The 110,435-nt window shown below is 47.3% G+C and overlaps 1 protein-coding gene and 1 long non-coding RNA gene across 2 annotated transcripts; both read left to right on the top strand.

Annotated features, from left to right (window-relative positions):
• Positions 1–27,794: 27,794 nt before the first annotated feature.
• Hk2 (hexokinase 2) lies at positions 27,795–76,812 on the top strand. Its single transcript, NM_012735.2, is given in 18 exon segments — positions 27,795–28,053; positions 43,708–43,870; positions 54,926–55,074; positions 59,328–59,447; positions 60,143–60,238; positions 60,774–60,873; positions 61,128–61,311; positions 64,390–64,545; positions 65,731–65,964; positions 67,094–67,398; positions 68,494–68,642; positions 68,960–69,079; positions 70,981–71,076; positions 72,092–72,191; positions 72,283–72,466; positions 73,566–73,721; positions 74,303–74,536; positions 75,985–76,812. Coding segments are annotated over 18 exon segments (2,754 nt in total). The 5' UTR covers positions 27,795–27,990; the 3' UTR covers positions 76,130–76,812.
• A 5,358-nt stretch (positions 76,813–82,170) lies between these two features.
• LOC120102317 (uncharacterized) lies at positions 82,171–93,946 on the top strand. Its single transcript, XR_005503657.2, has 3 exons — positions 82,171–83,256; positions 85,506–89,048; positions 90,691–93,946. It is a non-coding gene; the product is annotated as an uncharacterized LOC120102317 (long non-coding RNA).
• Positions 93,947–110,435: the final 16,489 nt, after the last annotated feature.

Below are 110,435 nucleotides of genomic sequence, written 5' to 3'. Positions count from 1 at the left end.
ATTTAAATATTTAGTTCCCAGTTGGCAGAACTGTTTAGGAAGGATTAGGAGACGTGGCCTTGTTGAAGGAGGTGTGTTACTCAAGGTAGGCCTTGAGGTTTCAAAATCCCACACCTTTCCCACATTCCCAACTCATTCTCTCTTCTCTCTCTCTCTCTCTCTCTCTCTGTCTCTGTCTCTGTCTCTCTCTCTGTCTCTCTCTCTCTGTCTCTCTCTCTCTCTCATCAGATGTAAGCTTTCAGCTACTGTTCCAGTGCCGTGCTTGCCTGCTGCCATGCTCCTCACCATGACAGCAATGGAATCTACTATCCTTTAGAATTGGGAGCTCAAATTAAACACTTTCATTTTTTATGAGTTGTCTTGGCCTTGCTGTCTCTTCCTAGCAACAGAACGGTAACTAAGATACTTACTTTGTTTGTCACAAAGAGACACTGCTACTATGCAGGCAGCAAACAAGCCTGTGTTCTGGCTCTAGAGGGGTTGCCATCTCTATTTTCCATGGCAGTTTCTTACACAGTGGTCCTTGGTGGTGCACTGAACCCAAGATATGCAGAGCGGAAAGAGAGAGGGAGTGAGGGGGAGAGGCGCGTTGGGGGTGGGGCAGCACTATCTGAAGAATCATTTCCTAACACAACAGGCCTGGAGGGATGGTAAATTTACTTTGTGTAACTCATTATTCATTGGTGACTTTCTTAATTGTTCAGAAAGGTCAAGTCCTCCATCACACGGACATTTTTTTGCAGTATCTTCCAGACATTGCTGCTGGGGCCCGGAGTTCTAACATAAGGGGAAGAGGTCTTTGTCTGCACAAATCTGGTTCATGGATCCTTCACAGAGCAGGTTCTTCATGCTCTTTCCAGTCTTTCTGCTTCAGAGCCTCAGATCCTTACTGAGTCACAGTATTGCAAAGCTGAGTCCAAGGCAAGTATGGTGGCACAAATTCATAATCCCAGCTTTCCGGAGGTGGAGGCAAGAGGGGCAACGTTCAAGGCTGGCCAGGCCTGGTGTCGGACTCCTTTAATCCCAGCACTTGGAGAAAAAGGCAGACAGGCAGGGCTACACAGTGAGGGTCTATCTACAACAATAAACATGCCCCTAAAAAGGAGACAGTAAAAAATAAATATAATAAGACAAATAAATGAACATTTAAGTCTGTTGATTCTACTTCCTTGAACACAGATGAGAACTCGTGATAAAGGGATGTATGAAGAGTGTATGGAACGTGTGTATGTCCTAAAGATTCTCTCAGGCTTGAAGTAAATGAATGAATGAATGAATCAATTAATAAATATTAAGAATTTTCCAGGGGTTAGTAAGATAACTCAACAGTTGAGAACACGGGCTGCTCTTCCAGATGACTTGGATTCTATCCCCAGCACCCACTGGAACGGCTCTCAACTGTCTGTAACTCCAATTCCAGGGCATCCAACATCTTCTGACTTCCCATGGGCACCAGGCACAAACATGCAGGTGGATAAAACACCCTTACATATTAACAGCAGCAGCAACACCTCTTGCTGTTCTTTTTTTTTTTTTTTCTTTTTTTTTTTTTTTCTGGAGCAGGGCCTTGCGCTTGCTAGGCAAGCACTCTACCACTGAGCTAAATCCCCAACCCCACCTCTTGCTGTTCTTAGAAACTCAAGTTGCGTTTCCAGCACCCTCTTCTAGCAGCTTCAAGCTCACACGAACATAGAGTCTCAGCCTCTCCAAAAGCAGCGAACACTATCTTCCCACCCCAAATCCACACCAGCCTTAAAAAGAAACAAAACAGGTTTGTTTACTTTTATTTCACCTGTGTGCTTGCCTGCACGTATGCATTTGACCATATTTGTACCTGGTGTCCTCAGAGGCCAGAGGAGATCAGATCCCCTGGAACTGGAGTCACAGACACTTGGCAGCTACTATGTGGGTTCAGGGAACCAAACCTGGATCCTCTCAAAAACAGCCAGTGATTTTAGCCACTGAACCATCTCGCCAGTGCCTAAACTTCTGCATCCTGAGGGTTCTTCTAGGCCAGTGGTTCTCAATCTTTCTAACGCTTTGAACCTTTGGTACTTTTGTTTTTTTTTTTTTTTTATGTGTGGTGAACCCCAACCATAAAGTTATTGCTAGTTCAAAACTGTAATTTTGCTACTGTGGTTATTAGGTGTGGAATTATAAAATTCCCAGGGTCTTAGGCAACTCCTGCGAAAGGCTCGTTCAGCACCTAAAGGGGCAGGCTGAGAACCACTGGCTGAGGTGATGGGCTTCATGACTTTAATAATCACGAGGCAGTGAAGACTGATACTCTGGAATCTTCAAATGTCTGAGTTGTCCTGAAAATATTCCTAGAACTATCTTTTTCCAGCCAAGCCCTAAAGGAAGAGTTGCCCTTAGCTCTATCCAAGGTCAGAGGTCTCAAGTAGAAGTTGCAGCTTACGGGAGGGGTCTAGCTATCTATGTCGAGTGAAACCAACAATAGTTTCATTACAATGACTGAGCCAGGAATCATCCGCACACCAGAGATAACTGGGGACAAACTGCACATCGTGAGCCCAGCCCACTGCGAAGGGACACAACTCAGTACCGACAATCTACGTGGGACAGGACACCTAAGCACTACCTACCAATCTGTGAAGGATAGACATCAGGTCAGGGACGTTCACATGTCCCAAGTGGGGTTCTGGATCTAACTCCATCTTCCCTGGTATTTCCCCTCTTAGCATACACTACTGACTACCCATGGGCTGAGCCGGAGCTCTGGAGCGTTCTGAACCTTCCACCTCCAGCCAACCAGCACGTGGTGTCCCTCATTTATAGACATCCGTTTTGACTCTGCCTACTTTTCTGTCTGCAGGCATGAACCTTTGCCATCTTTTGTCTTAACTGTTTACACAGGTGTGTGTGGGTGTGTGTTCATGTACTTGAATGTATACATATACATAGAGGTACATGCTTTTAATCCCAGTACTCAGGAGGCAGAAATCTCTATGAATTGCAGTCTGGCCTTCATGGGAAGTTTTAAGTCTACATACCTCACAGGGCTACATAGTGAGACCCTATCTCAAAATGAGAACCCCCCAATACAGCAACAACAACAACAACAACATCTGCACGCTCTCTTTCTGAACCACAATCACCTGCAAGACACTTGTGTGTCTTGTGTGTGTACGTCTTTCTGTCTGTGCATCTGTCTGCTATTAACCCACTGATAGGAATAAAGATCTCCCTTTCCTGCCTTATGCTTTAGGTTTCCCATGAATCTTCACCTCATCTTACATGCCCTTCCCTTGACAGCACCACACCATGTATGTTCAGATGTGTGTGGGTCTGTGTGTTCATATGCGCCTATGCATGGTAAGACGAGAGGACAGCCTCCAGGGAAATCTACCTGTTCCGTACTGTTTTGTTTAGTTTTAGCAGGTCATCACTATGTAGCTCTGGCTGGCCTGGAAATCACAATGTAGATCAGGCTGGCCTCTGGAACTCTTTATGTGAAGCAGCCTGGCCTCTAACTCACAGAGATCGGCCTGCTTCTGCTCCCTGAGTGCTGAGGTAAGAGGCCACCACACCTGGCCTCTTTGGGTTTTTTTGAGACAGGCTCTTTTACTGACCTGGAACTTACAAAGTAGGTCAGGTTAGCTGGCCAGCGAGTCCCGGGGGTCAGCCTAGTCTCTCCAGTGCTGAGGTTAGCTCTGTGTACTTAGGATTAAAAAATCAGGTCCTTTGCAAGGTAAACACTTTCTCTCCTGAGCTATCCTCCCAGCTTCCACTCCCTGCCTTGCCAGCATCTGGGTCTCATGCATGCTGTGTTATTCTTGAGCACTGCACCCCGAGGTGTGCATCGAGGCAGCCCTCTTCCCTGACCATTCAACCTAAAACAAGTGAAGCACTTGCCAGCTTCCCATTCTGAATATCCCCGTCCTTCCCCCTGTAGAGCATGTGCTCTCATTGGTAATGTACATTTATTTACAGTTTGGTTGGTTGGGTTTTGTTGTTGTTGTTTGCTCTCTCTCTCTCTTTCTCTCTCTCTCTCTCCCCCCCTCCTCTGTCTCTCTGTCTCTCTGTCCCTCTCTCTGTCTGTATGTGTCTTTCTGTCTGTGTCTTTCTTCTCCTTTTATTATGAATTCCACAGAGGTAAGGGTTGTACATCCCTGGTAACCTCTGCATGTCGACTGGATGCAGTGCTATATCCTTGATGCAGGATAGAGGAATGAATGTCACAGGACCAGGGAAGGGGGCGGGGCTTACAGGGCCAGGGAAAGATGTCTCTAGGTCAGCAATCGTGTCTCTGAGAGGCCCAACTATCAGAGCCCTCAGAACTGTGTGTTCACTGATCTTCAAGTGGGATAAATATTAACACAGTACAGTCGCCCTGAAGGTGAACCCTATGCAGAAGGCCTTATCTGTTGATATAATCATTAGAAATGTGAAAGAGAGATCAGGATTCCTGGCCAGCCGCTTCTTGAGCACTGACTCTGTTCTCTGATTCTCTGTTCTCTCAAATTCCTGACTTCTGTCTTCAGAACCCCTAACCCCCCACCCCATGCGTTCCCTTGGTTCTGCCTTTCCTCTGTCTCTGCCTTTTTCTCTCTGTGTGTCTGTCTGTGTGTCTGTTGTCTTTCTCGGTCTCCCTTGGTTCTGTCTTTTCTCTGTGTCTGCCTCTGTTGTCTCTGTCTCTGTCTCTCTACCTCTGTCTTTGTATCTCTGTCTCTGTCTCTGTCTCTCCCAGTTATTTTCTCTTCTCCATGTCCAGAGGACACTTTTTCTTATGACCCCTGTATTCTAGAAGGATCTCAGCACCCTGGCCCTTGACTAGATCATCTCAGCTCCAGGCTCCTGTGTTTTTGGTCCTGTAGACTGGAGACCCCCTACTGCCCTGACCAACCTCTGCCTATCAGAGCTCCTACAGCTTGTCCTGTCTCCTCTTGGCCAAATTCCAATTCCCTCCGGCTTCATGCAGCGCTCTCTCTCTCTCTCTCTCTCTCTCTCTCTCTCTCTCTCTCTCTGATGTCTCTGTGGTCTGAGGAGGCAAACATTACTTTATCACCAAGTGCTTAGAAAAACATTTTTCACAAGAGAAAAACCTCCTTTCTCTGTGAGCCCTTTTCAACTTCCTCATTAAACTTCCCTTTTGAAAATGCCTGTTTTGATTTGTATATATGATCAGCACCAATTAAAACCGTGACTCAATAGACAACAGAATGACTGCTGATATGCAGATATGTGTACGTATTGATTACTATTCTCCAAAAATTCTGTTAGCGCATGTCTGTGGGCACAAGATTCAGATTCAGTGGGCATAAAAAGGGAAGCATGGAGTTTCAGTTGCCTTTCCACACTTCCCTCTGCTCCTTGCATAACCTCTCAAAGACTATCTGCACATTTCTAAACACAGGAGCGCCGCTGTCCCTCCCCTCCTTCATTTTACAGTGCCTATAATCTCATTCTGTTCTCTGAATGACTTGTTATGTATCATTAAGCAGAAACCTTCTAGCTTAACAGCTGTCTTATATTCTATTATTTGGACAAATCATAACTGACACCAGGCTTTTGTTCTTGCTGAGACTGGGTCTCACTGAGCCATACAAACTATCTTAGAACTCCCTCTGTAGCTCTGGCTGCCCTGGAATTCACTATGTAGGACAGGCTAACCTGGAACTCATGGATACCTGTCTACCTCTGTCTCTGCCTCACACAAGAGTAAAATATTTTTACCAGAATACCTTTTAGTTTTGAATGTGGGTTCTGGGGAACGAACTCAGGTCCTCTGTGAACAGGTGAGCACTTTACCGATCACAGTACTCCTTACTCCAAGGTGATCTCCTTTCTCGGTTAATGTCTTCTTTCCCCCACACTGCGATCAATGCACTGCCTGGGCTATTTGTCCACTGGTCTCTCTGAGGGCCCATTCTGGCTTTACAGAAGCTCTGTCACACATACTGTTTTTCCAAAGAGCCTTATAGCCTTACTTTAGGCTAGTTCCTACATCTGGCAAAGCTAACTAGGTCCTACAGAGACAGACTCTTTTAACTCTGGCCTAAATAAATCTTTGTTCCAGGGCCAACTACTTCAAAACAGGCTCTGACACTTTTCAGGAGTACTAGACTACGGGTGTCTAGAAACCTACGGGTGTCAACGAAGCTTCACAAAGTCCCTGTGTGGTTGTGGCTTCCTTGGGTCAGGCTGGTTCCAAGACGCAGAGATTCACTGGGGCTGGTTTCAATAATAAGGGGCACTGTGAGTGTGTTTATGTTTAGTAGAGATGTGAATCCCAGTCACTGTTGCAGGGGGGAGGGGGAACCTGGTGCAGCCAGACCTCACAGGAAGGTCTCCAAGGTCTATTTTTGTATGTTGCACATCACTTGTGTAATTAAAAAACATGAGCCTACAAAACACCGTTTACAAGCTTGAATGCAGGTATATTTAAGGACCTCTAGAGGCTATTAGGATGCTAGACTGTGTCTAGCATGTCCAGCACTGGGGAGGAAAGAGGGTACAGGTACTAGGGACAAATATGAAAAGAAAAGAATGACGAGCTGGGCAGGATGGCATGCCCGTAATCAGTGTTTGGGAGATAACGGCATCAGGGCTATCCTCAGCTACATAATGAGTCTGAGGCCAGCCTGGACTACATAAGACCCTGATTCAAAAACTAGAACAAACAAGCCAACAAACCACGAACATAGATAGGGGTCTTATGTTGATGCATAAGAGAGGGCTATGTAACAAGATCCACTTACATTGGGGTGTTTTAAAAATTAAACACTGGCGTCTGGCATGGTGGTCCAGTCAGTCAAAATGCTTGCTAGGCAAGCTTGATGAGTTTGACTCTAGAACCTGCGGTGGAAGGAGAGAAATGACTGCTCTGCCTTCTACATATGTGTCATGGTATTCACACACACACATCACACATCCTCAGAGTGTATACATAAATCAAGGGCTGAGGATGGGGCTCCATTGTGTAGATGTACCACATTTTCTGTATCCATTCCTCTGTTGAAGGACATCTGGGTTATTTCCAGCTTCTGGCTATTATAAATAAGGCTGCTCTGAGCATAGTGGAGCACGTGTCCTTGTGATATGGTTGAACATCTTTTGGGTATATGTCCAGGACTGGTATAGCTGGGTCTTCAAGTAGAACTATTTTCAATTTTCTGAAGAACCTCCAGACTGATTTCCAGAGTAGTTGTATCAGTTTGCAATACCACCAGCAATGGAGGAGTGTTCCTCTTTCTCCACATCCTCACCACCAACTACTGTTGCCTTTGTTTTTTATTTTAGCCATTGGGACCCATCCTATGCTCAGGCACCAAACCTCGACACTATTGCTGATGCCATGTTGCTCTTGCAGACAGGAATCTGGCATGGCTGTTCTCCTAGAGGCTCTACCAGCACTTGACTGAGACAGATGCAGATACTTACAGCCAACCATTGGACTGAGCCCAGGGACCCCTATGGAAGAGTTAGGGGAAGGACTGAAGGGGATTGCAGCCCTATAGAAAGAACTACAGTATCAACTAACCAGACCCCTCAGAGCTCCCAGGGACTGAACCACCAACTAAGGATCATGCATGGGCTGCTCTGTGGTCCCTCCTACATATGTGCCAGAGGATTGCCCTGTCTGGCCTCAGCATGAGGGGATGAACTTGGTCCTATGGAGGCTTGATGCCCCAGAGAAGGGAGGTGCTAGAGAGATGTGGTGGGAGTTGGTGGGTGGGGGAACACCCTCTTAGAGGGAAAGGGGAGGGGAAATAGGGTGGGAGCTTATGTAGGGGGGTCTGAGAAGGGGGACAACATTTGAAATGTAAATAAATAAAATAATTAATAAAAGGAAAAATTAATAAAAATAGTAATATTATCCTGAAAAGAAAAAGGAAAACTCTCTAACATCAGAATGTATAACTTGAGAAGTGAGAGATCAGGCATTAGATGGAGGGAAGCAAGCCTAGAACTTTGTAGGGAGAGATACAGGAGAAAGCAGGTGACTAGAGGAGAACTGACGGTTCCAGTAGTGTCTCGGTCAGGATAAAGTAGGTTACGCTGTAGTGACAAATGATCCCCTCATTTCAGTGTTTAACACTACAAGGTCATATATTATAGGACATTTCCATTTCAGATTGGAGGGGACTGCTTCCTGTTGTACTTCCTTAAGGATCCAAGCTAATAGAGTGTCTTAGTTAGGGTCTTACTGCTGTGAACAGACACCATGACCAAGGCAATGCTTATAAGGCACACGTTTAATTGGGGTTGGCTTACAGGTTCAGAGGTTCAGTCCATTCTCATCAAGGCAGAAGCATGGCAGCATCCAGGCAGACATGGTGCAGGCTGAGGTGAGAGTTCTTATCTTCAGCTGTAGGTTGATAACAGAAGACTGACTTCCAGGTAGCTAGGATGAGAATCTTAACGCCCACACCCACAGTGACACACCTGCTCCAACGAGGTCACACCTCCAAATAGTGCTTCTCCCTGGGCTGAGCATATTCAAGCCATGACATTCCACTCCGTGGCCCCCATAGGTTTGTTCTAACACATCAGTGAATCTATGGGGGCCATATCTAGCCATAACATAATTTTAAAAAGTACATTTAGTCCAACTTCCAAAGTCCCCATAGTCTAGAGCAGTATCAACAATGTTAAAAGTTCAAACTGTAATCACCAAATCAAGACAGGAAACCAGCGGGACAAACTCCAAACTCTGCATCTCTGTGTCTGACGTCAAAGCAATTTTCAGACCTCCAACTCCTTTTTCATCTTTGTTGACTGCAACGAACTTCTTTTCCTGGGTCGGTTCTATTTCCTATTAGCAGCTTTCCTCAGCAGATACCAATGGCTCTGGCATCTCGAAAATCTTGGTGTCTCCAAGGCAGCTGCAATGTTGTAGCTTCTTGTTTCAATGTCTGGGATCCACACATGATCTTTTGGGCTCCTCCAAAGGGCTGTCTTCAGCTCTGCCCTCTAAGCTCAGGTTGATCCACTCCACTGCTGCTGCTGTTCTTGTTGATCAACCCATGGTATTGGATCTCCAGTACACTGGGGCCTTCTGCTGCAGCTAGGCTTCACCAATAGCCTCTCGTAGGCTCTCTTCATGGTGCCAAGCCTCAGCCTCTCTTCATGACCCCTTCATGCCTCCATAAACCAGTACAACCTGGGTGACTCTCACACATTACCAAGTACAGCTGCAGCACAAGGTACAGCCTTGGCTATCTCTATCTCTGGAACACAGTCTCTTTGTGTTCTCAGAAACACTTTCCAGAAAATATCATCTCAGTGACGCTGGTCTCTTCTTAATTGCTGCTAATTTCTTAGCTCCAGCTGACCAGCATCAATTGCCCCAGTAGTCTCTTCTAGTTTTCACTCTAAAGGCAGAGCTACATGGCTAAAGCTACCATGCTCTGCTGCTTGCTGGGGCTGGAACATGGCCTCCCTTATTCTATTAGGAGCTTTCTGTTTTCCAACTCCCTCTCTGCCAAGCTTGGCTCTCCTTGAACTCAGAGATCCGCATGGTTCTGTCTCTTGTAATGCTGGGATTAAAGGCATGTACCACCACGTCTGGATTTAAGCTTTTTTTTTTTTTTTTTTCCACCTAGAGCCTGCTTTGTCCCAGGCTAGTCTTGAACCCAGAGATCAGATCTGTTTGGCTTTGTCCCCTGTTTGGCTTAGCAGGGTAGGGTCTTGATCCCAAATCTCTTAATCTGTTGTCTCCTAGAACATAGGATTTAGCTCCATGTCACTTTCTGGTGCCCCGTTAATACTTGAACCATATATTTTATATTTTTTCCTTTCTAAGCTTGCTGTGCTTGTTGAAAACACTCTTCATGAGACTTAGCCAGAGAACAAAGTCTCTGGTGGGCTTTTTAAAATTTCCTTTGTGAATGCAATTAATACACATCTCTTTACCTTAGCCTCAGGCAGACTCTTTAAACAAGGGCAAAATGCAACCACATTCTTCACCAAAACACCACAAAAACAGTCTCTAGGCCACATGGAAACATCTTGAGCCAAGTCTGCACCGTTCAAATCATAGACTCAGCAACAAAGTCTTCCACATTCCTACTAGGATGACCCATTGGGCCCGACTTAAAGCATTCCACTGTTTTCCAAAGTCCCAAAATCTACATTCCTCCAAACAAAAGCATGGTCAGGTCTATCACAGCAATAGCCCAGTCCCTGGTACCAACTTCTGTCTTAGGGTTTTACTGCTGTGAACAGACACCATGACCAATGCAAGTCTTATGAGGACAATATTGGGGCTGGCTTCAGGTTCAGAGATTCGGTCCAGTATCATTAAAGTGAGAGCATGACAGCACTCAGGGAGGCATGGTGCAGGCAGAGCTGAGAGTCTTTGTTTCTGTGATGGTGTGACTGCCAAAAGTTCATTTTAATAACATCTTCCTCATCTGGTATGGTGGTGCACCCTTTTGATCCCAGCACTCAGATCTCTGAGTTCGAGACCAGTCTCCAAGTGAGTTCTAGTACAGCCATGGCTGTACACAGAGAAAAACTGTCTCAAAAATAAAGAAAGAAAAGAAAAATTAATAATAATAATTTTCTTATTTTATTTGTTCTTTATATATAATTTCATACAATGTATTTTGATTATATCTCCTCTTCCAATTCCTTCCAGATCCACCTTTCCTTCCCTACCTACCCAACTCTGTCTTTTTTTGTTTTCAGAGTTGCAATGAACTCACTTTAGAGCCAAGGCTAGATTGCACTTATAGCAATCCTCATGCCTTCCAAAGGGCTTCAAATATAGATGCATACCAATGACCATGGCAGTTCTCAACTCTGTCCTTTTTTAAAAAGTAATTTGTGTTGTTGATATGCTCTTAGATGTATGGCCTTCCACTGGAATATGGTTGACTTATGGGAAGCTGCACCTTAAAGAAACTCGACTTTCCTTCTCCCAGACGCTATCAGTTGCCTACAGTGTCTTAGCTATGGGTGAGACTTCATGCACAACACTCTTCTCCATACTGGATTTTGTCTGTCTTGAGTGTGCACAGGTCTTATGAATCCTGTCATAGTTGCTCTGAGTTCATACATGCAACTGCCCTGTTAGGTCCCCCAAACACTGTTTCCTTGTATTTCTTCACCTCCTCTGGCTTTTACAATCTTTCCATCCTTTCTTCCGACATCTCCTCTGGCTTTTACAATCTTTCCACCCTTTCTTCCGACACCTCTGGCTTTTACAATCTTTCCACCCTTCCTTCCGACAAGATTCCCGAGCCTTGGGAGGAGAGGGTGTGCTTTCAATGTCCCTCTGAGGGCTGAGTATTCCAGAGTCTCTTATTCTCTATACCATGACAAGCTGCAGGTCTCTGCTAATCTACTGAAAAGAGGAAGCTTCTTTGGTGAAGATGCAGTGGTCCACGGGTACAGTGATAAGTTACTAGGAGTCAATTTATACTACGTCCATTTGAAAGAGTATTAAGTTCTCCCCTAGGGTCTATGACCTATCTAGTCACAGGTTCTTGGCCCTCATAATGGTGTCAGGTGTAGGTTTGAAGTCGAGAAATGGGCCCTAAATCCAATGAGAAAGTTGTTGTTGGCTCCTATGACTTTCATACCACTGTTGTACCAGTGTGCATGCTTTGCCAGGCCAGTAATTATTGTACCTTGCTGGGTTCATGGCTGGGTAAAATGAATGATTACGTCTCTCCTCCAGGAACATGTACAGAAGCTCCCAGCAGTCTGACACCTTGCCAGTAGGGATGATGTGTTCAGGTCAGCACTAGTTTGATTTCTACACAGCCTGTGACTCAAGTATGTGATATCTTTAGCGATAGTCTTTTTGTTTGCTCGATGGTTTGAGGGTCTTTGTTTGTTTGTTTTATTTTGTTGTTGTGAGATAGGGTCTTCCTATGTAGCTCTGGCTGTCCTAGAACTTACCAAGATCCTTCTGCCTCTGCTTCCCAAATACTGAGATTAAAGGTATGTGCTACCATGCCCAACCACCAATGAGGTCTTATTGTCAAATTCTGGAAGTCAATCTAGAACATCAGCCAGAGATTTTAATGTTTAAGGGTCTATGGGACCTTACTGGCCAACAATTCCAAAGAGGTAACCAGGAAATGGAAAGAACTTAGTTGGAGAAGAAAAATTAATTAGTTGGTCCATGGATAATTAGCAACGTGGTATATGTATATAATGGAATATTATTCAACTGTTAAGAAAAAAAACTATTGGGCTGGAGAGATGGCTCAGTGGTTAAGAGCACTGACTGCTCTTCCAGAGGTCCTGAGTTCAAATCCCAGCAACCACATGGTGGCTCACAACCATCTGTAATGAGACCTGATGCCCTCTTCTGGTGTGTCCGAAGATAGCTACAGTGTACACAGTATATATAAATATAAGAAATAAATAAATCTTATTAAAAAAAAAGAAAAAACTATTGGGTGCATGCCTTTAGTCCCAGCACTCAGGAGGCAGAGGCAGGCAGATCTCTGAGATCTAGCCCCTCATCACAGTCTACAGAGAAAGTTCCAGGACAGGCAGAGCTATACAGAGAAACCCTGTCTTGGAAGAAAAGAAAGAAAGAAAGAAAGAAAGAAAGAAAGAAAGAAAGAAAGAAAGAAAGAAAGACAGACAGACAGACAAAAAGAAAGAAAGACGAAGCAAAACTATGACATTCATAGGTGAATGGGTGAAGGTGAGAACAGTCATTCTGAGTGAGGAAGACAAGACTCGGAAAGACAATCAGCACATGCCTTCTTCCTTCATGCTAACTTTGAATCTTTAGATATATATGTGGGTTCCAGTTGAAATTCTCATACAGGTGAGGAAATTAGTAAAGGACCATAGGAGGGGCCTCAAGGAGAGGGGATGGAATGTACTGGGCTAAAGAGTTAAAGGAGAACGGATCAGGAAGGGTTCAATGGGGTGGAGAATGGGAGGGCAGGCAGAGGGAGGAATTCAGGGAGAGACAAATAACACTCAAGAAAACCATGTGGAAACCAACTAATTTAGAAGCGCCCCCCCCCCACACACACACAGAGAGAGAGAGAGAGAGAGAGAGAGAGAGAGAGAGAGAGAGAGAGAGAGAGAGAGAGAGAGAGTTTAAATGGAGAGTTAGTAGGGCAATGCCCCTACTGGACACCATAAGTTAACCAAAGCCCAATGTCTAGAAATGGTTATCTCTTTTGGAGTGTTTGGAAAACACATCTTTTTGGGTGTCACTTGATATAATTTTCATTGACCAAAGGAAGTTACATCACAAGGTGTAATCCTAAAGGGACATGGTATGTCATCTCCCCCTGAACTGCAAAGGAGAGCATATCTTTGGTAAGTTGAGTTAATGATAACCATCATCTACAGGGACATGAACTACAGGGTGAATTAACTCAACTCTGAATTTTAGAATAGGGGTTGGGGATTGTCCTAGTTGCTGCAACATACACTATGACCAAAACAAATTTAGGGAGGAAAAAGTTTAATTTATGACTCTTGGGTCATATCCATCAAGGAGACAAGTCAGGGCAGGAACTCAAAGCAGGAACTGGAGCAGAGACCATGGAGGGATTCATCCTACTGGCCTGCTCATCTGGCTCAAGTCTGGCTACCATTTTTATCCCTCCCAGGAGCATCTGCCCAGGGTTGGTACTACCCACAGCCAACTGGGCCTTCCCACATGATTCATTAATCAAGAAAATGCCCATGGGCTCACCCACAGGCCAATTTGATGGAGGTGTTTTCTCAGCTAAGGTTCCATTTTCCAGAAGACACTAGTTTGTGTCAAGTTGACAAAATGCTAACCAGGGCAGGGATGAAGCTCAGGTGGTAGAGTGCTTGCCTAACACACATGAAGTCTTAGGTTCCATGCTCAGTCCTGCATAAAGTTGGGCGTGGTGATGCATGCCAGTATCCCAGGACTGGGGTACTGGAGAGAGAGTAGAGGTAGGAAGATCAGCGTTGACAGCCTAGGCTAAATGAGACCTTGTCTCAAAACAAACAAACAAACAAACAGACAAACAAACAAACAAACAAAGCAAACTTGAAGATATAGTGACATTGGCCCAAAAATGGCTGATGTCTCAGACCTCCAGACCATGTTCATATAGCCTATTGTGATTCTATCAGTGATTCATTTTCTCTCTTTGCTTGAGATACAATCTCATTTTGCAGCTAGATTGACTTTGAGTTCATAGCCATTCCCCTGCCTCATGCTTCCCAAAGCATGATGCTTCACATTCAGCTAGATCAACAACTGCTAAATTGCCTACTTAGGCCACCTTGCAGGAGGCAGGTGCTTGCCCCCCCGTCATGGGTGAGGCAGTATGGGCGTGGCGATTGTCTACCACATACTTTCTTCCCCAAACCCCGCTACTCTTTAGCATCCAATAATTGAGAAGATGTACCGTCCCGTCATCAGCTTTCGAAGTGGTGATTAGTTTTATCTAAGGTGTTTCAGACTCAACACTATTGAGATGCTGGGTTCTGATGGCTAATCTGGGTTGCCGACTTGACAATCCTGGGAGGAGGGAACCTCAAATGAAGAACTGCCTCCAGTAGATTGGCCAGTGAACTTGTCTGTGAGGTATTTGCTTGATTGATAATCAATGTAGGTGGCACAATCTCTAGGCAGATGGGCCTGGGTTGTGGAAGAAATGGCGCTTGAACATATGCATGGAAGTAAGCCAGTGAACAGCATTCTTCCAGGCCTCTGCCTCCATTTTCATCCCAGGTCCTTTCTGCCTCCGGTTCCTGCCTGGGCTTCCCTTGATGACGGACTGTAATCTGCGAGAGGAAGTAACACCCACCAAGTTGTCCTTGGTCAATATGTTTTATCACAGCAACAGAAAACCAAACTAGAACATGGGCTGAGCAGCTCCTTGCTGTGGGAACTGGTTATGTGTTTCAGGAGGTTTGGCAGAGTCCTTGCCAGTAATATCTCAAGCTCTAGTGATGAATAAAACCCCAAACGCCTCAAGATGCTGCCAAATGTCTCCTGGGAGGCAACTCTACCCCATCTTATGTAAAATAACTGTGGTAATCCCCTTCCTCATTCTAAAGGGTTGGTTTAAGATTTGGTATACAACCTCATGGCCAATAAGTTTAAGAAGTAAAAGGGGTAACTTAGAGGTTTCAGAAAATATCTTTTCTTTTTGATGTCAGAAGAACACGATCCAGAGCCCTGTAGACTAATCCTAGCAGATGGGAGGTGGGAGAAGATATTCCCACAAGCCTAAGGGGAGTGTGGGATTAATAAGGGCTTCAAAAAAACAAGGAGTGGGGCTAGAGAAATAGCTCAGGGGTTGGAGATTTAGCTCAGTGGTAGAGCGCTTGACTAGCAAGCGCAAGGCCCTGGGTTCGGTCCCCAGCTCTGGGGGGGGGGGGGGCGGGGAGAAATAGCTCAGCAGGTAAGCACTTACTACTCTCACAGAGGACATGAATTTGGGTTCCAGTGCCCACACGGTGCCTCACGACCATCTTTAGGTTCAGTTCAAGGGATCTAACAGTGAGAGAGTGTCAAAACAGGACAAGACAAGACAAGACAAGACAAGACAAGACAAGACAAGACAAGACAAGACAACTGCTAGACTTCGTGGAATGCTGTAGCTCTCAGGAGGCAGAGGCTGGTGGATCTCTGTGAGTTCCAGGCTAACCTGGTGTTCTAGGACAGCCAAGCCTACCATAAGTGAGGTGCTGTCAAGTGAGAGATGGGTAGAGGGATGGAGGGGTGGGGGAGAGAGAGGGGGGGGGAGAGAGAGAGAGAGAGAGAGAGAGAGACCTATTCAAAGAGGCCTTTATAGGCATATAGGCATCAAGCATATATGTACACCCTGCACCTAAAATAAGAGATAGTTCTTTCCTTTTTCCTTGAGTCTTGTTTGTAGTCAGAACCCAGATATCCTGAAGTCATCTTACCACCAGTTTTAAGATGAAGCCAACTCCAGGGTGGAAGCAGAGCCAAGAGATTCTCAGAGAAGTTGGGCACAGCCCTGACGCATGGGCCTGGCGCCTGTCCCATCACTGGGGAGCTTTTGAGTTGAAACAACAAATCTGCTTATTGTTGGAGGAAGGGTATTTTGTTACTTGCATCTGAAACCATCCTGACTGAAGTCCCTGGGAGAGTGTGGCCTACAGAGAGACACCAATGTTTTGCAGGAGCTGCCAAGAACAGGGCCCCACTCATGCCTGCTGGGACAAGTGCTGTCTTAATTACAGGGGGCACATTTCCCATCACTGAAATGACAGGAGGTTAGTAAGTCTACTTGGGGATTTTGCAACTTCATACAAAGAACCCTGAGCTCCTACTGTCAGAGGGTAGGAATGGGGCAGCTGTTTCTGAGCCAGTAAGAGATACCAAGATCAGCCTAGCAAAGGGGTCAAACTGGCACTGAGGGGTCACAGGGGTCAGGTTAACTTATGTATTTACTTATTATTTCATTTTAGTTTTTTGAACAGGGTCTCGTGCACTGCAGGCTAACCTTGAATTTTTTTGTGTATCCAAAGACGACCCTGAACTTCATTTTTTGAGTTCTTGGATTACAGGTGCACTCAAACTCAGTTTATGCGGTGCCGAGGATCAAACCCAGGGCTTTACTCTTGCTAGGCAAGCAGTCAACCAACTGAGGGACAGCCCCAGTCCAGGTGTCACATGTAAATGCTAAGACCAGCAAATGTGCCTGAACTGCCAGATGCAGGCACCCAAACATCCAGGGTCTCCTTGGACTCTGATTTTCACCTTTGGTGTACCACTGGGATCCCCTGGAGACCTGCCCTATACATTCCAATGAATGGACTGGGATGTCTGGGGGTGGGGGTTTTGCATTTTTCTTTAATGCAGAAAACATTTTAAACAAGTGTCATTACTCCTAGCTCAAACCCTTTCTCCTTGATGGTGGGCCTTCATGGCAGGTCTTTTACCCAGTTCACTTTTGTGTTTTAGGTGAGTACATATACTTGTACCTGGTACAAGAATGTACCTGCCAGGTGTGGTGGCACAGGCTTATAACCTTGTAACCTGGGAGATGCAGGCAGGGACAATTCTCATCCTCTCTCTCTCCTCCCTTCTGCATGTCTTTTTTTTTTTTTTTTTTTTTTTTTTGAGATAGGCTCTCGTTCTAGCTCAGGCTGGCTTTGAACTCATGACTGTCTTCTTGGTTCAGCCTCCTAAAAGCTAAGATGATAGGTGGGAAACATCACACCTAGCTCACAGGATCCCTTGGAGATCAGAAGAGGCATCGGATATACTGGAACTGGAGTTCCAGACAGTTATGAGCCACTGTGTGGTTGTTGGGAACAGAACCCAGAATCTCTGCAAGAGCAATGAGTGCTCTTAACTGCTGAGCAGTCTCTGTAGCCTAACCTTGCATTTTCAATATTGTGGCTGGGGGCAATCTTCCCAGAAATCTAATCGCTCATTTGCTGTTCTCCTGTCAAGTTCCCACGTCCTTTCCTGGAGGGTTGGGTATTTGTTTGTTTGTTTTAAAGATTTATTCATTTTATGCATATGAGTACACTGTAGCTGTCTTTGGACACACCAGAAGAGGGCATCAGATCTCATTACAGATGGTTGTGAGCCACCATGTGGTTGCTGGGATTTGAACTCAGGACCTCTGGAAGAGCAGTCAGTGCCCTTAACTGCTGAGCCATCTCTCCAGCCCAGGGTATTTCTTAATGACTTGTAGACAGTCTTTACATAAGAAATGATACTCTGTATCTGGTGTGAATTTTTGTTTAAAAAATTTTGTTCACTTTGGTTATGTGCCTGTGTGTGTATAGCTCTGTATGAATCCACGTGTGAATGCAGTGCACCTGGAGGCCAGAAGAGGACGTTGGATCCCTTGGAACTGTAGTTAACAGGCAGTTGTGAGCCACTATCCGTGGGTGCTGGGAACTGAGCTCAGGACTTCAGCAAGAGAAGTGGATATTCTTAACTGCTGAGCCATCTCTCTAGCCCCCTCCAGGGTACATTTTTGTATGGCTGTTTTCCAGCTAGAGGTGTTCTCCAATGGGGCTTTCTTTTATGGCATTTTTTAGGCAGGGCTCCATCACTTCCCCTTTAGAAAACAAACGAAGGGCGGGTGAGATGGTTCAGTGGGTAAATGCACCTGCCAAACCAGCCTGACCACCTAAGTGTGAGCCCCAGGACCCATATGGAAGAAGACCGCCTCCCTGCAGCTTGTCCTCCAACTTCTGGTATGTCACCGGCATGCACATGCTTGTTTGTACTGATGACGACGACACTAACAATACTAACAATAAAGAAACAAACCCAGCAGGTGTGATGTCTCACATCTGTAATTCTAGCACTCGGGAGGGTGAGGCTGAAGGATGTCGCTAGTTTGAGGCTAGCCTTGGCTACAGTGTGAACTTTGTCTCAAACAAACAAACAAACAAACAAACAAACAAGAAAACAGACAAAAGCAATAGGAGAATCAAAGTACAAAAAGCAAACAGAGCTATGTGTAGCAGTGAAGGCCTGTAATTCAAGCCTGGGACACAGAGGTTAGGAGGGGCCTGAGAACCAGGCCCTGAGGTACACAGCTAACTTTCAATAACAAAAATCAAAACATATACATACACACTGTCTTAGTCAGGGTTTCGATTCCTGCACAAACATCATGACCAAGAAGTAGTTGGGGAGAAAAGGGTTGATTCAGCTTACACTTCCATATTGCTGTTCATCACCAAAGGAAGTCAGGACTGGAACTCAAGCAGGGCAGGAAGCAGGAGCTGATGCAGAGGCCATGGAGGGATGTTACTTACTGGCTGGCTTCCCCTGGCTTGCTCAGTTTGCTTTCTTATAGAACCCAGGACTACCAGTCCCGGGGATGGCACCACCAACAAAGGGCTGGGCCCTCCTCCCTTGATCACTAATTGAGAAAATGTCTTACAGCTGGATCTCATGGAGGCATTTCCTCAACTGAGGCTCCTTTCTCTGTGATAACTCCAGCTTGTGTCAAGTTGACACATAAATACATCACTATTAAGCCTCAACCCTTACTTTCTTATTCATCCCCAAGATCTAAATAACTTTAAAAGACCTATGGTCTTTTACAAATTCTTTTTTTTTTTTTTTGTTCTTTTTTTTCGGAGCTGGGGACTGAACCCAGGGCCTTGCGCTTCCTAGGCAAGCAGTCTACCACTGAGCTAAATCCCCAACCCCTCTTTACAAATTCTTACGTATTAAAATTTCAATCCCTTTAAAATATTCAATCTCTTTTAAAGTTCAAAGTCTTTTAACTGTGGGCTCCGCTAAAATACTTTCTTCCTTCAAGAGGGAAAAATATCAGGGCACAGTCACAATCAAAAACAAAATCAAACTCTAACTGTCCAATGTCTGGGATCCACTCACGACCTTCTAGGCTCCTCCAAGGGCTTAGGTCACTTCTCCAGCTCTGCCCTTTGTAGCACACACCTTGTCTTCTAGGCTCCAGATGCCTGTGCTCCACTGCTGCTGCTGCTGCTTTTGCTGGTCATCTCATGGTACTGGCATCTCCAAAACGCTGTCGTCTTCCACTGCAACTAGGCTTCACCAATAGCCTCTCACAGGCTCTCTTCATGTGCCAAGCCTCAATTCCTTTGCATGACCCCTTCAGCTCTGGGCCATCAACTGCAACTGAGGATGCACCTTCACTAATGGCCTTCTATGGCCTCTCACAGTGCCCAGCCTCAGCTGCTCTTCATGACCCCTTCATGCCTTCAAAACCAGTACCACCTAGGTAACTCTTACAAATTACCAAGTCCAGCCACAGCACAAGGTACAATCTTGGCTATCTCTGAAACACAGTCTCTTTGTGCTCTCAGAAACGCTTCCCAGAAGATTTCACCTCAATGATGCTGGTCTCTTCTTGATCACCATTAATTCCTTAGCTCCAGCTGACCAGCATCAATAGTCCTGGTAATGCAAACGTTTTGCTTTAGTAGCTCTGGTATCTTGTTAATCACAGCTGATTCTTCAGCCCCAGCTAACCAAAACCACAGAATCTTTACAATCAAAACAGCAACAGCTCCGATAAGAGTCTTTAATCTTGGGCTGGCGAGATGGCTCAGTGGTTAAGAGCACTGACTGCTCTTCCAGAGGTCCTGAGTTCAATTCCCAGCAACCACATGGTGGCTCACAACCATCTGTAACAGATTCTGGTGTATCCAATGACAGCTATAATGTACTCATATACATTAAATAAATAAAACATAAAAAAAAGAGTCTTTAATCTTTCCTCTGAAATTTCACAAGTCAGATCTCCATCTTCTGCACTGTTCTCAACATTATCTTCTAAGCTCCTACAGAACATCCCACAGAGCTCTTAACACCCCAATGGCTCTTCTAGCTCAAAGATCCAAAGTCTTTCCACAGTCATCCTCAAAACATGCTCAAGTTGTCACAGGAATACCCCACTATGTTGGTACCAATTTGTCTTAATCAGGGTTTCTATTCCTGCACAAAACATCACAACCAAAAAGCACAGTTGGGGAGAAAAGGGTTACACTTCTATATTGCTGTTTGCCACCAAAGGAAGTCAGGACTGGGACTCAAGCAGGTCAGGAAGCAGGAGCTGATGCAGAGGCCATGGAGGGATATTTCTTACTGGCTTGCTTCCCCTGGCTTGCTCAGCTTGCTTTCTTATAGAACCCAAGACTACCAGCCCAGGGATGGCACCACTCACAAGGGGTTAGGTACTTCCCCCCCCCCTTGATCACTAATTGAGAAAATGCCTTACATCTGAGTCTCATGGAGGCATTTCCTCAATTGAGGCTCTTTTCTCTGTGATAACTGCAGCTTGTGTCAAGTTGACACACAAAAACCAGCCAGTACATACATACGTATGCATATACATATACACATACACACCATGCACATAACATACATATACACAATACATGCATGCATGCATACATGCAAGCACACACTTACGCACAAGCATATAACACAGTAGGCTATTATCTTTTTTCCCCATCATATGCTGAATGTTTAAGGGAACCTTGTTCATTTTTCAGACAACTGTTAGAGTTGGCCTGTTTGCTTGAAATTGTATTGAGATCTATTTCTTTGAAAGGCTCAGATTAGCCTAAAAGGAAGTGAAACTCCTGAGGTACTGTTAGGCTCCTCTGCTTGTCCTAGTCTCTGAGCTCTTAGAACAGTTTCTATGCCTAGGAATGTTGGCTTTTGCTCTAAACTGTAATGGAAGGAGGGATGCTGTGAATATCTGGTGCTGTTAAAAACCCCAATGAGTTATGCACTGGCTGGAACACAGGGCTGTTAAAAACCCCAATGAGTTATGCACTGGCTGGAACACGGGTGTTGGCTGGAACCGAGAAGGGAGTATTTCATCACAGTCACAGTTTACAATTGCCAGTGACAATGACAATAAAACAAAACAGACTGACTAAGGGGTTTCCTGTTGCTTCCATACTCTCTATGGAGAGAACAACTCACTGCCATCCACGGGGGTCCCTTGGCCCTGATCCTTAGGGCATTCAAGAGTAGCCAAGAGTTCCACAGAATAACCAAAGCTGAGGACCACTGTCTTGGGAGCCCACCTCCCTCCTTTTCACGTTTTCTCAACTAACAAGACCTTGTCCAGCTTGTATTCTGTATTTTATTAACTGTTTTCATTACTCTGCCTCCTTCCGCTGGTGAGGAGTCAGGGTGGGGGATTGTGGTGGGGGGCGGGGCTTCATCATTTCCCCCAGAACTCTGGTCTCATTCCCCACCTCTCTGTTCTTCACACCAAGAGCTGTGTCAAAATACCTGACCAAGGCAACTGAGGAAGGGAGGAAGGGAGGGAGGGAGGGAGGGAGGGAGGGAGGAAGGGAGGAAGAGAGGAAGGGAGGGAGGGAGGGAGGAAGGGAGGAAGGGAGGAAGGGAGGGAGGGAGGGAGGAAGGGAGGGAAGGAAGGGGCTCATCGTGGTTTACAATTTGAGGGTATATCATGGTGGTGAAGGGATGGTGGCATGGTCTTGAGGCCATGGTCAGAAAGTAGAGAGGAATGAATGCTGGTGCTCAGCTGCCTTTCTCCTTTCTAGTCAGTCCAAGACCCCAGTCATGGGATGGTGCCCCCCACCATTACGGTGGGCCTTCCTGCCTCAAGGAACCCCAGAAAAACACAAGGTATAAGGAGTTGTGAATAATGTTTAAATATTTATTTACATAATCTCATCACTAACTCCTCAAACTGCATAAATTTTAGTTTGTTCCCATTCTTTGTCCCTTCTTTTTTCTTTTTCTTTTTTAATCGAGACAAGGTCTCACTATGTAGCTGTCTCTGGCTATGCTGGAATTCATTAAGGATACCAGGCTGACTGAATATACCAAGAAATCCTCTTGCCTCTGCCTCCCAAGTGCCAGGATTAAAGTGCCAGGCTTCTTCTTCTTCCTCTTCCTCTTCCTCCTCTTCCTTCCTTCCTTCCTCCTCCTCCTCCTCCTCCTCCTCCTCCTCCTCCTCCTCCTCCTCCTCCTCTTCTTCTTCTTCTTCTTCTTCTTCTTCTTCTTCTTCTTCTTCTTCTTCTTCTTCCTCTTCTTCTTCTCTCTTCTCTCCTCCTCCTCTTCTTCTTTTCTTCCTCCTTCTCCTCCTCTTCCTTCTCCTCCTCCTTCTTTTTATTTTTTGAGATAGGTTATTTTTAGTTAGGGTTATTATTACTAGGTGAGATGAAACACCACAATCGAAAGCAAGTTGAGGAGGAAAGGGTTAATTTGCCTTACATATCACACAGTCCACTGCAGAGACCAAGTGACCAAGAGACTACACTGAGATCAAGGCAGAGGGACTCAGACAGGCAGGAACCTGGAGGCAGGAGCTGCATGCAGAAGTCATGGAGGGATGCTGCTTACTGACTTGCTCCTTGTGGCTTGCTCAGCCTGTTTTGTTTTTTTTTTATAGAATCCATGACTGAGCTGGGTGGTAGCAGCACATACTTTTAATCCTAGGATTTGGGAGGCAGAGGCAGTTGGATCTCTGTGAGTTTGAGGCCAGTCCAGTGTAATAGAGCAGGTCCCAGGACAGCAGAGTCTCAAAAAAACAAGAAAAAAAAAAAGAAAAAAAAGGGAAAACAACAACAACAACAACAGCCACTACAACCCAGGACCACCAGCATAGGATGGTACCACTCACAATGGGCCTCACCCTCCCATATCAATTACTAGTTAAGAATAGGTTCTGTAGGCTTGCCTAAAATCTGATCATCTTATCAATTGAAGTTCCCTTCTTTCAGATGACTGTAGGCTGTTTTAAATGGACATAAAACTAGGCAGCACACAGGGTCTCACTATGCAGCTTTGGGTAACCTGGAACTTGTTATGGAGATCCAACTGGCCTAGAACTCACAGCCATCCTCTTGCCTCTACCTATGGAGTGTGGAGATTAAAGGCATGTTCTACCATGTCTTAATTTTAAAATACCTATGGAGTGTGGAGATTAAAGGCATGTTCTACCATGTCTTAATTTTAAAATAGGAATATTTGTGGATTGAGGTCTTGAGCAAAATAAGATTTTTCCCAAGAGAGTTTCCTGAAGCCTAAGTAGACTCAGGTCCTTCTCATGCAGGGCCAATCTAGGGCCAGGAGCAGGACCAACTGGTGTGAAATCAGAAAGATGGTACTCATAGCTATTAGTCCATCTCTGGTTGACACTCCCAGACTCCCCTACATCTCAAGACACAGACATACGTGGCTTTTATGAATCCATTTTTCTGGTCTGTATTATTTGTTCTGTGTGTTAATTTTATGTCTTAAACTAAACAGTAATCCTTTAAGGAAAGAACACCCCGCCCCTCTCCTGTGTGTGTGTGTGTGTGTGTGTGTGTGTGTGCACGTCTGTGTGAGTATCTTGCACCCTGTAAAGGGCTTAATAAACACGTGCTGATTGATTTTCCTCCTGGAATGTGAATGTGGACTGCCATTCTGCCAGTCTTCAATGTTTGTGCCTGTATGTGCTCATGGGGAGAGAGAGGGAGAAATAAAATAGACTCTAAGGAAGAATCTTGAGGTCAGGAAAGTCAGAGCTACAAACCTCACTTTTGAGTGGGTAGCTGTCCCCTGATTTGTCACATACAGATGGGTTAGGGGATATCACTGTACTCACTCCAGCCACCTCCCAGGGTTACTGGGAACTCTGTGAGAGATCATCCCATAAAGTACCCTGTGACCATGAGTTAGTCCTCATAAAGTGGGACCAGAAAAGAGAATGGAGAATGGAGCTGAAGTGTGTGTGCAAGTAAGTGTGTGTGAGATCCAGCTAATTGGACTCAGCTGATGGAGTGCTTGCCTAGCACGCATGAATCCTCATGTTTGCCTCTGATCGCAAGACCTGAAAAAAAAAAAAAATAGGCGAGGTAGACAGTGCCTGTAACCTCAGCGCTGAGGAAGTGGAGGCCGGAGGATGGGAAGCTCAAGACTGTCCTTGGCTGCATGTTTAGTTAGAGGCCATCTTGGGCCACATGATCCTGTCCCAAAATAAACAAAGGAATACAATTAGTCCATAGGGAGGAGATCATAGTTGACCTGACCCCACTGATTTTGATCTTAGTTGTCTGAGGGAAATTATTTTATATACTGATTTAACTATCGGTTTTTTAAGTGTCTCAAAATGTTTTTATTTCATGTACACCCTTATTTTGTGTGCATATGCATGTAGGTACACACATGCCATGGTAAGTGTGTAAAGGTCAGAAGTCAATTTTCTTGAGTTGATTCTCTCCTTTGACCACATGGGTCCTAGGGTTCAAACTCAAGTAGTCGGGGTTCAGCGACAAGCGCCTTTACCCACCGAGCCACCTTGCCAGCACCCGAAGTGTTTCCAGAAAGGTCTTTTTTTTTTTCTCTTTGCTGCTTACTTTTAACCTATGCCATCAATTCTGCCTCAGACTTCTGAACACCTAAAGCCTTAATCAGCCTCTGTGCCTCACCCTTGTCTCACTCCAGCCTTTATCTTATCTGGGAGTTCCTGTCTCTTCTCCTTCAGGCCGGGTCCTTTCCTCCCATTCATGTGGAGAGCAGCTTTTGTCCTACAAAAGCTTTAAGCATCTCAGAGTCTGTGTCAGAAAGAGAGGAGCTGGCTTATGAGGCTGTTGCAATTGGGTGAAAGACACTGGTGAACTGTGAGGCAGACCAATGGGAAGGGTTTGAGAACTAATATAGAAAATGAAAGTCTCTCCTTTGTGTCGTATAATCATATGTGACATCACTAAATCATCTACTAACTTACACAATAAATACCTACATGGTGCCTACCATGTGATAGAGCGCCCCCACACGAGGTACTGCAGATAGAAGGGAATGATATAGACGCAGATGCTTATTCAGACAGGTAGGACAGAATGGATATAACACTTAGAAAAGGAGCCGGGTGTGGTGGCACGGTGGCACATACCTTAGATCCCACCACCCGGGTGTTGGGGCTGAGGCAGATGACTTTTGTTTGTTTTTTTGTTTTCAGTTTTGCTTTTTTTCAAGACAGGGTCTCTCCGTGCAGCACTGGCTGTCCTGGAACTCGCTTTGCTGGCCACGTTTGTGGCCTTGAACTCACAAAGTGCTGGTGCCTGGCTGTAAAATTAATTTCTCTCTCCCTCTCTCCCCCCCTCCCCCACCTCTCTCTCTACTTGCTTGGTAGACCAGACTGGCTTCGAACTCAGAGATTTGCCTGCGTTTGCCGCCCAAGGGCTGTGATTAAAGGTATGTGCCACCATGTCCAGCCTTAAAAATTACTTCTAATAGTCATTCTTAGGAGTTTGGATTTTATTTGAAGATAAGAAAACAATAATGGTTTTAAGACTCTTCCCCCCCAAAAAGACAGTTTGGTATATATCTATCAATCAATCTAATCTTATCTCCTGCCTGCCTGCGTATCTATCTATCTATCTATCTATCTATCTATCTATCTATCTATCTATCCATCCATCCAAGGTCTCATGCTTACCAAGTTGGCCTTGAACTCCTGACTCTTCTGTCTCCACCTCTGGAGCACTGGGACTACAAATTTGTGCCACCCCACAAAGCACTGGCTTGTATTTTAAACAAGTCTCTTTAGCTCTTGAGTAAGAGGGCTCATGGTGGTCAAACTAGAGGTAGCTAAAAATGGCAGCTAAGTGACATTACACGGACTCGGGTGGAGTCATCGATGGCCTGGCCATGAGGGTCTGGCCTTTTTGATTTGCAGTTAGACTAACTGCTCCCCGATGGAGTGGATAGTTGTAAGAGCAGGTGGCAGGAAGACACCATGGATGGTGATGTCATTTGTGGAGACAACTGGTAAAGGAAAAAAAAAACCTAAGAAGTTCAGCTTAGTACATGTTAAGTGTGAGGTGCTAGTCACCTCTGCTGGGATGACAAACCATAGCTGGCTAAGAAAGTTAGAAGCCCTGGGGGAAAGTTCTTGCTTTGTAGATTAGGTTTGTGAGTACCTGTGTGCAGATGGTGTAACTGCTGTCGACAGTGCTGGGAGGAATCGCCCATCGAGGGAATAGATGAACCACACCAGAGAACATGGTAGAAGCGGCCCAGCAGAGCAACGTGGGCTGGGGTGTACTTCAGTCGGCAGAGTGCTTTGATCTCCAGTAGTGGCCCATGCCACTCCAGAGGTGGGGAGAGAGCTTGGGGAGCGAGACTGTTTGGAAATGGTAGGCCCTGTCTTCTTTCCATGTAACTTTCCAACTCCCAGGTTTCCCATTCTCCACCAGCAACAACCTCATGCCATTTGAGGTGCTACTTCAATATCGCTGGCGTCTACTCATCTATGTGAACTTAAGAGTCTGGTGTCAGGCGTGAGCTGAGGTAGAGGTGGGCTCTTCTCAGCCTCTATAAACCAATTCACACCACTTGAGCCAAGCAGTTACACATGCACTTTCTCCTCCCGCCTATCAGTCCTAGCTCCTGACAAGGTTTCTCTCCAGCCTTTTACTTTCCTGGCTTCAAGAAAGGCGGGATAATATACCAGGGTGGGGAGATTGCATTTCAGAGTGAGACGTGTTCTGTCTTCACCTACCACTTGTTGGCGATGTGACCTTGGGCAAAGCTCATTAACAGCACAGTGCCTAGTTCCCTAATTTGTAAAACATATGCTATAGGTGTGACGATTACGAAGGGCTGACTTTTGTAATGGCTTTGCTTCAGGGATCTGCAGACTCGTTGAGCCACAATTAGGATGAGAATCAAGGTGCTTCAGACTTGTGACAGGGCACTGGCGGCCCCTCACATGATCCTCAGATACCAGATTGTGGCGTGTGCTGCTAGGATCACTTGTCTTTCCAGTCTCCCAACATCTCTTGGGTCCGTGATCACGCGCCCCCCACCCGAAGCCCAGCCTGACGCGGCGGTGGCTCATGCGCCCTGGAGTCCCGGGCTCTAGCCACGGAACACACGTCCCAACTCTGGCGCCCGGCTCCGCCCCTAGCCTCGGGCGCGTCTCTCCCGCCGCCTGCTTGGGTGCTGGAGCAGCCGCGCCCGCGGGCTCTGGGCGCTGATTGGCTGTGGACTGCGGGCGGGCAGCCGGAGAGCGCACACACCCTCTTCCCGCAGCCAATGAGCGCGCCCACGTCACTGTCTTGGGCGGCCCAAAGAGCCGGCAGCCCCTCAATAAGCCACATTGTTGCACCAACTCCAGTGCTAGAGTCTCAGGACACCACAGGCTACACGGAGTTATCCCGCTTAGGAGACCCGAAGGCAGGAGCATCACTCCAGTGACTCTGATAAGGTGCGATCGCCCGAGAGGAACAGAACTGTCATTTTTGCGAAGTTGAGCCTTACGGATCCCGTGGGCGAAGTTAGCGACGGGACGCTGAGCAACTAGACCGGTCGGCAGGAGTGAGACTTAGGTGCCTTCTAGTAGTTGTGACTTAAAAAAAAAAAAAAAAAGGAAAAGAAAAAAGGAGGAAAACCTGTTTCTGGAAACGCGAGGCCCTCAGCTGGTGAGCCATCGTGGTTAAGCTTCTTTGTGTGGCTCCTGGAGTCTCCGATCCCAGCCGGACACCCGGGCCTGGTTTCAAAGCGGTCGAACTGCTCTGCCCGCTCCACCGGTAGCGCTCGAGCCTCGGTTTCTCTACTCGACCCCGACTCGCCGCAGCAGGATGATCGCCTCGCATATGATCGCCTGCTTATTCACGGAGCTCAACCAAAACCAAGTGCAGAAGGTAAGTCGGCACGGGCGGGAGCTGCTGGCTCGCTTCGGACCAAGTTGCGTGCTCTCCGGGAATCTGGAGCACGCAGAGGACCTGCTTCCTCCTCCGGGGCTGGGGACGTGGAACCAGTCTGAGTAGCTGGGAAAGTCCTGAGCGCCAGAAACCACGTCTGCTAGGCACCCTCGTGGCCCGGCCGCGCATCACCGATACTCCCACTTTCCCGGGATCCGCGAGCATCCTCCCCACCCTTAAAGCCCCTAATTTCTAGACGGGCCGGCCGCCCTGCACGTAGTCTGAGACTGCTGCGCCCACGTGGGAGGAGCCCCCTTCTGCAGCCCGAGTTCCGGAAGGAGCACGTGGGGAAGGATCCAGCGTAGGGGAGGAGGCGGGGTGGAAGCGTGTAGCAGCTGAGGCCCGGCCCTCTTAAACTTAAGGATGCGTTGGAGAGGCCATGGGTTCCTCGTGGCGCCCCTTGGAGGTGGATCGGGGGTGGCGTGGGGGAGAGAGCCACCCAGGAAGGAGCGGGAAAGGGCGCAGAAAGACCGGCCTGCCGCGCCCCCTCCCCGGAACTGAACTGCCCGGAACTGAGGCTCGAAAGGGGCGCCCCCTCACAGCAGACCTTCCTGGGGACCGCCCCGCCTCTCGTCCCCGTGTCTGGCCTCCGAGTTGGGGGCGGATTTTGGGTAGTATTTTCTGATTTGCTACTAAAAGTTACACGGAGTGGACTCACCTTCCCACCCCACGATTCCCAAAGTTTCTTTTTTTTTTTTTAATTTGTTTTTGTTTTTTTTCTTGGTCTCTGAAAATGAACCTTTAATAGCTCTGACCCTCCTGAGCCCCACCTCACTCTGCGGTCCCGGCAAACTCCAGCTCTCAGGGAGCGTCATTTACATAAGAAAGAGCCTCGGGCCCTGCTTGGAGCCTCACATTCGGCTTCAGGCTAGGGAGGTGGGGGTGGATCGGAGCCAGGCCCCGAGCGCTCTAACTCCCGGGAGAATTGAGTTTCTAAAATACCCAGGATTACGGGATTGGTTCCTGTCCTGGGCCCTAGTCCAGGATTTAAGAGAGGGAATGGTCTAGTATGGGGCGGGGGCCGGGGGAGGGGGGCTGCTGTCCAGAGGTTTGTGTTAGAATTGCTGCGAACCGTTGCTCAGTTACACATTTAAAATTAGTGTCTAACAAGAACAGATTTTAGAGAAAGTGCCTTGACCACGTTCTAGCCCTCCCACCCTCTTTCTCATGGTCCTGAGTGCGTGGGACAGGATGATAGGTTGTCTTTGATGTTTCCAAGGTCCTGGCAGATGAACCTCCAGATTTAAGAGAGGCACCTGATTAATTTGAGTTTCTCTAGTATCTTGGAATGTGATCCTGCACTTTAATAAGGTTTAGAAATTTGCCTTTAGGTTGGCTCGATTTTTGCAGACTCCATTGGGGTTTATCTATTCTTTTTCCCCCCTATTCTTGATTCAACCATATCTTGACAATTCCTAAATCACAAAGTGGAGGAAGACTCCTTAATCCTGTGGAGAGTGAATTTCCCTTTTGGACGTCTGAATTCTTTTTATGAACTTTCTCTCCCGGTGATGGAACCGTGGAAGCACCACAGACACTCCTAGGGGACATTTGGTGGAGTCATCTGTTCCTAGGAGTGACATGGGAGTCTCTGGAAGTGAGTTCTAACTCCTGTCTTGTGGTTCGTTCACCTTAGGACCCAGAGCCTCTTGGGAGGCCTATTCCTACAAGATGCAGATGACTGTGCCCATCCCATTTTATGGTGACTGACTGAACACCACAATTTGAACCTTTTGTTCTTTTAGGTTCTTTACACTCCCAACACCAGGACACTTGGATGTACTTCCTCTAAGTTACCAGTAGGGGCAGAATTGAGTCAGGCCTGTAACTTAAAAAAAAAACCCAGGTGTCACAGGAGGGATTTAGCCTCCCAGTTTAGACTCCCTGATCTGGCTTAGGTGTGCAAAGCTATTTGATCCCCCTGAAGTTTGAGAAGAGACACAGAGTATATCTGGAGTGTTTCTGTGCTGCGGAAGAATTAGGAAAGATGAAAGAAACTCTGGTTTAGGACCGATTGGTTACATTTTGGTTTTGGTTTGAGGCAAGGTCTCTCTACAGAGTCTGGCTGTTCAGTAACTCACTGTGTAGGCCAAACTATGTAGACCAGATCACAGATCTACCTACCACTCTCCACCTCCACTCCTCACTAACCCTGGCAGGCTGGACACTCACCTGTAGACCAGGTTAGCTTTGAACTCGAGAGATGCACTTTCCTCTGCCTCCGGGTTAAAGGCGTGACCACCATGCCTGGTTTTTGATTGGGACTTTTCTGAGGTTATCTTATTCTAGTCTTAGCACTTGGAACTTGTAGGGAGTAACCAGCTACCGCCAGCCCCACTTGGCGTCCTAGTGGGCAAGCGCAGTGTCTGCTCACTTTTGCTCTTTGCTATTGTGGAATTCAGTGGAGAGCTTCTGCTCTGACTGAACAGAGTGCCTCTGGTTCCAGACTCAGGTTAGCTCATGAATGTTCAAATGGCTTCCTGAGATAAGCACGATTATTTTGTGTGTTCATTACTGTATTGGAAGGGAACCGAGGTCAAGATTAAGTTGTCCAAGATCACTTAAGGTTATTTTTGTAAGAACACAAGGATGGCTCTTGCTCCTTGGTTAAGAACAAATTGTTCTGAGCACACACTTGCCTGTCTCTGGGGAACATTAGGGCTGTGCTGTGTTCACTCAGGGTGCTGGGAACACTTTCACCCACTAGTGTAAACATGTGGCCCGTTTCCAGGGTGAGCAATGACCTTGGTGCCACCGGATCTTCCCTAGGAGCCCAGGATTCCTTTTTGTCATTGTTCTGACAGCCACGACGCTGTCAGTTGGTCTCTGGGTTCTTCTCCACACTCCTGTCTGCTGCCCCTCATTCCAGCTTCAGTTTGCTCTCAACTTTCTTGCAGTTTGAAACCTTCACTTCTCAGAGATGTAAGCAGTCCTTCTCTGTCAGGCTGGTTTACACTGCTAGGTCTTGCATCCTTCATGGCCCTGAATGAACATGGAGTCTGACTTTTTTCTGAGTACCTCTCCCATATCTTTGTGCCTCCTCACCACGCTTCTATCATGGCTCTGTGGGTCCCAAGGCTTGGGTTAGACATGGCGTTACAAAGTTTTCCCAACTTTGGAGCTTCAGACATTTTGGGCTAGAAATGTTAGACTAGGGGCTATCCTAGTCTAACATTTAATTCTATTTACTTTTTCTCTGCCTTGAGACACATAGCTCAGGCTGGCTTGCAACTATACACAGAGAATGGCCTTGAAATCTTGATCCTCCTGCCTCGATGTGCATGGCACCTACTTTATGTGGTGTTGGAATCAAACTCATGGCTTTATGCATGATAGGCAAGGACTACCAACTGAGCTGTCTCTCTCTCTCTCTTTTGAGGCAGGGTCTCATTATATACCTGGCTTGTCTAAAACTGCTATGTAGACCAGACTGGTCTGGAACTCAGAGATCCACATATCTCTGCCTTTTGGGTGTTAGGGTTAAAGATGTGCATGACCATACCCCCTTTGTTCTTTTCTTCCTTCCTTTTTTCCCTCCCCCGAAGCCTCCACCTCATTCCTTCAGTCTCTCTGTACTCCAAGCTGATCTAGCACTCTTGGTGATCTATCTTCCTGTTTCTGTCTCTCAGTTGCTGGGATTGCCCGCGTGAGCTAGCTAGCCCCCAGCTTTCAACAGTGTGTCTCCTGGTCTCCTGGCAATTTGAGGTGGTGAGAGCACAGCCTTCAGAAGAAGCCCCTACCCCTCACTGAAGGGCAGACTCACAGGGTGGAGCCAACTAGAAAGCTATGGGTGGGATCCTTGTTCCTGGGAGTTTTAAACACATGCTTTCTACACCAATTAGACATTTGAGCTGGGGGGAAAAGGTTGGTGGAAACTTCCTAGGGTCAGAGGCATTGGTTCTTGGGAGAGGTTGCAAGATGAAGTCCAGAGTAGGGCCAACTAGAAAATATTCTTTTTTTTTTCCCCCGGAGCTGGGGACCGAACCCAGGGCCTTGCGCTTCCTAGGCAAGCGCTCCACCACTGAGCTAAATCCCCAACCCGTAGAAAATATTCTTTAACTTGCGTCTTTAAAAAATATTTATTTATCTTTATTTGTATGAGTACACTGTAGCTGTCCTCAGACACACCAGAAGAGGGTATGGGATCCCATTACAGATGGTTGTGAGCCACCCTGTGGTTTCTGGGAACTGAACTCAGGACCTCTGGAAGAGCAGCCAGTGCTCTCAACCTGTGAGCCATCTCTCCAGCCCTTTAACTTGCATTCTTTCTGGGGGAACTGACACCCATACTCAAAGGTCTTGACTGTCTGCTGGGGCATCCCAGGTTGAAGATCTTCTCTTTTAGGGAACCCTGTACCTGCCTTGAAGTAACTGACTTCCAGGAACTTTCCCAGGAGCAAAGGGGCAGAGATGCCCAGGGCAGGTAGAAAGCGTGCACCGCTGGGAACTGCCTTTGCTTCCCATCATCTGCCCCGGGGTAAAAGCAAGCCCTGTGCATAGTCTTGCCACTGGGGAAAACCTTAGAGGTGGGCTCACTAGACCAAGAAAGATGGCTACCCTGGATTTGGGACACTTCCCTTAGGGACCAGAGGGGACTGTCATACCCTCATTCTTTTGGTTTATTATATTAGATGGGGTCTCCTAGAACTACTGCAGGGCTTTTGCATCTTGTATGCCCCTGGGCTGCTGAGGATTTTCCTTCTCACTGACCTTGGAGAGCCCCAAATTATTCAGTCTCTGCAGGGAACCCAGAGTCTCCACTCTTACATTTTATTATTACTTTTTGAGGTGCCAAGGATTAAACTCAGGGTCCTAGGCAAGCACTTTTCACCAAACTTCATCTCTAGCCACCTGGCTTTTTGTGTGCGTGTGTGTGTGTGTGTGTGTGTGTGTGTGTGTGTGTGTGTGTGTGTGTGTGTGTATGTGTGTGTGGCGGGGGGTGGGTGGGAGGACAGGCTGGGCTGGAACTCCCTAGATAGCCCAGGTTAGTCCCAAACTCATGACAATCAGTTTTTTAACACCAGAGTGCCAGATGTGACCTCCCACCCCCCACCCCATCCTATCCCTGTATGTTTTGAGTGGGTTTCATACTTTAGTTAGAGTTTTGGCCTGAGTTGCAGAGAATCTCATTTTATGGGTGGCCATAATTGCTTAGTGCTTCTGTTTCTAGATTTCTGGATATTCCTTTCTTGAAACTTTATCTCAGAGCCTGTCCCAGAAGTCCTCTGGGTAAGGGGGCCAACCCACCTGCCCACCTTCTTCTCTCATGGTCTCTTGCCTGTGTACCCAGCATCCCTGTCTGTGGAGGAATAGGGCAGTCCGTGATCTTAAAATCCCTCGAACTCAACCTTTCCTTTCAGCATCTTTATTGCCTGATAAAAGAAGGGATAAAGACAGATAAAACACCTGACTACTTTAATGGGGGTTCAGTGAGGGCATTGAGGCTAATTTCCTTTCCCGGCTGAGCGGCTCCTCCTACTGCCCGAGTCTTTCCTGGTTCAGTGCTTTGTACAAAGTCATCCAGACTCATCCGTTCCTTTCCCCTATAAAGCTCTTTATTGGAGGGAGGGTTGAGACAAGGTTTTACACTGTAGCCCAGGCTGTCTTGGGGACTCACTATGTAATTCAGGCTGGCAATCCTCTCCTGCCTCAGCCTCCCTCTGGAGACCTGGGATATTTTATGTATGAGACACCTGGTACTGGCTCTCCTATGAAGATCTTAAAGATAAACATCACTTGTACTTAGTAGAAGCTGGCTCGTCAGACACGATGCCCTGACATATCTCAGGCCACCTGTACTGCACGAGATACTGTTATGTCAGTCAGGTAGGGGACACCAGGTCAGTACACTGCCCAAGGGCAAGGCAGAATGTCAATCCAGGCAGGCAGCCTCACTCCAGAACCATGCACTTAACTCCCAGCACAGAGAAGCCAGGGACAACTGGAGATGGTTGACTGTTTTATTGGGGTGTGAGTCAGGTGCTAGTGGGAAAGGGACCTTTGGAATGATGTCATCCAAGCCCTTTTATGGCAAAGACACCAGCTGCTGTGTACCAGGAGACAGGTCTAAACTCCCAAATCCCTGAATCTGGAACTCAGTTTCCCACTCCCTGCCCTGTTTGCTTCAGTGTCCTCCTTGTGTGTTGGTTCCTTTAGAACAAAGCCCTGATTTACTTTGTGGGCTGTCACTGTGGGACTCTTTAACTCATTGCCTGAGACTGGGCCACCTTGGAGAGTAAAAGCAAGCACTGTGTATATAGTCTTGCCATTTCCACGGTCAGCCAAAGGTGATCTTGGGCATGTGGGCATGTCTGGGTGTCTTGCCTGTGTTAGGTGTGGTCTTGTTGGGAGGGAGTCCTGGGTTGTACTTGGAGCAGAGAGACAGGCCAAGAGAGGTTTGATCCTGCAGGTGGACAGTGGCCACAGACAAGAATGAGAGAGGAGATGTTGCTGTGAGACAGGAATCTGCAAGGCCGATTATGGTCCCTGGCCTGGGCTGTCTGGAGAGGGTGAAGTGTGACCTAGAGAACGAAGCATGGTAGGTAGGACAGGCAGGTGAAGATGGAGGAAATGGTGTCAGCATCCCATAGTGAGCAGGGGTCTGCAGAGCACGGTCAGACATGAGCTCCTGTTAGGCTGGAGTAGCTAGATCTTCACTTTCCCAATGTCATAGTCCTGTGCTGGTAACCATAGCCAAGCCTTCTCGAATAGGAGCTCATGAGTAAGGGGAGCTGCTAACATCATCACATACGGCCAAGACTGAGTTGGTGCTTGTGGTCTTCTGGATCTAGTGAGGATGAGAGGGACAGGTGTCTAGTCAGCCTGAACCGAGATGTCTGCGCACTCATGTTAATTGCAGCCACTACTCACAACAGCCAAGTTACTGACACCCTCATGCCTGCCCGTCAGCATGAGTGGCTAAAGAAAATGTGGCAGTTACACATGAAGTCATCTTCTGCCTTGCAGGAAAATGGATGGAACTGGAGATAATCGTGAAGTAAGCCAGCCAGACTCAGAAAGATACACGTCACATCTCATAAGCACAATCTAGATTTTAAAAACTAACATGAAAGTCTAAGGGGTGCCATTTATGAACAAGAAGGGACCAGAAGAAGTGGGAGTGGCAAGAGGACAGAGGGCCTGAGAATGAAGGAAGGACATGCATTGAGACAGGAGATCATTTCTTCTCTCTCTCTCTCTCTCTCTCTCTCTCTCTCTCTGTGTGTGTGTGTGTGTGTGTGTTTGTGTGTGTGTGACAGGGTTTTTCACTTTGCAGCCCTGACTACACACTGTAGTCCTGCAACTTACTCTATAGACCAGGCTGACCTTTAACTCACAGAAATTCACCTGCCTCTCTGCTTCCCAAATGCTGGAATTAAAGATGTGCACCACCACTGCAACGCAATCATATATATATGTTTATTTTAATTATAGTATAATTACATCATTTCTCCCTTTGCTTTTCTCCCTCCAGCCCTGTTTGTACCTCCTCTTGCTTTCTTTTAGATTCATGGCTTTTTTCTTGTACATGAATTTTCTTGTATACATTTGTATATGCATATATATATATGTATATATATAGTGTGTGTGAATGTATGTATATAAATATATACATATATTTTCCTAAATGTACAAATACGAAATACAGTCTGCTCAGTCTATACAGTGATATTATCTGGATTTGTGTTTTCAGGGCTCTCCGTGTGGTACTGGATAACCATTTGGTAGTGCTTTTCTCAGGAAAGATACTATCTCCCACTCTTCAGGGTTCCATGGTTGCTCTAATTCTTCTAGGGTTGAGACCTTGAACTATATACCTCTGTCCTATCATCTCTTAAAATGATTACTATACACTGGCTTAAAAAAATAAAAGCTAACTGTGCCACCCACTCGAAATACTAGCACTTGGGTGACCAGTGCATGGGGGTTGCCTTTGGTTTGAGGGTAGCCTGGGCTACAATCTCAAAGACCCAAGCAAGCAAGTAAACAAACAAACAGAAAGTGGTCATAGCAAGGGAAACTACTGTTTGTCACCTTGGGTTTGTACGTCTTTGTTAGCGTATTGGCCTCTTGCTCCGGACTGAGCTTCTTGTTGGCAGTCTGCTGTGTCCTTTACCCTGGTGTCTTCCGGCCCAGCCCTGGCACACTTGATCTGCTGTTCAGTCAGCTCATGGACCAAGCCAGGGTCACACAAACTGGGGCCTGTTGTTTGTTTGTTGCACCATCCGCCTTCCTCCAGCAAGGAATATCTAACCTGGGTACTGGTTAACCCAGGCTGGGTATCCCCAGTGCACGTCTCCTGGCCCCTCGGCAAGTGCCAAGGCCCTGTCTGTCTCATTCCCTGTGGTTGAGAGTAAGAACTGGCCGAACAGGAAAGGAAGGCCTGTGACTCACAACGGGGCAACTGGATCTTGGAGGAGTGGCCTGTATGCTCCCTACTCTCCCCATTCACTGTATGCTTCGGGCTCATGAATACCCGTCAGGGCTGGAGCCTCCCCAAGGTGGCAGGGCCACCCCAGCAAAGAACCTCCTCTTCCCCATTTGAGGAAAGCATTCAATTCAGCAGATCTGTTATTTTCCATCAGTTGGGTTTAGGAAGCAGGGGGTGCAGCTTACCCTTTCGTCCTCTTCCCCGGCTCACCCCTAACTCTTTGATCAGTCACCTCGCCTTCTCTCCCTGGCGTACATTTGCTGCTCTCTGCACAGCCTTGGCCTTGCTGGGAGGAGCCTGAGAGCATTATAATTAGTGAGGACATGGACACCATTGCCAGCTTTCAACCAGGGTGGACACACCTGTGCCCCAGGTTGGGGTGCCTACTGGACCGACCACCTGATGTTGTGCGCCTTGCCAGGCGCTAGGATTGTGGTCTGGGGGAAGCTTCTCCAAGCCTTGGTTTCCTTGTCAAAGGCTGGTGATAAAACATTGCCAAAGGAATAATGCAGAAACAAATATATATATATATATATATATATATATATATATATATATATATATATATATGAGATTCTTTTGAAACTATGCAGCAAGCCTGTGTCAGCACATGGTCAGTGGAAGGCTATGTGTGTTCAGGGTGTGTCCTCTTGACCCCTTGGGTCTCCTGGGTGCTTTGACTGTGCAAAGCAGGTAGGCTAGGGACAAGTCCTTTTGTTTCTCTTTACTCTCTTATACAGTCTGTGTAGCCCAGGCTGGCTGGCCCTGATCTTGAGCTCTTCCTGCCTGAGTCTCCCGAGTGTTGGGATTACAGATATGTGCCATACAAAACAGTATCGATTATATATAAAATTAATGTACATAGCAAGTATATATTTTAAATTTGTGTGTGCCCTCACGCTCCAGTGCATACTTGGAAGTCAGGATAGCTTATATACTATGTGGGTTCCTGGTCATTCTGCTTGGCGGCAATCTCCTTTACCCACTAAGCCATCCTACAGGTCTGGTATTTTAAATTATTTTGTATGATTGGGGATCAAACCTACAACTCTGAGATTGGCTGGGATTGTAGGCCTGTGCCATCAGATTCAGTCTTCCTAACTTTCTAAACTGAAGTATGGTCTGGATAGCATCTCTATCCATCCAGTATCACCAGAGTCACCCCATTGTCTGATTGACTGGCACCACTAACCCTCTCGCTCTCTGAAAGGGCTATCACTGTCTTTTTTTTTTTTTTTCCTATATAAAAAATTTTTGTTCTTAGGCAAGCTTTTCACTGTAGCCCAAGCTTAAATTCTGATTCTCCTGCCTCCACCACTGAACCTGGGACAGTCATGGCTTCTATCCACAAACACTATAGATCTGCTTTTGGATTCATGCGAATGGACTCCCAGTGTGGGTTGCTCCCTCCTGCGCCTGCGCCTGCGCCTGCCTCTTTTTTCACAGATCATCTTGTGACACACATCTGTCACAAGACAGATGTAGGTGGTGGCCAGTGGCATGTTTGCATGCTGTGTGATAACACCTCACATTCCTTCATTTCAAAGGAGCAAGACCAAGCCACTTGCAAAAGGCAGGGCCCTTCCCCTTAACTGTCCTGTAGGAGGCCAGGCTGGAGCTGAGGCTGGAGCTCATGTAGTTGTTTCTTCAGGACAAACCTAAGTGGTAAGAAACCTGGTAGGCCTTGAACTTGAAGCCATCCTTCCTGGACCAGTGGATAAAAATGTTCCAAAGATTAATGGAAACGGCCAAAGACTGGAGAGTGGGGTGGGGTCAGCAGCTGCGTTTCTGGCTCCCTCACGGATTTGCTCTGATGTATTGAAGCTGGTGCAGTCACTTATCCTGTTTGATCGCCTCAAGTCTCTCCCAGGAAGGCGTGTCCTCGGAGGATTTGGTGATTCAGGTTAGCTTTGGTGAAAGGATTTCTTGACCAAGGCATCAGCAGGAGTTAAGTGCAGAACTTTGTCCCTCTTGACAATCAAGGCCAAAGGACAGGGCCCTTCAGGAATCAGGTTTTCATGTCACTGGCCTATAGCAGAAAGTGTAGTGGCCAGACGTTCTGATGCCACACCATGCCAGGGATTGAGTGACCAAGAGAAGATCTGTCAGCAAAGTGGCCGACTTAAAATGCTCCAGTGATCTTGGTGTTTCTTCCTTCCCTAGATTTCTGTTTTGTTTTGTGTAGCCAAGGCTGGCCTTGAACTTGTAATTCTCCTGGCTTAGCCTCCTTAGTTAGTGCTGGTAGATGTGTGACACGGAGCCAGCTCCATCCTTCCCCCATTTGTGGGGGTCTGGAGCCACGTGGAGTATTTTAAAGGTTGGATGATGCTGGTTTCCCTTTTGCATGGTGTTTGCTTTTCTTTAGAGTTTGTCCTGTCTTCACCTCTAACTCTGGAGGAAGAGTCAGGTCAGACTGGTGTTGTGGGGAGGAATGAAACTGACCCGCATTGCCCAATGAGGAGGAAGTTCTAATCTCTTCAGCCTTGCTGAACTGCTATCAGTTAGAAATGCTATCTCTAACACACCCTTGCCTTGGGTAACCTGACAGCCTTTTCTTCCCTGACCCCAGCCAGCCAGCTTTGCTCAGGCCTGCCTGAGACTCCCCCATCAGCAAGGAAGCCTTCTGTTTTCTGCCTTCTATTCAGATAGAGGCCTAAAGGGAAGTACCCCCTCACCCCCCAACTCCCTCCCTCTGCCCTGCCTGCCCCCAACCTACCAACACAGAAAGAGGAGAAAGAAGACAGTCTGGGGAAATTGAGTCCTGCTTTGTAAAAGCTTGAGTTTGCTCAAGTAGTGTTGAGCATTGCCTTTGGCCCTCTCAGGGTGCCACTTGGCAGAGAGGTTTCTAGAAGAGGAAGGGGCAGAAGGAAAGGGGACAGTTGGAGAGCTTTGTTTGTGTTTGGCACCTCAATTCTGCCTTGGCTGTGGAGGACTCTGCACCCCATTTTATAGTGAAAATGCTGTCAGACTTGTCAATGTTATGGAATGTGTATGTGCTGTGCCGCCAGAATTGGCCTGAGTGTTTCCCCTTTGCTGGTCCCAACTACTTAAGTCTCTTCCCAGACAGTGCCAGCTTTGTCTCTCCAAGTGTGACAAGTATGGAGTCAATCAACACTTGGTTATTTCACCTTTGGCCTAACGTCCCAACTTTCAGCTCTTTTCCTGTGTGCACATGCTCATGCACTCCCATGTGTACATGTATGTGGAGGCCGTAGGACAGGACTGGGTTTTTTAATTGTAATTCATTTTTAATTTTTTTTCAGACAGTCTCTAACTATTAGAAAGTTTGGAACTTTCTAACTAGGCTAGGCTGTCTGCCTGTCTCCATCCACCTCCCATGCTGGGATTCCTAGCGTATGCATCATGCTTGGCTTTTTCTTTTTTCCTTTTTTTTTTTTTTTTCCCGGAGCTGGGGACCGAACCCAGGGCTTTGCGCTTCCTAGGTAAGCGCTCTACCACTGAGCTAAATCCCCAGCCCCTTCTTTTTTCCTTTTAAGTGTACGGGTGTCTCCTCTGTGAATGTCTGTATCCTGGGCATGCCCGGTGCACAGGAGCCCAGAAGACGGTGTTAGATGCTCTGGGACTGGAGTTACCCTGTTCTGAAGTACCATGGGGATGCTGGGAATTGAATCCTGGTCCTCTGGAACAACAAGCAGCACTCTTTTTTACTACTGAACCATCTCTCTAGCCCCCTGGCTGTTTAAAATATGTGTTCTTGAGGGTGGAATTCAGGTCCTTATCTTTGCAAGACAAGCACTTTTTGTCCCCATTGCTTGCCCCTTCCTTTAAAAGGCAAGTTTTTACCCTCTAGCCTAGGCTGGCCTAGAAGTTATTCTGCAGTTGGGGCTAGCTTCCAGCTTGTTGCTGTTTTTCCTGCTTTAGTTTCCTGTTTGCTGGGATTACTGCTTGAGTCAAAAGACTCGACAGAATAGAAGAAAATGCCCTAAAGCAACACTGACTAGAAGAACCTGTCCAGCCATGATCACTTTATTGACAGTGCAGGAACCTACTCACTAGAAGGGTGAGGATATTGGAACCCTCAGTCCTAGGGTGTCCATTTGGTCAGCTTGGAACGGATGCTTAGAGCCTGGGCCATCCTCAAACTTTCAATGTAGCCAAGGATGACCTGGAACTTCTGTTCCTCCTGCCTACGGCTCCCAAGTGCTAAGATCACAACAGACTGGCACCGCCTGCACTCAGGGCCTCTTTATTGTTATTGTTTTTATTATTAATTTTTTTCATATACTTTGATCATATCTTTTCCCAGGTCCTCCCCACTTCCTTACCCAACTTGTTCCTTTCCCCCAAACAAAATCAAAACAAAAAAACCAAACTAATAAGTCAAAGAAATTAAAAATGAAAGGAAATAAAGATTGCACGTGCACGCGAACACACACACACACACACACACACACACACACACACCACACGCCAAAACAAAAGCTTCTGAAAGCACCTCACGTGATCCTGGATTGCAGCCAAGTTGGGAACTCTTATCACAAGTGGCAGGATGGAGACCAAGCAGAAGTTATCAGAGACCGATTTAGCTGTGATTGAAGACAGGGCTCTAAACTGTGACCAGAGTGGGGCTGAGGGACACTGAGCTGGGCACTGGCTTGAAAGTACTCAGCATGATGTTAGGCAATTCTTGAGGTAAAAGAGACACTAGCTATCAACTTTTATGCTAGTCAACCTACTAGGGCACCCTAAGGATGTGTTTTGATTGGTTGGTGTCTGAAAGTAAAATCTAGGTGTGGGGTGGGGGGGTGGGGCAGACCTTCTGTGACTCCAGGCTGTATGCACTTCTTCCCTATGGCTGTGCTCTGGGGGACAAGTGGGAAGATTCTGGAAACTGCATTCATTCCTTGAGGCTGCACCTAGTTTCCCATTTCCATTTCTCTTGGCTGCCATTCATCCAGGGCAGGGCACCCACCCAGCAATGAATGGGAACCCGTGCCATGCTTAGGAAGTTTGTGGCATTAGAATTGCTAGCACACATCTGTGGATGCTCTACTGCAGACAATGCTGATCAAGTCAGGTGGTGCCTTAGGTTAAGCTATGCTAAAAATGTTTACCTACTGTTAATGGCTACATTGACTTTATCATTTTAATCTGCTACAGAAAGGTACATCTACTGAGCAAAGGGTAACAGGCCTTCAATAAACAGCAGCCTCTTAACTTCATTCTTGGAGTTAAGAATGAGAACAATTAGCAATTAGAACCTCAAAGATGGGGCGGGGGACAGATCAGTGGGTAAAGCGCTTACCTTGCAAGCAGTGAGATTGTGGGGGAATTTGCTCTTCTGTAGCCTTAACTTTGGAAGCAGCATAGGGACTCATCACAAGGCAGTGCGGGCTCTGTCCTGGCTTTGTGGAATTTCGTCTACTTCCTTGGCAAATGGTGGAGAGGTGTCTGGAGATTCTGTATCTCTCGTCTCCCCGGAAATAGCAAAGTTAGGGCTCTCATTCAGAGACGTTTCACATTTGTGGCAACTGTTTGTGTCTGTGTTTCTGATAGTCTCTCCCTTCTGGCCAGTCAGCTCCTAAGCAGCCCCAAGTCACAAAATATGACTCCTTTCTCCTGTCTGTGGTGTTTACGAAGTTAGGGTTAAATGCCTGTTGGGTGGGTTTATCAGAGTGTAACTAAATTGGAAGGCCAGTAGCATTGTTTCCAAATTGTGGATTAGGTACCGGGCAAGAAAGAGCTTGAGTCCTTGGACTGGCTGGGAGGCCTAACTTATCTTCATGAGGGCCAGGGCAGGCTCTGGAGAGAAAGAGGTCTTCAAGGCTGGCAGGATGGCATGGACCTATAGATTCAGGGTTCCTAATGCTAAGGTGCACAGATTGGATTTATACCAGAGAAAGAACGTCACGTGACCAGAGACATGCCCTATGGTTAGGAGATGGGCAGGGCTAGCTTATGTGGGGGCTAGGATGCTTAATGATTGCCTTAGTCACCTCTGTTCTATTGCCATGAAGAGACCATGACCAAGGCAACTCTTATAAAAGAAAGTATTTAATTGGGGACTGGCTTACAGTTTCAGAGGTTAGTCCATTATCACTGTGGTGTGAATCAGACAGGTGTGGCACTGGAGACAGGGAGGGAAGGAGAGGAGGGGAGGGAGGGAGGGGGAGAGGGAGGAGACATTAGGCCTGGGGTGGACTTTTGAAGCCTCAAGCCCACCCCCAGGGACAGAATTCCTCCTACAAGACCTCACCTACTAGACCTCACCTGAGGCTGCCCTTCCTAATCTCCCCCTCCCTGGAGACTAAGCATTCCAATCTAGGACCATCCAAGGGCCATTCTTTCTTATTCAGATCACCAGAGTGGGAAACACCTAACAGATTTTAAACTGGGAACCCAGGAATGTCTGGGTGGGGGTTGGGAAACTGATGGAGTTAAAAAAAGAACTGGGGACTATAAAATCTGGGGAGGAGGTGATGGCTGCTGGCCCTGGGGTGTGGGTGACCTCACTGACAGGACTGAGGTGAAGGCCAGTTTGGGCAGCAAAAGAAGAGGGAGGCCGGGGTTGGGGATTTAGCTCAATGGTAGAGCGCTTGCCTAGGAAGCGCAAGGCCCCTGGGTTCGGTCCCCAGCTCCGAAAAAAAAAGAACCAAAAAAAAAAAAAAAGAAGAGGGAGGCCATGAGCCTCTGCTATAGGATGCTTGGGGTGTGTGTGTGTGTTCTCAATTTAACTTAATTGAAAATCTCCTATCCCCCAACTATCTTCCTGCAATTCTCTATTCTCTAGTAATTAAAACTTTGGGGGGGGGCATTAGTTTATGTAGCCATTGGACTTAACCTGTCAGAAGGATGCCTTGAACTGATCCTGCTTCTCCTCCAAAGTGCTAGAATTTAGGAATGCACCGGGCCTGGCAGGTTTTGCTGTCCTGTTTCTTGAATTGCTGGGGTTCAGATAGTCTTGTATGTGCTAGGAAGTGCTCTCCGGTGTGCAGGGAAATTCAGCGGCCAGCTTAAGAGAATAGAAAAAAGACAGGGTTTCACTGTGTTGCCCAGGCTGCCTTAGAACTTGCAATCCTCCTGCCTCAGCCACCTGAGTGCTTGGGTTACAAGGCTGACTAGAGTGTTTTGAAAAGTTGGGTAATGACATATATCTAAACTGTAGCTCATGTAATCTATTCTTGTCCCCTCCCCCCTTTCAGGTTGACCAATTTCTCTACCACATGCGTCTCTCAGATGAGACCCTTCTGGAGATTTCTAGGCGGTTCCGGAAGGAGATGGAGAAAGGGCTAGGAGCTACCACGCACCCTACAGCAGCTGTGAAAATGTTGCCTACCTTTGTGAGGTCAACTCCGGATGGGACAGGTACTGAATGTGTGGGTGGGTGTGGGTGGGTATGGGTGTGACTGCTCCAAGGATCTCTATTCTAGACTTTGTTCAGGGACATAGAACTAATCTCAGTCAAGGCCTCTTGCAAGGTTTAAGTCGATGAAAGCTGATGCCATCACTGGGAGGTGACCAGAAGGCTATGGGATGGGATGGCCATCTGACCACTTGGACAGCCACAGTCAAACCAGTGCTCCCTGTGTACCACTGACAGCCGTTTGTTTTCTGCTCCTGTGCTGAACAAAGCTTCTCCTCTCAGTTTGGCTTTCCCAGTCCCATACAGGTAGCAGAGTGGTGGTGGCTAACCATGGCAACTGTGGTTGATGGCACATTCTGTAGGCACCAGTGCCCTTCATAGCCCTTCCATTGTTTCATGAGCCCCGTTAAACAGTCCTGTAAGTTAAAGTGAACTGGGAAGAATGGGAAGAGCCACTGTGCTTATCCCAGTAATACTTCTTTAAATACCTGTCTATTTTTTATATGTATGAGTGGGTTGCCTGCATGTACACCACATAGGTGTCTGCCCGAAGAGGCCAGAAGGCACCAGATTCCCTGGAACAGAGGGTTGTGAACTGCCATTGGGTGCTGGGAATTGAATCCAGGTCCTTTTTTTTTTTTTTTTTTAAAGATTTATTCATTTATTTTATGTTAGTACACTGTAGCTGTCTTCAGATACACCAGAAGAGGGCATCGGATCTCTTTACAGATGGTTGTGAGCCACCATGTGGTTGCTGGGAATTGAACTCAGGACCTCTGGAAGAGCAGTCAGTGCTCTTAACCACTGAGCCATCTCTCCAGCCCCCGAATCCAGGTCCTCTTAACTCAATTTATTTATGAAGTAACCCAGCCATTAATTACTCTTGACTGCTGCGCCATCTCTCCAGCCCCTACGACTAAAGAGGGAAGCTGTTGGTTGAGCTTTGTTTAATCTCTCCTATTTGGATAATTTCTCTTACGATGCCACTAAGCAAGATTGATGTTGGAAAGAGTGTCATTTGACTTTTTTGGGGAGACAAACATCTAGCCTGCCTGGTGCCCAAATTGTAGGCCGTTACAGAGCCTTCTCCCCTAAAGCATGTACTAGTGTTTGTATAGCCTTGAATTTGTGTCTTCCTAAGTGAGGCTAAATAATTCCCAGAGGGCCTTTCGCTTTTGTTGATATGGTGGAGGTGATGGAGGTTTCTGAGGGCATGAACAGAATCTCCCCACCCGTGTCAGTTCCTCAGCACAGGTTGGGTGTCTGGAGACGTAGTCTGGTCCCAGGGGGTGGGGGTTTTGATGGGCGGGGAGAGAAGATTCTAAGAGAATGCCAGGAGGCTGAACCTGCACGCTGGCTTTGGAACCCAGCACTGGCAAAGCCTTGTTCATTTGCCACAGCAGTCACCCATGTTCTTGACTGGTGTCTGTGGGGTCCACGAAAGTGGGAGTGCTGGTGTGAGCGAGGTCTTTATCTGCGGGGCAGGAAGCAGATTCTGAGAGCCGGAGGGAGGGGCTGAGCAGCCGGCGGGGGGCTGTGGTGGGCCGGTCTGTGTTGGAACCTGACCTTGGATCCCTGTGTGTCCTTGGGGAACACCTTTTGAGAGTCTCTTGGATCTGGCTTAAGAAGACTGTGTACAGTTCCTAAAATAAGAATATTTGTTGAGGCCTTGTGACCTGCTGGAGCCTGGCACTGAGCATGTGTCCTGTTAGTTAGAGTTGCTGAATGGGTGAGTTCTCAGATCTTCAGAGTCCCCTGAAGTGGGGAGAGAGGTCCCTGCGAGTTCTGCTGTGCCCTCTAGATTGGCACATTGACCACTCCTCTGTTTCATTCTGACTGGAAGTCACGCCACATCTGTGTTTCAGCTTGACATTCTGATAAATGTATCAACTCCTGAAGGGCGGCCTGTATCTCGCTAAGTAAGCACCTAAAATGTCGAAGGACATAGGCCTCGCTGGGGCGTTTCCCCAGCACCCACCCGTGTTAATTTTAAAAGATTTATTTATGTTTTTGTGTGTGAGTATTTTGCCTGTGTGCCATGTGGATGCCAGGAGCCCCGAGAGGTCGGAAGAGGGTCTTGAGCCCACTGGAACTGGAGTTACAGACTGAGACACTAGGGGGGGGGACAGAGAATCGAACCTGGGTCCTTTATAGGAGCAGTCAGTGCTCCTATAAACTTACACCTCTCTAGCTCCAATTCATTTACTCAAACGAAACTTCCACATTTATGTCTATTTTCTTTTTTTCTTTTTTCTTTCTTTCTTTTTTTTTTTTTTTTTTTTGGTTCTTTTTTTCGGAGCTGGGGACGGAACCCAGGGCCTTGCGCTTCCTAGGTAAGCGCTCTACCACTGAGCTAAATCCCCAGCCCCTATGTCTATTTTCTTGTGTGTGCGTGTGTGCACTTCTGTGAGAATGGAGGCTAACGGCTGCTCTCTCCTACCACGTGGGTCCTGGGTGGTGAAACGTGGCCTGTCAGGCTTGGCAGCGGGCGCCTTTTCCTCAGACTCATCTCGCCAGCCCCTAAAAGAAAAAGATTTTTACCTTCCTGTTTAAGAATATGAGGGCTGGATGGACAAATAATCTGTCCAGGTCCACACAGCTGAGCCGGGAGTCAGACGCGAATATGGCGGAGTTACCAGGTGTGTGAGTGTGAGCGAGCATGTGCCTGCCCGGGCCTGTGCATAGCTCTGGGTGGTGGTGGTATGGGTTGGGTGACAGACAGGTGACAAGTGCCTATGACAGTTCAACTCTACACCTCTAAGTCCCATAGTCCCAGCCGTGTTTACAATGCCACCATATTGGAAATGCATCTTTGCCTGAAGGAGTACTACATACACAAATGAGCATGCTTAAGTACAGCTCTCACAACATGGTGGGTCGTGAGAAGACACAACCCCCTAAGTCACTGGATACAGATCACAGCATCCTTGCAATGGTACAGTCACTGAAACAGAAACTAGACTGTGTCTACCAGACAACGGACAGTTCTGTGCTAAAACCCGCTCAGGGTCTCAATGGTAGATACTCTACAGAAAAGGAGAGTCAATTTATTTACCGAGGACGGTCTCCTGGCAAGCAGGTGGTGTGAGCCAATGCCCAGCGCCGAAGCACACCACTAACTAACGGCATGTTTTATTTTTTTTCCCCCGCGTTCCTCCCACGCGCCCAGCACAATGCCTTCATTCTTCCTTTGGGAACTCTGATTTGGTTTGATCCACAAAGTCCCCTCCTAGGTTTAGTGATCTGTGAGGCCGTGGTGTGCCAAGCCTCTGTGGCTTGCCTTTGAAGAGGGAGAATTGTCCTTAGGGAGATAAAGCTTACGCAGAGGAGACAATTAGAGAGTGATACCGGGCCATATAACGCTAGCTCGAGGTGCGATAAAGGGAGACAGACCAGCTCCGTGATAGGTTCTGTGCTAGCTGCTGAAGCCCCTTATCTTGGTTGCTGTGTATTAGACCAACATCCATGCAGCGGAGGCCTGAGTCAACAGCAGTGCACAAGCGAGTTAATAAGGGGGTTTATGATGTGGTGCTGACGATCGATCTAAGCAAAGACAGCACTGATAGCCTCCCCAGAGTGGGTGGCATTCACATATGTTGAGTCAAACATCTCATCGTTGTATTGATTTTTTTTTTTTTTTTAAGATAGGGTCTTACATATAGCCCATGAATTGTGTCCTACAGCAGTATTTATTGCCAGTGGGGACTTCTGGACAGGTGTGGGTGGGTTCCTTTCTAGGGGCTTAGAATTGTTTACAGGGCCAGTTCAGAAATGGAGTGTAGAAGTCTACTTGTATATCAGTGAGTGACCTGGAAGCACATGCCGCCGTTTGCCGCTTCCGGCATTGGGTGGCCAGAAGGTCTGGGAGTCCTGTGAGTCAGCCCAATGCAATCCATTTGTCTAGTTAGCTAGGCCTAAGATTTTCCCAGTGTCACCATTGGAAGTCCCATTACCCCTCTACACTGGGTAATCCAATGCAGGAGGATGACACACACACACACACACACACACACACACACACACACACACCCCACCCCCTTATGTGGCCCTTGAACCCAGGCCCCCACCGCTCCTTGGCTGGGCTGTTGTGCAATGCTCTAGTCATCTCCTTGACCCTAGACACAGTCCATCCCCTTCGGGTTACTCACACACAAGCCTTTTGAAGACACAATCTTATCTGCTTGGGAGCCAGACAGTTCCCAGTGACAACTTTGACAATGACACTTGCTAGGTGCTTATAGCCCCCATCGCATCAGCTCTATGCTGTAGCTGCTTTCGACATGATGTATCTGGTGTAAATTGGTGCCATATTCTATAGTTATGCCAGACTGGCGCCCTGACATGACACGCTGACACTTAACCATGCTGTGAACGTCCACGTATGCTGACTGTCTTTCCATCTAGAGTATTTACACTAACTCTTGTTGCCTGTACCTGAAAGGTGTTCTTGTAGGAGCAGAAATGACTCCTCTATATCATTCCCTTTCCTCCCAGGTCTGTCTGTGGCCGGGTCACAATCAGGACAACTGTGGCACTTTTAGGGGCTGTCCATTCTCATTGCTGAAGCAATTGATGGCAGGAGAATATCTGATTTGAAGATTCATGATCGATTTAGTTCTCTCTCTTTTTCCCCCCCCTCCTTTCCTTTCTAAAATTTCATTTTTGTGTGTTTACTTTTTAAGACCAAGTAGCCCAGGCTGGCCTGGAATGTGCTGTGTAGATCAGGCTGCCTCTGCTTCTTGAAAGCTAGGATTATAGCACATGCCACTACTCGCGTCCCTTCTATTTAATTTTTTTTTTTTTTAAATAATTACATATATGCTTGGAGTTTGAGCACATGAGGGCATTGCTCTGGGAGGCCACTAGAGGGTGCCACATTCATGGAGCTGAAGTGAAAGGTAGTCGTGAGCTGGACAATGTGGATGCTGGGAACCAAACTCAGGTCCCCAGGAAGAGAGCAGTGCATGCCCTTAACCATTGAGACTTATAATAATCTCCTGGTTTTGTTTTTGTTTTCTGTTTTTAACTTTCACAATAAGTTTTAATCGTACATTTTATACAGATGACTGTGAAGTCTTTTTACTAACGTGAAGTAGTAAACCGAGAAGTAGAGAACACAGACAGGCGCTGGCCTTCCTCACAGCGGTGAAACAAAGAGTGTTCAGTGCCTCAGAGCATTGACAGTGAGCAGGGAGTCTCACAGGCTGAGGCATTGTGGATGGGCAAAGCGAGGGGGCCTGGGTGGTCACTGGCTTTTTTGACTGTTTACTCTGAGTAATCGCTGTACTTGAGGCTTTGGCAGGAGGTGCTGCAGCAGAAGGATTGCCGTGAGTTTGAGGCCAGCCTGGCCTAGAAAGTGCAGCCTCATCTTAAATCCAAAACCGAGGCAGATGGCCCAGTCCATGCAAGCACCAAGCTCAACCAGCTGAGTCTGTTTCCCGAGCGAGGCTTCATGGTGAAAGGAAAAGACAGACATTCCCACAGTTGTCCTCTGAAGGCCATATCCACTGTAACTGAAGGAAATCTTATGGTGCAGAACGAGAAGTAGAACTAGAGGTGAGGGCGCAGGAGGTGAGCTGTTACTTAGCTTCCCCCTAGCCCTTGCTCCAGACAGACCTGGCCACCTTTATGCTTGCCTAGAATCTCGGGATCTCTGTGGGGTGCCCCCTTGTTTAGAAGGGGTTCCCGGATACCATCATTTGTAAATCATCTGTTTAATTATCTGCTGTAGGGGCTTAGCCATGCTGACCCAGGAGGACACCTCCATTTCTCGACACACTTACCTCAGAGGACCGGGAAAGGTGGCTTTGAAATACAAGGCCAATCACCTTTTTATTGCAGAGCCTTCTTAAAAGGGCTGGCCCTGCCTACTGCACTGAGCGCCTGATGGGAGGAGCAGGTGGTGATCTATTTTAATTAGTGGCAAGTACCTAATGGTTGAAAATAGAACCTCCTGGAACATTCAACTGGCCACTGTCCCTCACTCAACCTTAAAGACCAAAGAGAACAAGGCATGTGCGTGTACACACACACACACACACACACACACACACACACACACCAGCCATCACCAGGTACCAGATCACCTCGAGGAAGCTTTCAAACAACCCAGGAGTGATGAATGAATTTCCGGTGTCAGGTTACTCCAGGTGACTTTGACTACCATGTTTAGATGGGCTAACTGCCACTTAGTGCCCTGTCTTTCCTGCGACAGGTGAGTTCCCAGGAGAAGTTGGAACTCTTTATCTCACTGACCTTAAGCATCTGATAAGAGTCAAGCTGAAAGTGGGCTGCTGGCTGTGTGGGGGTGGGAAGTGAGTCTGCAGAGACAAAGCTGGAGCGAGCAGCCTCGCCCTTCCCTGTTGGGCGATTTGATGAAGGGTGGCGCCACCCCGTCCCTCTCTGTCACCCCTTGCTGAGCTGTGTGCAGAAGTATTTCTGATTTATTTTGTATGTGTTATTTTATGTGTATGGGTGTGTTTACCTGAAGAACATCTTAGAGAGGCCTGAAGTGTAAGGTGGGTACAGAGGCTTGGTGGAGTTAGAGGAGAGTGCCAGTTTATTCTGCGCCTGTGCACGCAGCCCATCAGCAAGCTTCAGCAGGCCCTACAGTGGAGTGGATGGTATCTCTTGCTGCCGTCCCTCCACTCCATATGGTCTAGTTTCCATCGATAAGCTGGAGTTCCTGGTACAGATGTGGTTGCTTTTGCTTTTCTTTCTCACTGCTCTGTGGTTTCCAGGAATTGGAGCCACAAAGAGGAAGCCGTGGTCCTGAAGGAGGGGCCCAGGCTTTAGAGTCAGAAGCCTTGGCGTCAAACCCTAGCTCTCTCTCACCCCTTTGTGACCTTAACCAAATGACTCAACTTTAGAAGGATCACTTCCTGACCCCCAGTCCAGCTCAGGCTGCTGTTGCCTCCAGGTTTTACACTCTTGGCATTGCAAGTGAAGAATTCCCCTTTGAGGGTTTACAACTTTCAAGTGCTTACTTATTATTGTTCAAGAGAAACCCTTTGGCTGGCCCAGGTCAGAGTCTTCGCTGTGATTGAAGGCAGCGACATCACTCCCATCATATGTTAAATGTTTTATTCCATTTATTTGTTTGGCGTGTGTGTGGGTGTGTGTGGGTGTGTGTGGGTGTGTGTCAGAGCAAATTTGGTGATCCAAGGAAAACTTGTGGGAGTGTTTCCTTCTGTCATGTGGATTCCAGGAATCGAACTCAGGTTGTCAGACAGGGTGGCAGTCACCTTTGCCTAGTTAGCTGACTCATCTGTTCTCGTATATATTTCACTTTTTTAAAAAGTGAAAGTTAGGATCCAGTGATAACAGCATGGTTAACAAAAAGTCAGAAGACGTGATCTAAACCCTTAACAGTTGCTAGGCAAACATCTTATTTAATGAGTGAACCATTGATTCAACAGGAGGTGGTAAGTTGCCTCAAATACCAACTGTGGTTACCTAGAGGAGCCTACTCTGAGCCTACTGGGTTCTTTCTTTACCTGTAGTTTTGGACATCCTTTTTTTTTTTTTTTTTTTTTTTCCTTTTTTTTCGGAGCTGGGGACTGAACCCAGGGCCTTGAGCTTGCTAGGCAAACGTTCTACCACTGAGCTAAATCCCCAACCCCTAGACATCTTTTTTTTTTTTTTAAGATTTATTTATTTATTATATATAAGTACACTGTAGCTGTCTTCAGATACACCAGAAGAGGGCATCGGATCTCTTTATAGATGGTTGTGAGCCACCATGTGGTTGCTGGGAATTGAACTCATGACCTCTGGAAGAGCAGTCGGGTGCTCTTCACCGCTGAGCCATCTCTCCAGCCCCCCTAGACATCTTTTTAAAAGTGTATTTTATTGTGTATTATTTTAAAATTCATTTTACTTTTTTTAATTATTATTTTGAGGTAAGGTCTCTCTGTAACTGACTGTCCCCAGAACTCACCATTTAGACCAGGCTGTTTTCAAATTCACCGAGATCTGCCTGCCTTTGCCTTCCGATTGATTTAAGGCATATGCCACTAAGCCCAGCTTAATTTTTATTATTATTCATTTGTATATTTGCCTGCTTGTAGGCATGTGCACCGTGTAAATGCAGTAACCATGGATACTAGAAGAGTCCCTTAGAACTGGAGTTTTAGGTGGTGGGGAGCTGCCCGATGTGGGTGCTGGGAACCCACCTCATTTTCTGGAAGAGTAGTGCTCTTTCTTAACCCCTGAGATGTCTTCAACTCTGCTTGTATGATTTAAGAAACTTCCTTCTCATTGGACTGAAAATCACTATGTAGGGGGCACTGACTCCGGTCTCAGCCCCCTAACCAGTGGGATTATGGGAGGATCACCGCGCTGGGCTAAGAAGCCTGCTCTTGGTGGATTTTCTTACATCAGAACCTTTCTCCTGCCCTGCCCACAGATACTTTTGCCCTTCACATTCACAGTCTGTCACATGCTCTGGTGAATGCTATTCTGGGATTATGGAATGTCTTGGAAGGAGCCCAGTGGAGGTAGGGCTTTGAGCTACGATTTAGAGCAGCTAGCAAGAGTTAGGAGAAGACCTTTTAGACCAAGGAATGATGACAATGAAGGATGACAAGGTCAGTGGCACTTTACTGACAACTGTGTGTTATGCACGTACATACCTGTGCAACCTAGTCTGTATTCCACCAAAACCTCGCAAGTGCCCTGGCAAGTCAGCGCCATAAGCTGTGAGTTCTGCGGTGAGGCCGCATGCCTAGAGAGCCTGTTGAGGTGCCCAGGCCACTGCTGAACCAGAATTCATGAGCCCCGACCACCATGTGTAAAGGCTGTCACCTAAGCCCTGCTCTGTGGGGAGTGGTCATCTGCAATAGAGAGATTGGGCCTAGGAGGATCCCTCCATCGCCTTGTGGGGTCCTAATAGGATTTCTGGAGTCACCGTCTCATCTTCTGAACTCAGAGGGTCAGTCCTTGGGGCCGTGAGTGTGGGTGGAATATATTCTGAAGGACTAGTGAGTGTCCCCCAGTTCCTACCAGCACCCTTACTATTTACAGTCCCCTTCGGTCCACCAGAAAATACAGCCGAATCACATTCCTGATGGAGCCATGCTGGGCCGAGTCCAGCTGGGCTGGTCTTGGATGATAACCAGCCAGAGGCAGTGCTGGCCACCTCCGTCCTCTCATGGTCACTGATTCAGCGGATCGTGTGTGTCCCGGGCCTCAAAGTGCTGATGAGGCAGCTCCCCCTTGATTTTTCTCTTTCATCCCCCTGACAACCACCACATAGCGTTTCCTAGAATCTGGCTGAGGCCCCATGGCCAGTGAAGGTTGGGTACTCGAGTGTCTAGAAAAGTCATCTGAGGGGGTTGGGGATTTAGCTCAGTGGTAGAGCGCTTGCCTAGGAAGCGCAAGGCCCTGGGTTCGGTCCCCAGCTCCGAAAAAAAGAACCAAAAAAAAAAAAAAGAAAAAGAAAAGTCATCTGAGGCCACGGAGAGGGGGTGTCCACAGTGAGTCAAAGCTGGTGTTGCCGTAGCAAGCCTTTAGTGAACAGGCCTTTAGTGAACAGGCCTTTAGTGAACAGGCCTTTAGTGAACAGGCCTGCAGTGAGCAGGCCTTTAGTGAGCAGGCCTGCAGTGAGCAGGCCTGCAGTGAACAGGCCTGTAGTGAGCAGGCCTGCAGTGAACAGGCCTGTAGTGAACAGGCGTCTGGGGTGAGTAGTGGTGATTCCTTCAGAAACCCAGTAGTAGGGAGTGGAAAATTTGTATCAGCGAGAGGAATGCTAAGTCACCCGGTCTGCTTCCAGTGGCTTTTCCTGGAAAGGTATCTACTGTCTCCTTTGCCATTTGAGAGACCGGTCTGAGACTGTGTTTGCCATGAGCCTGGTGCTTACTTGTTCTTGCTATAATTCTGGGTGATTTCAAGAACATTGCTCAGTTCTCTCAGGACAGTCCTGGGCAGTATGATGCTCCTATTTAAAGAGGACAGAGGTCAGAATTCTATGTGTCTGAGGAAAAAGAGGCTCAAGGCTAAAAAGTAGCCAGGCAAGGATTCTCACACACTTAACATACGTGGGTTTCAGATGAACGTTATGTAGACTAGCACTGCACCTGACCAAGTGTATGGGAGTGAGTCCCGAGGACCCTCAGTTGGTTGATACCCATCCCAAGCTTTTGCATTAAGAGATCATGGACACTGGGTTCAGGGAGCTCATAAGAAGTGGCTATCCAGGGTGTGCGTGGGCAAGGTGCTCAGGGGTCCAGAAGTCCTGAGCACAGATGAAATCCTTTAGTTTATTTAGTCAGGACATGTCTTTGACCCTCCCAACCAGACCAGAGTCTCAATGTTGACCATCACACTAACTAGTGAGTCCCTTCTCTACCCAGAAATGAACCCTACCCTCTTAAGGAGAAGGTGAGGAGGCTAGAAGGTGTCTGGGTGAGGCTGCGGTCACTGCTTTCTCTTCAGGCTCCTGAAGCCTGCCATCCTGTCCTTCCTGTGGGCTTCGGGGTTCTTCCGCACGTTCTTTCGTTATTTGCTTACAGTTCCGTGACTCCCTGCAGCCATGGTGCTTCCCAGTCCCATTGGCTAGTTTTCCGGTAGGTTAAAGTCTGCAGGCCAATCTGATTGGTGGAGCTTCTTAAACTAAACTCTAGTTTAAGTTCATTGACAGGCTAAGTAGGACGGCTGAATGATTCAACTGTCTCATTGGTGTGAATTACAAAGTAGTAATAAAAATATCTTATTATTGAGGAGGCCAGGCATAAAGCTGGGTGTGATGGGACATGTCTATAATCCTGGACTCTGGAGGCAAGTCTCGGTTACACACACACACACACACACACACACACACACACACACACACACACACACACAGAGAGAGAGAGAGAGAGAGAGAGAGAGAGAGAGAGAGAGAGAGAAAGAGAGAGAGTCTGTGTGAGAGAGAACCAAATGTATTTAGAAAAAGTGAGCCATCTGGCCACCCTCACCCATGACTGCTGACTGGTACTGAAGTCTTAACTGGTTTTCATGAGGCAGTTTGATCTTGTCTTCTTCCAAATTGACAGTGGCCCTCCTTTGTCTGTCTACAGAACATGGGGAGTTCCTGGCTCTGGATCTTGGAGGAACCAACTTCCGTGTGCTCCGAGTAAGGGTGACGGACAATGGCCTCCAGAGAGTGGAGATGGAGAACCAGATCTACGCCATCCCTGAGGACATCATGCGGGGCAGTGGAACCCAGGTACAGTCTTCCTGTTGTAGCCACTGAGCTGGGGGACACTCTGCCCTTCCCCCACCACAGAAGGACAGTCACTAGGACATCCTGCACACTGTTCCAGCTGTAAGGTTTCCCATGGACCTCGACAGCCTGACTGACCTTGTCTCACCAGCTGAGTGGCTCCTGGACGAAGGAGGTTTGATTGTGAGCTGAGCTAGCAAGGAAGGTAGCAGATCCTTTGCTTGTCTTTGGGCATGACCCTGACGCTCACCTTGCCTCCTTTGGAGGCTGGGTATCTGGGATTGTGGGCATTTTCCTGTGGAGGCCCAATGGTGGGGTGTTTGCTTAAGATTAGGTCCTGTTTTGGGACGATCTCACTTTATGATTCTGGGCTAGTGGTTATCAGGCAGCAGTACCCCAGTCTGTTTGTAGAGAGGGATGGTAGGGTCCTGGTTAGATCGTGGGCTAAGAGAGGAGCAACAACTGGCAGGCGTGCCGGGGCCTGCTGTTTTCCATGGGAGTTCGCTTGTTCTTCAGATTTTCTTCTTCCTGCTCTGTATTGTGCCACAATGGTGTTGTTCCGCCTCATGGAGAATGTGGTAGGCTTTTCTCCATACTGCTTCTGTCTCATTCTGGGCCCTGCTCCCAGATGACAAATATTTGAGAACCAAATAAGACAGTGCCAGAAGGGACTCCAGAAGTTAGGCTGTGGTTGTGAAGAGACTTGCAGTGTGCTGGGCAAGTCTTCCGTCTCCATAGACCCCTTATGTAACATGGGAAGGGCCCAGGCACCCCATGATCCTGGCAGCTTTTCCCTTCAGAGCCTGACGGGCTGGGGGGACTCCAGTTGACATGTGCTGTGTGTCTGTCAACCTAGAAAGAGGATCTGTTTCAAACATTCAGGACCCCAGAAGTTAAAATTTACCTTAATCTCTCAGACTGACACAGGTGTAATACTTGCATTTGAGACGCTGCGACTGGAGGACTGAGAGTTCAAGGCCAGCCTGGGCCATATATAGTGTGAATTCGTTTCCAAATGAAGATCAAACCTGTGGAAATAATTAAAATATGACAACTAATAATAAAAACAATCCAAACCACCAAGTTAGAAGGATTAAAGAAATCATTTCTATTCCTTTTCTTTTCAGCTACTCTGTGTGTGTGTGTGTGTGTGTGTGTGTGTGTGTGTGTGTGTGTGTGTGTGTAAAGGTCAGAGTATAATTTGTGGGAATCAATTCTGTCTACTATGTAGATTCTGGGGTTCGCACACAGGTTCAGGCTTGGTGCTGTTATCTCACCAGCCCAGTTTAATTATTTTAATTAGAGAGGGAAAGAAATAGATTTTTTTAAATGTAATTTTATTAGATCAGTAGCTAAATCATCAAACCTCAAACTTACAAAGGTCCTTAAAGAGCTGTGAACCTGACAGAATGAAACCTGTCTTCTGATCACTGATTTCTGCCTCAGAGCAACCTTGATATGATACCCCTTCCTCTTCAGCTTCCAGATGCTGGCCCGGGCCCCGGCACACCCTAGTGAGGATTTTGAGGTGCATCTCAGGACAAGAGGAGTGAGCAGATCCTCCTGTCAATAAAGAAAGGGAAACATTTGGAGCACGGAGCTAGCAGGCTTAGGCCCTTTGAGTGAGTCTTTTTATGTCAGGAAGGTGTTGACTCCTTTAGCATCTCATCCCTGTCCTCAGATAGCAGGAAGAGAGGGTTGGTCCTCAGTTCAGGGGAGCAGTCGTCTCTTTCCTTCTAGAAAGCATGTAGGCTCACCAGGTGAGTTTAGTTTGATTTGATATCAGGCCCTCAAGAGGTAGCCTAGGCTGGCCCCAAATTCTCTATTTTTCCGTCTCAGCCTCCTGAGTGCAGGGACTTTTTTCTTGCCTTCTGCGGGGAAAGCTGTGGGGAAGGAACAGTGAGTGGTTGGGGCTGAGGACTGAGAAGATATCTGCTTCCTCGCCACCCCAGATAAAGGTCCCCGAATTCCTGTGACTGCTCGATGTTTCTACGACTTGTTTTCTTTGGATAGAGATTTTCACCCTAACGGCTGTAAAGATACGGCTTAGTGGCAGAGAGCTCACACGCCACGCGTAAGGCTTTGGGTTCAGTCTTCAGCACTGGGAAAAAAGGAAAGAAAAAGGAAAGCTAACAAACGTTGGGAGTGGTGTGCTGTGAATGGATTAATATGCCCGAGTTTGTTTCAGCATGAGCAGAGCTTGCTGCTCTCCGGAAGCCCCATTTGTATTATTAAAACTTTTCCACTGATGGCCCTCATGGTGACAGCCCTGTTCTGTCTGTGCTCTTGCCTTGGACTGGAGGTTCAAAGTTCAGCATCCACTGTGGGTGACCTTGCTTGGGATGAGACAGATGGACAGGATCCACGTGGGAGCTCGGCGAGCGCCGCCGCCTTCTCCTCCTACATTAGGCTGCCTTCCTTCCTGACTCCACCACCTGCTTACGGCCCTAGACATCAAGGGGCCGGTGGGCCTCTTAGCCCCATCCCTTACTGTTGATCTGCTTCAGGATTCCAGAGAAGACTTTGCTGGGTCTCCTTGAGGGATGTGTGAAGGCTTCAGGACAGCATGGAGCAGTCAGTTTTCTCTCTAGGAATTAAACTCAGGCTGTATGCTGGGCACCAAATGCCAACCCTCTGAGCCACGTCGCTGGCCCGTCGCTCCTTTCTGGGAAGGAACACGTTTGTTGTCTTCCATTCCCCTCTCCTTCCTTGTTGGCTTTTCCATCTGGCCACTTGGCCCTCTCTTTCCTTGGACTCTGCATTCTCTCCAGCCTCTGCTTACTCTCCTGTGCCCCGCCCTCTGCCTCAACATCTGGAGAGCTAAGCTTCTCTTCGGGGATGCAGAGTCGGTGAAGGGGGAACTGCTCAGTTGGAGGGCTCTGGCTTGACTAGAAGCTTGAGTAAGTTATACTTATCTCTCTGTGAGTCGGGGAGGCTGTGTGGCTCCTGCAGCCATTGTCCTGTCTTTTACTTTCAAGACTGTGGAGATGACTTCAAGATCACTGTTTCATTAGGGGACAAGAGTTTGTGTCCCAGGGCCCAGATGGAGCGACGCTCAACACTGAAGAACTGGCAACTCCAGTTCTCCATGGGCGCGAGCGTGACTGCACGCACATACAGGCACACATAGGTGCGCTCAAGAGTGCTCACACGGGTTGGGGATTTAGCTCAGTGGTAGAGAGCTTGCCTAGCAAGCACAAGGCCCTGGGTTCGATCCCCAGCTCCGAAAAAAAGAAAAAAGAAAAAAAAACGCGCACACACACACACACACACACACAACCAATAAATAAATAATTTCTTTGAATTGCCTTCAGGGAATTTTTTTCCCTTTTACAGAGGAAAAATTAAAAAAGGTTGCTTATTCTGGTTGAGTTAGTTCCTAGGGCGCCAAGGGAACGAATCCTGTCACTCCCCATCAAGAGTCAGGGGTGGCAGAGAACTTCCTGGGAGTGAGATGGGCATTCTGTTCTGGAGGAATGAGCTGGACTAACATGGTGACCAGCAGAGGATGCTCTGTTCTCTGATGCGTGTGGACGTTGTGATAACCACTTCTTCCTCTGCCTTATGGGGCTCTTTTGATGGAGATTAATTTAAAAGGCTTAAGTGGAAGATTCCATCTAATGGGCACTAATTAGCATTATGCGTTTGTACACATTGCATGACTGAGCCAAGAGGTCATCCCCCCCCCCCCCCCAGCTGGGGACCGAACCCAGGGCCTTGCGCTTCCTAGGTAAGCGCTCTACCGCTGAGCTAAATCCCCAACCCCCCAAGAGGTCATTTTGAGTGACAGTCCAGATGTCATTTCCTTTTCACAGGAGAGCAGATGGTGACGTAAGTTCTACCAGCTCATTTTTATATGCTATTTGCTGCTGTAACAAAAGTAACCTCAGAAAGGAGGCGTTTATTTTGGCTCACGGCTGAAAGCTATAGTCTGTCTCCGTAGGAAGCGAACTCAGCAGCAGGAGTCTGAGGTGCTGGTCATACTTGTGTCCACAGTTGGGAAGCAGAGAGATGGATAGATACAGGTGCTCAGCTCAATTAACTCCTTTTTAATTAATCCAGGACTCCAGCCTGTGGTGGAAGGCTGCCACTGATATTTGGGGAGATCTTCCCACTTCCACACAGACAGGCATGCTATAGAGGTTTGCCTTCTAGGCCATGTTAGGTCTGTCAAGTTGGCTATGGATAGAAACCATCCCCCTGAGTCTGTCTCCTGTAATCCTGCCTCCTCCTCACCCTCCCGCTTGTGTCCTTAGCTGTTTGACCACATCGCCGAATGCCTGGCCAACTTCATGGACAAGCTACAAATCAAAGAGAAGAAGCTCCCTCTGGGTTTCACCTTCTCGTTCCCCTGCCACCAGACAAAACTGGATGAGGTATGACGGGCTGAGATGCTTTCTTGGAAGGGGACTCCCTCAGCCTCCTGCGGTGGCAGTGGTGATGTCGGGTTTTGCATATGAGCTTTCGGAACTGAGACTTCTGTCCTTCTGGGAAGCTGTTTGCATGTGTTATGTGTAGGTGTGGAGGGTGGTGATGAAATACAGTCAGGGGTGTTCTGAGCCCCTCCCCCACGTACTCTGTGGTACCCTGCCCAGGTTAGCAGGAATGAGGAATTAAGATCGATCCCCTTCAATCTAAAGTGCTATGAGAAAGACCCCTGGGTGAAGGGAAGATACCGAGGAGCTGGGGATGTGCTTGATGGTAAGAGTGCTGGCCTGGCACACACAGAGAGCCTTGGGTGCCATCCCCAGCACAGCATAGACTGGCCACACTAGTATCTACTGAAATCCCAGCCCTCAGGAGGTAGAGGCAGGAGGGTCAGAAATACAGGCTATATTATATATTTAATACTTCTTTCTACTTCTTGGGCAAGGAATTCATGTATACACTTTCCTGTCATGGTGTTTCGGGGAGCTTCCTGGGTTGGTCAGGAGACGATGTACAAATGTAACCATGACTTTAGGGCTGAGGTCGAGGACCTCTGATCCACGTGGGATCTGCTAAGGACTTGCTGGAATGTTGCTGTTGCAGTTGTGGGAGGTAATTTCTTTTCCTTTTTTTTGCCTTCTAGAGTTTTTTGGTCTCGTGGACTAAGGGGTTCAAGTCCAGTGGCGTGGAAGGCAGAGATGTGGTGGACCTGATCCGGAAGGCTATCCAGCGCAGAGGGGTGAGTAAAGGGTGGGAGCTCAGGGCCCACAGGCTGTGAAATCTGTCTGTCTGTGGACTTAACAGGACATGGTTTCGAAGAGCTCGAGGATAGGGATTCAGCACCCCGGCCATGTTGGCCTGTGAGTTTTGTATGTGATCAAATAGTAACTTTGGCCCTGGTGCAAGAAACACCCTTTGGTCCTTAACCTCAGGATTCCCATTGTCAAGTAGGGATGTTGTCTTGACTGATATGATCGGGGAATGGAGCAGGAGGTGGCGGGCTAGGTCGTGGTTGTGTGTGAGGGGGAGAAGGCAACAAGATGATGAACTCAATCCTTGCTGCTGCTGTCTGGAATTGGTCTTGGAAAATGGTGAAGACAAATGGAGAATAATGGGTAGATGGGGAGTTGGGTGATCCCCACCTCTATCTATGTGTGGCCATGGGTTGGGTTAGTGACATACATGCCCGGTGCGTCTCGTGAGCGTCTCGATATGTCCCTCTCTTCACACCCGTCTTCCCCTTGTAATGATGAAGGCTCTTTGATCCCCTGCAGGACTTTGACATTGACATTGTGGCCGTGGTGAATGACACAGTTGGGACCATGATGACTTGTGGCTATGATGATCAGAACTGCGAGATTGGTCTCATTGTGGGTGAGTGAGCTGGTGTGAGGACCAGTGAGCTGATCGTTAGCTGGGGTATTTTCTCCTCCTACTGTGTGTGGTGCCAAGCCAGGACTTATGGAGTTAAGCAGCTGTACAAGAAAGAGGCCTGGCTTGGTGTTGTGCTGTCCCCGGAGGCTGCTGTGATTCCTCACGGCCTCTGGGAAGACTTCTAAAGTGGTGAAGAGGGAGGCGGGTAAGACAAGAGCACGTGTAGGCACTGACTGGTTTCTTCCACTGGCCAGGCACTGGCAGCAACGCCTGCTACATGGAGGAAATGCGTCATATTGACATGGTGGAGGGAGATGAGGGGCGCATGTGCATCAACATGGAGTGGGGAGCCTTTGGGGACGACGGTACACTCAATGACATCCGAACCGAGTTTGACCGAGAGATCGACATGGGCTCGCTGAACCCTGGGAAGCAGCTGTAAGTGGCATCCTTCTGTGGGTGGGTGGGGTGTGGGGTGTGGGGTGTGGGGGACTGCCACAGCAAGGGCTTCCTTCGCATTCTCCCCGACGGGTTGTGGAGGCACACTCACTAGTTGTGGGACTGGTCATGATCATAAGACTGCAACGGGGCTGAAAGGAGAGAGAAGCAGATAAACCACACCGCCCATCAAGATGGTCACATTTTTGCTTGGGTTCTTCCCCAATACAGAGTCTTGGTCAGCAGCTCTCTGTGTAGTCCTGGATGTTCTGGAACTTAACTCTGTAGACCAAACTGGCCTCGAACTCAGAGATCTGCTGCCTCTGCCTCCCAAGTACTGGGATTAAAGGTATGTGCCACCACTGTCTGGCAAGATGAGGCTCTTAAAAGAAGGCACTGTTTCATGGCTTTCGGCCCATTGATGCCTGGACGCCAAGATTGCAGCAGCTGATATTATCTGATGACGGGAATTGAACCCAGGCAAACACTACCAACTGAGCTACAAACCTGGCCTTGATTTGGTGTTTTGTTGGGTTTGAGACAGGGTCTCACTGTTTAGTTTATGGTGGCCTGGAGCTGACTATGTAGATGAAACCCAGATTCAAACGCACAGAGACTCACGTGCTTCTGCTTCTTCCTAAGTGCTGGGATTAAAGATACGCTGCCCAGTGTTGACTTTTTTTTTAATTGCTGCTTATTCAGAGTCCCAGGGCTTCTCTTCAATCACACTAGGTCTCTGGCCCAGTTATGACCCAGGGAAAATTGGAGGTGAAAGCTTAGCATTTTGCACCCTGGATCTTATGTGCCACAGCCTTATTTTTGTTACTTTTGACTTTTTTTTTTTTTAAGACTTTGTATTTCTTCTTTTTAAATTAGATTTATTCTTTTTTTAAAAAGATTTATTTTATTCATTATATATAAGTATACCGTGGCTGTCTTTAGGCACACCAGAAGAGGGCATCAGATCCCATTACAGATGGTTGTGAGCCACCATGTGGTTGCTGGGATTTGAACTCAGGACCTCAGAAGAGCAGTCAGTGCTCTTAACCACTGAGCCATCTCTCCAGCCCTATTCATTTCTTTTTATGTGTGAGTGTTTTGCCGTGTGTGTACCATTTGTGTACTCAGTGACTGGAGATCTGAAGAGGGCATTGTATCCCCTGGAACTGGAGTCACACATAATTGTGAACCACCATATGGGTGCTGAGTGTCTGCTCTGGGTTCTTTGCAAGAGCAGCCCCTCTGGCCCTCCTTTTGACCCTTACACAACCTTCTTTTCTCAAAATTTGCTGAACTGCTCCTCTGTGGAAGATCTTGAAACAGCATTGGTGGCTGCTGCAAGGGCCAAGGGCAGTTGCAAAACCGTTTTTGAGCAATGTGTCATTTATTTCTGTGGTCCTCTTGGTGCTGTGAGTGTTTTAGAAAAACTTAGCTCTGATCTCTATTGGGAAAAGGAGCCCAGAGAACCCAGCTAGCTCTCCACACTGGGGCAGAGGTGGGTAGCCTTTCTTAGAGTCACAGGCTTCTCCATGTTGAAATGCGACTCTGTGCACTTGCACTTTCTTTAGGATCATGTGGTTGTGTCTCTGTGGGTGCCGAGAGGTCAGCTGAAAAGCCATTCACTGGTGCCTGCTTCCCTTGGTGGGATGAACCCACATCATGAATCCCACAGTGGTTAGGAGCCAGGGGTCCCTGGGAGCATCAGTAGGGGCTCGCCATCGATGGCTGACAGTGATTGGACTGTAGTCTTCCAAACTGCCCTCTGGGGTGACCCTCAAGTCCTGCTGGACAGTCCTGTTGTGAAGAGCCACTGATGAAGGACCATTCCTCAGCTACCATGAGGCCGTCTTGTTGACAGCGTGGTGTAGACAGTGGAAATCTACAGTGCTGAAGCCAGGCTGCTGGTCACCAGGAGCAACTGCTATGTTAGAGCTTTGGGTTTTTTGGTCTTTGAGACAGTTTCTCATGCGGGCTAAGCTGACTTTGGACTTGCTGAGATGAACTTGATTGTTTTGTTTTGTTTTTTTTTTCCTTTTATTTATTTTTGGGTTTTGGTCCTTTTTTTTCTTTTTTGTATTAAGTGCACTGTGCGCATGTATGCCTACTGCTGGGGAGGCCAGAAGAGGGCGCTGGATCCTCTGACACTAGAATTACATACATGTAGTCCTGGGTGCTGGGAATCAAATTTTGTTCTGCCAGAGTGGTACTCACTCTTAACCATTTCTCCAATTGTCCTCCTGCCTCGGCCTCCCAAATGTTGGCATAGCTGGAGTCTGGAACGCTGCCAGTGCTCCTTTAGCCTGGCTCTGAGCAAGTCACATCCTGCTGGTTTTCAGTTCCTGCTAGGCATTCTTTCTGTGCCACACCCCTGCTGGGCCTCCTGGGTGGCATGGCCCATCCTAGTTAGTACACAGCCCTGTCCTAGTTAGTACATGCTTCCTGTCTTCTAGACTCCGCTCCTTTATGAGACATCAAGGGGCTTTCTTTACCTAGAAGATAATCCGAAGGGCTCGGTTTCTTCTGTCACGTGGGCCGAGGCTTTAGTAATCGCTAAAGAAAACAGTGCCACCTAGTGGTGGGAAATTAAATTACTGGACTTCCTTAAGTGCTGGCGTTGATTTCTTTCTTTGGTTCTCAACGTGTTCACCAGATTCTTGAGCTCTCTTTTAGCCTGCCCTGGAACTTTACCCCAGTCTCTATCCGGTTACTTTTTTTTTTTTTTTAGACAACGCTAGACTTGCGCTAATAGAGATCCACCTGCCTCTGCCTCCCAAGTGCTGGGATTAAAGGCATGAACTACCACCTCCCAGACTCTGTCCAGGCTCTTACCACACATTTTCTTGAATTCACAAATCGGTGAAGGCAATGTCGGTGGGATGAGTGGGAATTATAGCCATCTTGTTTCCTATTGGGAATCTATGATGTTACTATTATTACTGGGTTTGTTTTTTTTCCCCCTTGAGACAGAGTCTCACTACCACCCAGGTTGGTTTGAGGTTTTGTGTGTCGCATGTGTGCCCTCTGGAGGAGAGAGGCTGTGCATCTGTTGATGGTGGGGTGTCACTGGTGTCTCTGCAGGTTTGAGAAGATGATTAGCGGGATGTACATGGGGGAGCTGGTCAGGCTCATCCTGGTGAAGATGGCCAAGGCAGAGCTGTTGTTCCAAGGGAAACTCAGCCCAGAACTCCTTACCACTGGCTCCTTCGAGACCAAAGATGTCTCGGATATTGAAGAGTAAGCTTCTAAGTCTCCATGAGCAGGGCAGGAACCGGGGAGGGAAATGAGGGGCTTGGTTTGGAGTTCTGTGTGTGCCTCTGTGTGCCTGTGTATTCGTGTGTGGGTATGTGTTCTGCCTTTTTTTTTTTTTTTCTCTTAGATGTATCTCTTTCATGCAGCTGTCTTCAGACACACCAGAAGAGGGCATCAGATCCCATTGCAGATGGTTGTGAGCCACCATGTGGTTGCTGGGAATTGAACTCCCGTTGGTGCTCTTAACCTGTGAGCCATCTCTCCAGCCCTGCAATGTCTACCTTGAAGACAGACTTTCTCACTAGCCTGGAGTTTACTAAGGAAGCTAGGCTAACTGACCAATGAGCCTCCAAGGATCTACTGGTCCCCACCTCCCCAGTGCTCTGGGATTAGAGACAAACCACATCTGAATCTTTTTTATATAGCATAAATTGTGGGGATTGAACTCAGGTTCTTGTGCTTGCCAACGACATCACCAAACAGTGTTGCAAAGATTTAGGTCTGCTGTTCTGAGCTTCAGATTTCTACTTGATTGAGGGGGTCTTAGAGTTTCAGGGACGTGATGGAGAGAGGAAGTAGTTTTAGGCAAAGAAGGCCAATGAAATAGTTCAAAGGACTTTGCTAACGAGGACCCTTGGAGCAGTTCTGCCTGCTCTTTGTTAAGCCCAAAGGGAGATGAAGGCCCGTGTTATAGAGGCATGGGGCTCCTCAAGGAGAGGCTCAGGCCCTACCTCCAGCCCTTTCCCAATGTCTTCAGACAGACTGGCTTTTGCCTTTCTAGAGTGCAGCAGGTGGGGCTCACACTGAATTGAAGTACTCAGTGGTGGCCGGCAGCTGAGTTGCAGTGAGCAGGAACCCACACCCACACGTTCTCTTACTCAGCATGTGCAGCAGGGAAAACAGGGTCTTGTCTTTCTAAGGTACACACAAAGGAACTGCAAGGTTTTCCTTGTGGGAAACAAGAGCACCTACAGAAACCAGACCTCCCTCTGTGTGCGTATGCCTGTGTGCGTGTGTGGGTGGTCTGGGAGAGGAGCCTTGAATTACTGTGTAGTCAGCTCTCCCTGGAAGGATGACTTTGCTAGAACCGAGGGACTCCCTTGCCAGCCCACAGCCCCTCCCACTGGCCACAGTGAATTCAGCATGGCTCACACCCTGTCTGTTTCCCAGGGATAAGGATGGAATCGAGAAGGCCTACCAAATCCTGATGCGCCTGGGTCTGAATCCATTGCAGGAGGATTGTGTGGCCACGCACCGAATCTGCCAGATTGTGTCCACGCGCTCGGCCAGTCTGTGCGCAGCCACCCTGGCCGCGGTGCTGTGGCGAATCAAAGAGAACAAGGGCGAGGAGCGACTTCGCTCCACCATCGGTGTCGATGGCTCCGTCTACAAGAAACATCCCCAGTGAGTGTGCTGCCCCGGGCTGGGGACAACGGAGTCCCCTGGAGACTCCATGAGGCAGTTCAGTACTTTCCATATAGCTTAAGTGTTCTCTAGTGGACACTGTTGGTGTGGGTGCGTTTGCTTTCTGAAGGCAGCTGGTGGCTTGCACATCACTACATCCCCAGCCACGTCCCTCTCTACTTATGAGTTACTGATTCATTCCTTGGTCTTCCATTATTCTGGCTGGTTCATCTGGATACCCTACCCTCTGTTAGTGGCCATCCCAACCTCGAAGACGCCAGCCTCTCCTTATTTTGGTGTCGAATTGTTTCTGCCCCTTGTATTCGTATATTCCAAAATATCTCGACCAGGATCCAGAAGATGTCTCTTGTGCTCACTTAATTGCCCATTGTTTTCTCAGTGTGTGTGCCAGGGCAGGGCACCTTTATTTAAGCCAGCTGGTGACTGCCATCTGGCCCGGAGATCGATCCCTAACTTTCCAGCCCAGGGCCGTAGGAATATGAATAACCTGGGAATGTGGTTAAGAGGCCGGTTCCGGCTCAGTGACAGGGCGAGGCTGCTTGCTATCTGTGTGGGTGTGGGTGGCCTGGGAGAGGAACCTTGGAATAGCTGTGTTGTGCTCTCCTCAGTAGTCCGCTCTCCCTGGAAGCTGCAGGAGGCCACCACCCAAGAGCCTCCCGCTAATTAAACATCCTTATAGTCTCCAGTTGTCCAGATGGTTCTGAGAACAGCTGCAGGAACTGGAAAGAGAAAGGCCAGAGTCCAAAGAAAGATGCTTCCAAGCTTTTTATTGAGTTTTCCTTGGGGCATCAGATTAATTGAGGCTGGGTCTCCAGGAGCATCAGGGACATTTGGTTACAGTTGCCCTAGCAGAGCCTGGCTCCATCTGCTACACCGAGGAGCTGTATAGCCTGTTCCATGAGGAAGAGCGGGTCTGTGTGACTGCATTCAGGGGGCAGTAGCTTTAGAAGGACCAGCTTTGGCAGCCATGATTGAATAGCTGGGTCTTTATACAGTAACCCTAAGATGGGGAGAAATGGAGAGAGAAGATACGGACATCATTTGCTTCTGCAGGGGCATGGTCTGCTCTATGGCCGCCATTTGTAACCATGGTCTCTGTGTATAACAGTTTTGCCAAGCGTCTCCATAAGGCAGTGAGGAGGCTGGTGCCCGACTGTGATGTCCGCTTCCTCCGCTCTGAGGATGGCAGCGGCAAGGGGGCTGCTATGGTGACGGCGGTGGCTTACCGTCTGGCTGACCAACACCGGGCCCGCCAGAAGACCCTGGAGTCTCTGAAGCTGAGCCACGAGCAGCTTCTGGAGGTTAAGAGAAGAATGAAGGTGGAAATGGAGCAGGGTCTGAGCAAGGAGACGCATGCGGTCGCCCCTGTGAAGATGCTGCCCACTTACGTGTGTGCCACTCCAGATGGCACAGGTGCGTGGCATCATCGGCACTGCGCGTGCGGGTCTGTGTGTGCGCGTGTGTGCATGCATGTCTGTGTGCGTGTCTGTGTGTGTGTGTCTGTGTGCATGTATGCATGCGGGTCTGTGTGCGTGTCTGTGTGTGTGTGTCTGTGTGCGTGTGTCTGTGCGTGTGTGCATGTGTGTCTGTGCGTGTGTGTGAGTGTGAGTGAGTTGTGCGTCGTGTGCCAAGTGGTATCCGGTCCCCCTGGAGCTTACCTGTCAGTTGGGAAACCCCTGATGTGGGTATTAATTAGGAACTGAACTTGGGACCACTGCAAGAACAATGTCAGCTCTAAACTGCCAAATTATCTCTTCAGCCCCATTTGTTTTGCTTTTTGAAATGGGTCTGATGTAGCTGAGGCCAGCCTCAAATGTAGTCCAGGATGTTGTAGAGGACAACCTTGAATTACCTATCCTAGGATTGTACCTATATGCAGAGACACTCAGAGACCAATTTTGTTTATTAAAAATTTGCTGTTTGGCAGAGAACTAAAACCAAGAGAACCCTGTTCACGGTCACATAATCAGTGTCAGCCTCCATTCAAACCTAGCATGCGAGAGGCAGTTCTCAAATACTACATTAGTTTGGGTCTGCATGTATTTCCTGTTTGGCCCCATAGAAAACGTTTCTGGTTCATGATGGTTCATGGTTGGCATAGGCTCCAGAGGCAGAAGCTAGGGTTTGGTACCCTGGTAATGTGGGGCCTTACTCCATTCAAGTACCCCTCAAAGATCACCTTTAAGAGGGAAAAGGAATGTGCTGGATTGGCTCATGGTTGATTTAAACTCAAAATGTAGCCATTCGTCTCGTCTCAGCTGTGACATTTAGACAGTCTTAGGTATACCGTATTAGCATTCCCCATGTTCTGAAGAGCTGACTGCTGGGGTTCTACCACATGGGCCCACTCGGATTTGGTCTTGAAGATTTTGCTTGCTTAACTGCCAGGTGGCGCTCACGCTTCATCTTCTCCCAAGACCTGCGTTTCACAGGGTCTCTTCCACAACCCCAAGGAAGGGAAACGCATTCTCTGTCACCCCAACTCATTGTCCCGGGTTCATTTTCCAGAGAAAGGAGACTTCTTGGCCTTGGATCTTGGAGGAACAAACTTCCGGGTCCTGCTGGTGCGTGTGCGTAATGGCAAGCGGAGGGGCGTGGAGATGCATAACAAGATCTACTCCATCCCACAGGAGGTTATGCATGGCACTGGGGAAGAGGTGAGGCGAGGGGCTGGAGAGAACGAACGGGGGCGGGGGTGGCTAGGGGCTAGAGAGAACTGGGTAGCCGTGGCGGTGGCGATACATTAGGGAGGAGGGGAGCTCATGATGGGATGTGCTTCTGGGAGGATCCAGCAACCACCCCAATTTCAAAGCCTGCCCCTCCTCGACTCACCCCTGGCTTGAGGAGGGCAGTGGTTCATGGCCCTGGCAGAGTTGCTCCTGATTGGTGCTGCCTGAACTTGCATTTCTCAGTGCTTGAGGGCAGACATCCCCCTCTGTCGAGGCCCCTCTCTCAATGCCCTTTCTTCCTGCAGCTCTTCGACCACATTGTCCAGTGCATTGCGGACTTCCTGGAGTACATGGGCATGAAGGGCGTGTCCCTGCCTTTGGGTTTCACATTCTCCTTCCCTTGCCAGCAGAACAGCCTAGACCAGGTAGGGTCACCTTCTAGGAGGGCTCTTCTTTGGGCTTCCTTAACTCCTAAGTGCACTCCAGTTTACAGGGAAGAGAGTTGTTCTTAGAAGAGGGAAAGACCTTGGGTCGGGCGCTTAGGAGAAATTGGCTACCAAAGTTTTGGGTACACATAACGATAACAATCAAAAATATTAACTCATTGTGTATGTTTGCGCGCGTGTGTGTGCGCGCGTGCCTGTGTGTTGCCACATGCATACATGTTCAGTTAGAGGTTATCTACCTCGTTTTTGAGACGAGGCCTCTCATTAACCTGGAGCTCACTTATTTATGCAATGCTGTCTGGCTGTTTGGTGAAACCCTAGAGGTTCTCCTGTCTTCCCAGCTTTTCCATGGGTGCTGAATACCAAACCGAGGTCCTCGTGCACATGAGTAGACCCTCTCTTTTCATGCCAACATGTGCAAGTTTGTGTATTTTTATCAGGAAACTCACCGCTGTTCCAGTCAGGATTGTATGACCTTAGATTGTTGCTGGATGTTTCTGTGTTCTGTAAGTTAAGGCTCCTCTGGTAACTCTAGAAGTAAGAGTAAGGAAAGCAGAGGCCAGCTGTCGCCGTGGCTCTGGTGACATCACCGTTTTGATGAGGTTTCAGCAGGTGTTAAGGACACCTGGAGGCCCAGAGGTCTTTGGCCACATTTATTCACCACTGACTTTGGGCACGTCTCCCGGGTTGTTGAAGCCGGCGGTTGTCCTGTAGTGATCACCTGAAATGAGGTTATGAGCACTTTTTTGCCAGAGGCAGGAAGCTCAGCAGTAGATGAGAGACGAGTAGAAGAGACAGGCATGCCTTTGTTGCCGTGTGGGTGTAACTAGCCAGGCCTCCACGGTGCTGTGTTTTGTTTAGAATCTCGGGATCTCAGCACAGTGTGGCACACCCAGGTTTGTGGGATACACAAGTGATGGGCATGTACCATGAGCAAGGCACGTGGGTGGCCATGATTCCAGCCTTTTGTGAAAGGGCTGCTGGTTTGTCCTGGCTGCTATACCATCGAGAGCAACGGGGAACAAACCCTGTTTCTCCCATGTACAAAGCAAATGGGCATCTGTGTCTAGATGTCCCACCACACAAGGGAGGACGCCCTACCTAAAGAGGGGCTCAGGGGGCTGGCTCAGATGGTAATTGCTTGGTTTGTAATGCGGATCTGTGAGCTGAGATCTCCAGCACCCATACAAAAGCTGGGTGCAGTGCTGTACCTGTAATCCCAGCACTATGGAAGCAGAGCCAGGCAGGTAGATCCTGGGTGCTCCCTGGCCAGCCAGTCTTAACTCAGTGAGTTCTGAGTATAATGACAGATTCCCTCAAAAAAAAAAAAAAAAAAAAGTAGACAGCAAATGGAGAAGGCGTGTGATATCAGCCTCTGACTAACATACTCAGGCCATGTGCACGGCTTTATGCAAGCAGATGTGAACACACACACACACACACACACACACACACACACACACACACACACGCGCGCGCCCCCCCCCCACACACACACACTGTTCATTGAACTCTGGAATTAAGACATACACCCTTCTAGTCTTTGTCCACCGAAGGAATAATTGTTGGAATATTTGTGTGGACCTGGAGCCATGAGTCGCTGGGCCAGGGTATGATCTAGATCTCAGGCAAATCCCTTCAGTGCCTTGATTTCCCACCAAGTAACTGATTATGGAAAACTCTCATGTGGTAGTGAGGATCAAATGATGTAACCAAGTCAGTACCTTAGGTGCAGGCTTAGAACTGTTTGTGAAAAATCTGCTTGGCGAGGGTGAGAGCTAGAAGCAGAACCAGGCTCCAGGAGTGACCTAGGACGCCCTCTTGGATATCCCTCCTCTGTGTGCCTGTGTGATTTTTATTTCCTATTTTCTTACTTTCAGAGCATCCTCCTCAAGTGGACAAAGGGATTCAAGGCATCTGGCTGCGAGGGTGAGGATGTGGTCACCTTGCTGAAGGAAGCGATTCACCGGCGAGAGGTAGGAGAACAGAGAACGTAGTGCAAGGCTTGGTGTATCACATGTTACTGCTTTGTTGGGAAAATAAGCTCACTCAGCAGTGGTTGGTTAACTACTAGAAGGCCATGTTCCAGTGGCTGGTGCTGCTGTAATGGCTTTGAGGAATGGGGAGAGCACAGAGGGCTGAGCAAATAGACAAGTGGTGCTCTCTCTCTCTCTCTCTCTCTCTCTCTCTCTCTCTCTCTCTCTGTGTGTGTGTGTGTGTGTGTGTGTGTGTGTGTGTGTGTCCCGAGGACAGCCTTAGGTGGCAATCCTTAAGATACCACCTCAGCCTCTGAAGGGTTGAGATCAAAGGTATATGCCACCATGCCAGCCTGGCTTTCCTTCAGTTTTTGTTTCTTTGTTTGTTTGGTTTTTAGATTTATTTCATGTATGTGAGTACACTGTTACTGTCTTCAGACACACCAGAAGAGGGCATCAGATCCCATCACAGATAGTTGTGAGCCACCAAGTAGTTGCTGGGAGTTGAACTCAGGACCTCTGGAAGAGCAGTCCGGGCTCTTAACCACTGAGCCATGTCTCCAGCCCCTAATCTTGGTTTTTGAGACAGATTTCTCTTATTGTCCTGGGACCGAACAGATAGGCTAGGTTGGTTAGCCAGCAAGCCCTAGGAATCTATCTGTTGGTCTCCATTTCCCCATGCACAGATTACAAGCATGCGTCATTGTTGTGTCTGTCTCTTTCATGGTTCTGAAGATCAAACTTGGCTTGTCGTGCTTATAAGGAAAGCACGCACTGCTCTCTGCTGACTGATCTGACCTCCGTGCTCAGAAGTGGTCTTAATGTCCTGGCCAGTGGAAGTGTAGGCTTCAGTTTGAGGAGGGGGTGTCTGAGCAGGGGCAGGTGAAATGAGGAATAGGCCATGGTATATACCATTTGGGGTATATGTGTGTGCCTGTGCATGCATGTGTGTATATGTGTCTTGAAGTTTCTGACATTGGGATTTGCGGAGTAGACATCTTCTTCTTGCTATCAGGAGTTTGACCTGGATGTGGTTGCCGTGGTGAATGACACAGTTGGGACTATGATGACTTGTGGCTACGAAGACCCTCACTGTGAAGTTGGCCTTATTGTTGGTAAGGACGCTACCCTTCCCAGTTGGGGTTGCGTGGCTCTGGGTGGGTGGGAGGCTGGTGTTGAGCAGGACTGGTGGCCTCTGATTGACAGGCACCGGAAGCAACGCCTGCTACATGGAAGAGATGCGTAATGTGGAGCTGGTGGACGGAGAGGAGGGACGGATGTGTGTCAACATGGAGTGGGGAGCATTTGGGGACAATGGCTGCCTGGATGACTTGCGGACCGTGTTTGATGTTGCTGTGGATGAGCTTTCTCTCAACCCTGGCAAACAGAGGTAAGCAATCACCTGTGTTGGGAGCTAAGTCCCAGAACAGGGCCTCAACTGACCGGGCTCTCCATCTTCACGGTTTTCCTCAGAATGCCCGTTCTCCTGAGGAGACTGGTGGGGCTCTCCTTCAAAGAGGGTCTTCTTTCTCAAACATACTACAAGGTCTTGAGAGTGCGTTAGAAACTAGGTCTGAGACTGAGGAAAACCAGGTGGGAACTTGGCAACACAGACAGAAAGACAGACAGGCAGCTCCCAGTGTGAAGAAGCACTGTTGTGGCTCTGACAGGAAGGCAGGTTACTTAGCATCTGTCACCTCTCTTATGAAATGACAAGCATCCCCAATGTCGCAGAGCCTCATGTAGTGTAGGGGCTTGGAGCTGATCTGAGACCTCTTCCTGGTAGGAAGATGCTATCTCTACAGTGTCTGAATCAGTAGTCAAAGACCAAAGACCATGGTCCTTTAGAGCACACTTTACAGTCTATGATTAGTCTAGATTAGAGAAGACCCCAGATTGAAATCCCTCTTCGAGCCAGGCAGGTAGCATTAATGAAGGAAGAAGCAGGCTACAAAAGGAGGTAGGACAATGACAATGTCTTCAGTGCACCGTGGGGGCCTTGGCTTTGCAAAGAGGCATTGTGCATATTCCAAAGACCAGTCATGTCAGCGTCATGGTTGGTTCCAGAAGTGGCGGGGGGGGGGGGTGTCCTGCTGTTGTTGCCAGCAGTTACTTAAGGCCCAAGAGAAAACATGGAAGCCGTCCAGTGGAATTTAGGGTGAAGACTGACTCAGCTATTCTTCCTTGTTCCTGGAATTGGTCTTGGGTGTATGGTCCTTCCTTCCCTTCCCTTCCCTTCCCTTCCCTTCCCTTCCCTTCCCTTCCCTTCCCTTCCCTTCCCTTCCCTTCCCTTCCCTCCAAGCCTTGTGGGCCTCAGATGTCAGGTGGTGAGTTTTGCTCAACATTTGAGAAGATTCTTGGATGTCGCCCGAGTGACACCATGTTCCTTCCTCTCTGCCCCCACAAGAGGAGTTTTTCCACCCTCCCTTTTTTTCTGGTCTGGACTCATCTGCCCCCTTCTGACCTCTGTGGACAACGTCCCGTTGCAGGTTCGAGAAGATGATCAGCGGCATGTACTTGGGAGAGATTGTGCGCAACATTCTCATCGATTTCACGAAGCGGGGGCTGCTCTTCCGAGGCCGCATCTCAGAGCGCCTCAAGACAAGGGGAATCTTTGAAACTAAGTTCCTGTCTCAGATAGAGAGGTGAGGAGGAGAGGCTCGGGAGGAAGGTGGGGCCCGGTCCTCATTTTCTGTCCAGTGAATAGACAGGCTAAAGGGTTTCCGAAGCTCATATGAAGTCAAGATATAGATGGCAGAGGTCTGCCTCCAGTGAGTTACCTTTCCTAACTGACACTTACCTATGCTGAACGTGGAAAGAGACCGAGAATGAGATTTGGTGAGCTTTAGTATCAGGGCTAGAGTGAGTGTAAGATGTGGGTTTTTCTTTGTTTTCAGTATAGTTTGGTTTTGGCTTTCTTGAGGCAGATCTTACTAAGTAAGGTTGCCCTTGAGTTGGTTTCAGTCTTGTTTGCACCTCCTGACTGCTGAGATTACAGGTGTGGCTCTCCATCAGGCTGTAGTAACAATGCCCACCTTGAGTGCAAAGTAGAATGTAGGGTCACTTGTTTGTAGCTCTGTCACCTTCAGGGAGAGCGAGTGAATGAGTTCAGAGCTGGACCGACCACCCCCCCCCCCCCCCCCCCGTATCAGGGGGCCTTAGGGAAACGCAGGGCACCAAGCCTTTCTGTGCATCATTAACTCTGCATTGTCTGTCTCCCACGCAGCGACTGCCTAGCCCTGCTACAGGTTCGTGCCATCCTGCGCCACCTAGGGCTGGAGAGCACGTGCGATGACAGCATCATCGTGAAGGAGGTGTGCACTGTGGTTGCCCGGCGCGCTGCACAGCTCTGTGGCGCAGGCATGGCCGCCGTAGTGGACAAGATAAGAGAGAACCGTGGGCTGGACAACCTCAAAGTGACAGTGGGCGTGGACGGGACTCTGTATAAGCTTCATCCTCAGTGAGTGCCTGACCTCGGGGGTGAAGAGGGCTGCCCTGTCTTCCTTCTCTTCGTGCATTTCTCTTCTCCACCTCCTCTCAGCCGCTCCAAAGAGGGTTTCGTGCTTAGTTTGCAGATTAATGGTGGTGACCCTTTTGTTGGTCTGAGAGCCTGCATGTGGGTGTAGCTGGCTAAATTCCAAGGCTGGTTCGCAACTTTTTTTGATTTTGAGCCAGGGTAGCCTTGAATTCATTATGTAGTTGAGGCTAGCCTCTAATTCCTCCTAGCCCTCTGTCTCTTGGGGTGGAACGACGGGAGTTCACTACTACCAGAGATTGTATTTCCCAGTGATCACTGCTATTTCTGTATTGACGTGATGTCTAATCATTTTGATTGAGATTTTGGCTGTTAGGATGCACTGGGAATAATCTGGTAGACTTTGTGATTCAAGCAAGATTTTTTTCTGTGATTGAAGGATTGTCCACTCAGTGCTTGTGTTACTAAAGGCTTTGTAAGAGCACAGCCACTCCCATCCCCTGTCTATGTGCTGACAGAGTACATATTTTTTGCTGAGATGGCAGAGTAGCCATGAGAGGGCACACGGCCCACTGCACTGGAACATGTATGAGTGTCTCTGTGGGGTATTACATTAGAGCAAGGGTACCCTTGCAGGCCGATTGCCTGGCACCGGAGTTACAGGCAATCATGAGCAGCCTGACCTGGTCAAGCGATCAAACTTGGCTCCTGAAAGACCAATAGATGCTCTTAATCACAGAGCCATTGCTCTAGCCCTTAATTTACCTTTAAAAGTTAGTTTAATTTATATATGGGCTAGAGGTGGGAGGCATGGGGAAGGTATGTACATGGGTGCAGTGCCTACGGGGTCCAGAAGATGGCTCTGGATTCCTTGAAGCTGGAGTTACAGGGCATTGTGAACACCATTTGGGTGCTGGGAACTGAATCTTGGTCCCCATGCAAGGGTTCTCGTACTCAGTGCTGATCTATCTCTCTCACCCCTTGCTTTGTCTTTAAGCTAGAGTCTCTTTAAATCCCATGCTGGCCTTTGAGACATAGCCTATCTTTGCTGTGTAGCCAAGGGTAACCATGGGCTTTTGACTCCCTTCTTGTTTGCTGGGATTACAGACATGGGCTACGGTGCTCAGTCGATGCTGGGGGTGGAACCCTTATGTTGCTAGGCAAATACTATCAACTGAGATACAGGATCAACTGATATGTTTTGAAGAAGTTTATCTGCATCTCAAGACATTTGTGCCAAAAACTTGAGCCTTCTACTCTTGTGGTTGGCCACTGTGGTCTAAGACTTGACGTGGCCCTAGCCCCTGCAAGCCTGTCTACGGTACCGAGTACAAAGTAAATGTTAGTTTGTAGGTGCCTTGCCTCACTTCTCATTCCTCTTTCCAGCTTCCCTTGACACCAATCAGTCACATCCCCCTTTTCTCCTTCTCCAGCTTTGCCAAGGTCATGCATGAGACGGTGAGAGATCTGGCTCCGAAATGTGACGTGTCCTTCCTGGAATCCGAGGACGGCAGTGGGAAGGGAGCAGCTCTCATCACTGCCGTGGCCTGCCGCATCCGGGAGGCTGGGCAGAGATAGAAGCTTGGGGACCAGACGGGGCTTCTCTGCTTCCTCACTTCCCCGTTTTAAATTATGAGAAGATGGACCCCTTGGCAGAGAGGACCCTGTGAGACTGGGACTTTTGTCTCTGTATATTCACTGTAGAGTTTGGTACCCAATCCTTGGCCTTCCTGAGAATCTGAAGTAAGGAGTTGTTCGCAGTTCCTGCTGGTCACCTCCTGGGATGGTCCTCCCCCACTCTACTTCCTGTACAATCCTATGGGATGGGGACAGTCTTGAGAAAATGGTTGCCTCAGCTTGGAGCTGAACCTGACATTTGTAGGTGGAGAACATCTTGAAATGTCGATGCTTCTCTCATCAGAGGTAGATGTTGGGTGGGAGGGAGGAGGAGAGATAGGACGTCCCCTGCCCTACGTGGCTGTCCCTCTTCAACTCAACCCATAAGCATCACCCTGCCGGTTCTAAAACATTTGCTGTCCTGGGATAGAGGAATCTGAACCAAAGCTAGAGTGGACGTCTTCTTCAAGTGTTTGTGGCTTTACCTCACATGGCTGAATGTGTCATCCACGAGCTACAGACCTTGGGGACAGGAGTGGCTTTGGTCGCTTTTTAGTTTTTTGTTTTGTTTTGTTTTTTTCTTTTTTAATTTATGTTTGAAATTTACTTAGTTTAAAGCAGGTCCTCTCCATTGTGTAATGGTTAATTTTGTAAGTAATGTATTTATGTGTTCCTTTGTTCTGTATATAGCTGGCCAGGGTCTCCTGACTCGGCCTCATGAGTAGATCATTGTAGTTCTGGATATGAGACACTGACTGGCTCTAGAAATACCTCATTCACCCGTGGGAAGAGGAGATAGGTAGAACCTCTTAGTGGGTTATTGGCAGAGCGCCAACCTCCTGGCTTCACCTTCCTCCGGGGTCTGTGAGGTGTATGCAAGGCAGGAAGGGAGACTGAGGCTGGTCCCCTGGGGGAAGGGAGCCATAGATAGCAGCTGGCTGCTCCGTCCAGGTGCTTTCCTGACTGGTCTCACCCAGGATGTTAGCCAAAGAAAACCAAAGGGTTTGTTCTCACTGTGTAGAGGGCTCAGTTTGTAGGTCAGTCAGTGTTTTAAGACGGTTTGACAAATAAAAGGAAGCCACCAAACACTGTTTTTAAAGTCATCTGATTGTTGGAGCAGACCATACAAAGCATTGAGAGAATTCAACCAAGCCTCAGGGATGTCTCGGGGGTGTTGGTGCATTTGCCCTCCTAGCAGATCCCACCTCCGGTTTGTCTTGTGTTTTACACGAGACGTTCGATGTCTGTCTGCTTCCTCAGACTGAGCCACACCGAGCTGCCGACTCTCCTTTTTATACATGTTATTTATTCCGGACTGTTCGAGGAACGGGAGGACGTCAATGCCCTGTTCTCTGCTCTCTGAGTACGGTTCGCTCTGAATCCGAAAGTTCACCTCTCCCTTCAAAATATTAAATTGACCACCAACATTAAACCTGGATAGGATGTAATAAAGAAGGAATAGCCTTGCAACACTAAAACAGAGATAACATAAAGACCAAAAGAAAACTCAACCTTGTAGCCCCTAAGTTTTGAACATCTTTCAAATGTGTGCTGAGCAGAGCCTGGTTACATCCGAACAAGCTCCCTGGGATGCCCAGAGGGAAGGTCGAATGTTGATTTGTTCCAGGCTGGCACTGCCTATCTGGTGTAGCTCCCTCAACCTGCAGTAACCGAAACAGACCTGAAAACCAAAGCCATCTATAGATGTGTACACCACTAGAGGGTAGCCACGGAGTGCAGATGGATTCTGACTAAAGTTTTCAATCTTGAATTTAAAACTTTTAAAATCAAGCACCACCTAGGAAGGGACACTTTTTTTTCTTTTTTTAAAGGTGAAGGTGTGTGTGTGTGTGTGTGTGTGTGTGTGTGTGTGTGTGTGTGTGTGTGTGTGTGTGTAGCTTTTTAAGGAAGTTGGCTTTCAATCCAGAGCATGAGACAGTGTGCTGTGTTCCTAGCACTAGGTTGACAGCCCTCTGCTAAGCTACTTTGTGGTATTCAATGACCTTTGACTCATCTCAAATCCCTGGGCACTCGGTTTTGTCACTATGTACAGTAGAGAACTAGTTGAAATTAACCATGTGATGTTAACTATTATTAATAAATTTTAACTTTTTTTTTTTTCAAAATATTCAGTGTGTGATTGGATCTTTAAAATGGGCAATCTTTGGGCAAATTAGAACTTCCTGGTCAGTCTGATCAATCATTGATGGGACCAATGCATTTGGAGGGTTGTGCTATCTTTCAGTATCCATGGAGATGGGTTCTGGGATACTAAAGCCTGTGGGGGATCAGATCCTGTGATTACTTTCATTTGCTGTTATAAACGCCATGGATGAGCAGCAGGAAACGGATCAGATGCTGAGAGCAGGGGCTGATCCTCAAGCCAGAAACAGTAAAGACGGAGGAGGTGTCAGTTCTTAAATGCTCTGCCCCCAGTGCCACACCTCCTCCAACAAAGCCACACCCCTGAGCCCTCCAAACAGCAACATTAATCAGGGACCAAACACTCACATGACTGAGAAAATGGGACATGTTGAGCATTGAACCCAGGGCCACCTTAGCGACCCTGCCACCGAACTGCACCCCAGTTTCAGATGGGGTCTTTCTCGTGTAGCCCAAGCTGGACCAGCTTTAACCTTCTACATGCTGGGGTTACAGGCACGTGCCACCACCCCTGGCCCCAGAGACTGGGTTCTCACTGGGTCACTCAGTGTAGCCTTGAACTCCCTATAGTCTGGTGTGCTCTAGACTCAGGTCTTGAGGTCTCCACCCTCCTGAGAAAGTGCATGGATAGACTTCCTTTTTTGAGACAGGTTCTCACTATATACCCCAGGATGACCTGCATCTTGCTATGTAGACCAGGCTGTCATAAACCTGGCAGTCCTGTTTTGAGAAGTGACAGGAGCAGAAGGACAGCCCAGGGCTGGGGAGGCTGGCTCAGGTGGGTCTGGTCTACAATCCTTACTCAAGTCCAGGCCAACAAGAGGTGGTGTCTGGGGAAAACAAAGTGGACAGCTGAGGAGTAACAGCTAGGCTCCCCCCCTTGACTTCCTCACATGCATCTGTGAGTGTGACTTTTCCAACCTTTGCATTTCTGAAAACATTACCTTAAAAATGTGACAGGATTGGCAAGATGGTTAAGTGCATAAAAGAAATTGATATCCAAGTCTGATTGATGATTGATCCCTGGAGGCCACTGCAGAAGGGGAGGACTAATCTCACAAGTTGTGCTGATTTACACACACACACACACACACAACCATTTTTATCCTTCCCTGAATCTGAGTCCATGATCAATCGGATTGCCTTTCTTGGTGCACACGTGGATCCTCCTTCCTCTCCCTCCCAGCCATGCTTTCTGAGCTCATCCTGTTGGCTGCATGAGAAGCAAACTTAAGTACTCTGAAGTGATTCTCCTGCCTCCACTTCTGGAGCCCTGGAATTCCAGGCATGTGCCACCACCCCCAGCTCACGTGCCTGTTGGGCTTTTCTGCCTCAAAGCAGATCCCCTCAGACTCCCCACTCTGGGCCTCTGAACTTTGCAGCTGGCTCATTCCTGTCTGCAACCTCAGCCATACTGCTCAGCACAGTGTGGGCACCTCTGTCCCCAGGTCACTTTGGCCTCTCATTCGTTACTTCCCGTGGATGGGGATGGGGCTCCTAAGTGGGCACAGACAACTCCCCGCAGACCCGATACTGAATCAGCAGGAATTTTTTAGTGTGATTTAGGGGACCTTTCCATCGGTGAGGCCCTCACTGTCCCTGATGGCACATGCTCACCACTTCCCAAGGCTGACTGCCGATTCCCCATCCGCCATCCCACCCGAGGAAAACTTAGTTCCTTCAAGCAAGAGGACTGTCTGCACTCAAGCTGCTTACAGCGTGGAAGCAGTTTCCCAGCCAGATCCCATCCAGCCGTCTCTTTGTTTTGTTTTCTTTAGCTGGGTCGCAGGTGCAGAAGGCGGAAACACAGGCACTCCGGTGCTCAGAGCATTTCCTAGGCTTCTCACAATCAGCTTTTGCCTTTCTGTTTTCTTATTTCCCTCTGAGCCGTTCCTCTTTTGTTCTTCCCTCGCAATCGGCAGTCCCAGCACTCTGCTTGACGCCACCTCATCATTTTTGTACGAGTCTGAATGAGGCATACATTGTTTCCTGTAGTCTCTGGTTTTCTTTATTTCCTGTTCTAAGGACAGATGAAATACAGGGCCTGAAAACTCCAGGCATGTGCTCTAAACAGTAGGTCTTTGGCCCTTTGTGATGTTTAATAAAAATGCAAAAACATAGTTGACTAAAGTCTTTCGTCTACCCTCTCAAAGCAGGGTTCTTTTATACATTTATATCTATCTATCTATTTGTGTACATGGGGAGGTCAGAAGAAAACCTAGAATCAGCTTCCTTCTTCCACCCTGTGGGTCCTGGGGTCAAATTCATGACCTTAGTTTCATAGGTAGGTGCCTCTACCCACTGAGCTCTCCTACTAGTCTGGCACATTTCAAGGCCCAGCAACATTGTTGTGTTTGTATCTATTTCATTACTTCTAGTAGCTACAAATGTTTCATGTTGCATATGTCCTGTCTGCTTGTTTGTTTTCTATGGGTGAACACCTGCCACTAACTCAACAATGGCTACACAGACACCATGGCTTTAGGCCCCCTGTAAAGGCTAATCTTGGTTGTCAACTCTGCTACATCTGGAACCAACTAGACCTCAAGATTCCAGACACTCCTGTGAGTGATTTTCTTCATGAGATTAGTTGAAGCAGGAAGCCCTACCTGATGCAGTCCACATAAAAGGCCTGGGCAGAAGGACGCTTTCCTTTCCGTCCCATTCTCACCAAGACGCCCATCTACGCTGTTGCTACAGCCAGGACTAAACTCATCTTTAAAATTCCAATGTAGACTGGAGATCAGCAGCTCTCCAGGAATCTCCCAGGACTCTAGCACAGACTGGAACTGCTGATGGATGTTCAGGGCAAAGAACTTCCCCATAAGAGGAATTTTTATAAAAGAAAAGATTCACCAGGGGCGTACATGTCCCTCTTATAGAGATCCCATTTCTGTCCAGTCCCACTCCAGAGATGCTAGAAGCTGAGCCAGGGCAATCCCAAAAGAAAAAAAGATGCGAAGGGAGGCAGAGCATCTCCAGCACTTTGCCCTAACCCAGATGTCTCTCAGATGTCTTTGTGATCACTTCTCTGAGCATCCACTCAAGACTGCACTATGGCTAATGGGTCACTCGTGTGCTGCACTAGGCTCCCTTGATGACAGGCTGACCCTGTCCAGATTGAGCAGCAACCCACATTGTTAACCTGCTAACTAATGGTACATTGGGAATGTGCGCGCACGTGTGTGTGTGTGTGTGTGTGTGTGTGTCGCACACGTGCAAGAGAGAGAGAGAGAGAGAGAGAGAGAGAGAGACTGTCTGTATTTGTATACCATGTGTATGCAGGTGCTCAGAGGCCTCCCTGAATCTGGAGTTAGAGGTGGTTATGAGCTGTCCTTTGTGGGTGCTGAAAATTGAACTCATGTCTTCTGTAAGAGCAGCAAGTATTCTTAACCACTGCGCTATCTCTCTGACCCCATGAATCTATCATTTTTATTTACTAACTCAGTCAAATATATTCTAGGGGCAAAATCACTCCAGGTCAAGAACTGCCATTGCAGAGAAATATTACACATTTGAAATTGATTTTAAAACTGTTGGGTCATGGGTTGTGTTGACACAGTCACCCTGTATCTCAGGCTGGCCTGGAGCTCAGGATGTTACAGCTTAGCCTCACAGCCATCTTCCTGCCTCAGACTCCAGCCACTATGCCTTGGGCACCTTTATTATTGCAGTAGTAGTTTGTTCTGTTGGGTTTTGCATGTGTAGGTGGTCACAGTTCTACAGCGAGTGTACGTTTTAACTTTTAAATCATTAAACCTACCCTTTTGCAAGGTGGTGGTGTACACACCTTCAATGTCTGCACTGGAGGGGGAGGGGCAGGGGCATGGGCAGGGGCAGGGGCAGGGGCAGGCAGATCTCTGAGTTTGAACCCAGCTTTGTCTACAAAGTGAGTTTCAAGATGGCCCAGGCTACTTAATAAGGCCCTGGCTCAAATCAAACACACAATGAAACAAAAACAAAACAGAAAAACAAACAAAAACAAAAACAAAAAACCTTATTTTTTCCCACTTAGCTTACCACGTTTACTGGGGACTTTAGTGCTAGATCGGATGGAAGTGGTAATAAGACGTTTTGTCTCATTACTAATCTTGAGGGGAATATCAGCTGAGCCAGGCACGGTGGCTCAGGTGTTTAATGCCAGCATTCTGGAGGTTGAAACAGGAGAAGTATTGTGAGTTTGAAGGTAGGCTGGGCTGGTTTGACTCCTTCCTAAAAAAAAAAAAAAAAAAAAAAATGGAATTTCTTTTTTAGATTTATATTTTATCATTTTTAAAAAAGATTTATTTATTTATATGAGTACATTGTAGCTGTTCAGACACACCAGAAGAGGGCATTGGATCCCATTACAGATGGTTGTGAGCCACCATGTGGTTGCTGAGACTTGAACTCAGGACCTCTGGAAGAGCAGTTAGTGCTCTTAACTGCTGAGCCATCTCTCCAGCCCATACCTTACCATTTTTAAATATATGTGTGTCTGTGTGGTCATTTTTAATTTTATGTATGTATAAGTGTGTTTTAATTTTATGTATGTGTGTATGTATATATGTATGTGTATATGCGTGTGTCCCTAAAGGCCAGAAGAGGGTGATGAATGTCCCAGAGTACAGGGTACTGGAGCACCCAGACTTTCCTTCTTACGGTTCTGGTGGGAAAACCAAGGTCAAAGTGCTGTTTAGCTCTGGTGTCTGGCGGAGGCTCACTTCCAGATTCGCACCCAGTGTCTTCTCTTCTCCTTATGTCTTTCAGTCTCTTCAAGGGGATTGAACTAACCACCTTCCAAAGGTCCACCTCCTACCTCCAGTTAGGAGTTAGGATTCAATGTATGAATTTGGAGCAGGGCTGGGAAGAGGCACACATTCAGTCTACAGCATCTGGTGTTGTTGAATTTTTAGCCAAAGTCTCTCCAGAGCTGCTGGATTTTGGTAAATGACTTCTCTGTACTTACTGCAATGATTCATGGTCTTCCTCCTTACTCTCCATGACTGTGCATAACCTTACCTCCTGTGAACCGTCCTTTCATTGGTTGGGAAACCACAATTGATTCTTACCACACTGTCAGAGCAGATCCTGTCTGTCATGGAGTTACTCCCTCTAGAGAACTGCTGCTCAAGGTCCAGAGCCCCCACCAGTGTCTAAGTGTCCACTCACTTCAAAATCCTTGAAAAGCCTTGACTGGGTCAGCACCCAGTGGGGCTTCCTCCTTGTCTAGGCCAGCACCCAGTGGGGCTTCCTCCTTGTCTGGGTCAGCACCCAGGGGGGCTTCCTCCTTGAATGGGTCAGTGCTCGGTGGGGCTTCCTGGTGGTCTCTTATCTCTCATGCCCTCTGGTCCCCTCCAGCTCCTCTCTGAGGAAATTGGATTGTTTGCCTAGAGTTGCTCTGGGTGACATCTCTAGTGACATTTTCTGCTCTCCTGCCTCCTGCTTTTTTTCATAAGTCGGTACTCAAGTCTGGAGTCTTGATCAGGTTTTGGCTGATATTCGAACAAATGTCTTTCCCTGAGGAAGGATGTTTCCATTATTACTCTTCATCTGTGCTGTCTGTAGTTGTTTCTCCCATTTTATGGTATGCTAGCCCCGATTTCTTTCTCTCCTCCATTCTCTGCCAGTCCTGCCAGAATATTATCGCATTAATTGTTTTTTATAAAACCGGTTTTTCATTGTTATTTTTTGTTTTCCTTTTCTTTCTCCATTTCATTGTTTTTAAAAATAAGTTACTATATTATTATTGTTATTCAGGGTTTTTCTGTGTAGCCCTGCCTGTCCTGGAGCTCAGAGATTCCTGTGCTTCCTGAGTGTTGGGATTAAAGGCGAGTGCCACCACCAGCCGGCTTGTTTATTACGTTTATTTTTTCCTTCCTGGTGTTTTGCTTCTTTGCTTGTTCTTGTCTTACCTTCTGCAACTCACGCTGAGAGCTCTCTCTGAAGTCGCAAACCCCCTGCTCTCTGTTGCTCCACGGTTCAGCAATTCGCATTCACTCCCATCCTGCTGCATATGCAGCCATTTTGTGGTTGTGCTAAACACACAACAATTTATAACTCGGTGTTTCCTCCTCCTTCCTTGTCTTCCTTTCTTAAATTTAATACTCTCCCACTTTGTTTCCGACAGAAGGTTCCATTAAACTAGTTTGCTATGCATTTCTCATTCTTTGGCATTTGTTCTGGGGAAATGATCCACACTGGTCTTCAGGAACTGATCAGGCGCTCTTTTGTAGCTTGGTACATGGGATGCATTGCAAACCTTTTAAAAAAAGATTTATTTGTGTGTGTGTGTGTGTGTGTGTGTGTGTGTGTGTGTGTGTGTGCACTGACATTAGAGTCCAAAAGAGACCATTTGTTTCCCTGAGCAATTGTGATCTGCCCAAGGTGATGCTGGAAAGCAAACCCAGGTCCGCTGGGAGGGCAGACAGTGCTCTTAACTGCTGAATCCTCTCCAGTCCCCACTGTGCAGTCCTTCTGTGTGTACTTGAAGGCCACCATGGGCACAGCGTTAGAGAAAGAGGGAAGGACAAGGCCCGAGACAGCGGCTGTACTCTGAACTGTTAACAAGTTATTTCTCAGTTTCTTAATTCTGGAATTCCAGATAACGTATGGCATTTTTTTTCCTTTTATTGAAATAGATAACTTTCTCAGCTAACATATCCTGATTGCCATTTCTCCTCCCTCTAATCCCGATTCCTCCCCACATCCCCTCCCATCCCAATCTGCTTCCTTTCCGTCTTTCATTAGGAAAAAAAAAAAAGACTTCTGAGAGATAATAACAAAATATAAGAAAATAAAATATAACATGATAAAAAACTTTTTGCATTATTTTTGGTGGTAGTAGTGCTTCATTGCATGTGTTTGTGTGTGGTGTGCATGTGAGTGGGCTCACATGTGTGTGCAAGGGTGTTTGTGCAGGTACTTACTGAGGTACTGAATTGATATTGGGGTATCTTTCTGATGTTGGGAATGTCTGGTCTGAGATGGGGTTTTCCTGTGAACCTGAAGTTCACTGGGTCAGCTAAGCTGGCTGACCAGCTCCTGGAATCCTCCTGTCTCTACTCCCCAACACTGAAGTTACAGATATCTGCCACGGTGCCTGGCTTTTATGGGTGCTGGGGATTTGAACTCAGGCCTTCATGTTTGCACATCGAGTACTTTACTCACTGGGCCATCTCCCTATCCCTGACAGGAGTTGTCTTCACTTACCTATGTCTGCAAACGTTCTTGAGAACTTTGGAAGGGAATGGACCAGGCTGCCAGAACTTCACAGTTTCTGCTGGATCAGACGGCTGCTGTGGATTTGTGTTTGGTGTTTGCTGTTGGATTGGACTGCTGGTATCCTGACGAAGAGTGAAATCGCCCCCAAGGAACTACTTCTAAAGAGGTCCATGACCCCCTTTTCCTATAAACCTTCTTTCCCCTATCTTTGGTCTGTGGGCTAGAAGGGAGGTTGAAGCATTCTAGAACTTAAATAAAGTAGGTTTAGAAAAATCTAAGCTTACAGCTGGCTTAGTCCATTTCTGCTATTGTGATTAAATACCAGAGTCAAGATACCTTATATAGAGAAAAGGTTCATTTAAGCACACAGTTCTGGCAGCTAGATAGACCACACCTGCCAAGGGGCTCTGCTGGGTCATGGCATGGGGATGTCATCATATAGCAGGAGCTTGTACAAAGGATAAGGTGGAAAAAGAAGTGAGGGGCTGGGAGAAGCTCACATGCCCTTTTTCTGCCAGTCCACTAATCCCTGCTAGGAGGGGTGCTTCCTCAGTTACCTAATCCCCTCTCTTAAAGCTCCTCCATTTTTCTGGGTCATTTCACTGGGGGCCAAGCCTTCTGACACATGACTGACTGTTAACCATTTCCAAAGTGCAGTATGTGCTTTTCTGAGACCGCTATTCTGTGCTATAAAACCCAGGGTATTTGAGAGACCTAGCTTGAGTATCCTCCCTTCTGCTATTTGTAAAGTCCATCTGCTGCTGGAGTACTTACCTGAAAATCAGGGAATTCTGGGATGTGTGCCAGCGGGCCAGACTGCTCACAAAGCTGGTTTCAGGTGCAGTTTGTGTTGCCTCCCAAGCAGATGGGGAACGAGACTCCCCCACCCTCCTTGTGTGTTCAGGAACAATGCCTCTCCTGCCTCGTTGAGCACTATCCACAGCTCTCACCTCACACTCTGCTCTCCAGGCTGAGAGCCCATTTCCAGTGGAAGCAGGCAAGAAACACACCAGAGTGTGGAAATAAATAGAAAATCTGAATCCCCAGCGGCTTCTGGACTTCGGGTCCTCTGAGGGACAAACATCTATTGTGTTTTATTAAATGTTTTCTGTCTTAATAAGCACTGGGAAATGCCAGAACCATCTGCACTCCCTGCTAACCCTGGGGACTTGGGAAGGCAGGCACTCGAGGCCTCTGAATAGTTCTGTTTCCCTACTGCTCAGTGGTGCTCGAAATGGCTTTGCCCTGAGGCTGCGGACTTGCCCTAGGAGACCAGCATGTGTTCTACTGTGCATAGCCCTACTTCTAGCGGGACCAGATGACTCCTTTCTTAGCAGTGGGCTGCATATTTCTAAGCCCCAGCGTTGTCTGTAGGGCATATGCCCATGGATCTTAGAATGAAAGTTTGAGAAGGGGCGCATGGTTTATTCGGTGTATGTACCATACAGAAGATGAGTGTGACGTTCCCGCACAAACAATTGGATGCAAGGAATGTGACAGTGAAGAGATCTGGTTGAATCTAGTTTTGAGGCTTTCTTCATCAACACATCCCTCATGATGGAGCAGGTAGGCCGCCCTGCTGGACTCTCTAGTTCAGAGCCTATTAAGGCCCCCACCACCTTTCCAAGGCTAGATGTTAGAGACCTCCCCATGCCAGCCATCTTTTGTGCCCACCCCATCCTCTCTGGCTCATTAGGAGTTGGTGCCCACCCCGTCTGTAGCCGTTGGCCCAGAGATTTGGAGAGATGGCGCCTTGCAGGTGGCCCTCAACACTGCCTAGGGCAAATTCCCCTCTCTGTGCCCCGCAGTTGCTCTGACTCAGAGGCTCCCTCCGGTGGCCTCTGGTGGACACTGCACCACTGTCCCTGGTTCCTGACAGCCCCTGTCGCTGAGAAGACAGGACGTTCTAGTCTTCGATACTACTAGATCCTTTTCTTTTAGATTCCTAGAATAAATATATCCGTTTAAAGCCATGTGTGTTTCCTACGGTTAGACAATTTTTTGAAGGGAAGAGGAACAAAAAAGAAGGAAAATGGAGAAGAGAAGAACTGAAAAGTAGGAAGGTGGGCAGGGAGGAAAGATAAAAGTTGCTAAGATGGCTGACATTTTTCTAGAGCAGTGGTTCTCAGCCTTCCTAATGCTGTGACCCTTTAATTCAGTTCCTCATTTCCATTGCTACTTCATAACTATAATTTCGATAATTTTCTGTATTGTTATGTAAATATTCGTACTCTCAGGCAACCACGGTGAAAGGGTCATTCTACCCCAAAAGGGATTGTGACCTAGAAGCTGAGAACCATTGTTTCAGGGGAGGGACAGGGACCAGTGTGCTGGTGGGTGTGTCCAGTCTATACCTGCTGGGCTCTCCTGTCACATTGTGTAAGGGGACTCTCAGTGCTCTGTGCCACCTGCTCAGGTTTGGGGATTGTTCCCAAAGTTAAACAAAGAGTTGAACTCCCACTGGAGGGGACCAACATCCAACCAAAAGCCACAAAGACTCACCCAGGTGAATACAGGCATTCAGTGTGGCAGAAAGCAAAGAGTGGAAACATCCCTTGGGAAAGATGGGGTCTTCAGAGTTGGCAGGCTGTCTGGTGGACTCCAGGCTGCTCGTGCATAGGGCCCCTGGAGTCTCTCCTCTTTTGATCCCTCTTTACTTCCCCAAGTCCCTTCTCCCATGACTCCATCTCCTAGGATGGGGTGGTTCTTGGTTCAGGAAGATAGATGAGCCCAGTGAGGTTTCATCCCAGCTACAGGGTCCAGCTGCTGTGAAAGAATGTCATTGTTCACTTCAACCTCTTTCCTGGCTGCCTGTCCCTGTATCTCTTTGCACTTCTGTATAGATGACTCTCTAAAGTCCTAATCTAGTGGTAAAGGTGAAAGACACACAAGCCTGAGGATCAGAGTTCAAATCCCCATCACCCGTTCTAAAAGCTGGATAATCCAAACCAACGTCCCAGCACAGGAGATGTGGGGAAAATAAGCCAGGCTCACAGCTTGTTGGCTAAACAGTCTAGCTCAGTTAGTGAACTCCACTTCAGTGAACAACCTTGCATAAAAAAACTAAGACGGAGATCAGTGGAGGAGGATACTTGACATTAATCTCTGACCCCACAGGCCCACATGTGGCCATGTGTGAACGCACCCAGAGTTCTGGTCTACCTTAGAAGGAGCTCATGCTATAAAGAGAAGTCCAGGTAAGTTGTCCATCTGACTGGAAAGCAGTCATCTTGTAGGATGACTGGAAAACAGTCTTGTCTGTCTCTGTCTCAGCCCTGCTGTAGGAGAAGAGGCCAGGCTGGCTGGGCCAGGCATCTTACCTACTGCAGTGTTTCTGAGCACTTGTTTTCTGGTATGCCCATTTCTCTTATGTCTCTCTCTGGCTCTCGGGAATGGACATTCCTGCCTATGGTCCAGGGCTTGACTGTGGACTGAATGAAACAGGCTTTGTGGAAGATAAGGAGGTGATCCATTACTAGCGCAGTCTGGGACAATATCTGCAATGTCTGGCCAGGTGAGTGAAACCAGAGATCCAAACCACCCTTTGAAGGCACATGAGAGGTCTCTGGGCCCCGGCTGTCCCGGAAGTAGTTATCCGTATTTGGTCAGAAGGCCTGTCCAAACAGTTGAGCCCAGGCTTCAGACCACTGGGGCCAGTGCCTGGCCCTGCTTAGCATCCCCAGGAAACCCAAAGGTCTCTTCTTTCTTACAGCATAGGTATCCTCAGATTGAGCTGTAGGTTTTTTTCCTTCATCCAGTGTCTCATGTAGCCCAGGATGGCCTTAAACTTATAGTACAGCTGAGGTTAATCTTGAACTCATGATCCTTCTACATTTCCCTCTTGAGTCCCAGGATTATAAGCATGTATAACTGTGTCTCTTTTATGTGGTGCTGGGGATTGAACCCAGGGTTTCTTGCTTGCTAGGCAAGGGCTCTGCCCCCTGAGCCACATCACCACCTCTGCTGTGTTTTCTTCCCTGATCTCACCACACACTCTGCTTCCCTCAGCCTTCCCCTAGAATGCCACAAACAAATCAGTCCAGAAGTCCACCCTGCTATGGTATAGCTCTATAATGACCCCCAAAGGCTTGTTGAATAAAGATACAGCTCTCACATCACAGGAAATAAGACATGGTTTATTCTTGAGTCAAACAGGAATGACCATGGCCTGGGACCATGGATTCAGGTTTCCCCAGAAGAATGTATACTTCCCCATGTGGAAGTGGTTTCATGAAGTTTTAATAGTCATAGAGAGAAGAAAGTGATATACCAAGGCAGTTCTCCAATACATTGGTAGAAATACCAGGTAGGCTAGGGTATTAATTACTTTGTTGTTGTTGGTATGATCAAAAGCCTGAGAAGCAGCTTCAGGGAGAGGGTGAGGGCAGGACCTCAAGCAGGAACTCAAGGCAGAAGCTGTGGGGGAACACTCCTTGCCAGCTTGCTCATGGGCTCTGGTTCAGCCAGCTTTCCTATATAGCCCAGTACCACATGCTTAGGGAATGGTGCTGCCCACAGTGGACTGGGCCTTCCTATATCAATTGACAATAGAGATGACCCCACATACATGCACCAGCAGATGGGGGCCAAGTGCTAAAACACATGAGTGTGTATGTGTGTGTGTGTGTGTGTGTGTGTGTGTGTGTGTGTGTGTGTGTGTGATTTCACATTCAAATTATACCAGCGGGTTACAGAAAAGCGGGATGCTCTCTGGCATGGGTTACAGATGCTCTCTGATGGCATTCTTAGCATTTGGGGTGGGTAGAAGTTAGTAGTCTATTACATTATTCCAAAGACTCTTATCTGGTCACAAGAATGTTAGGTCAGATACAGAATGGTCATTGGGTTCTTATTAAATCTATCCCAAGATAATTTGGGTCAAGACCTGCAACATTCCGATTCTTTGCAAACATAGAGTTTTTTTTTTTTTCTAGTTAGTCAGTCATCAGTTTTATACAACTTTTAAAACGTGAGTGTGACTCTCTTCCTGCTCTGAGATCCTCAGTTCATGCTCGTGTGCTATAGGCTTGGTTACCTTGTGAAACTGCGAGGTGTAAGAAACCTTTCTTTCATTGAAATGAGTGTTTGTTCCAAGGTTGGAAACCTGACACCCATCCTCTCTACTTGATCCTCTCTCTTCTTTTTTTGCCGCAAAGCACCCATTCGTTCAGCAAACCTTGGCTAAGAAACTCTGAGGACTTCTGGTGAATGAAGTAGGTGCACTTCTGCCAGGCATCCTGGAGAAATGGAGATGAACACAAAGCAAACCATGGAACAGCTGGTGATCTGGTTTCCTGTCCATTGCTGTAACAACAGACTTGGCCACTTCGAGGTGGAAAGCTTGATCTCAGTCCACACCACTGAAGAAAGTCAGAGTGAGAACTCAAGCAGGAACCTGAAGGCAGACTGCTTGCTATTCACACAGCCAAGGAAGCAATCAAAGATGGTCCTGTCCAAAGAACCAACAGGCAACTGAAATGCCTGCAACTCCTCAATCCCCACTCCTGGCCTGCTAAAGATACCATGATGAGGTCCTAGATGAAGATAAGTTACAGGAGACCACATCATCACCACTCACCACGTGTGTTGAACCCCAAGAGTTTCTAATGATATTAAAATTAATCTTGTTATTAGCCTCTGTTGCAGAGTTACGGAGGTGGGGCTCATTATTCAGAAAACTGGCTGAGGTAGAGGGAAAGAGTAAACATTTATTTTGCCTTTGCAATGCGTACTCTGCTGAAGGGAGAGAAAACGGCAGACATGAGGCATTTGTCTAGAATGCAGTAACCCAACCAATGAGTGAAAGGGGGGAATGGAGTTTGCTGCTCACCACCATGATATCTGGCAGTCTTACTGAGGTGATGGGATCAGGCAGGGAGCAGAAAGAACCCTGAATTCAACAGAGATAAGCACACACGGTTTCCCCCTGACAAGAAGCTACACTCCCACCAAGAGACCAAAGACCAATTTGAGGATGATTTAGACAAGGGTGGGATGAGAGGAAGCCCCGGGACACATTCAGATAAATCTGAGGCTAGGGACACTTCAGGAGAAGAGTTTGTGTGGGTTTACAGTTCTTGAGAGATGAGAGCCCATCATAGTGGGGAGGTGCGACCCAAGGTTGCAGGCACAGAGACTGGAGCAGAGGCGGAAGTGCACATCTCGAATTGCAAGCACAAGGCAGAGAGAGCAACCCAGAAGTAGGCAAGGCTTTTTAACTCACAAAGCCTACCATACTCCTCCACCAAGGCCACACTTCCTACACTGATCCAAACATTGCTGTCAGATAAGGTTGGAGACTACAGAGGCATTTATCATGCAAACCAACATAGACTTCCTGGGCTGTGCAGTGGGTTTGAGGCCAGCCTGGGTTGAGACCCTGCTTCAAAATCCCAGACAACCAAGATTGTGTCACACCAAGAGGTAGGAGGGACTCATCCCTTCCTAAAGAACTATAGGTAGCTGTTGCTAGGAGAGGGAAAAGCATTTTTGTCAGTGGTAAGGTGCCCATGCTCCTGTGAGCAACCCTAAAGGAACTCATTGGCTTAAAAACAGATATGAAAGTAGGAAGGGGACCCTTATAAAAGGAAGGAGGATAATGGGGTGAGCATGATCAAAAACATGCTATTTACATGTATGAAAGGGAAAAATTGACATACGTATGAAGTGAAAACCTGACACATTACTGACTAAAATTTGAAGGTTCTCAAAACTGTAAAAGCAGGAAGAGGAGGCATCTAGGGACAGTGTCTCCAGGAAGTGAGAGGACAGAGAGGACAGAGTGGCACTCTGTGGATACACTGGCACCCGGGGACTGTGTGGCATCCATGTCAAGTGCTCTGCAGGGTTGGATGCCCTCATGCTGAGAGCTGGTGATGTACACGTAGGTTAGGTCACTGGTGACCGGGACCAGAAACATTTCAGGTAGACCAGGGAAGAACCCCCTAGAGGTAAGGTCTCTGGAAGACAGAGGAGAGAGGCTTCAAGTGTAGCTGAGTCTTTAAGGAAGCTTTGCAATGCTCAAAAAATGAGAAAGGAGGGTGAGGCCAATGGAGTTAGTTTTTCAAGATGGGAGAAAGTATTATGATGAGCCTCATGGGCGAGGTGGGGGGGGGGAAGAGTGGAAGGTGGGAGAGAGGGGAAGAAAGAACGAAACAATTGCTGACCAAATGTCCCAGCTCCCTAGCTTGTCATGAGAGAGGTTGAAGGACCAGGAAAAATTCAGACCCCCTAGCAAACAGAGTAGAGCAAAAAATGTAGGTTAGTTAGTTTAGTGACTCTGTTCCAGGAACTTGACTGACCATAGAACTGATGATTACACCAGCCGGTTCAGCAACTCTGTTCACTGACCATAAAGTTAGATTACAATCTTGAAAACAATCTTGAGAAACAGAAAGCCTTTCCTTGTGATTTTTCACTGGTATTCTTGACATTTTCCAATGATGCCATCCCTACCCCCTTGGGTTGTGGCTTCTTCCTTTAAATATCCCTTCTCCCAGCTACTCAGGGTAGAACTCTTCTACTCCTGCGTGGGATACAAGTCTCGATCCCAGTGCATTGGTTCCTATCAATAAACCTCATGTGATTACAGCAAGGACGGTCTCTTGTGAGTTCTTGGGGGGTCGCGTCATCCTGAGACTTGAGTGAGGGTCTCCCCACTTTGGGGGTCTTTCAAGGTCACTATGATCAGGTCAAGTCCCATAGTAGAAGCCTTGCTTCTCTTTAGCATTTGAGACACTGGTACAGCCTTGATGCTCACATGGCCATTCTGGGAGTAGCAAGGGGAATGGGATTAAGGCCCACTGAGTGTGGTACTCAAGCATCGTAAGTCACTTGGTAAGGGCCCATGGTAGCCTGGGACAGAGATCACTTTCTTGGGCAACTCTCACATGTTCTCAGCAAATTCCTCACCTCCTCTCACTGGATGGTCAGAAAGGCAATTCTGGTGCCACAGGAGTGTGTTTTCGTGGTTCCCAGCACCATCCCCATAGGGTGGGCTATCAGTGACAGAGATCAGAATGCTGGGCTGAGGCCAGGCACACAGACACATGCTATGCTGGCTGGAATGCATCCCAGGGCAGATGTGATGTGAACAGTGGATTGATGGCCTGATGTTCAGAAGAGAGGACAGGTAGAAAAGAATCATGAGAGTTGGTGGGACCACCAGAAAGTGAGTGCAACAGCTGTCAGGCACTGGAAGAGAACAAAGCCAACAGGTCACCTCCAAGGGGGGAGGCCCTTGACCTTTGTTTTGGTTCCTAAGTGCTTAGTGATGCAAAGAGAAGGTAGAGAGCAATTGTGACAGAACTGAAACTGGAAGTGTGCCTGAGGCTGAACAAGAGGGGAGAGTCGGTAGAAAGAACCCTTCAGAGGAGAGCTGAAGAGCTAAACAGAGAGAGGAAGGATAGGTTAAGGAGGTATTCACTATTGTGTGTATGCTCGTATGAGTGTGCATGGGTGTGTGTGTGTGTGTGTGTGTGTGTGTGTGTGTGTGTATGAGACATAGAGAGAGAGAGAGAGAGAGAACAAGCATGTGCTGTGCATGTGTATACATGCTCCTGTGTATTAAGTACCTGTGCACTTGAGTGAATGTGGAAGTCAGAGATGTTGGTTGTCTTTTCAGTTGCCATCACCTTACATTTGGAGACAGTGTTGATGATAATCATGGAGTCCATTCAGCTAGACTGGCTGGCCAGAGAACTCTAGGGACCCTCCTGTCTGTGCTGTCTCAGTCCTGGGATTATGAGCTTATGCTGCTGTGTGCACTTTTTTATGTGGGCTTGGAGATTTGGACTTAGGTCCCCACACTTGAACCACTTTGCCAACTGAGCCATCTTCCCAGACATTTATTTATTTATTTATTTACTTATTTACTTATTTTAGAGTGGCAAAATTGTAGCACGTGTCACACATGTTTATAAGAAGATAGAAGAGGGTTGGGGATTTAGCTCAGTGGTAGTGTAGAACTAGAGTTTCATAAAGGTTGCTCATTGTCAGAGTCCAGATGTGCAGGGCGGGACGTGCCTGAGGGAGAGCCAGAGATAGGACTTGCCAAACCAGCTATCAGCCCCAAGGACACTGACCATCCGTAGCTACCCCCTCCCCTTCCTTCACCCCCCTGAGTGAGATGAGTCACCCTACCTGCCTGCCGAGCTGCTGGAGAGCACGTACTCCTTGCTGATGTAATTTCGCGCCGAAAGTAACTGTGCACCATTTGAATTGACCAATCATGTGTAACCGCGCGAATGCCCCTAACCTCCCCTATATAAACCCCCGAGTCTGGAGGCTCGGGGTCGATTCCTCTGTCTCCTGTGTGAGATACGTGTCGACCCGGGATCCCGCTAAGACCTGGGATCTCGTTAATAAAGCTACCTCTTGCTGTTACATCAAGAATGGCTCCTCGTGATTCCTGGGGGCACCCCACCCTGCGATCGGAGCGAGAGACGCGGCTCCCCGTTTTGGGGTACGCTCTTTCAGTAGAGCGCTTGCCTAGCAAGTGCAAGGCCCTGGGTTCGGTCCCCAGCTCCGGAAAAAAAAAAGAAGATAGAAGAATGTTCATAAATATGAGACATCATGAGGACTCATCATCTGTTTTCAGAGATTTATTTTTATTATTTTTAAAATACTGTGTATGTGTGTCTATATGTGAGTACATGCCTATGGGTATAGTACCCACAGAGGCCAGAAGAGGGCATTAAATCCTAAGGAGCTGGCATGACAGGCGATTGTGAGCTTCTGGATGTGGATTCTGGGAACTGAACTTGAGTCTTTTAGAAGAGCATCTCTCCAGCCCGTGGTGGCTCATCTTCATTGTCAGCCTGAGTAGATTTGGAATCACCTAAGAGATACAGTTCCAGGTATGTCTAGGAGAGAGTTGCTAAAGAGAATTAACCAAGGAGCGAAGGCCTATGCTGAATGTGGGCAGCATCATTGCATGGGCTGGGGTTCCAAACTGAATACAAGGGAAGAAGCGAGCTGAGGACCAGCATTCCTCTTCCTCAGCTTCCTACTGCAGATGCTGAAAGAAAAAAAAATGCAGCTAAGAAGTCAGAAGTTTAAGAATGCTATCTTACCCCTAAGAAGCCCTAAATACCTCAAATTCCAGACCCCACCTTCTACCTGTAAGTAGGTAAAAGGTCAGAGCCTGCTCTCCCAGGAACTAGATGAAAGGACTTAAGATAAGGCCCTTAGATATGCAATTCCTGATCTAGTAAAGATAACAGAAAGCTCCTTCCAGGATCTAGCTGACCTAAAAGTTAAGTTAAAATCTTAAGAGAACAACCCTGAGAAGCAGGAAGTTTCTCCCAGGAACTAGCTGACCATAAAGTTAAACAATCTTGAGAAACAGGAAGCTCCTCCTTGTGATTTTTCACTGTTATTCTATGACGCCCTCCCTGCCCCCTCGGGTTGTGGTTTCTCCCTTTGAATACCCTTTCTCCCAGCCTCTCGGGGTTGAACTCCTGTGCCTCTGCGTGGGATACGAGTCTCGACCCCAGTGCTCTGGTTCCTATCGATAAACCTCATGTGATTACAGCAAGGATGGTCTCACGTGAGTTCTTGGGTGGTCACTTCATCCCGAGACTTGAGTGAGGGTCTCCCCGCTCCAGGGGTCTTTCAATGCAACATGGCTGCCTCACACTCCTGCCTCCATTCCTTCTCAACACGGTGGGCAGTGCCCTGTAACCATAAGCCCAGATTAACTCTCCTATCCTCAGTCGGTTTTGTCAGTTTTCTCAGAGCCATGATGCAGAGAGGGACTAGTTAAGGAAATCATGAGAACAAATATCCTTGGCCCACTGGGACCCTGTGATCATGGGTAGGAGGGGGATTATGGAAGGTGCACCTGTTTCTCAGGCTCCCAATAATAACCTTGCCAAACTGGGCCCTAGCTACTTGGCCACAGCCCTGTAGCCCTAGCTACTTGGGAGACTGGGGCAGCAGGCCTATCTATGCTTCTGAGTGAGTTAAGCTAGCCTCAACACAACTCCTGTCTCAAACTTCTTTTTAAAAAAGGGCTGGAGGGTATAGCTCAGTAGTGGTGTGCTTGCCCACCACATTCAAGACTCTGTGTTTGATCCCCAACACTACAAGATAATAAACCACTCTCCACAGTAATGAAACAGCCTCTTCTGCATCAGGTCATAGGGGCTGCTGACCAACAGGGGCTTTCCTCTGGTCAGGTTCGCCTCACTGCTGAGTGGTTCTACTCTGTCTTGCAAAGGGTGGCTGCACAGCTTCTGGCTGGCCTGGCTTGAACTGAGTAGAATCTGGTGGGAATTTGGTGACTGCCTATTCCAAAGTTGGCAAGTAAGTGGCTTAGGCTGTACTGTGCCTTGCTAAAACTGGGCTACTATTTTCTTACTTCCTTGACCCACTTAAAGAGTGTTCAAATAATAGTGGATGGTTCTGGGTGTGGAGGTGCATGCCTGTAATTCCAGCTTTTGGGAAGTGGAGGTAGGAGGAGTGGGAATTCAAAGTAAGCCTCTGCTGGCTGTGTCCTAAGTTCAAGGACAGCCTGTGTACTTGAACACAAGCTGGAGGAAGGGGGCTCCGTTGGGGAAATGCCTCCATGAGATCCAGCTGTAAGGCATTTTCTCAACTAGTGATCAAAGCGGGAGGGCCCAGCCCATTGTAGGGGCTGCCATATCCAGGCCTGTAGGCCAAGGAAGCCTGGGGAAGCAATCCAATAAGCAGCACCGCCCAAGGCTTCTGCAGCAGCTCCTGCCTCCAGATTCCAGCCCTGCTTGAGTTCCTGTCCTGACTTCCTCCAATGATGGACTGTGACCTGGAAGTGTTAGGCAAACAACCCCTTCCTTCCCACCTTGCGTTTTGGTCCTGGTGTTTTGTTGCAGCAGTTGAAACCCCTGCTGAGACTGCCTGACTTCATTAGACATTGTTTCTAAAACATCAAGGGAAAAAATAATCGGGATGGGTGACACTCGAGAGGCAGAGGCAGGAGGATCTCTGTGAATTTGAGTTCAGCCTGGTCTACATAGTGAGTTCTAGTCCAGCTAGGGACACTTAGAGAAGCTGTCTGAACCTCCCAGCCCCATCAGTATTTTACCCCTGCTGAGCCTTGCTGATGCATGTGGAAGCCTTTTGTTCCTAACAAGGATCGCCTTGACCTTTCTGTTTGCCCTGAGCACCCAGGCAATCAATAACACTGCTAAATCGGTTCCTGTTTTTTGTTCCTCTTTCTTTGTTCCTGAGGGCACAAGCCTGTTTTTCCACTGTGTTTCCTGGATTTCTCCACCCATTGAACTTGGGGCATATATTCGGTGAATCAAGTAAAAGACTTGGCCCTCTTTCTTAACATGAATGACCCGAGTCTGTGTGTTTTTTCTTAAACCTCTCAGGCCTAGGCCCGGCTCTCAGTACTGCCCGGTTCTCGGTACCGTGGTGGTGCGGGCACCAACAAGACCCTGTCTCAAAATTAATAAATAAATAAAGTGGGTATCTGGGTCTCCCTTCTGGGGAAGTAGAGTCAACAAGCGGGTTTGGAAGGGCTGTATGACAGAAACAACATATCTATCTCTGGGATCAGCTTCAGGGAGAGAGATCGACTTTACTTGGGGTGAATCAAGGATTATGTAATTGGGGGGAAAGGAGGAAGGGATATCCAGGGTGGGCAAAGGTCATTGGCTGAAGGCTGAGGTACTGAGATGTCTCATTAGCATGGGAGGTGTTCCAGGGATCTCAGGTGCTTGCTGAACAGGTTCTTGGGGAGAAAGGAAGCTAAATGTGTAAGCTAATCCAGGCTATGCCTGTGACATTCCTCAGGTAGAGGAAGGGGGTTTCCGAACTCCTCAGACAAGTCAGAGAAGGAGAATCACTGCTGGTAAAGGGAGTTCCCATTTTGTGCTGAGTTAAGAGGCTATCAGGACAATGCTAGACTTTGACATTAATTAGCAGGGCAACAAGTATTAAGTACCCAGTACAACAAGGGTCCCAAGTCTCTATTCTAGAACCCCAGTATTGTTTCCCTGTGCTTGCGAACAAGCTCAAACTGGTATAAAAATCTGATTGATTTATCGGTGTGTGGATGTGGGTGTATGCTTGCACATGCCGTGGTTGGGAGGTATTTGATGAACACAGGCCATCAGGTTTGCTTTTCTCCCTGAGCTACTCTGCCAGCCCCAACAAGGCCACATTGTTCACCTGTGAGAGCAAGCCTTTCTCTGCTGGCTCTGAACTCCTGTCCTGTTCTGTGTCCCAGCAGATCTCTGATCCTCCCACCTCAGACACAGACTTCCTTTCTCATCGGCTACTTTTTTTTTTTTTTTTGCTTTGTGCTTCTTCAATGGAGCTATTCCTCCTTGCAAATGCAGGATTGAGGGAATTTTGCTCATCCACATCTGATGCCTTGCTCTCTCTGCTCCATTGCCGCTTTCCTCTTCCTCTTTTTTCTTTCTTCCTCCCCCCTCTCCCCTCTCTTTCTTTCTTTTTTCGCTCGCGCGCTCGTGTGTGTGTGTGTGTGTGTGTGTGTGTGTACACATATCACATATATGTAGGTGTGCGTGTATGATGTGTGTATGCCTGACCTGGGAACCTTCTTGAATATTGAGGCAGGATCTCTCGATGAAGCCGGAGGGTACTGGCTTTACTAATGTGGAGAGTCAGCTGCCTTTGGGGATCTAGTGGATTTGCATAGGCAGCCGTGGCTGTTTGGCTTTTATATGGGTGTTGGGAATCTGAACTCATGTTTGTCCCATGAGCCATCTCCCTAGCTTTTTTTTTTTTTTTTTTTTTTGAGACAGGGTCCTGTAATCAAATCTAGCCTTGTACTTGATTCTCCTGCCTCCACCTACTCAGTGCTTCTCACTGTCCCTGCCCTTAAGAGCACATGGTCTGGAGTATATCTATTTCAGAGTGACCACCAGGTGGCGCCCGCCACCCGGAGGTGCTGAAAGGGCTGTGCGGTGGGGGTGTGTGTGCTACACCTGCTGCTGTGCAGTGTCCTGCGCTAGAAATCGCCTTTGAGAACCACAGGCCAGACATGACTGGCTGACTGATGCGCAGCCTATGTTTGGGTTGCACCTCCTTTGACTGTATTCTGCAGTTGTGTGAAGATTATTCCTTGGGGCGGGGATGCAGGGAATCGGGTCCCAGGGTCGGGGCCGGGTGGTGGTGGTGCTGCTACCTGCCAGCCATTTAGGAGGTAGCTAAGATTCAGCTGAGAGTGAGGTCGGGACGAGGGGTAGAGAAGTCACATGTCCTTCCATACAAGCTCCTCAACCTCTCTGGCTGCTGCCTCTGCCTTCTCTTGGTTTGCCCTGGAAGCCTCCTGGAAGTCACAGTCAGCAGTGGTACCAGAAGGACAGAGGCCAATGGGAAACTAACATTCAGGGACCTTGATTAGAATGTTTAAAAAAATTTTGAGCTGAAGAGATGGCTCAGGAGTTTAAGAGCCCTTACTTCTCTGCATTGCACTCCACCAAAGGTCGCTTCCTACAGTGGGTAGTTTTATAACCACCTGTAACTCCAACTTCAGGGGACCTGACGCCTTCTTCTGGATCCTGTCAGCACCTACACGTGTGCACAACCCCCCTCCCCCATAGATGTATGTATGTATGTATGTATGTATGTATGTGCACCAACCACATACATGTTTGTAGTGTACACAGAGGCCTGAAGAGGGTGTCAGAAGAGGGTGCAACTGGAGATATTGGTGTTCTGAGCCACCATGTGGGACTTGAACCTATGTCCTCTGGAAGAACAGCAATTGCTCGTAACTGCTGAGTCGTCTCTCCAGCCCTAAAACAAATCTTAAAAAAAAAAAAAGTTTCAGAATTTGTAGCCTGATGTGGTGACACATGCTCGCAATCCCAGTGCTATGGAGGTAGAGCAGGCGAATCTTGGGCACTTATAGGGTAGCCGTTCTAGTCAACTTGTTGTTCCCCAAACCAGTGAGAAACTGTCTCAAAAAGCACAGTGAGGCCTTAGACATGGCACAGGAGGTAACGGGGCTTGCCACCAAGTCTGACAGTATGAGTTCTATTCCCAGAGCACACATAGTGGAAGGAGAGAACTGACTCTTGCAAGTGGTCCTCTGACCACTGAGTACAGGTGTTCACAGCAAATAAATGTAAGGAAGATCACAAAAATCCCAAGGTGGTAAGTAACTGAGGGACACCTGAGGTTGGCCTCTGTCATCCGCAGTTACACAATTGCCCATGCATGTGAGCGCACTCCAGCACACACACACACACACCCCAGCTCCCCCCATATCAAGCTCCCTCCACCTGCACACACTCATATACACACATACCTACACGCACCTACACCCATACCCACACATCAACTCCTCTCACACCAACACACACACACACCAACCCTCTGCCACACACATACACCCTCCCCCACACCCCCCATATCCCCCCCATACCCACTCACACTTTTGAGACTTTCCTGGTGGGGAAAGCCTGTGAATGTCCAGGTCTCACACACACGAAGGTCACACCCCCAGGAAGTTTTTGTATCTGATCATAAATGTGAGTTTGCATCCTCTCAGAGTATCCAGGGTTATCTGATCAGCTGCTGTCCCCTTTGCCCACTCCATGAGCCTGTCACCACTACTGTTCTCAGCCCTTTCAGCTTCCCGCAGCCTTACTCGTCATCTCTTGGGAAGATTAGCGTGCCCGCCCTGTTATCCAGGACATGTGTCGTGGAAGATGGAGTTTCTGTCATGGGGGAGCTCCTCTGTGGCTGCTGCCCCTTTCTTTCACCTGAGTTCTGGGCTTCCAACCTAGCCTCTCATGCATACAAGGAAAGCATTTTACCAGCTGAGCATACCAGACTCTCTCTACCTTGATATCCCCCTTTTGCCTTTCCAGCTCCGGCTCAAACAACAGCCTAGATAAATACTTTTTATTGAAGTAGTTCAGGCCGTTCTTGGTTTCCTAGCTGCTCCTGACCAACCCATAGACCTGCAGCTAACACGCGCCTGAAGGCATCCTCTGAGAATCACACAGTGCTGCATCCCTTGTGGGATGCTTCAAGGTGCCCAATCTCAGAAACCTTGCTAGTATCCTCAGCCTGTTAGTTTCCAGGGTGAAGGAAATCCTTGCCCAGGAGAGTTCTCCAGTCTGAAACAGTGTATATGAGCATGGAAGGAATGTTTAATTTGAGAAACTCAGTAGAGACCCTTTATCATTTTTACCCCAATCAAAGCTGTCAGAGCTAGTTAGCATCAGAACCAGTCAAGTGTCTCCAAGAAAGCTTCTCTCTGTGTGTACAGCAGCCCATCCAGTCACCAAGGAAACCACACATCAGTGAAAAGGGCCCCCAGGAACCAGCTAGAAACTCAGTTGCCTGACAAGTCTGTCATTAGCAACTGGGCCCCGATGTAGAAGGAACGATTCTCCAAAGTTCCTCATCCTGCTGTCTGCAGCTTCCCGCATTGAAAATTTGCTCACCTCAAAGAGACATGTTCTGGCAGGCGTGACCAATAGCAGGAAGAACGCTTGCTTACTTCCCAACAAATAAGACAGGCTGTCTGCTGTGTTGGCCCTGGGACTAACATCCTTGGGGCAAACCAACCCACCTTCTCAGGTCCTACTGTCTTCTGACCTCTAAGCAGTGGTCATTGAGTCTGCCCAACATCTCCGGACAGTGATAACCAGGAAGGTTGTTCCACAATTAATCTTTAACCTTCTTTCCCTCCAAAGATTTTGGTGTTTTCTCTCTTTCTCCCTTCCTCCCTCACCCTCTGTCTATTATGCCTCTCTCTGTTTTGTTTCTTTTTAAAGTATTATCTTTATTTTCATTTTGTGTGTGTGTGTGCGTGTGTGTCTGAGGAGACCAGAAGAGGATCCTCAGGAGCTAGAATTATAGGGGGTTGTAGTCTGTTGGGCATGGGTGCTAGGAACTGAACTGGGGTGCTTTTAAGTGCTGAGCCATCTCTCCAGTCAATTCTTGTTTCTTTGGGATTAGGTCTCGTGTAACCCCGGCTGGCCTCAAACTTGCTATATAACCAAGAGTGGTCTTGTCTTCACGATTCTCCTGCCTCTGTCTCCTGAGTGCTGGAATAGCAGGCTATTACTAGCATATCTAGCTTGAACTGATGTTTGCTGGTATCATTGCATTAAGAAATTTTAAATAAACCACTGGCTCATTAATGGCTCTAACTCGACAAGAGGATTCATTCAGCTGTGCAGTCAGTCTACAAATATTCATCGAGTGCTTCTTGTTTGCCAGGAAGTAGTAGGCTGAGTGTCGAGGTTAATAGAGAGAATAAGTCACTGCTTGTGGATGAAGCCAAGGAGTCATTAGGATGGGGGGAAAGGGATTCATTGGCTATGTTCTGTTATTTATTGAACTGTAGCAAACCACCCCAAAACGTAATGCCCTCAGGTGATCATGGTTATTATTCCCCCGTGAATTTTCAGCTTAGGTGGGAAGAGGGGAGGGTGCAGAGTAACAGAGTCAGCTAGCTGAAGGGGGAGTTGGAAACATCTGAGGGCTTTCTCCCTGGTATGTTTAGTCCCTTGATGGTGGCCTATTAATAGAGATCTCAGGTCGAAGAGTCAATTGAGACACCCGAAAGCAGTTTCTTGTTTATGTCACAGGGTGGTAGCTGAGTTGTAGGCGTGGGTCTTCCAATAAAAGGGCCAGATGGAAGCCATAGCAGCTTTTAGTCTTAGAAATCTACAGTGTTTTATTAATGAAGTCACTCAAGACATTGTATCTTCAAGGGGAGAGGAACTGGAAGCTGCCTTTTGGTAAGATAAATTCAATGGATGTGAGGACATATTGTCAAGTCTCTTTTGTCAATGATCTAAGGGAGAAGTTGGTGGGATACCATTTCAGGGAAAGATGCTAAGTAAAGACTCTGAAGGTAGACAATGAGCAATGTATTTAAGGAAGAAGAGGGCATCAAGGGTGGATTATAGCAAGGTCACGTTAGAGCTGGCTGGAAACTTTGTCATCAGGCAGTTATAGGAGCCTGGATTTTAGTGTGTGTGTGTGTGTGTGTGTGTGTGTGTGTGTGTGTGTGTGTGTACAGATGAGGCACTGCAAGATTTAATGTTTACATATTTGTATCTTTCTGTTTGTATATTGGTTATAGTGTTTGTTCTTGCATGTGTATGGGAACATGTGTTAGCTCGTGTGGTTGTATCCGAATGTGGAGGCCCAAGGTTGATGTCTGGAATCCTCCCCAGTGGCTCTTCCACCTCACTCATTGAGGTAGGGTCTTTCAACTAAACCCAGAGCTCACCAACATGGCTTATGTCATGAACCAGCTTACTCTGGGGTCTTCTCTCTCTCCACCTTCCGAGGCTTGAGTACACACCTGGCATTTAAATAGCTTCTGGAGTTCAAACTTAGGCCTTCATTCCTGAGTGACAAACATTTAACCCCAGAGCCTTCTCCCTGCCCTCCATTCATATCCTGGTAGGACTGTTCCAGGTGCTGTGCTTAGACTTGAGATGAGATCAAAGCCCCAGTAAGGATACACGGATGGAGTGGTTCAAAGGGGAGATGGTGATGGCTTGGACATGAATGTTGGCCTCAGAGATAAAGAGAATCAGATTGAAAGACCCCCGGAGCGGGGAGACCCTCACTCAAGTCTCGGGATGACATGACCACCCAAGAACTCATGAGAGTCAGTCCTTGCTGTAAAAACATGAGGTTTATTGATAGGAACCAGTGCACTGGGGTTGAGACTCATATCCCACACAGGGGCAGAGGAGTTTGACCCAGTGTGGCTTGGAGAAGGGGTATTTAAAGGAAAAAAAAACTCACAGAAACTACAACCTAAGGGGGTAAGGATGGCGTCATTGGAAAATGCCGAGAATACCAGTGAAAAATCACAAGGAGAAACTCCCCGTTTCTCAAGATTGTTTAACTTTATGGTCTGCCAGTTCCTGGGAGAAGCTTCCTGTTTCTCAAAATTGTTCTTTAAGATTTTAATCTAACTTTATTGTCAACTAGTTCCTGGGAGAGAGTTGTTGAACCGACTGGTGTAATTCTTCTGCTCTAAACTTTTGTCTAGGGGGGCAACCTTAAAACGTCTACCTTTCAGGATGAACTGATGTGATGGGTTGAATAAAAATGGCCCCCACAGACTTGTAGGGAGTGGCACTATTAGAAGGTGTGGCCTTGCTGGAAAAAGTATGTCTCTGGGTGCAGTGGTTTGACTATGCTTGACCCAGGCAATGGCACTAATAGGAGGTATGGCCTTGTTGGACGAAGTGTGTCCCTGTGGGAGTGGGCTTTCAGACTCTCCTCCTACCTTTTTAGAAGACAATCAGTCTTCCCCTAACAGCCTTCAGATCAAATTGTAGAACTCTCAGCTCCTCCTGCATCCTCCCTGCATACTGCCATGCTCCAGTCTTGATGACAATGGACTGAACCCCTGAATCTATAAGCCAGCCCCAATTAAATGTTGTCCTTTATAAGAGTTGCCTTGGTGTCTGTTCACAGCAGTAACACCCTAACTAAGATAACCAGAGACAAACTGGGAGCAAGTGGCCAGATCCACCCACAGACTGGATGTGATGGTGAAGGAAACTGAGCAGGTAGTAAGGCTTAAGGTTTGAACATCTGTGTATACAGTGATGGTGTTTCCTCTGATTGGAAGACTAGGGCAGAACTCACTGACATAGGAGGTAAAACCTTGAGTCTGTTAGCCATGTCAAATTTGAGATGTTTGTGAGATAGTAGTGGCTAAGAATAGGAGGTTTGAAAAATCAGTGTGAAATTCAGTGAGGATGTTGGGGCCAGAAATATAAATCTGAGAACTATCTGTATAGAGACAGTCTGTAAAGCCAAGGATCATGTCACCTAAGGAGAAATGATGGTGAGCAAAGTGTGCGAAGACAGTGTCATGGGAAGAGAAGGAAGCTTTCAAAGACGCTGAGGAAGACTGCATGCAAAGGAGAGAGACCAGAGCTTCGAGTATTATGGGATGAAGAGAGATTTGGAAAAGGAGAGTTAAGAAAGAACTAATTTAAATGACCCCCTAGACTCCTCTAGGTCTCCATTTCTACAATTCTAAAAATTTCTCAAGTTTCTTTAAACTGAGATGTTCTACGATTAATCAGCCTTTGGGAAAATGATGAATCATTGGCTCTCTCCAAAGAGTCAAATTTGATCAAGCAGAGAGAGCAAATTAGAAGTGGTTCTAGAGTTCTCTGCACCCAAATCCCGTGGGAGGGAGAGCTGAACCTTCAGAGAGGCAGACAAGCCTGGGAAACCAGAAGAGACTGCTCTCTGTACATACATCTCGGACGCCAGAGGAAAACACCAAAGGCCATCTGGAACCCTGGTGCACTGAAGCTCCCGGAAGGGGCGGCACAAGTCTTCCTGGTTGCTGCCGCCGCAGAGAGCCCTTGGGCAGCACCCCGCCTGGTGAACTCAAGACACAGGCCCACAGGAACAGCTGAAGACCTGTAGAGAGGAAAAACTACACACCCAAAAGCAGAACACTCTGTCCCCATAACTGACTGAAAGAGAGGAAAACAGATCTACAGCACTCCTGACACACAGGCTTATAGGACAGTCTAGCCACTGTCAGAAATAGCAGAACAAAGTAACACTAGAGATAATCTGATGGCGAGAGGCAAGCGCAGGAACCCAAGCAACAGAAACCAAGACTACATGGCATCATCGGAGCCCAATTCTCCCACCAAAACAAACATGGAATGTCCAAACACACCAGAAAAGCAAGATCTAGTTTCAAAATCCTATTTGATCATGATGCTGGAGGACTTCAAGAAGGACGTGAAGAACTCCCTTAGAGAACAAGTAGAAGCCTACAGAGAGGAATCGCAAAAATCCCTGAAAGAATTCCAGGAAAACACAATCAAACAGTTGAAGGAATTAAAAATGGAAATAGAAGCAATCAAGAAAGAACACATGGAAACAACCCTGGATATAGAAAACCAAAGGAAGAAACAAGGAGCCGTAGATACAAGCATCACCAACAGAATACAAGAGATGGAAGAGAGAATCTCAGGAGCAGAAGATTCCATAGAAATCATTGACTCAACTGTCAAAGATAATGTAAAACAGAAAAAGCTACTGGTCCAAAACATACAGGAAATCCAGGACTCAATGAGAAGATCAAACCTAAGGATAATAGGTATAGAAGAGAGTGAAGACTCCCAGCTCAAAGGACCAGTAAATATCTTCAACAAAATCATAGAAGAAAACTTCCCTAACCTAAAAAAAGAGATACCCATAGGCATACAAGAAGCCTACAGAACTCCAAATAGATTGGACCAGAAAAGAAACACCTCCCGTCACATAATAGTCAAAACACCAAACGCACAAAATAAAGAAAGAATATTAAAAGCAGTAAGAGAAAAAGGTCAAGTAACATATAAAGGCAGACCTATCAGAATCACACCAGACTTCTCGCCAGAAACTATGAAGGCCAGAAGATCCTGGACTGATGTCATACAGACCCTAAGAGAACACAAATGCCAGCCCAGGTTACTGTATCCTGCAAAACTCTCAATTAACATAGATGGAGAAACCAAGATATTCCATGACAAAACCAAATTTACACAATATCTTTCTACAAATCCAGCACTACAAAGGATAATAAATGGTAAAGTCCAACATAAGGAGGCAAGCTATACCCTAGAAGAAGCAAGAAACTAATCGTCTTGGCAACAAAACAAAGAGAATGAAAGCACACAAACATAACCTCACATCCAAATATGAATATAACGGGAAGCAATAATCACTATTCCTTAATATCTCTCAACATCAATGGCCTTAACTCCCCAATAAAAAGACATAGATTAACAAACTGGATACGCAACGAGGACCCTGCATTCTGCTGCCTACAGGAAACACACCTCAGAGACAAAGACAGACATTACCTCAGAGTGAAAGGCTGGAAAACAATTTTCCAAGCAAATGGTCAGAAGAAGCAAGCTGGAGTAGCCATTCTAATATCAAATAAAATCAATTTTCAACTAAAAGTCATCAAAAAAGATAAGGAAGGACACTTCATATTCATCAAAGGAAAAATCCACCAAGATGAACTCTCAATCCTAAATATCTATGCCCCAAATACAAGGGCACCTACATATATAAAAGAAACCTTACTAAAGCTCAAAACACACATTGCACCTCACACAATAATAGTGGGAGATTTCAACACCCCACTCTCATCAATGGACAGATCATGGAAACAAAAATTAAACAGAGATGTAGACAGACTAAGAGAAGTCATGAGCCAAATGGACTTAACGGATATTTATAGAACATTCTATCCTAAAGCAAAAGGATATACCTTCTTCTCAGCTCCGCATGGTACTTTCTCCAAAATTGACCATATAATTGGTCAAAAAACGGGCCTCAACAGGTACAGAAAGATAGAAATAATCCCATGCGTGCTATCGGACCACCACGGCCTAAAACTGGTCTTCAATAACAATCAAGGAAGAATGCCCCCATATATTTGGAAATTGAACAATGCTCTACTCAATGATAACCTGGTCAAGGAAGAAATAAAGAAAGAAATTAAAAACTTTTTAGAATTTAATGAAAATGAAGGTACAACATACCCAAACTTATGGGACACAATGAAAGCTGTGCTAAGAGGAAAACTCATAGCGCTGAGTGCCTGCAGAAAGAAACAGGAAAGAGCATATGTCAGCAGCTTGACAGCACACCTAAAAGCTCTAGAACAAAAAGAAGCAAATACACCCAGGAGGAGTAGGTGGCAGGAAATAATCAAACTCAGAGCGGAAATCAACCAAGTAGAAACAAAAAGGACCATAGAAAGAATCAACAGAACCAAAAGTTGGTTCTTTGAGAAAATCAACAAGATAGATAAACCCTTAGCCAGACTAATGAGAGGACACAGAGAGTGTGTCCAAATTAACAAAATCAGAAATGAAAAGGGAGACATAACTACAGATTCAGAGGAAATTCAAAAAATCATGAGATCTTACTATAAAAGCCTATATTCAACAAAACTTGAAAATCTGCAGGAAATGGACAATTTCCTAGACAGATACCAGGTACCGAAGTTAAATCAGGAACAGATAAACCAGTTAAACAACCCCATAACTCCTAAGGAAATAGAAGCAGTCATTAAAGGTCTCCCAACCAAAAAGAGCCCAGGTCCAGACGGGTTTAGTGCAGAATTCTATCAAACCTTCATAGAAGACCTTATACCAATATTATCCAAACTATTCCACAAAATTGAAACAGATGGAGCCCTACCGAATTCCTTCTATGAAGCCACAATTACTCTTATACCTAAACCACACAAAGACCCAACAAAGAAAGAGAACTTCAGACCAATTTCCCTTATGAATATCGACGCAAAAATACTCAATAAAATTCTGGCAAACCGAATTCAAGAGCACATCAAAACAATCATCCACCATGATCAAGTAGGCTTCATCCCAGGCATGCAGGGATGGTTTAATATAAGGAAAACCATCAACGTGATCCATCATATAAACAAACTGAAAGAACAGAACCACATGATCATTTCATTAGATGCTGAGAAAGCATTTGACAAAATTCAACACCCCTTCATGATAAAAGTCCTGGAAAGAATAGGTATTCAAGGCCCATACCTAAACATAGTAAAAGCCATATACAGCAAACCAGTTGCTAACATTAAACTAAATGGAGAGAAACTTGAAGCAATCCCACTAAAATCAGGGACTAGACAAGGCTGCCCACTCTCTCCCTACTTATTCAATATAGTTCTTGAAGTTCTAGCCAGAGCAATCAGACAACAAAAGGAGATCAAGGGGATACAGATCGGAAAAGAAGAGGTCAAAATATCACTATTTGCAGACGACATGATAGTATATTTAAGTGATCCCAAAAGTTCCACCAGAGAACTACTAAAGCTGATAAACAACTTCAGCAAAGTGGCTGGGTATAAAATTAACTCAAATAAATCAGTTGCCTTCCTCTATACAAAAGAGAAACAAGCCGAGAAAGAAATTAGGGAAACGACACCCTTCATAATAGACCCAAATAATATAAAGTACCTCGGTGTGACTTTAACCAAGCAAGTAAAAGATCTGTACAATAAGAACTTCAAGACACTGAGGAAAGAAATTGAAGAAGACCTCAGAAGATGGAAAGATCTCCCATGCTCATGGATTGGCAGGATTAATATAGTAAAAATGGCCATTTTACCAAAAGCAATCTACAGATTCAATGCAATCCCCATCAAAATACCAATCCAATTCTTCAAAGAGTTAGACAGAACAATTTGCAAATTCATCTGGAATAACAAAAAACCCAGGATAGCTAAAGCTATCCTCAACAATAAGAGGACTTCAGGGGGAATCACTATCCCTGAACTCAAGCAGTATTACAGAGCAATAGTGATAAAAACTGCATGGTATTGGTACAGAGACAGACAGATAGACCAATGGAATAGAATTGAAGACCCAGAAATGAACCCACACACCTATGGTCACTTGATTTTTGACAAAGGAGCCAAAACCATCCAATGGAAAAAAGATAGCATTTTCAGCAAATGGTGCTGGTTCAACTGGAGGTCAACATGTAGAAGAATGCAGATCGATCCATGCTTATCACCCTGTACAAAGCTTAAGTCCAAGTGGATCAAGGATCTCCACATCAAACCAGACACACTCAAAGTAATAGAAGAAAAACTAGGGAAGCATCTGGAACACATGGGCACTGGAAAAAATTTCCTAAACAAAACACCAATGGCTTATGCTCTAAGATCAAGAATCGACAAATGGGATCTCATAAAACTGCAAAGCTTCTGTAAGGCAAAGGACACTGTGGTTAGGACAAAACGGCAACCAACAGATTGGGAAAAGGTCTTTACCAATCCTACAACAGATAGAGGCCTTATATCCAAAATATACAAAGAACTCAAGAAGTTAGACCACAGGGAAACAAATAACCCTATTAAAAATGGGGTTCAGAGCTAAAC

The sequence above is a fragment of the Rattus norvegicus genome, chromosome 4 (genome assembly GCF_036323735.1).
Source record: "Rattus norvegicus strain BN/NHsdMcwi chromosome 4, GRCr8, whole genome shotgun sequence".
In the NCBI taxonomy this organism is placed as follows: domain Eukaryota; kingdom Metazoa; phylum Chordata; class Mammalia; order Rodentia; family Muridae; genus Rattus; species Rattus norvegicus.
Note: the sequence above shows the minus strand (reverse complement) of the source record. Positions and strands in the feature narration are given on the sequence as shown.